Source organism: Capricornis sumatraensis, chromosome 23, assembly GCF_032405125.1.
Source record: "Capricornis sumatraensis isolate serow.1 chromosome 23, serow.2, whole genome shotgun sequence".
Classification (NCBI taxonomy): Eukaryota; Metazoa; Chordata; class Mammalia; order Artiodactyla; family Bovidae; genus Capricornis; species Capricornis sumatraensis.
The window spans coordinates 40870191-41014369 of record NC_091091.1 but is presented as its reverse complement, the minus strand read 5'-3'; the positions used below and the strand labels follow the sequence as shown (position 1 = coordinate 41014369).

Sequence of the window (144179 nt, the reverse complement as noted above, 5' to 3'; positions counted from 1 at the left end):
GCTGACAGCTGACTCGGGTCTGGGCCCCTGAGCACAGGCTCCCCCAGACCCTGCCACTCCCCAAGCAGCCCCACAGAACCAAATAGCAGCCGCTCATCTTCGTGTGCCTTTGAAGAAAGCCAGATAATTCTGGGCTCAGCCTAGTTTAGGCAGTGGCTATTTCTTTTAAAAACAAAGAAGGAGACAGACAAAATTCCTGCCTGAATCCGTTTGCCCTGGCCCTGTGGCCAAGCCCCAGGAATTCTGCCCTGGCGGGGAAGACTCCAGCCTCAGCACTTTTCTGAGCAGATGTGGGGACTTGGGCCAGAGTCTCCGCCCATGCCTCTGGTTCCCAGAGTGGCAGCAAGGCATGTCAGAGGGAGCTGGCCTTCCAGAGCCTTCCAGATCTGTGGCATGAAGCTAGGGGATCTTGAGACTTTTTCTATTTTTGTTACAAATTGTAAACAAAACTTGTTTCGTAGAGTTTTAATAAAGACTCCAGAGTTAAGGAACTTAGCCCAGTACCAGGCAGAGAGCAAGCACCTCCAAAATGGTCATTACGAAAATAATACATTTCTAGTGATGAACGTAGCTGTCTCATTATAAACAAATTTAGAAAATACTGAGATGCACGAGGAACAAAATGAAATTTATTTACAATCCAAACTCACATACATGGGACCGTATAAATATATATTCTTCCAGAGTTTTTTCATAAACTCAATATATCTGTATTATAAACTGGATTACAATATAATAAACTATATTATAAAGCTGGGTTTAGAAAAGGCAGAGCAACCAGAGGTCAAATTGCCATCATTCACTGGATCTTAGTGAAAGCAGGGGAATTCCAGAAAAACATCGACTTCTGCTTCATTGACTACGAGAAAGCCTTTGACTGTGTGGATCATAATAAACTGTGGAAAATTCTTAAAGAGATGGAAATACCAGACCACCTTACCTGTCTCCTGAGAAACCTGTATGCAGGTCAAGAAGCAACAGTTAGGACCTTACATGGAAAAACTGACTTGTTCAAAACTTGGAAAGGAGTGTGACAAAGTTGTATAACTCTGGTGCTGGAGAAGACTCTTGAGAGTCCCTTGGACTGCAAGGAGATCAAACTAGTCAATCCTAGAGGAAGTCAACCCTGAATATTTATTGGAAGGACTGATGCTGAAGCTGAAACTCCAATACTTTGGCCACCTGATGCGAAGGGCCAACTCATTGGAAAAGACCCTTACACAGGGAAAGATTGAGGGCAGGAGGAGAAGGGAGTGACAGAGGATGAGATGGTTGGATGGCATCACCGACACAATGGACATGACTTTGAGCAAACTCCAGGAGATAATGAAGCACAGGGAAGCCTGGTGTGCTGCAGTCCATGGGGTAGCAAAGAGTTGGACAAAACCCAGTGACTGAACACCAACAACAAATAAACTGGACATGTCTGTCTCACACAGCATAAATGGAATGTATTTATTCACACAAAAATTTTATTAATAAACATGGTTATATGTATTGTTTGACTATATTTTCACTTTACAGCATTTCATGAGCTGCTTTTCATATTAATATTAACAAATACTGATTTAATTATTATTCAGGAACACAGTATTCCATTATATCATAAACAACTCTTCGGTGAGCATCTTTGCACGTAGAGAGTCACTCACTTCTGGATAATTCTGTGCAGTTAAAGAGCTTAGAGCCACATGACCCGGCTCCTCTCTAGAATGAGTGGACCGGTTTTTATCCTGAGATCCTTTCAGGTACTAACAATACATTGACACGAGTCTCTCATCATTATTCATGGATTCTGTGTTTGCAAATTCTCAACAAGCTTTCCCCAAAGTATTCCAGAAGTCTCTATGAAAAATAGGATTCAAATGTTGGATATTAGACCTTTAATGCCCCTGGTATACATAATAACTCATTGGAAAAGGCTCTGATGCTGGGAGGGATTGGGGGCAGGAGGAGAAGGGGATGACAGAGGACGAGATGGCTGGATGGCATCACCGACTCGATGGACGTGACTTTGAGTGAACTCCGGGAGTTGGTGATGGACAGGGAGGCCTGGTGTGCTGCAATTCATGCGGTCGCAAAGAGTCGGACACGACTGAGTGACTGAACTGAACTGAACTGAACTGAACTGATACATAATAAGCATTCATTAAATATGGCGTGTGTTGAATGAGTGGGGGGAATAGCCAGAGGTGGTTATACAACTTGGACCGCAAGGCAGCATAATGAACTCTCCTGCTTCCTCCTTTGGAACCGGGGTGTGCTCCCCTACCCCACCGCGCTGGGTGGCTCTCTACGGGCCTTTCTCTGAGGCGCATGCACCCACCTTACACGTCCCCTTGCGAAGCAAGGTCCAGATCCCACCCTTGATCCTTCATCACCCCCTGAATCACCAAGCACAGTGGCAGTGCAGCATGGATGATCCTATGTCCCAAACAAAAGTGTCAGAAACAAGGATGTTATCTGATTTACAAATCTACTTCTGGGGAAGAAGAAAAACACTTGCAGAAAAATAATATTTTGTGACATGTGAAGATTATACAGCACTCAAATTTCAGTGTCCATAAATAATATCGTTGGAACCCAGCCACACCCATTTGTTCCTGACCATTGTTGGCTGATTTTGTGACCCTGTGGTCGCATGGAGTAGTTACAACAGAGACTGTACAGCCCACAAAGCCTAAAATATTTACTCTCTGGTGCTTTACAGAAAAGTTTGCCAACCGCCGGCCTGGAGGTAGGAAAGGATATTCAGTCACAATGGACTACATATCACAGGCACACTCAGAGGGCAAATGTCCTACTGTTGAAAGCCATGATTCTCAAACTCCTTGGCCTCGGAACACTCTTTAACACTGGAAATCATTGAAGGGCTTCCCTGGGGGCTCAGTGGTAAAGAATCTGCCTGCCAGGGCAAGAGACACGGGTTCAGTCCCTGGTCCAGGAAGATTCCCTATCCTGCAGAGCAACTAAACCCATGCACCACAGCTACTGAGCCCAAGCTCTAGAGCCTGGGAGATGCAACCACTGAGCCCTCGGGCTGCAGCTAGCAGCCCATGAGACGAGAGCCTGTGCTCCTCAGAGAGGAAGCCACTGTAATGAGAAGACCGGGCACCGAAGCTAGAGGGTAGCCCCTGCTCACCACAGCTACAGAAAAGCCAGCGCCACAGTGAAGACCCAGCAGAGCCAAAATAAACAAAGAGAATTATAAAGAAGCAAGAAAGAAAATCATTGAAGACCCCAGAGAGCGTTTGTTGGCTATGAGTTGCACCTATTGATATTTGCCATACTTGAAATGGAAACTGTGAGACGTTTAAAGTATTTATGTATTAGTTTGTCTAAATGAACGCCACTCATCTTCCCACCAGCAGCCTAGCTTTTCCTGCCTGGGGCCCCGTGAGGATTCCTGCTTAAATAAAACCACTAGGCCAGCCTTTAGTGAGCCAGCTCATGAGCTGGTTCTTTTGTTGTAGGTCATTGAATTAGTCAGGTTAGGCTCACTACACTACAATAACTAATTAACTCCCAGACTTTAGTGCCTAACATAACAAAGGCTTATTCCTCACCCAGTGTGGTTTGGGGAGAGGCTGAAAGGGAGTCAATGAACTTGTTCTCCATGTAGTTGCTTAAAGACAGAGGCTAATGACAGCTCCTGCATCTTGGAGTTACACTCTCAAGAACAGGTGTCCTCCATGATTACTGTGGAAGGGGAAGAGAGTGTCCCCTGGGATAGCCCACTCCTTCTGTCTTATATTTTAACCCAGAAGTAACAGCTCACTTCCTCTCACAGCCCATTGGCCAGAACTAGTCACACAGGCCCACCTATCTGCAAGGGGACTGGGAAACATGGGAAATGAACACTGTATATGGTGGGCAGGAAATGTCTCTGCCCTCCCATATAAACCCCCACATGTCTACAATCAGGTCCTACTGAAAAACATTCTTGAGCATGCATGCTTAATCCGAGCAACCCCATGGGCTGTCCAAGGCTCCTGTCCATGGAATCTTCTAAGCAAGAATATGGGAGTGGGTTAGCATTTCCTACTGCAGGGGATCATCCCGATCCAGAGGTCAAACCCACATCTCCTGTGTCTCCTGCATTGGCAGGTGGATTCTTTACCACGGAGCCACCTGGGCCGCCAGTCCTTTCCTTACTAAGAGGGGACAGGTGAGATATTCTAGGCTTCAACTGGGGGAAAGCATGGATGCATAAGAACTTTCCTGGTATCTCTGTCCTAGTGACAGAACAGGTGAGAATTTGAAGAAATATTTGATGGCTAAAGAGGACTTCCCTGGTGGTTCAGATGGTAAAGAAATTGCCTGCAATGCAGGAGACCCAGGTTCAGACCCTGGGTTGGGAAGATCCCCTGGAGAAGGGAATGGCTACCGACTTCAGTATTCTTGCCTGAAGAATTCCATGGACCATGGAGCCTGGCGGGGTTACAGTCCATGGGGTCGGAAAGAGTCAGACATGACTGAGAGACATTTTCACTTTCAAGAGTGATTACTCAAGCAGAGCCTGGGAACTAAAAGAGGACACTTGGTGACCAGAGGAGAAATAAGCCAGTTTTCCCACTGGTGTCTGCCTTACAGACCATGAAGACATCTGGGCCAGGACCTGGAGCCCCATCTATTCCTCCAACTTCTCTGATCCCCTCCAAAAAGGATGAGGGGAAATAGATGATACACAGATTTGTGGGCTTTGAAAAGAGATAAACTTAGGAGTATATATCTAGGGAAATATACATTTTTATTTATACCCCACGTCCTCCAGTCTAAACACATTAGATTTTATTTCAGTTCAGTTCAGTCACTCAGTCGTATCCAACTCTTTGCGACCCCATGGACTGCAGCACGCCAGGCTTCCCTGTCCATCACCAGCTCCCAGAGTTTACTCAAACTCATGTCCATTGAGTCAGTGATGTCATCCAACCATCTAAATCTCTGTTATCCCCTTCTCCTCTCACCTTCAACCTTTCCCAGCATCAGGGTCTTTTCAAATGAGTCACTTCTTTGACATGAACAGTATGAAAAGATTTTATTTAAGAGGTTTCAAAAAGAAAGAGTTAGCTTCTCTTTTTTTTTACAGTTAGCCAATTCCAAGGAGTGCTTAAGGACCTTGTGGAACCAGAAGCTGTCTCAGTTTTGCTCTGAAATGTAAATCAATCACTCAGGTATTTACTTTGCCCCTCTCATGTGCCTGGTGCAATGCTAAATACTTTGATGAAAAGAAAAGTACAGTGTGCTGTATGGCTGGTTTTGTGTAAAACATGCCATTTTTGTAATATTTAACCTTAAAGAATGTGTCCTTTGAAGTAGTCCCTTTAAAAGACTATTTAGCAATAGAAGAGAAGCAACGCCCGGTGAATCCGTATCTAGAAAAATGTGCTGTAGCTGCTAAAGGCAAACTCCAGAGTGCATTTTGAAACTTTGTGGCAGATTATATTTTCCAAAACCAGTATCTCTAATGATATTACTCCTTCTAGATGTTTTTGAGAAACCTGACACCCACTCATTACGACACGGGCTCTAATTCCTCTCCCCTTGAAGCTAAGTGAGCTTCTGACTCACTTGTAACCAACAGAATGGGCGGAAGTGATGCTGTCTGACTTCAGGGTGAGGTCATAAAAAGCAGTTCAGTTCTGCCTTATGAGCCGAACACTCTCCCCGGAGCCGTGACCCACCCTGTAAACACTCTGATGGCTCCGAAGCCTCGATGCTCTGAAGAAGCCCGAACTCCCCGACGTGGAGGAACCGCATGACTGTGAGGAGCGGGAGATTTCCAGCCAGCCACCAGCTGCTCTCCCCTCGCCCAGCTCCAGCCATCATCCAACTGCAAACTGCACAAGAGATCCAAAACCATCCAAACAAGTCCTCATTTCCTGTCCCACAGAAACTGTGAGATAACAAAATCCTTGCTGTATTAAGCACAGCCAGGGATGTGTTGGTAGATTTTTTAAAAGATAATTCTAGGCTCTCCAGGAAAAAAAAAAAATCCAGATTTGTGTGTACTGTCTCCATGGTATAAATTCTCCCACAATGGCCAACCTTCAGCTACCACTGTGGTGACTGTCGAGTTGCGAGGAGATGCCCACAGCAGGCTCAGCCAACCGCATGAGCTGGCTCCAGTGTATCGAGCTGTATCCAGTGCCAAAGACAGACCCTCTGCAGTCCCAAATGGAGCCCCTGGACGTGTTTTGAAGTTCCTTCCCCAGTTTATGTGATCAAGCCCAGAGCCATGTGGAACTCGAATGCATGATGCTTAACTGTGTTAAGGGGTTAAGGGGTCACATAAGGACCCCTCATTTGACAGCATCTTCTCACTGAAAAATGTAGTGGAGGAAGCTCTTCACCTTCTAAAGGGGTAGATATTTTAAGGGGTAGGCAAGTGAAGCCATAGCTCTTTGGGGTTCTGAAGACTCTGCTTCCACAACCAGGCTGGGAAAACCTGTCCCGAGGGACTGGACAAGTGCAGAACAAACTTGTACATGAGAAGCTTTGGGAGTGTGGGGCCTGCTTCCTGAGACGTGGCCACATGTCTAGGGAGACAATGTGTTTCCCTAGAGACACCACTCCCACCATCACCAAGGAAAAAATCTACCCCTGCTCATCACCATCCAAGTCTACTCGAGGGGGTTAGAACTAGAAAGTCATGCCATTTTAAGAACTTTTTTTTAAATCATAAATTAATATACTCTACTCTGGGGGGGGAAAAAAAAAAAACCACACACACACACACACACGAAAGGAGAAAATAAGTCACACCCAAACCCACTATCCCAACAGAAGACTTTGAGGTTTTGTTTTTAGTCTTTTATATAAATAGTATACACAGGTTCTATCAAAGTTGTTCTCTTAGAGTTACACCATGGTCATTTCTTAAAAAATAATGATTATAGGGACTTCCCTGGCAGTCCAGTGGCTAAGACTCCAGGCTTCCACCATAGGGAGTGCAGGTTTGATCCCTCATCAGGGAAGGAACACCCCACTTGTGGTGCAGTGTGGCCAAAATATAATAAAAATTATTATTTTTTAATGTACCATCAGATCTTATGCCTGGTGAGATGCTTTAAAAAAAGATTCACTTTGAAAAAAAATGATGATAATGGCTATATAATATTCCATCATTTGGACGCTAACAATTCTAATTAACAGTAGGGGCCACCTCCCAAAACTTTTAAGCCTCTCCAAAAATAGAAAACCTTGTGATTAAGTCTTTGTGTTTTTATCTGACTATAGAGCATTTGTAGCAACAGGAAAATATAATGAAAGAATATGACCACTTTTAAGACTCTTGATTAATGTTATTGTTTTAAGAAAGTTTCTATCAGTGTGAACACCCATGAGGAATGTGAAAGAGAGTCTGTCCTACAGTAAATTAATGCACACGATGAATTTTCATTACTGGTTTGATTTACATTTTTGATTAACGTATTTGAGTGTTTTACACATTTGTTAAACATTTATTTTCCTATACTTTACTTGTGTTCTTGGTCCATTTTCATATAGTTACCTTAGCACTTTTCTCATTGTTTTGCAATAGCCTTTCACATAAAAATAAGATTCTTTGCAATACTCATCACAAACACCTTTCCAGGGTTACAGATGTCTAGAAGGTTTAAGGTTTCTGTGGTCAAACACAATAATCTTTTCCTTTTTAACCTATGTCTTAAGCTTTTATATCTATAAAATTCTCCTCTCAAGATCTGAAATTTCCCCATGTCTTCTATTTTTATGTTATTTTTGCATATAACTGCTAAGTGCACGTGGAATTTATTTTGCTATATGGGGGGAGCTAGGGATTATGTCTAATATTTTCCACATGGTTGGTCCTAACATCATTTATTGACTAATCTCCCTTTCCTCACGGATCTTTACCACGTACTAATTTTTTATCTCTACTAGGGTCTGTCCTTGAGACATTCTGTTATACCCATCCATCTGTTGATGGTTTGATTTGACTATTGAAGTTTTACAATATCTTTGTGTTTCTTCTTTTCCCTCAATGGTATAATATTTTTAATAGACTTCATTCTCAAAATAATCTGGGCTGGATCAAGCTACCAAAATTTGTTGAGAAGGAGCAATCCAGGCTACTGCAAGTCTTGTCTGAATATAACCCTTGTTGATCTGAGTAGCCGTTGTCTTCTTGTGATAATAATCAACTTAACAGCTTTCACCCAAGAACCTACTCTTTTGAATTTTTTCCCCCTGTTCATCCCAGTGTTTTGTTTTGGAATTGAAAAGCAAACAAGGGCAGAAAGAAGACAGAGCTTGGGCCTTGCTGGGCCACCGTGATAGAAAACTAATATATGTGGTCACTTTTTTTTTTTTTTGAGTGTCATGTGCCTATTGTTGCTAGAAAGCAACAGCTTCCATTTAGCTATGTTTTCATTGAGGCTTAGCAGAGAGACACCCACAAAAGAAACTAGTAGCTGCTCATTAGAGAATACTCAGCTAGAGGGAGGGGCTCTATTTGTAATGCATGCGTGCTAAGCCATTTCAGTCATTTCCGACTCTTTGTGACCCCATGAAACTGTAGCCTGCCAGGCTCCTCTGTCCATGGGATTCTCCGTGGACATAAGAATATTGGAGTGGGTTGCCATTTCCTTCTCCGGGGGATCTTTCCTTCCCAGGGACTGAACCCATGTCTCATGCCTCCTGCATTAGTAGGCGGGTTCTTTTCCACTAGCGCCACCTGGGAAGCCCCTCTGCTTGTAACCTCACTAAATTATCCTGAGGGTGTTGCTGCTCCTGTCTGGTATGCCGTCACACCATCTATAAAATGAGTCTTCCAGACTGGACAGGCTCCAGCTCTAACACAGTGCCACTGGCTCTAACCAGCAGTGCCCAAATCTTACCATGAAATCCTCCAGCTACCTTTATTTTCTGGGAACCAGCACAGGTCTGAACTTTTCAATAGCTCAAAGTGTAGCCATCTTCCTGTTTTTCCTGAGCCTTCTTGCTTTGTGAATGATCCTTTCAAGATCCCAGGAATAAAGCTGTCCCCAAAGCGTGAAGCAGATAAAAAGCAACAGCAGTACAAAAGAAGAAGAAATTTGTGGGCTTTTTTCCCTCCCTCTCATTAGTTTAACTTCTGACCGATTTAAACATTTGTTACACTTTTCCTGGAAACTTAAAAGTTGAATTTGGAATCCAGTCATGGAGAGAAAATTCTGCTGAGTATATAATGCAAAAATATGGTTGCTAATGAGTGGCACTGATTTAACAGGAAATACGGGAGAAAAATACAAATTTTGGAAGAAAATAAGCAGTTTCACAATGTTTCCATTTGCTCCATATCCAGCTTCATTGCTTCAGGGGGTAGTTTGGAAATTTTTCTCCTGAAAGCGCAGTAAATATTCCTGTAGACTCTCTATTTTCTGACCTGGAAGAAATGGCTAGAGATGACAAATTTTCTAGAACAACTCTGGGAAATTTGTGTTGATGGTACCTCTGATTTTAAAATCTTAATTCTTTCTTTCAGTAAAAACACATCAAATCTTGCAACAAGGCAGAACAGAGCAAATTCCTGCTTCGTTAATTAAAAAAAAATCTTTTAAGCCTTGGTGGTTGCTTTGTTTGCATGTAAATCTGGGGGGTTGGGGACAGGGGGCAATGTTTTAGATGCCTTTTAAGATAGTTTAGGGAGACAGCACAAAGCAGCCACCTCCCTCCCCATTAGAAATTCTGATTTTACACCATTAATTGGCATTTTCAAAACAACCCGCACCCAATTTGAAGTCTACAAATAAAATCCAAGCCCAGATGCTGTGTTCACACTTGCATGCATTTAACACTTCATAAGCAGTTCATTAAACTGATAACACTTTAAACGGTAACACTGCCTCTTTCAGACTCCCTCAGCCTGTAATTGTCCTGAGGCTCCGAATGAACCCTTCTCAGGCTGGAAACCACAGGAATTTACATTCTTGACGTGTGTCTCTTAATTATGGACACCAGAGTCCCTGAGTCACAGAAGGCCAGGCTCGGGCCTGCACGCCCCAGTGACCATGCACACAGGGACAGGCCCCAGGGCCTGTCGCCAGGGCGGCTCAGGGACCTATCCCAACAGAGGAAAAACCAAGTCTCATAACTTTCCTGAAACTCCTCGGCTGGGTTTCAGCCAAGCCCCTTCCTTCTCCTAAACACCTTCCTTCTGACCTGAAGCCGGTTTCCCAGGTGTCAATCTTCCTGATCCAAAGGGATATAGGACGCGCCTTCACCACTTTCCTTCTAAGAGTCCTAACCCCACTGCCCAAGTTCTCTCCAGAACATCGCAGACCCTAGCGCAGGGAGGCCTCCCACACTCCCTGCAAACACGCCCAGGATGCGGGGTGACTGTGGCTAGAGAGGCGACAGAATGTCTTGGTCTGCAGTACACCTCCTAGAACAGTGGAAAGGTTAATGGTCGTCGGCTATTCGAACTGTGCCCCCCGCATGTGAGCTCTGTATGCCTCTCATTCAAACTCACACCAAGCCAGAGTGGACACTGGCCCTCTTCCATGGACGGCGACCCGAGGCCAGCCTGGCCCGAGTCAAGGGATGACCATGGTTGGTGATTCTTCCATGCGCTTGAGCGCAGGGGGCTGTGCTGGGTCTTTTCCTGCACCATCTCCTTTAATCCTACCAACCCGTGGGGACTAATATTATCCCCACTTTGAAAAACAGAAAAGGGAGGTGGAAAGTCAGGGACAGTATTTGGAACTCAAGTCCTTTGGGCACTCCTAACAAGGCAATTGTGGAGAAGGAAATGGCAATCCACTCCAGTATTCTTGCCTGGAGAATTCCATGGACAGGGGAGCTTGGCAGGCTACAGTCCATAGGGTCACAAGAGTCCCACACGACTTAGCAACTAAACCAGCACCACCACCGCCAATAAGGCAATTGACTTCCAGGCCATGGCCCCTCGGTGGACACCGGGTGTGTACAGCGAATTAGAGGTTCTCAATGTCTGGCACCGGGGGTTTCACTTCCAGGGCGGCGAGAATCCTGTCCCTCTTGCCTCTCCCCCACCCCCGGCCCCCTGCCCAGCTCGAGGCCGGGACCCCGGAGTTCCCACGCCTACCACCTGCCCTGGAGATAATTTCCAGTCCCTTGGAAATGATCGGTAACTGACGGGCAACTGATGGGTAACTGATTAACCTGAGTGGGGCTTCTAAGACGCTGGAAGCGACCCGCGAGCCCCCTTCCCAGACCTGGAGCCCCGCGGTCTGTGGGAGCCAGGAAAGGAACCCCGATTTCCCTGCGCGGAGCCCGCCGTGAGCGCGTGCGCGTGGTTGGAGGAGCGGCAGCTCCGAGGCCGGGCCCACAGCGCCATCGTGTGGTCTGAGACGGCAGCACGGCTGGGGCCGTCGGCTCCTACCTTCTCCAGGACCGGAGTGGGTTAGGCGATCCCTGCGGATGGGGAAAGACCGCCGCGTCCTAGCGGAACATCACCTGGGCTCCAGCTCTGGGCGTGGGCGCACTGCGTGGCTGCAGCATCAAAGGGAATGGCCCGGTGGAGTCCTGCTGGGTGAGGACTCTTTGGTCAGACCTGGACTCTCGGGGTGGAGAACAAGCAAGCCACCCAGCCGCTCCCCGTGGGGCACCAGGTTTGTTACAGAGAAAGGTGCACTGGTGACAAAGGCTGCTGGGAGCCTTCTGCCCCTTCGAGGATGCACCAGACTCTGGGCAGGAAGCCGGGCAAGGTTACATTAAGGCTTCTGCTAACATTCATCCATTTGTTGTATGGTTCATCCAGTAAATCCGTTCACAAAAATGTCATCAATTCCTACTATTGCCACCGGGACTCTATGTGGCTCTTGATACAGAAAAGACTAGAAGCAATAGCTTAGAGCGGAGTGGGTGCCTTCGCTGGTCACATGAAGTCCCTGGGATCCTTTTAATTGTGGAATGGTCGTGTTCTGTGTTAATATATGATGTCACAAGAACTACAGATCTTTATGTTAACTACCAGTTTTTCAAAATAGCAATGAGCACAAATGGTATTTCAAGATAACTACCAATTGCAAGGTGATATGAAAAGAGCTGAGATTTCTTGGTTAGGGAGCCACAGTCACTGCTAATACACTGTAACATAATGCACATAATTCATAATTGAAAAAAATGTTACATTTCTGTTCGAGCTTACTCAGACAAGTAATGTAAATGCTTCCCTAGGCAAGTTCAAGAACCTTCTGGATTCTATCCACAGAACACTTGGTTAAGAAGCCTGGTAGGTGAGCAGACAATAAGTAAGTAAACAGGGTGATTATCGATGGTGCTGAAGGCCCTGAAGGAAATAAACAGGGTGATTTTGACAATAAAAACAGAAAAGAGAGCCTGACTCCAGTGGGATGTCACAAAAAGACTGGAAGACATGTGATGTTACAAAGCCTCCTACAGAGGCAGGAAATGGCCACCAGGGGCCCCATGCGGCCTAAACCCTGCACAGTGAAAAATCTGACTCTCCAGTGGAAGACCTGTTTTTACTTTCTGACCACTGTGCTCCCCCAGTTCCTAAAACCCAGACTCATTTACATCCCGTGGCTCAGTGGTAAAGAATCCGCCTGCCAATGCAGGAGACTCAAGTTCAATCCCTGGGTCAGGAAGATCCTCTGGAGGAGGAAATGACAACCCACTTCAGTATTCTTGCCTGGAGAATCCCCATGGACAGGGCAGCTTGGTGGGCTACAGTCCATGGGGTCCCAAAAGAGTTGGACATGACTCAGAGACTCAACAACTAGGCCCTAAAGGCATTTGATTTTGCAGCTTTACTTGTTTGCGGCGAACCAGTCAAACAGCAGCGATCTGCCCTGCAAAATTGAACCCCTCAGAGTTTAAAGAAAAAGCTCAGGATCTCTGAATAGTCCTAATTGGGAACCAGCCTCCTTAAGGCTTGGAGAACCCCTGAATCTTCGAGGTCTCTACCATCTTTCATTCAAACTGATGCCCCAGGGTCCCCTCCCCTCAAGCTAGTGGATGTGGGACTCCTGGGTTCTCATCCACAGATTCCCAGTCCAGAAGCAGCATGCGGGCAGTGGGGGGCAGCATTTGGGGCAAGGGGAGAGTTGGTGAGCTCAGGGTGGGTATCAACCACTGCAGCAGGTTTGTGGGGTGATGTCAAGGTTGGCAGCGGTGAAGACAACTTTGTTGACAAGAAGATTAATTAGACAAACGTAGTGCCCATCAGCTATTACCGCCCCTCCTCGGGGTCAGCTCTACTCAAGCCTTTGCAAGAGACTTATTTTGTTCATCTTTTAAAATGAAAGCCTAATCTCCTCACAAGGCAGCCTGAAAACAATTCATGGTGTGCCAGAGAGCAAGTACCTACAAGCAGGGACTGGAGAGGAAGGGTTCCTGCAAACTGCCAGGCCTCGGGCTGGCCCCGCCTGGGAGCGACCCGGCCTCTTCCTTCTGCCTGTACAGACCCGGCCCCAGGAAGCATGTTGAGCCCTGAATCCCTCCTCACAAGGGAGGACTCCCCGCTGGTGAGCTCTCTTGATCTCGCTTCCTCTCTCCCTTTCATGGGAGAGAGTCCCTGGAGTAGGGCTGGCAGCCAGCCACACCAGGTCTGCAGAGCTTGGGGCCTTCCGCCACCTACACCTTCCCTCTTTTCAAACGCCCTCTTTCTCCCAACAGGAGCCTACCCCATTGTCCTATTATTGGAAGAGACAATGAATCAGTAAGTCGTCATGGCCTCATTCATCATCCGATAACTGTTCCTTGAGCCTCTTAAGTGCTAGCAACACCAGGGAGGAAGGGGCGATCGTGATATGTCTCCTTGATTTGGGGGCAGAGGCTTATATTCTGGAACGAGAGACACAGCAGTGAGTAATATAAACGCACACAGGCACCTGTGGTAAAGGTCCAGATGGAGCAAAGTGAGGGGATGTGGTGGAGAGGGCCTGGAGGTGGCAGCCATTTTGGCAAGGGTGTCCCAAGGAGCTGAAATTGCAGGTGAGATCTGAGAAGGGAGGGAAGATGTGGGGGAGAGGTGGCATTCTCTCAGCTACAGGGGACAAGAGTCTGGTGGTGCCAAGGGAAGGGACTCTCTGTAAATACCTATTGACTGAATGAATTAAAAAATGTTTCTGAGTTTAACATTTTAATGTGAATTAGAACCTTCTGGGGACTTGCAGCCCCATCAGTCCTGTCAGGTCTCCCTGAGGTTCTGGAAAGCCCTCACCGTCAGGCTGCGCAGGGCTGGGCTTAATCGCTCAGTAATGTCTGACCCTCTGTGACCCCATGGACTGTAGCCTGCCAGGCTCCTCTGTCCATGGGGATTCTCCAGGCAAGAATCCTGGAGTGGGCTGCCATGCCCTCCTCCAGGGGATCTTCCTGACCCAGGGATCGAACCAGGGTCTCCTGCGCTGCAGGCGGATTCCTTACCAGCTGAGCCACCATGGAAGCCCCCAGAGTCAGGCTATGGACACCCAAAGCTCATGGACTTCAACAAGCCAGTCCTGGCAGCTTGTCAGAGCCCAGGCGGGCCTAGGGGGAGGCCCAGGCCCCAGGCTGTGCGTGGTGGGGGCGGCTGAGCACATGGAGGCTCCAAGGCCCAGAGGTCTCCTTGGTGAGGCAGATTAGCTGGCCTTCTCTTTCCCGGGCCTCTGAAAGCCTCCTAGGGCTGGGCACGGCTGATGGCACTTGATGGCTTTGTCAACCATTTTCTTATTAGACTCCCCAAAGCTCCACGGGTCCCCCAGCAGCCTCCTGAAGCCATATCTACTTCCTTTTGGACAAAACTGAGAATCCTGCCTGCAGGAATCAGCTGAAGGTCTACATTCTGCTTTGATAGCAGATGGGAGCCTGGGACTGATGGGCGTCTGCACCCAGGGCAATCCTGGGAGCCCAGAGGTGCGTCCCGCCCTTTGAGGAGCAAAGCACAGCGGTCATTGCACAGTCCTCCGTCTTCCACGGAAGGAGGAGCCGGTTTGCGGCCTTGAGGCTGTCCTGTTGGAGACCCAAGTGGGAAGGGGCATCTGCGCTGCCTCCTGGGGCCACGCCCCTCTGTGGGCGGAGTCTCTACCTGGGGGCGGGGCCTGCGTCCTGTCCTGTCAAGGTCATCTTGAGTCCGTGGAGCCCTGAATTGGCCCCAGGTCTGTGTGCCTGACCCCCCCATCTGTTTTCCTCTGGGTGACACAGCACCTGGATGTGTGTGTGTGTGTGTGTGTGTGTCGGGGCAGGGGGACAGACAGAACTTGGACACGTGAGGCTGATGGGCACACACTCATGTGCCCTCGCACACATGCACAAGACCCCTTCAGTGGGCCCACAAAGAGCTGGGGGCGGACCTCCAAGGCATGGGCTACAGCCTGGCTCCCCGTACCACTGTGTCCTGACAGCCCACTCCTGTGCTTCGTAAATTCAAACATGGAGGAAGATGTTTATCAAGGTAGAAAAATAACACGTTATCTCACAACTTACTATCTTGATTAGGAATGGCAATCGACACATGGCAGGGGGCCTCCACATTTACTCTTCTCCTGGCCTCCAAAATGTCAGGAAGTCTTGGAGGAATTTATCAGAACCAAGGAATCCTCCTCCTGGGGACAGACAGCTGAGTCTGTGCCCCTTTTCTTGCATCTTCCCTGAATGAGTCTCTGCACCCTGATCCTCTGGGTGAGGGCCAGCCTGGGTTTAGCATGAGGTCCCAGGGCCGCCCCCAGATCTGATGAACAGGGCCTCAGGGGAGGGTCTTGGGAAGCTGTGTCTTTCGCCCCGGTTCCCCTTCCTCCATCAAGTGGCTCAGAAGTGTGAGCCCTTCGTGGGGAAGGGGACAGGAGTTCTCTGTTTAAAGCCCAGCAGGGGGCTTGCCTGCTGTCTCTGAATAGATGTTTGGGGGCCCTGGGGTCAGATCCTTGTAGGGAACCCCCTTTTCCAGCTGCACATGGAGAGGGCTCCAGACTCATGGGGCCTGACTTAAGAAACCACTCATGTCTGTCGTACACCCCATCTGGAGGCCCCCAGAGCCCCACCTGGCCTGATTCTCCTCCAGGAAGGTGTGCAAAAGTTAGAACAGGAGGCAGTGAATGGCCTGTGTATTATTCTGACCTGCCACCGACGTGTGACCATGGGCCTTTTTTTCCCCTCTCCAGGCCTCAGTTTCCCAGGGTTATATAAAGGTGATTTCAGAAAAAAAAAACCTTCCACATAAGGAATCTTTTCACCTCTCCTAGTCACAAGACAGGGCAAATGGATTAGAAAGTTTTTTGTCCTTTGGTCTAGTGGTTTTTGGAGTTGCCAGAAGAAGTGAAGCCACTCAGTCTTGTCCGACTCTTTGCAACCCTTTGGACTGTAACCTATTGGGCTCCTCTACCCATAGGATTTTCCAGGCAAGAGTACTGGAGTGGGTTGCCATTTCCTTCTCCAGGGGATCTTCCCAACCCAGGGATCAAACCTGTGTCTCCCATGTTGCGGGCAGATGCTTTATCGTCTGAGCCACCAGGGAACAGATGTTCAAACAGAAGACTCAGTGCCCACACACTGTTCAATGGGCTCATCCAGCTGCCCGACTCTTCTCGGTTTCCTGGTCTCTGCTGCCCTCTGCTGCCCAGAGCAGGCTGGGCCAGGCCGATGCAGTCAGCAGGCGTGGAGCCCAGGACCCCTTTCTAAAGGCTTCTCTTTTCACTTGCAGGAGACCTGAGGCTCAGAATGGACAGCGTCTTCTTTTAGGCCACACACCAGCTCAGCAGGGCAGAGGGTCCTCTGCCCCATGGCCCCTTCTGGAGCCTGGACCAGCCTCCAGAAGGGCAGCTTCTCCGGCCTCATTCCAGACCTGACTGAAACAGGTGGCTGCCGCTCAGCTTTCAGCATCTTCATAAACCCTCCACGTGATTCTCATGCATACTCCAGATGAGAACCTTTGCTATGGCTCTGGACCTGGAATTTCAGAGGAGAAATAGACTTTTAAAACAAAAATCATATTGTGCATCAGAGGAGCCTGGCGGGCTACAGTCCTTGGGGTAGCAAAGAGTCAGACACAACTGAGTGACTAAGCACACACACACACACACACACACACACACCTTTAAAATTAAAATGAGACATGAAAATGCAGAAGTTCAACTGCTTCGTTTTTATTTCATCCTTAAGTTCAGCGCTGTGAGAATGTGGATTCTCGTAGCACACAGGCGGGTTTCGTTCAGGCTTTTGCTGAGACTCCTTGGGGACACAGAGAAAGTTTTCTCTGATCTGGGTGATGTGTGTGTCACTCCAGTGAGTGACAGAGAGCTTCTGCTATCGAGCAGGATTTCTGAAGTCTGGAGGGAAGCATGTGATGATCGGCAGCATCAGGGGAAAGTCTTTGGACTTGCCAAGACAGTCCCGATTTGAATTCATTCGTCTATATATTCACCCCTTCCCTTACACAACAACTGTTTATCAAGTGCCAACTATGAATTCTGCAGACTGTACTGGTTTTTCAGCCTTTGGTCTCTACCCTTACTGAAACAGTCCAGTGGGAAAGACAGACGGGAGGCCAAAAATTACACAGAAAAATGAATTCCACTGAAATTAATTAGTCATAATGATAACGAGCTCCCTGAAGAGGACTTTCTGGGTGTCCTGATAGCCAGGAGGGCACAGCCTAGGGAGAGAATTATAAAACAGGGTGACGATATGTCTTATGAAGAAGGTGGTCCTGAGGGCTATGGGAGGGGAAGGGATGCCCTCTTCCCATGGGATCTGCAAGGGGAACCCAGAGAAAAGACCTCACGGAGGTTGAGGGTTGGTGGGCTGAGTCTTTTTACTATGAGAATTTAAACTTGACTTTTATTATGAGACAACATTTTATTCTTAAAAATGTTTTGAAAATAGATAATACAGTAAATGTCTTAAACCACAGACAATCCCAATATGTAGACATGACCACTGACAAGAGTTTGCTCTAGAGACTTCTGAATATTTTATGTCAATCTGTGTGATACTGGGTTACACTATGTGAAAGTGTTAGTCACTCAGCCATGTCTGATTCTTTTGTGACCCCATGGGCTGTAGCCCACAAAGCTCCTCTGTCCGTGGGATTCTCCGGGCAAAAATACTGGAGTGGATTGTCATTTCCTTCTCCGGGGGGTCTTCCTGACCCAGGGATCGAACCCTGGTTTCTTGCATTGCAGGCAGATTCTTTATTGTCTGAGCCACCACTAGCCACCATACTATGTATTGTTTGGTGATTTGCTTTTTAAATGAACAGTGTACATGGGCATTCTTTGTTCCTGCCTGCTCTTCATGTTTGTGTGAATACCTCTCTGCTGGGACCTGGCTGTTTCAAGTACATCCAATGCTGCTTTCATTTTAATACCTGTCCAGTTGTCCCCCCACCCCTAAGTGTACCCTGAACACGTCAGACCACTGGGAGGCGATTTTTCTTATGAAAAATGCGGTAGCTTTGGGGCTTTCCTAGTGACCCAGTGGTTAAGATTCTGCGCTCCCAATGCAGGGGATCAGAGTCTGTTCCCTGGTCAGAGTAACTAGATCCTGCATGCTGCAACTAAGACCAGGGACAGCCAAAAAAAAAAAAAAAAAACCTCAAAAATAAACATGTGGTAACTTTAAGATAGCAGTGGCAGTGTTCTGGGGCTTACTGTGGAAAAAATCGTTACACACTCACAGAGATAATAATCCCCCAAGGGCCAGAAGAGCATAAAATCGGACCAGAAGCTCCAAGCAAGAGGTGGAGGGGTTCCTCCCAGGCGCAGACTAGGAGGGAGGAGAAGGGAGACAGCGGTGTGGGTTTGGGGTGTTGGGGTCACACTAGGAAAGGCAGAGCCCGCTTGGGAGCAGAGAGATCGGGGCTGAGGCGCTCACTGCCCACTTGCTTTTCTGCGTCGACACTGAAGGGACCAACATTGTAACAAGGATCAAAGTCTCCTCCCCACAGGCTGCCAATCCACAGTGGAGCTGTGTGCCCTCACGGTGCCCTGGACCTGATGTGGCCCCGGGACTCAGCGCCTGAGGGTGAGAGTCTTCCACAAGGTTCTGGTGACAAGAGGCAGGAGCCGGGGTGGAGGGCGGGGAGAGCTCCCAGCACACGGGTCTGCTCGGGGCAGCGTGGGGGTGCTCATGCAGAGGGCAGGGTGAGAACTCAGGCACAAAGAGAGACTAGGAGCAGGAGAAAGCTCATAGACGGATGCATGCACGTGTGCTGTGTTCACAGCGACCAGCTGCTCAGAGCATTCTGTATCAGTGTCAGAATGATGACTGTGCTTAAACTGGGGAAAACCAGATCACATGGCAAAGCGCTCCAGCCAGCCAGCCAACGACGGAGGAAGCCCCTACCTGGGTCTTCACCCATCTCTGAAGGGTCCAGAGACTCGGCCAAGGGGAAGAGGTGGACACAACCCTGTGCTGAGAAGACAGTCCTTTGTAAGCCATCAGGGTCTTTTATGAAGGGGGTAGTCTGGCAGGCATTTCAACTCTTAGTTGCCTTCACTGTGATGGGAGGAGAACAGAGGGATAGGCAAATAAACTCTATCCTGGCTGCATACTAAAGTCACTTGCGGGCAGTGTGCAAACCTCAGATCCTCAGACCCCAACTCTTGAGACTCCAACTGAACGAGGCTGTGTGGTTATATGATTTTTTAAAAAAGAAGTTTACACACACATATCTGATAGCCAGGAGTGAGGCAGAGCAGCCTGGAACGCTACTCTCAGAGCCCAAGTGTATCAGGGAGAGGCCTCAGTAGTTGAGAGAGACCAGGGTACTCCAAACAGCTGCATATCTTTTAGCATTTTTTTTTTTTTTTGCCTTTTAACATAGTAAAGCTAAGAGATGAAGTGTGGTGCTGATTGTTTCTTATTTTTATGATTATGGAGTCACAAACTGTCGGCATAAAAGCTGATTTTGGCCCAGAGATGTATTTTGTTTGGCATGCACTGGATTTTTTAAAAAACTCAAGCCAACTTTAAAAATCTGGATATTTCATGGAGTTATTTGGACTTGCAGCTTCTTTTGAAAGATCAAAAGGTCTGACACTTGGTGCCCCAATGGCACTGTCTCTGTGCCAACAGATAGCAGGTACTGAGTAGTGGCTACTGCTTACTTCCCTGAGCCTGTTGCACTGGGACCCTCTAATACAGGCTGGGCTTCGGCACTGCGGTAAGACTGCAGTAAGACTGCCAGTCTTACTGGCACTTATCGTTGACTTTCTGATTTGATCTGGAGCATGTGGATCCCAGAAAAATATTTGGTGCATCAGAACCTAATCTGTACTAAAATCAAGCAACAAAAATCGAGTTGCTCACAGTTCTTTGTGCAACACCAGAAGTGTATACACTTCGTTTTGCCCCAGGAACCAGCCAAACAACACTAGCCAACTAGTCAAAATTACAGCAACACTGTAATTCACTGTGAAAAATTAAAACACTGTTTTCATTTTTAAAATATCATAACCACAAACATATCTAGAAAAAAAAAAAGCTGCTGACTTTGACGTTGTTGGTCATTTCCAGTTCCCTATTGTACCGTGTCTGCTCCTCTGCTCACTAATGCAAGCTAAGCGTTATCAAAGCCAACGGGAGATTCGGCAGTGACGTGCTTTCTCTGGCTGCCTTTGGGGGAGGGTGCCTTATGTGGCATTTACAGTGTGCAGTGAGGCCCGGAGACCATGCAGGTGAGGGACCAGGGCTGCTGAATCTCATCGTTTTCTTCAAGCAGCCAAAATGTTTTTTTTCTGGGTTTATACCTGGAAGGACTGATGTTGAAGCTGAAACTCCAATACTTTGGCCACCCGGTGTGAAGAGCTGACTCATTTGAAAAGACCCTGATGCTGAGAAAGATTGAAGGCAAGAGAAGGGGACGACAGAGGATGAGATGGTTTCATGGCATCACTGACTCAACGGACATGAGTTTGAGTAAACTCCGGGAGTTGGTGATGGACAGGGAGGCCTGGCGTGCTGCAGTCCATGGGGTTGCAAAGAGTCTGAGCAACTGAACTGAACTGATACCTGGTGACAGAGAGGCTGAGAACCAAAGTGAAGCTTTCAGCAGACGAAAGGGGATTGAGGGACCCTGAGAGGCTTGGGAACCTGATATAATGTGTGGGGTTCAGAGGTGGGGCACCTGATCTGGGTGGTGGGGGAATGGGAGGCGTGAGGGGGGAGAGGTTGCTCAGCCTTGAGGATGTGAGGATGCGTAGATGTTCTCCAGGCAGATGAGGCAGGAAAAGCGTCCCAGAGAGCAAGGACCAAGCTGTGACTATGTCACGTGATCAGGAATCACAAGTGTCTTGGGTTGGTCGCGTTGTAAGGTGCAGAGAACAGATGCTGAGTGAGAGGCGTGGCCTGACCCTGGATGATGGAAGGTATTTCATGTCATTTAACCTGAGCCTAGGGGGTTCAGTGACATAGTTACACTGATTTATGGGGAAGACTGGAGGAGCAAAGTGGCTTCCTAAACTTGGAAGAGAAAGCTCTGGTAGCAGAGAAGGAAGGGAGGGACATCTTCATTGTTGAAATTCAACAAAGCACAACTGGCTAAAAGCAAGCAGAATGCAGAGAGAACCTGTGATCAAGCAGGTTTGGGAACCCTGAATACTGTGCCCTTTGCTTGAAGGGACTCAAAGTCCCAAGAAGGTCTGCAGTACGGTAATCTGCTTAACTATGTTTATTTTGGCAGTTCCCAAACTTATTTGACTATGATGTTTAAAACATATTTATTAATATTTTTGCAGGACATTACAGTTCTAAGGAACACATACTGGGATAAATTGGCAAAATGGATTTTCAGTTCCAGAAGCCTGGAAAGCTAAAACCACAGAGAATCCTGGACTCTAGAATCTTCCCCGAGCCAGAATCATGGGTCTGGATGGCTTTGACTACCCAGGGCTTCCCTGAGCTGTGGGTGCTGAAACTGTTGCTGTCCATGGTTTTCCCTGATCCACCGTGGGCCTCGGAGAGAAATGCCAGCAAAGCATCACGAGGGCTTCTGGAAAGATGGAAACAGAAGGCTGGGAGTCTGGTTATGTCAACCTGGTTGACAGTGAAATTTCTAGTCCAGAAGAAAACTGAAAACCATTTCCCTGTTTCTGGAACCGTGGGCTCTTCCCTGACAAAGCAGATTCAGTAAAACAAACATAGGCAGAAAGCCTCCTCCAGCTTGGCCAGAAGACAAGGACGGGGGAATGGAGGCAGAATTCTTACCGTTCCGGGTGATGGAGGGGAGCATTGGCCCTACAGCTTGAGGCCCCTGAGGAATTCCCGGTCCTCCTTTTCGCTCAGAAGAGGTGTCTTATTTGGCCAGGATTGCCATAAAAAAAAAAAAAAAAAAGCACAAACTTAGTGGCTTGAAACAAGAGAAATCTGTTCTCCCAGGGTTCTGGAAGCCAGATGTCTCTAATCAAAGTTGGTAGGGCCATGCTTTCTCTGCAGGTTCCAGGGAAGAATCCTTGCCATCTCCCGGCTTCTGTCCTTCCAGTGAGCCTCAGCATCCACGGCTGGCAGCTACATCACTCTGATCTCCATCTGTCTTCACAAAACCTTCATCCCTGTGTGTCCTCTCCTCCTCCTATAAGGACACCATCATTGTCTGATGATGTCATCTCAAGGTCTAATCACTTCTGCAAAGACCCTATTTTCAAATAAAGTCACATTCTGAGGTTCCAAGTGGAACCTCAAAATTTAATGGGCGGGGGATACCATTCAAGCCCCTACAGGGAGCCAGCAATTACCCAGCAGTCTCCAGCAGGCCTCCCCCTTGGCAGAGGCTGACATATGTGTCTGTGGGGCCCTCTCTTTCTATCTTGATTTGGATTCGATCATGGCCTGAAGGTCTGGGTGCTCGGAGGCAGGACTGCAGCCCAGAAATTGACCAAGCCTCTCTGTTACTCTGTGAAAAGGCAGAGCCCCCACCTCTCAGACACAGCAATGCCATTCACATCCCCACCAGCTGGCTGAGGCACGAATGATTGAAATCTCATGGGGAGTCAAGTTTGGCTCAAAAACTTGAGTGGGCAGGAACTTAGGGTAGTGATGGAGCTTAGAGGTTTTCCTTTGTCTTTTTGCTTTTTTAACCTGCCATCATGTTCTTAAAGTTGTGAGCTGGCTCTGTTTCTAGAAGTGGTTGGAAACTCCATAATCACCTTGGGGATGGACTTTCTTTATTGCTGGACAAAGTGGCTCCAAGGGTCCTGGGGAGCCCTCTTGGGTATACTGTTCCTTCCCCAGGCCCTGAACTTGGAAGCTCAGGGGGAGAATTTAGGAGAGGCTTTGAAGCAGATTGGGGGAGAAGTTAGGAGAGGTTCCCCACCATTGATAGCTACAAATGCACATAGGGTCCCAAGAGATGGGGAGGCTCATGTCCAATTCTACAACCCCATGGACTGGAGCACTCCAGGCTTCCCTGTCCTTCACTATCTCCTGAAGTCTGCTCAAGTTCATGTCCTTTGAATCAGTGATACTATATAACCATCTCATCCTCTGTCTCCCCCTTCTTATCCTGCCCTGTCTTTCCCAGCATTAGGGTCTTTTCCAATGAGTCGGCACTTTGCATCAGGTGGCCAAAGTATGGGAGCTTTAGCTTCAGCATCAGTCCTTGCTATGGATATTCAGAGTTGATTTCCTTTAGGACTGACTGTGGCTCAGACAGTAAAGTGTCTGTCTACAATGTGGGAGACCCGGGTTCGATCCCTGGGTCGGGAAGATCCCCTGGAGAAGGAAATGGCAATCCACTCCAGTACTATTGCCTGGAAAATCCCATGAACAGAAGAGCTTGGTAGTCTACAGTCCATGGGGTCGCAAAGAGTTGGGCGTGACTGATCGACTTCACTAGTGGAGGGTCCTAGACTGCAAGGAGGTCAAACCAGTCAACAGCCCTAGCGGGGGAAGTATAAGTCACCATCCCCATTTGGCAGGGGACTAAACTGAGGCTCAGAGAGGCGTAGCTTGCGGCCCTTTGGCACACAGCTATGATGGAGCTGGGATTCTGACTAGCCTGTTTGATTCAGAGCTCAGGTTCTCACCTGCTACGCTGCACTGCCGCCGCCACGAGGGGCCTCTGGAGTCATCCTGCTGCCACCTAATGCCCATTCTAGTGGCAGAACTTATGATTGGCTCCCAGGGGACAGCCTAGGAGGCAGTGAGCACCCGTCCTTGGAGGCCTGTGAGCAGAGGCAGGATGGCCGCTTGGAAGAGACCACGGCAAGGCTGGCTTCCCACCCCCGGGGAGCCTGGGAAACGAAGTGGAAAGCAAGCTGCGGTGGCATGAATTATTCAGGAACTCCAAGGGCTAAGCAATCTCATTAAGTGTGTTCTGTTCTCAGGGTTTGTTCTTTGGTTTGTTTTATATTTGAAGTGCTTTTGTTTTCTCTCCTTCTCATGAAACTTCTGGACCTGGAGGAAATTGTTTGATGATCTCAATCCTCGCTTTGTGTGTATAAAAGAGTTAGTCTCTCTCTGGGAAAAAGATATTAAATCCTTTTGCTTCAACTGAGGGCAAATCAGTTCAAGGGGAGCCCTGAGGCTTGTTCTGGGAAGGCTCCATCTGTGTGGCTCAAGGGCCAGCTTCCTGCAAGTCCTTGGGTCACCCTTGGTCCCTTCGCATTGGAAGTCCCAGAAATCCTGCTAAGAGTGTGGAGTCATTGCTCTGACCCCTGAGAATGACATCCCATAGCCTGTAGGTCTCCATGTATCTCGGGTGACCGAGTCCACACCAGTCCCTAGCGCAGATTCCACGTGATGCTTAGAGACAGCAGAGGAGAAAGAGAGGACGAGCAAAGAGGGGAGACAGGCATTCCTGGTTAAGTGTGTTTAGCTATTGTTGGTTGAAACACAATTATGCAGGATTCTTTATTACAGGACTTCTCAGAGCCTTTAGGTGTCTATGTGTGTTGTGACAAGGAGACTTTAGACTATCTTGTTTTCCTGAATTATTTAATTCCTGCCTCCTTTTTAATAGACTTTATATTTGGTGCCCCCATCCCCTGCTGAGTTTTTTCCTGAAGGATGAATCATGGGACTATCTCTTGCATGTATTCCTTGGCATTGCCTTTTGGAGGAAATAACCTTAGACTGTCATCTCTGAATTAGGAGCTTTGCTATCCACAAATGTTTTTCTCCACAAATATTTATGGAGTCCCTACGGTGAGCCAGCAAGGATGCCATTTGCTCTGGGAACATCTCAGGGGAGGATTCATCTCTCCTGTGGTTTTCTGAGTTCGGTTCAGAACTCAAGGCTAAGGCTTCTCATGGGCCTCTTTGCTCAAGGAGGGGGCACGGCACCCCTTCCCTCCTTCCACAGGGGCAAAATGTGGAGCTCCGGGCTAGACCCAGCGAAGGAGGGCCCTTTAAAGGTCCCCTCCCTCCTCTTTGGCCTCCTCCTTCTGTCTTCCCTCTCTTCCCCAACTCCACTTCATTCTCAAGCGTCCAGGCCTCCAACACCTCCCCAGGGCTGGGAAGCTGTTTTCAGGGCTCAATGCCGTGGGGCGCTCCGAGCCAGACGGGGTGATGAGACTTGGCTCTGGCTGTGGAGGTGGCCCCGGCAGGCACCACCCCAGTGAAGCAGGGAGAGGGCTGCAGGGCTGCGGGGAGCGGAGACCCCGGAGGGGAGAACTGGGTCTGAAGGCGGGGGCTGTGTGGCTCTCACCGCAGACCAGTGAGCGTTATGGGGGAACGCTGACTCCCTGCCGGTCGTGCAGGGAGCAGAATGAGCATGTTGGTTCTCTCCCAGCTCCTTCCTGATGATTCGTGAGGCCACTGAGAACCTGAGGTTCCCGGGGCTACACAGACAGAGTTAGCCCTGCTCACGAAACACAGGACACCTCCCTGGGCTCCACTGACGGAGAGGAAGAGGAAGTTTTCCAGGGACACTTGGAGGCTCACTAACCAGAATGTTAGGGATGTTCTGGTCCTCACTTGGCTCTTTGTGGGGAGAACGCAGAGGAGAGGCGGTGAGTCTCTCAGAATCCTCAGGTAAGCTAAGCATGCAGCTCCCCTCTGGAGCAGAGGGGCTCCAGACTCTTGCGAACAATCGTCTCCCCTGAGATAGCGCCAGAAAGGACAGCCAGTATTCGTCAGTATTCATCCTGCCAAGCTATGTTCCAAGAGCTTTTCAACTTAACGAGGGAAGGACTATCATCGAACCCATTGTACAGATGAGGAAACTGAGGCATAGGGATGTTAGAGTCGCTGGTCAGGGATAACAGAACTAACAAAGGCAGAACCGGGAGTCAGATGTGGGGTGGGGAGTCAGGGGACAGGGCCAAGGGTCCATGGAGGGGCAGCTCGGGACAGAGTGGGCAGAGCCAGCACACCAAGGTGGCAGGTGACAGCACTCAGGGGTCACTCCGCCTGCTCTGCCTGCTCCCCCTCCCCGCTTCCCCCACTCCCCACAGTAGAGAGTGAAGTACTGGCTTTCCTGGACAGATTGCATCTTGGTTATCTACAGATTTCAGAGAAGAAAAAGCAATGAGCATCATTTTCCTCTCTCAAAAGTGCTTTTTTTCCTGGACTCATCAACCACAGTAGAGATACTGTTCAGTTAGTGACTACCCTTCAGATAACCACATTTAAATAAGATACCGTGTGCATTTGCTAGAGAAAATTAAATACGAGACAAAGATGTGTGAGGAGGCTTGTCCTGCTGCAGGTGCCAGGGAAAAATGGAAATTTTTGGAACATGATTGCCCAACACCTGTCGGGAACATTTATGGAACACTGGAGAATGTGGGGCCCACCCCAGGGCACAGTCAGATGGGAAGGCCTCTGGTGCCCTAAGGGTGAAGACCAGGCTGGTACCAGGCTGGTCTCAGAAAGCTGTCCGAGCCCTCTGGAAAGGCCCTCTGGGCAGCCAGTGTGGCCGAGCCCTCCCCAGTCCAGACCTCTGGGGACTTTAGTGTGAGCCTGTCCCCGTCTCGTGGGCCAAGGCTGTCTCAGTCCTGTACCAGCCACCACTCAAATCCAGCCTCCTCCCTGACTTTTCTCAAAAGCCTAGTCGCATCAACCACAAGGTGAATTTCCTACTTTTATTAAAGATTTGTGGAGTCGCAGGAGAGAGCGCATTGCACACGGCATTTCTGAGAAAAATCCCCATTTCACGTGTCTTCTCCCAAAGCACCTTGATGACAGCACTGCAGATGGGGCTCCGGACAAGGCTGGGTGAGCGGGGCTGCTATCTCCAGCTCGTGCTCCTGGAAGAGCAGCGAGGCCGGCCTGGCTCTGCCTCCGGAAAGCAGCCCTCTTGATCGTCCCCACCCGCCTCGCCCCCTGCCCCGAGGCAGTTCAGTTCAGTCCAGTTGCTTAGTTGTGTCTGACTCTTTGCGACCCCATGGACTCTCTGTCCATCACCAACACCTGGAGTTTAATCAGACTCATGTCCAAGTCTGTGATGCCATCCAACCATCTTATCCTCTGTCATCCCCTTCTCTCGCCTTCAATCTTTCCCAGCATCAGGGTATTTTCCAACAAGCTGGTTCTTTGCATGAGGTGGCCAAAGTACTGGAGCTTCAGCTTCAGCATCAGTCCTTCAAATAAATATTCAGGACTGATTTCCTTTAGGATGGACTGGTTGGATCTCCTTGCAGTCCAAGGGACTCTCAAGAATCTTCTCCAACACCACAGTTCAAAAGCATCAATTCTTTGGTGCTCAGATTTCTTTACAGTCCAACTCTCATATCCATACATGACAACTGCCCCGAGGCAGGGACGGTGATAAATAAGCCGTCCAGGCTGGCTTCCTGCTGCGAAGGCAGGGGCTCCCAGGACCCTCCCCTCTGGTATCCTGACCTTTCTTCCTCAGTGGCCCACTCTGCCCTCTGTGGCTGTCATTTCTCAGGCCCCTGGAAGACTGAGGCCAGGGCCTCCACATCCTTTCCTCCGGGATGACAACAATGATGAGGTTTGGCACATGTTCATACTGAGCAAAGGCTCATTCACAGGAAAGGAGACTTTGATGGGCGTGGGTTTCCCGCAAGGGCACCGCGCCTCCACCTGCTTTTGTTAGAAGCCAGACAGGGCAGGCCAGCCCCTGCCTGGAAGGGGAGTCGCAGACCTGACACCGAGATGATTCTGCAGACCTCTCAAGGCCCTTCCTGGACACGGCTCAGGTGCCACTAAGAAGCACGGGCTCCTGGACAGGGGACCCAGGACAGAGACCCAGGGGGTATCTTAGATGATGGGGGGTTGGGGGGAAGAGGACAGGAAGCAGGTCTCAGGGGCTGCCAGGCCCCCCAGAGGAGAGGTTCTCTGCTGGCTCTCACCAGGACAGCCCAACCCTCTGCTTCTCTTCCAGCTCCCCCAGCCCACTTCTTCATGTATCCTTTCACTCAGCATTTATCCATCAAGGGCTTTCTGTGTGCTCAACCCTCTGCTGGGATCTGAGGGTTCAGGAAAGCACAAGACAGACCTAGCCCTGCCCTCGAGGAGCCTACAGTCTCATGAGGAAGCCAGGGGTTCTGGAAAAAGGCAAGCAGGATCAGGGCTAATGGAGTATGGGACCCTGCTTGTAAGAGAGCAGAGTGGCCCAGCTGAGCTTGAGGTGACATCTGAGCAGAGGTCTTGGGGAGGGAAGAGTGAGCCCTGTGAGCAGCAGGGGACGAGAGATCCGGGCAAAGGGCACAGCGAGTGCAAAGGTGCTGAAGTGGAAGGGATTACATTCAAGGGTTGGGCTGTCCCGGTGAGAGCCGGCAGGGAGCTGTCCTCTGGGGGGCCTACATTCAAGGTCAGAGGTGAGTGGGCAGGGCTAGGCAACACATCTGCTGCCACTGCTTGGTCACTCAGCTATGTCCTGACTTGTCTGTGACCCTACGGGCTATGCCTCGCCGGGCTCCTCTGTCCATGGGACTCTCCAGGCAAGAATACTGGAGTGGGCTGCTGTGCCCTCTTCCAGGGCATCTTCCTGACCCAGGGATCGAGCGTGCGTCTCTTGTGTCTCCTACATTGGCAGGCGGATTCTTGGCCTCTGCACCACCTGGGAAGCCCTTAGATAAGGCAGGGCCTCCCTTGCAGTGGCAGGGGCCATGGGAGGGATGTGGCCGGGGCGGCACTGACGAGACTCTTGTGCCTCAAGCATCACTCTGGCTGCTCTCGGGGTTTCCCAGGTGGCAGCAGTGGTAAAGAACCTTCCTGCCACTGCAGGAGACACAAGAGGCCCAGGCTCAATCCCTGGGTCGGGAAGATCCCCTGGAGGAGGGCATGGCAACCCACTCCAGTATTTTTGCCTGGAGAACCCCATGGACAGAGGAGCCTGGCAGGCTACAGTCCATAGGGTCACAAAGGGTTGGACACAACTGAAGTGACTTAGCACGCACGCATACACGCTCTATGACTAGACCTCCGGACTAACATGGAAGCAGAGAGCTGGCTAAACTGCTGTTCTCTCTACCAGTTCTGAATTCCCCTCTCAGGGGCAATAGGCTGGCCCCGCCACAGTGGTCAGACAGACCCGCGGCCTCACAGGCCAGCAGGCCAGGAGCTTCTGCTCTTTCTTCACCCCTCTGTCAGAGAAGCAGATGTCAGCTGCCACCTGAACAGCTGGTGGGAGCTGCTGCCCAGCTCTCTGGTGAGCCGGCCCCCAGCTGGGCCCTCATGGGCGTCCAAGCAGCTGGTCCACACATTCCTCCCACCCAGCCCTGGGGGAGGTCCCACATTCCTGAAAAATGGAACCATTTGCTCGGTTGTAAGCCTGCTGTCCTGACCACATCTTTCCTTGTGCTTTTTTATCTGCCTGGAGGCCCTGGGCTTACCCTTGCTAATCTTTCAAGGCCATGCTGACAACCCCCCTCCCCGGGACCCCCCAGTGAGTTACCTACTCCCTGTCCTTTCTGAACCCCAGTGTAGCTGCTGTGGGCCTCCCCGGCTCTGGTGTCCACTGTTTGCTGTGTGTCCTTTCAAGGCCCCTCCCAGTGGATTCTGTTCTGTCCTTCTCTGGTTGGGGGTGTCCTTCCCTCTTGGGCCTGGGGTTGCTCTTCACCTCCCCACTCCATCCCAGCCTCCTCCAGTTTGAGGGAAGTGCCCCTGTCCCCTGACCAGGTGTGCTGAGTCGCTGGCAGAAGGTGGTGGCTCAGTCGGTACTTGGAATTTGGTGGTTCCCATAGGTAGGGATGCGGTGGGAGATGGGGAGGCATCAAAGGGCTGGGGTGCAGGAAGGGGAGGTGAGTCTCAGGCAGGAGCAGGCTTGCTGAGTGTCCAGGAGACAGTCAGAGAGGAACCGCTGGAAGTGGACAGAGCAGGTCTCTGGAGATGCCTCACGGAGAGAAGGAGGTCCGCCCTGGCTCCAGACCAAGTCCTTTCTGCTCAATACAAGTTTTCCATGATGCCAGTGGGTGACGTTAGGGATACCCAGAGTCACTTCCCTTCTTCCTTTTCTCTCTCCCTTCCTCCCTGTTCCATTCTGATCTCTGCTCCTGGTCTGCGTCACACAAGCAACGACTCTCAGTCCAACGACTCTCAGTCCTGAGTGCAAGCTGACAGTCTCATCCGTCTTCTCACGAACAGTGACGTGGGCAGACCACACATGTCCCTGAAGAACTTATAAAGACCTGAGCAGCCTCTAGACTAGTGAGCCCTCACATCTGTCACCTGTCATCTCTGCTCAACCATCTTGGGAGGCAGGCAGTATCATCCCCCTCTTACAAACGAGGCTCAGGTGACAGCTTGTCCAAGGTCAGTCAGTTAGATGGCAGGGACACGCCATCCCCAGGCCACGCTTTCCTCTTTTTTCCACACTGTGGGCACTGGTGTTCAGAAGCACGGCTAAGCAAGTTTGCAGAGGCAAAAAGCAAAACTCAGAGCTTGACTGACAGTTACTTTGCTGGCCAGAGCGTGGCTCCAGTTGGCCCTCTGCAATGTGCCATGGCATTTCCAAGAACACAAATAGATCAGATTCTCAACATCCTGAATTAACTATCATTTACACTTTTGCTAGAATACTATCCTCCAGGACAGCTGTCAAGCTGCTTCATAGGACACAGTCTATTTTCCTTGGCCTATTCTTGCCAAACATTAGCACCTTTAGCAAGGGCCTATTGGTCAATTACATTCCCAGCTGATGTGAGCTCTAGACCACGGGGCAGTGAACTTAATCTGTAGAACTATATTTTGTCCTTGGACAGCTGGTTCTTTAAGAAAATAACCTGAGTGACTTCCCTCCAAATCAGGACACCCGGCTTCGATTTCTGGGTCAGAAAGATCCTCTGGAGAAGGAAATGGCAACCCACTCCAGTATCCTTGTCTGGAGAATCCCATGACAGAGGAACCTGGAGGGCTACAGTCCATGGGGTCACAGAGAGTTGGACATGATTAACTAACACCTTCACTTTCACCCTGCCTGAAGCACTAAGGCTCTAGATGGTAGAAGGTCAAATATTGGAATAAAGTGAGCTCTTACTATAGCAGAACATATTAGAAGGTGCCTGGAGTAAAACAGATTTATTTTAAAATGCTGATAATGAAACTGCTCCTGGATTTAAAATTTTCTATCACCTGTTGATGTCAGCTATCATCACCTACCGTCTGTTTGCTCAGAACTGTCAAAAATAAGACTAGGTCAGCCAGGGTGATGCATGTTCTATGCAGTTTCCCAGACCCACTGCCATGGGAATTGGGGTCCATGAGTCAGATGAAAGTGAAAGTCACTCAGTCGTGTCTGGCTCTTTGCAACTCCAAGGACTACACAGTTAACGGAATTCTCCAGGCCAGAATACTGGAGTGGATATCCTTTCCCTTCTCCAGGGGATTTTCCCAACCCAGGGACTGAACCCAGGTCTCCCGCATTGCAGGTGGACTCTTTACCAGCTGAACCACAAGGGAAGCCCAAGAATACTGGATAGTATTCTATCCAGTATTCTGGCTAATAGGGGTAACCAGATAGGCTAATACTGGGTAGCCTATCCTTTCTCAGGGGGATCTTCCCGACCCAGGAATCAAACCAGGATCTCCTGCATTATAGGCAGATTCTTAACCAACCGAGCTATCAGGGAGGCCCTGGGATGATGCTAATAACACCCTTCTGAAAAGAGTGAAGTTATAGTGCGTCAGGGCCTCCCTGGTGTCTATAAAGAATCTGCCTGCAGTGCGGGAGACCTGGGTTCAATCCCTGGGTTGGGAAGATCCCCTGGAGAAGGGCATAGCTACCCACTCCAGTATTCTTGCCTGGAGAGTTCTGTGGACAGAGGGTACAGTCAGTGAGATCGCAAAGAGCTGGACACGACCGAGTGACTAACACTTTCACACCTAGTCAGAGGAGGACCACTGATCTGCACCCACAGGGACAACTGGGTGCCGCTGAAGTTTCATCTCAAGTTGGCATTATGGACCTAGAGTAGCAGTGGGTGAACTTTTTCCTATAAAAGGCCAGACAGTGAAATATTTTAGGCTTCTTAGGACATACAGTCTCTGTCCCAAGCACTCAAATCTGTCCAAGGAAAGCAGCCACCGGCAAGGAACAAATGGGCGTGGGTGTTCCAGTAAAACTTTTATTACGAGTCAGGCAAGGAGTGGGGTCAGCTCTGCAGGTTGCAGTTTGCAGTCCTTCACCTTGAGGGTCTTGATGAGAGGTCTCTTCCTATGCAGCCCCCCACCGTCTGCTTACACCAGCCCACCCTACTTCAGTTTCAAAAAGGCCATAAACACAAGGGAAAACTGGTCCAAGCTACATTTTTAAGGCAGTGACGGGAGAATATCCTTTTATCTCATCTTAAATTCTTAACTATTTGTTCAGTCCTTCTGAAGCTGTACATCACAGGGTTTTTAACAGCCTTCTTGCCTAATTGCACTTGGCTTTGCTAAAAATAAACCCAAATCACCTATGGAACCTAGAATATCATTCTTTCTCTTGTACTTGAACAGGTACTTTCACCTTGACTAAGTCGTAATTCTCAGTGTCCCGGAAAAAAAAAATAAGAAGGGTCAGTTGTGTTAGTTGGCCTTTTTAGGTAAAAGAGCCAAATACTGAAGCAAGATGCCTACAGAGACTCATCTGAAAGCCACAGTCACAGAAAATCTCAGTGGGAGAGAGGTGGGACTTTCACGGTGTTATTTTGTGTGGGTCTTAATGTGGCTGATGGAGCAAACACATGCAACCTTTAAGGACAGGAAAGACAGCGGGGTAATATGCTCATCCAAGTGCCCACTGGACCTGCCCATCTAATTGGATTCCAGCAGTTCTCAGGAGAACTGCATTCCTAAAGCCTAGCTCCTTAGCTTTTCTTCTTAAAAACACCAGCACATTCAAGTATTGATAGAGCTAATTTAAAGGAGAAGGCAATGGCACCCCACTCCAGTACTCTTGCCTGGAAAATCCCATGGACGGAGGAGCCTGGTAGGCTGCAGTCCATGGGGTCGCTAGGAGTTGGACATGTCTGGGTGACTTCACTTTCACTTTTCACTTTCATGCGCTGGAGAAGGAAATGGCAACCCACTCCAGTGTTCTTGCCTGGAGAATCCCGGGGAGGGAGGAGTCTGGTGGGCTGCCGTCTCTGGGGTTGCACAGAGTTGGACACGACTGAAGTGACTTAGCAGCAGCAGCAGAGCCAATTTAAAATGCCTTTACATTTTAATTGAGGGACTTCTTTCATTCACAAAATGAGAATGAGTCAGTCAAATCAATTGTAAGCAAGATCCCAAAGAAATAAAGCCCTACTGGCTCAGAGAATATTTTCACTTGTCTGTCATTTATTTTTACCCTGCAGAATTCTTTTATTCTAGTACAATTGCCAGTGTGTACTTGAATACGTTACTTCAATTGCAAAGTGCTGCTGAGGAGAATGAAATATTCTTGGTGATCACAAGCTCAGGAATCACAGACACCTAAGACTGTCCTCATGCAAGATGGAATCTCCAGGCAATCAAGAGCCAAGAGAGGCACCGTTCTATGGAGGTGAGGGCTACTCTGTAGAGAACTTCTGATCCGGTGCACATGGGAGGGACATGAGGCTGGTATTGACACTGCTCCACTATTGGTTTTGGGAGAACAAAATGTCCTGCTCCCACTTTCAAAGTGATGGAAAAACCTAAAGCAAGAGTGCGGCGAGGCCCAGGGCTGGTCACCATCTGCGAAACAATCAGCAACAGAACAGAGAAAGGTAACAGTGAGCGACTCTCTGGTGAGCTGCTCTGCCTGGTCCTGTCCGCACTCCCACAATCCAGCAAAGGATCACCGCCTATCTGTTGGCCTCCAGTCTCGAGCACACTGAGCTTTCAAGCGCCCTCTGCTGGAATTTCTACTTCTTTCTCTTTGCTTACTAAGGCCAGCATTCTTTCCTCCCTTAGCTAGTTGATGGTTGAATTAATAAAGTCCATCCTGACAATCATTTTACTACTAAACAATATAAAGATAGATGGGTTTGCCTGTGGCCTTTAAAAATTTGGTGGAACCTACCCAGGCAAAGGGCGGGCAAGAAGGTGACCAGTTACAGGACCAGTGAACGGATTCTGGGTTTCTTCTAGGACATTTAGCAAAAGCACTGGGCTGGGAACAAGCATTCCTGGGACAGGCCCTTCCTCTCCATGGACCTCAGTTCCTTGTTCGAGGGGGGTTGATATCTAAGGGCAGGGACTACGACTCTATCTAAAAACACCTCCCAGTGGGTGTTAGTACAGATGTCACCCTGGATGTCCAGGGTAAAGACAGGAAGGCCATTTCCTCTCCTCTCAGAGCCACAAGCTGAGCCCTGCCCATCCAGGAACCCTGGCGGCAGGTGTTCCACCCTGCTCTGTGCCGCGGCCCCGAGTTCCTGCAGCCCGATTCCGGATTCAACAAAGCAGCGCTGGAGGGTGGGCAGCTGGACCAACTCCTGAGGCGCCAGCACAGCACCCAGTGTGGTGCACAGCAGCTCAGAGGACACAAGGCCTGGCTGGGATTAATTCCCTTTTTATTTATCATTTCTGTAAGTTACGCACATTTAAAGTTTTAGCAATAATTTACAAGTCACATCTCATATAGTTCAGTCATTGGAAGAACACCAAGACAGAAAATTATTAGAGCGCTGAGCCTTCAAAGAGGAGGTTACTGTAACACATCACAGCAGGAGCTAAAATCTCAAATATCCAAGACTCCACAGACAAAACCTAAAGCTTCGAATTTCTCTAAGAGCCTATGCACTTGAAATTACAAAATTCAGCAACTGCCTAAACCAAGAAATGAACAGCTCTGTTTCCAAGGTAAGAAAACAAGGAATGCTGTGGTAAGTCACCTTGACTGTTTCAATGTTTCTGCTCTGTTTATACCTGGAATGACTGTATATACACACAGGCACAGCACATATTTCGGATAGCTCTCACAAACTGCTTTTACTACAGATTTAAATCTAGTCCATGAGAAAAGCAATTCAATTGCTTGGATCTTAAGTTTTAAAAAAATGAAAAGTATTTCTAGGGACTCTTAAAGCTGTCTCCAAAGTATAAAATGTTATACTTTAAATATCTGAAGTGTGCCTGTCTTCCTGTGAGATGGATGCAGGTCCTGGCTTCTTACAGCATAAACGCTCATATAGGGTTGTGCATACATGGTGAAACAGCCCACGAGGGCCCTGGAGAGGACGGCACCCTCGTGGGTCTGGGCTGTGACTGTCCACAGCCAGACCAACACCCTGGTTGCTGCTCTTGAGGCCGGGTGCCCTGGGGCGCGGAGACTGGCCCCTCTTCAGTCAGTCAGTTCTTGCTTGGGGGATTCTAGTTCGTTCAATAAATCTCTGCCAGCTGCTCCAGCCTTTGAAGCAAAAAGAACTGCTCCCTGTTTAAAACCGAGGTTCTTTAAACTTCGGGCATAATCTGCATATATAGCAGAGATGAGCTTCTGTAAACTGCAGTTAAGGAAGAGAAAGGCAGAGAGGGCTCCAGCAGGTTCCCACAGGCCAGAAACAAGGTCCAGCTCTGGAGAGTGTCCAGGGGAGGGCAGCGCAGGACAAGCACTCGGGGCTCTTCCCAGGGAGGGCAGCTGCTGGGGTTGTGGGGCGGGAGCAGGGAGGTGAGGTTTCAATCTGCAATGTCCCTGCACTGGCACCAGCTGAGCCCAAACCCCGACCTCCTACAAGACCCAACTAACATCCCCTCAGATGCTCCAAGGTCTAAATGCACTTAAGGAGTGAGAGGGAAGGATGACAGAAGAGAAATACATGTGCAAACCCTTGGGCTATTTGCAAATCTGAGAGGCTGGTGTTTAAGGGGCAGATCCAACCTCACTGAGTGGCTCAGACGGTAAAGAATCCGCCTGCCATGAGAAAGACTTGGGTTCGACCCCTGGGTTGGGAAGATCCCCTGGAGGAGGCCATAGCAACCCACTCCAGTATCTTGCCTGGAGAATTCCATGGACAGAGGAGCCTGGCGGGCTACAGTCCATGGGGTTGCAAAGAGTCAGACACGACCGAGTGACTTTCACTTTGGGGATGTTAGACAGCCCTGTTTCCCTGTGTTCTGATATCCAAAACAGAGCCACTGAATCAGAGCCAGCTTCACCAGTGCCGAGGTACATGACACTGAGTTCAATTTTCTGTTAAAAAATATATACAGAAAAATTAAAAAACATGACATGTAGATATGAGGCCACAATGTAACAATTCAAGAAAAAGTGCAATGAGAACAACAAAGCCTCTGCAAACACAAGGACCTGAGAGGAGGATTCTCAAGCTCCTTCTTTTCCAAGGAAAACATGGGACTCAAGTGACGCGTGGCGGAGCTGAAACGCTCCTGGGCACACGGGGCCACCGTGACCTGCCTCCGTGACACGTCTCTCTGAAGCGCCGCTGCGTCTTGTTCCACGTTAGCCCGTCCCTGTGGGTGACAGCCAGCCTTTCTGGTTAGTCTCTGCTGGTATGCATTTATTCCAGCAGAGCCTCCTACAGCTTTCCTATACCAGTTCCTCTACTTCCTCTGTAAGTTCGAAGAAAACATTACAAAATCTGGGCTCCCTCCACTTCACAGCCCTTCCTGGCTCTCCATTTCTCTCACAGCTGATGCCAGTGGGGCAACAACCTTCTTTCTGATTTGTCCCCCCCCATCCCCCCCACCTCCCCCCGTTTCTCCCTTTTTCCTGGCTCTGGGCAGTCAGAACACGGACCTTTCTCCACACAATAGTTTCCTCCCATGCAGCACAGCCAATGGGGATGCTTAAAACCCACTCACGGCATCTGGTTCCCCCTCAGCAAACACGTCCCAGTAAAGGATATCTGTGTCCTCGCTGACTTCGATGGCTCCGTACTTGAGACAAGCTTCCACAAACAAGGCCGCTCTGTCGAAGTACCTCATGCTGCTCAACAGAACACAAAGCACGTCAGGAGCTGTGACTTTCATCATCTGGAGGTAGGACCATCCCAGGGAGTGTTTCTATACAAGGACGTGTACACACTCTCCACAGAAGCCCGGGGGCTGTGTGAGGCACACCAGCGCTGTTCTCTGCCCCAGCTTAGAGGAAGGGGGAATTCTCATGCCCCAACCCTTTGCTCTTTTCTATTAACTCTTATAAAAATTTTGTTAAATCACTGAAATAGAGACAGGACAAAAATCCACATACCCAGGTCCAGATTTCACAAGTAACTTTCTGTCATATCTGCCTCAACCTAGTTCCCTTAGTTTTAAATAAATAAAATGTCCTGTGGTAAGTGATAAGCATTAATTACCCTTCAAGGTTCTCAGAGGGGACACCTCCAACTTGCCACACTTTCTTCCCCCTTCCTACTGCTTTTCTGCCTTTGTCTCAGTTGTTCTACTCAAAGCTAAATTGACCTCAATTCTTTTTAAATATTCTTTTTAAACAGGTAACCATTAGGTTTGACTAGCATATTGGCAGAGAAGTAGCAAAGTTCCTAGACCAAAAGAAGAATGAATAAGCATGGACTGTTCCACTCCCTTCAGGTTTTTTTCTAAAAACTAAACCTGAAGTATATGCTTCTCCCTTCACTCCCAACATCAAGGACTACCAGCCTCCTGGCAGAGCCTCCGGAGCAGTGGTAAATCCTGGGTGGTTCTGACCAGCCACTGACAGTGGGCGTACCTGTGAAGCGTCTCGGCCACGCTGGAAAAGCAGCCCAGGGAAAGGAGAACCAGGAGGGCCTTGGACTTCTGGTTCACTTGAGGGGAGCAAAGGTGGTCGACCCACCGTTTCAAAACATCAGCGCACTCTTCAGAATTTAAGCGGACCTGAGGAAGATGCCCACGTTAAAAAGGACACCCTGCACTACACAGAAGGAAAAAAGAATTCAGTTGAAATGGGATCTATTACCATGAAACAGAGCTCATCTCTGCTTTGCAACACAGCCCCTGCTGCTGCAACACCGTGACCAGAGGTGACGGGGATCCACACCTCGGGATCAATGGGCCCGGGACCACCTCTGGGCTGTATGTAGTCTGGACTCACACCCCAGCAGGGACAGGAGGCAGCTGCTTTCACTTAATTGCTAACCAATGCAACCTCCACTTTACAGTAAGAAGAAATGTAATTTATAGGCAAAGAAGAAGATGAAAGTTGCTAAGAAAATATTTGTAAAGCCGCTTTGCAGCCCCCCAAAATACCTCCAAATCATGAGTCAAAAATTCAAAATTGAACTTTCTCGCCCGAGGTTCCAGGCGCCTACTAGAATCACCTACTTTGGCAAGCCACGCTGCCCGGTTCCACTCGCCGTAGGTCTGCAGGTAGCGGCAGGCGTCCGCAGCTTTGTCTATCAGGCAGAGCAGCTGGACGCCCTCTGGAAGATAAGACAGCAGCCCCGTGAGTGACGCTGGAGCTCTCTCTCTGGCGAGTCACTGAAGGGTAAAACCACCATTTGACTTCACCTGGTCTTGGACATTTTATACCTACTAGAAACATGACTGACTTAAATTTTAAAATGAAGTATTAAAATAGGGTTTTACAATGTTATCACTCAAGTAACCTGGGTTGGCAGTACAAATACAGTCCAGAAAACAAACAAGTCAAGACTATCTCACTCACTGGTTTTAACGTTTAGGGCGCCCACGTTTGTCCAATTTATGTCTATTATTTCAGCCATTATTAATAACACCCCTTTTACTCTTTAAAAATGCACTGGTCTAGATGACTAAATTATATGGTCATCTTATAATATGAGGGCTTCCCTGGTGGCTCAGAAAGTAAAGAATCTGCCTGCAATGCAAGAGACCCAGGTTCGATCCCTGGATCAGGAAGATCCCCTGGAGAAGGGAATGGTAACCCACTCCAGTATCCTTGCCTGGACAATTCCATGGACAGAGGAGCCTGGCAAGGTATAGTCCATGGGGTCACAAAGAATCGGACACAACTGAGTGACTAACATTTTCATAATATAAACTGCAAGCAATAATTTATTTTTCTCCAGGGTATATCAAAAAGAAATATTCCTAATAACCAAATAGTTTCCTAGGAATGGGTCTGATTTTTCAGAGTACTGACAAATATACCCCCAAAGCATGCCTCACCTGCCAGTTTTCCGTTGGCGATCATATTAGTTGCCACGAGCTTGATGGTGCTCTGGGAGGGGCCTGATGAGGTGACGGTGGTGACCAAACAGGCTTTCAGTGAATCACAGTAATAATGCTGGTTGTCTGCGCTGGTTTCCAAAAGCAACTGCACAGCTCTGTCTGTCTAATAAGGGAAACAGTTCTAGTTATGAGGCCATTTTCCTCCAACATAACCTTTCAAGATTCATAATTGGAACATTGAAGTTTTCAGTTTAAAGAAGATTTTCATTGTCAAAAATTATCCATAAACACATTGATTACATGTATACAAGCTGAACAAAAGTGCAACACTGCTTCTTTAGGACAAATGTAAAACCACAGGTACACCGGTTTACACAGGTACTTATTTAAGCTCTGTACTAGTCAGAGACAAAACCAAACCAAACCAAAACAAAACTAGGCAGGCCTCATGTGACATTCAGTTCATTTCAGGTCAGTCCCTCAGTCGTGTCCGACTCTTTGTGACCCCATGAATTGTAGCACGCTAGGCCTCCCTGTCCATCATGTGACATTATGGAAGCCAAAATTACAAGTTGGTTTACCATGTATTTTTGCTTTCTCAGAACGTCTGTTGGTCTTATTTTGAGGGAAGGCATATATTTACACCTATGCTTTCAGGGAAATGCTATAGTGTGTGTGCACAGTGATTGTATGTGATATAAATGATGCTGAAAAATACTAATCAACTAGCAACTCCCTGAAACATGAGAAGAGTTATAAAAACTGACATACTTGACCCAAGAGAAGCAGCTGGTCTGTACATTTCCTTGTATGATCATAAGTTGACCGTTTTACTTCCTGGAGATTAACCCTTTCCAACTGAAATTTCTAGAGCAGGAAAAAAAAAAACAAAACAAAACAGAGAAAACTGAGCCTGGATTTTAAAACTTTTGAATTATTTAACTATTAGTAAACATTACTTTGACTTCTGAGTCAGAGAAGAAGTCCAACAATTTAATAAGAATTTGAGAAGGAAAAAATGTTGAAATGTACTACAGTCTGTGCGTAAGTCTGCCTGTTTACAGAAACTGGCACTTTAGTAGAGCTGGAAGAAAAACCCCTATGTGTGATTCAGTACTCTACTGGAGGTTAAACAAATTATGAAACTACCTTTACATATATAGAACAGCAAATTCAAACCAAGTAAATTAAGTATTTGTTATTTACAGAAAATTAATAACATGAGAAAATTAAAACGAACCAAGTTAAAATTTTTTAAGACCCCCCTCCCAAAATTAAAAGGCTGTTAATAATAAAATTTTAATGTCTACTAAAAACTCAGTAAGCGTTTATGAGCTTTTCAAGTCCTGAAACAGGCCTTTTTTATGTGACTGTGCCAAGGGACTCATTTCTGTTATGTGGACCTTTACTTAGTACAAAGTTTCCCAACTTTAAGATACTTACAAAGAAAGACATAGCTTTAAAGGTTTTTAATATATGAAACATAATACCTGAAAATAGGCGTTTTCACAGAGGACGTCGTAACATATATCTAGCGGGTTGTTCACTCTGTCCCGAGGAACAGCTTCTTTAACCACTGGTGTGCTCGCGGCCTTTTCCTGGGACAGGCTGTGCAGATAGTGGGCGGCGACGGTCCAGAAGTGCAGCTCCGATTCATCACCGTAAAGCCTGGCCAGGGTGAGACCAGTCTCCACTGACCTCACGCAGCAGCGTGGGGCCTGGACGGGGGCTCCCGCAGGGCAGCCTGAAGTGCTGGGAGCATGGTGCTGGCCCATGAGAGACCAACGTGCCGGCTGGTGGAAGAGCTGAAGCTGGAAGAGTCTCCAGCCCTGTTGCTGGGTCTCAAACAGCACAGGGCCCTGACTGCCTGGGGCCCCTTCCGACCCAATCCTCCCTTTGTTCTATGTTAAGAGCCACACTGCGGTGCTGTAGCCTGCTAGTATTTACCTGGTTTGCCATCAGCACATCTTTCAATTTGCACCAGTTAAGGAAGAAGTTCCTCTGGGATCACTGACTAGATAAGGTGTGGAAATAATATGCTCTTTATTCTCTGGGGAGTGGAGGGAAATGTCTTTCTTATAAGGGATGGCTCTACTCTAAGTAAGAATATATAGGTTATTACTTCTAAATATAATCTAAATATAACTTATGGGTATACTTAGGATATGCCCCTTGTAGCTGACATTTTAAAACGCTATCTGTAGAATGGAGTCTTTTCAATAGAGAAGGCCTAGATCTCATGCCTTTTTCCTTTTCCTGTTTGTAATACTACTTGCAAAACGACCTGTAAGCCAACTATAAAGGATGAACTGATATATTTTCTAAAATTCCGAAGAGTTTGGTTTTAACTAACAACTCTTGATGAAAGGAGTGAGTTAGCCTGAAATTCCCTGTCTCTTACACAGAACACTTCAAATAGTGTTACCTTGAAACAAGCAGGCATCTCTGCAGGAGAGTAAACTCCGGATCAAGCAAGAGCTTCTTTATGTCACTGCAGGCAGGAATCCAGACAGAGGCAAGACAAAATTTTTGAATCCAACAATAAAGGAGATAAATCAATACACTCTTAAAATGGAAATTCTACCCAAAAGATGTGATAAGAACCTACAAAAGAAGTCACTTTGCCATGGCCCTGAAACTGCAAGAGCTTACAGGGTTTAGACGGTATCTAGGCTTGGAGAAGTGGAACCCATCAACTACCACAGCTTAAGGTTCTAATTCTGATTTACCTTCTTGAAGCAGCTCAACTCCCATTCTAAAAAATATGAACAGCTACCTAACTACAGGAATAAGAAGGTCATTGTTGATGAAATGATTTTACTAAATGATCATCAGGAACACTCTATACTTCAGAGAAGATGCACTCAGAACTTATTCTTCAAAGTACTGAAAAATTAAAATATATAAGGAAGAAAGGATAGTGTTTCATAAATTGATATTTCTACAATAGCCCATTATAGACTATTTATAAATCAGGAAGAAGGGGAGATAGTCTTTAAATCTATTCTTTTCCATTTAAACATAAATGCTAACCTTGGGACAGAGAAGAGAAAAAAGTAATTATTTTGAATTCGACATCAATATAATATTCCTTTAGCATTAATTTATTAAGTATTAAAATATATGTGATGGATTTTAGATTGCCAAGATATGTTTTCCCAAGAACTCCTTGTGGAGTCAAATTTTCCTTCTTCCTTTCCAGTGTTATTCACAGTACCTATCTGTAAATGTTCTTGACTCTAGGGAGCATATTAATTTCTTAGAATTGTGCACACACAGCACCTGACACAGAGAACCTATCTTAGCAGAGAGAAGCTGACACACAAGAATTGCCCTGTGCACATCCATCCTCTAACGTGAGGCTCTGCAGGGCATTTGTGCTGGAGGCAGGCTAGCTACAAGGCGGCTTACCCCACTGCTTCTCCGGCCCTGACATGAGACCACAGCAATCTGAAACTTATTTCCACAAAACAAAGACTCTAAAGGGAAACAAACCGAGGTAAAGGGAAGGGTCTCTCCGTGGGCCACTAATAATTTCCAAAACAAAGCTTATTTTAATTTTTAAAAGTCTAAATAATTATGTTTTTCTTTTTCATAGTCTTATTCTCTAATAAAACACAGTCAGAGTGCTTACTTAGACAATGAGTTCAACTGCTCTTGAAGGAGATTCTTTATTTCTTCATTTTCTGGATAATCACTGTACCAAGAAAAGATTTTTAATGAGTTAATTTTCTCTTTATTTACCACCATTTATTTCTTCACCAAGAAAAAAGTTGTGTTAATACAGAAATAACTTCTTTGTAGTCCTTGGTTAAAGCAACAGACCACTCAGGAACCAACCAATCATCTTTAATGTCTGCTTTTATCTCATTGAGGCAAAACTGAGAAATGAGCACGGAAAGTTTCTCTGGCTTTCAAGAAACCAGAAAATTTATTAGTGAGCTGTTACTAAGGAACTTAGCAACGACTACAGGACTCTGCTAGTTCTGCTCTGCAAACTTAACGTTCATTTCTCTGAGTAGATACTTCTTGGAGAAAGAACATCTCATCACATTTATTTTTTTAATTCTCCTAACCCAGGGCTTCACTGGTGGCTCAGTGGTAAAGAATCCGCTCGCCAATGCAGGAGATGTGGGTTTGATCCCTGGATCGGGAAGATCCACTGGAGAAGGAAATGGCAACCCACTTCAGTATGCTTGCCTAGAAAATTCCAGACAGAGGTCCCTGGGGGGCTATAGTCCATGGGGTCACAAAGAGTCAGACACGACTAAGTGACTGAGCACACACACAACCCATGCCTATCTGTGCATTCCACAGAGCAAAGGTCCCATAACACTTGTGGGAGTTGAACTAACAACCACCAATAATGGTTTCTGTGACTATTTTTTGCAAGGAGGCAGGCTATAAAACGACTAAGTGACTGAGCACACACACAACCCATGCCTATCTGTGCATTCCACAGAGCAAAGGTCCCATAACACTTGTGGGAGTTGAACTAACAACCACCAATAATGGTTTCTGTGACTATTTTTTGCAAGGAGGCAGGCTATAAAACATAAAACACTTCTGAAGTAGATTCCTTTATGCTGCTTTTAAAAAGATTTAATCTTGTCCCCTGACCCTGATGCTGGGAAAGCTTGAAGGCGGGAGGAGAAGGGGATGACAGAGGATGAGATGGTTGGATGGCATCACCAATTCAATGGACATGAGTTTGATTAAGCTCCGAGAGTTGGTGATGGACAGGGAGGCCTGGTGTGCTGCAATTCATGGGGTCACAAAGAGTCAGACATGGCTGGAGTGACTGAACTGAACTGAATCTTGTCCCCAAATTCCTCTTGGCCTCAACTGGCCCTCTTCACACTCAGTATGCCATGCCCAGGTTCAGACCATAAGAGGACCACAAAGCCACCTGAGAGACCCATGTGTACTCACAGCTGTGCCCAGGTCTCCAGAGTGGGAAAGACAAGAGGCAGATCAGTGGCTCTTTCAGGGTCTCTGCCATCACTGCTTTAACTCAGTGTTAGGGTTCCAATCCCTGTAAGCCCTGGAGACCAGCCACTAATTTTTATGGAGTGTCCGTCAATCTTAAATCAATTAAGAAAGGAAAACAACAATGCAAAAAAACTTACACATGAGAAATGTCCAAAGAATACTGTCCATTCCAAGGCTGATGTAATAAGAAAGCTTTCAAGGCGAGAGCAGCCCTGGGAACAAGGAGATATGGGCACCACACAGGCTCTAGACAAAAACACAGATTTTGCTTTTAACAAGTAGAATTGTATACAACTATAAAGTTTCCGCTGTAGACAGTTCACAGAGAAGTCAGCAGAGAACGATGTATAAGTCTGGTGGTGGCAACTCAGAGAGCATATTAGTGTAATCACTGCTTAAGACACAGGGGCTAAGTGTCAGGCAGAAAGTTAGACTGAAGAGTTTCTGACCCCACAGAGATAGTACTGAAAGTTCTTGGAAACAGCATCATATGAAATGTTATTAAACAAGTCTCATAGTTCTGGATTCCTTTTAGACACTGCTAAAAAGAATATTGTTTTATGCCATTTTATGCCCCTGATCTAGGCAGCAGGTAAGAAGGATTCTCCAACTTAAAAAGAGGGATTCCAATTTTCTACATTTGTCTGACTTTCCCTTTTACTGGGAGAAGAGGCAGTGTCAGAAAAATGTAAATAAGGGGCGGGGGTGGAGGAAGAAGACCAAGCTATCCTAAGAAAACAGATTTGAATCAACATATTATGATCTTCTCTACTTTTCATAAAGGAGAAATGAAGCAAATATACTAAATATTATATCAATGCATATGACCTCAAATGATTTTATTATCCTACATCAATAAGGTCCAAAATACTTTTCTAATTCCTCAGAATAGAAATATATTACATCAAACATATTTTTCCAAGCTCAAATCAGCACATATCTGGCAGCAAACACACAGAAGTCTTTATTCTAACTCCATGTTTACACTCTCACCAGTCTGTGTTCTTTAACATTTACTGAGTGCTGTTCTGAGTTTAAAGTTCAATTTGGGGGAATATATGCACAATTTCATTGACTTTCCCCATTATTATTTTGAAACTTGCCCTTTTTGGCTGAGGTTGCACCACTAGAGAGTCGATAGGATTTTTTTTTTTTTTTTTAGGAAAATTTTAAAAGAAAAACGTAATCTAAAATCTGGTTGAGAGTCACCTGTTCATTCATGGTATTAAACAGTCATGGTACTAAACATGGTAGCCCATTAAGCTAACAATGGGTTCTCATTAATTATATAAAAAGTTTAACTTAAAAACAAGTACCTTGGCTTTGGAGACTTTTAGACTCAAATTTTAAGATCAAGGTCAAAGAACAGCTTCTCAAACATCTAGATTATATTTGCATACTTCTTTACCTAGAACTAATAACTAAATTAAAATAAAAAATCATTCTTGAAATTCCCTTAATTTCCTCAATAACTTTACATTGTCCTTCCCTAGAGGGAGGTTCTGCTACTTCTTCAGAGCTGGCAGGGATCTTGAGGACAGATGTGGCGATGCAGTGCTCAACTGCAGCTCACCAGACAGCACTCACGGTTCCAGAGTAAGAAGTGATGGTTCCCAAATACAGTGGCAGGGGTGGGGCAGTGGCACAAACGAAAGCACATTCAATCTAAGTTAAAGGCAGCCCAGTCAACACACACAGCTACTCGGTAGTGCCTCAAGCACAAATGCAACAATGAACGGTCATGTTTTTAAAACCCTACTGTCTCTGAATGTGCCAAGGACTGACTCTGTGAAGGTACAGACAATTCCCAGAGCCGACAGTTTCTATGATGAAACTCTGTAAATGACTAAACAATTCTCTTATGACATTTTTTTACAGATCAGATAGCCCAGTGTATATGACAAAGGTATGCCTGGAAAAAATTTAATGTAGGGACATCTCATTTTCAAATAGATTGATGAGTGCACTCACAAACTTCTCATTCATAGCTACTTTTTACTAAAATAGCTTTCATTCTCAGAAAAAAAAAATCTCAAAACCACCATACAAAAAAGGGCAGGGTAGTGCAATCATCTAATTCTGTTTTTGACTGGCCCTTTAACAAGTCATAAGACAGGCATCACAATTCATGATACTTTCCAAAGTTATTTTTCCATGATATATGGTTGCAAAAGACACAAGACTCACTATTAAAAAACCAGCAGCACTAAACCACTAGATTCGTGTCCTCTGATGACCTCTCCTGAAGTCTGAGGAAGTCATTTTTATTCTTGTAAACATCTCTGATCTTTTGACAGAGCACTCAGAAAGAGGTCAAGGAAAGGGCGCTGAGTAAATCAGCCTTGGGGAATGACTGACATCTAATTACAGAGTCTAGCATCTCAGTAGTATCAGCATTCAAGCTTTAAGTTAATATACATTCTTAAACGTAGATTCCTAGAAAGAATGAAATGAAACAGAAGAAGCTCTCTCCCATGAAAAGAACAGCTGATGCAAAATAAAGACACTTCCAAGCATCCTTCCCTTAGAACTCCATACCGGTCAACTCCTGCTCGTCCATCCTAAAGCACGTGGACTTCATGGACATCTCCAGGACCCTGATACACCCATCATCGGAAGCCAGGATCACTTTATCTGACGTGCACCAGTCCACGTCCAATATCCGAAAGGTTACATTTCTTCCACTTCTTAAACTGCTCACCATCTGAACCTTCAAGAGTGAATTTGGTTGTCACTTTCAGAAAGAAAAGGAAGACGTTTATCATTCCAGACTAAACGAGCAAGAAAGATAGTGCCTGTGGCGAAGGTCCAGTTCATGTTTAAAACTGAGCAGTCGTGGGCAATCTATCTTCCACATGCAGACTGCATTTTGAAGGTCCCAGAGATGGTGATAACATTAACAATCTGTTGAGCTGTCACCTTTAGAACAGAAATACTATAAAAGAAAAATTTTTAAAGGAAGAAAACTGCTCTAAGAAGCTTGACAAACTCATTTATAAATCAGAAGGAAGGAAAACAAGTACATAGTTCTTGTGACCAGCAGCTTCATTTGCAGTGAACCCACGTGGAGCTGGGCTTACCTCTTTAGAATCCCACACTTCAGCTCCATCATTGTACATTGCTATTAATTTTTGGTTTCCTTTACCAGGGGCGAAACGAATCTTCTTCACCCAACTTCGGTGTGTAGGTATCCCTCTGAGGACAAACAGAAACCAAAACACCGATATGAAGCAGAGTAATGTCTCGTCATTGAGAGAGATGGCCAATGTCTCTTTCTAATTTTGCTTTTGACAAGGTCTAGTGACATGACAGGACAAACACTCTGCTTTCTGGGACAGGGGTCACATACGACAGACATGGTCTGCTCTTTAACAGCAGATGGAATAGTACCCCAGCACTTCTGTGTGAGCCCCCTGCAGGTAAGGGTCATCTATGAATATTCCAGAGTTTAGCTCAAGGCCATTCCTCCCAAGTTCTGTAACAAGAGACCCAAGGATCCAACCTGCACATGACTATATTTAATGACACTATTGCCAAGTGGCAAGCCTCTAATGGAACTATATCAAAACTTTTTGTTTCAGCCAAATAATACACTTGAATTCTTGACACATACCTGGATACTCTGCCTTTCAAATCCCAAAAATTTAAATTTCCATCCATATCTCCAAGAACTAACGTATCACCTTTCCAAGCAATGCAAGTAATGCTACCCATACTCCCCTAGAAAAGAACAGCAACAAACACACATCAATTTTACCACTTATAAGCAGTCACAACAGAGGAATACTTTTATTTAACAACTGTGATGAAATAATAAAGATATCTGGCTGGTTTAGTCACTAAGTTGTGTCTGACTCTACGACCCCATCAACTGTAGCCCACCAGGCTCTTCTGTCCATTGGATCTCCCAAGCAAGAATATTGCAGTGGGTGTTATCTCCTTCTCCAGGGGATCTTCCCAACCCAGGGATCGAACTTGGGTCTCCTGCATTGCAGGTGGATTCTCTATAGACTGAGCCACCAGGGAAGTCCCAAAGATATCTTAATAAAACCTAATTATAGTATGAACATCATCAAACACTAACAGAGTGTAGTCACTAAGAGGGCTACCTAGCATTTCAATTTCAACTAAGAAGAAACAGAAGATTTCAATTCAATAGACATTATTATCTGAACTAGATTTATAGAGAAGGGATGTCTTTTGAGGAAGAACTATTTCAGAGCAAAGAAAATTAAAAGAAGAAAAAAGAGCAGGAAAGGACATCCTTTCAGGAGCTCCTGTCTCCGAGTTATCCCTCACTGCTAAAGGATGAACACATTTATTCTGGGGGAACTCAGAACTGTCTCAAAACTAACTGTTCAGCAATTCTTCTACTGAGGATCCATCACTATGCAGTACACCTGAAACTAACATAATACTGTATATCGACTATATTTCAGTTAAAAAAGAAAAAAGCTTCATAGCTTCGCTGATACCTTCATGAATAATGAAGAAGAGATACTATGCACTGAAGGCATCTGTAAAATCTGAACTCACAGAAGGTTCTGCAGAGAAGATACACAGGGAAACACAAATACAAGAATGGGACACGTCTGTAATAAATCACAGTGGGCTGGAAGGAGCATGCAGCGCTTAACACACGCACAGAGGTACTGTGATGGAGAGACATGGAGTTGGGGCTCTCAGAAAAGCTGTGCGGGCCTGAATCCCAGCTGCATCACTGAATCTGCTGTGTGATGTGCGGCATGCTTCCTTAATCTTTATATGTCTGGATTTATAGTCGATAAAGTAAGGCAAGCTCATAAAATTTGAGGAGTTGCTATTAGTGTTAATAAATTTTTACAGGTAAAGGCCTTATGCCAATGTTTGCCACAGAGTCAATATAATGCTAGCTATTCAATAATATTTCTCAATTACTTTTCTGCTTACATTCTTATATTCAAAGAAATTTTATTTCCTCATTTATAAAACAATATTAAAAATTCATGTTTGGTTCTCACAATATTGCTAGTAAGGAGTAGGAATACTCCAGAGTTTTGCTAAATTGGCTGTTAAAAGACTTGCACATACACCAAATACTGCATAAATCCTAGTGGTAGTCAAGAAACAAAAGATAAAATTGGATTTAAAATAATTATTTTAATGATTCAATTAGTAAAAAACTTAGAAAGCTATGTTAAATAAATAGAATTCAGTACAGTATAAAGCAATAGTCCAAGATCTTATTTTTATTCTTCTGACCATATTAACAGAATAGAATGTTTAAGAGTTTGCCTTTAAATTTAACTTTTTTAGTCCTAAGAGTTTTTTTTTTTTTTTAACATTTTTAGATCATTTTCTAACTTCTAAAAATTAGAATATTAAAAGTTCAGTCCAGAAATCTGTCACCAGCTTAGAATTACAAGTGATGTATTAGAACTTTCTACCTAAGAGTTTGTTGATGGGATACAAGCCATATGAAGATTCTAAGGTGCTTTCGGAGAAATGTGGGACAAACTCGCTTTCTAACTCCAAATAATCCCGAGAACAAATGAAAGATTTAAAACTCAGTAGAGTATTATTAGTTGGCACTGATATGTTGCTTACATGTAAAACACGATGTTCAAAGGATCGAAGTAAAGCTGGTAGCAAACAGATAATTATTCTCTCCCACAGTTTTCTGAATAAAGGCAGTCAGTCACCTATAAACTCTCCATGGGAATGTAATTTAAAATATATCAGGCTTCTTCTTTTTACCATTTTTATATGCTCTATAGTTTGGGGCCAAAATTTAAAGGTAAAGTTCCAACTCAAAATAAATGGCTTAGTGGCTTAGTACTTTATATTTGGAAGGAAGGTAAAGAAAAATATTAGATTAAAATAAACAAAACCTCTGCCTCAATTCTACACACTGGTCACTGAAAAATATTTTGACTGCTAAAAATAAAAATAATGAACCCACATCAATCGTTCATGTTTTATACAGTAGATACATAACTCTCTTTTCCTAAAATAATCTGCTCTAAAGGATGCACTAATTTCACTGGAGGCTGGATCCTTATTAGGCTGGTCATTCTTTGAAGAAACTGCTTCCAGCTGTGGAATAAAAGGATCTGGCAGGCAGAATTAAGACTTGCTATATCCTGACCAGACCTCCATAAGAAGAGGCAGAATCTTAAAAGCTGTGTTGTGCAAAAATCCTGAAAGCAGCAGGACTTTTCCTTCTCCCTTTCTTCCTTACAAGAAGGAAAATTCATGTGTCTAGTGTTCAAAAGTTTTAAGCTTTTTTTAGAGTGGAGGAATCTAGAATCTCAGAAATTATTGGATTATTTCTATTCTAATCTCAAAGGTGATATAATCAGAAAACAAAGAGAATGAGCTATTTGCAAGTGGCACTAGAGGAGCTAAGGTGGGGCCTTCTCTGAGGTCTAGAGGAGGAGCTCTGCAAGCAAACTGATTTTCCGGAGTAGAGCTCTTTACACTGCAACTCTTATGGCCACGTTCTTGAACTGCAGTTTTTCTTTCTACGCACTTAAAATTAGGTTACTGCTCCTATTATAATGCCAAATATCAATCTTTCACATTTGCATTATTTTTATCCTTTCAAACTAGTGAAAACTTTTGGCACTATTAAGAGTTTAAAATAGACATTACTAAATCTCAGATATGACTCATTCTATATAACAGTAAAACTGGAATTACAGCTTGAAAAGCACTTTCACATGCTAGTTATATATAATAAGTTATATATATATATATATATGTATATATATAAAATCTCATCCTCTACTTAACAGATAGTGATATTAGCAAAAACATTTTCTTCATCCACTCAGTAAAAAAACCCCATGAGGTATATGCTGACACAAATAATTAACTATAAATCCTTAGAGAATTCCACAAGGCCATGAGGGATATATTTGTTAGTAAAGATTAATAAATACCTTTACACCTACAACCTGATTACTGTTACCTAAAAATAATACTAGATTTTAAATAAAATCTTTCAGGGTAATACTTGAAATGGAAAGAGGAGAGACTATGAGTCCAACACATAGACCTGGGTTTAAATGCTGCTCTGGCATGTCACGAGGCTGGGCAACCTGGGGAAAGTTACTCATTCTCCCTCAATCCTATCACAGATAAAATGGAAATAGTTCCTCATGAATTATTATAATGACAAAAATGAGCAGCACATGATATGTCATCAAAATAGTTATAATGCTATTCTCCAAAAGTATGGGACAAATTTAATCAATGGTAATATCTCCTTAATAAAGTTTATTTAGATTAAACTTTTGTGAAATAGTTTTCCACCTTAACTGTGGCTTCAGTGGATATAGAACTAATGAGGTCTTGGTAAGAAATCTTCATGCAGGTTTAACCACAGTTTGGACTCACGTCTGGTGGGATCCGAGCACTGTCTTTCACTGAGTTTCCTTCAACAGTGAGATGATAGACTTGGCCGTCATTATCAGTGAACACAAAATGCTCCCGGGCAGAGATGTTCTGACTGAGTTCAGATTTACTTTCAGCCTCCTGCAACAAGCTTTGGGATAGAGGAAAAGAAGATGAAGATTTTTTTTCCCTAGAGTGACATAATGAATTAACTCACTCAAAATACAGATGGATTAACAGGAGGTCAAATCATTTAAAAAAAAAAAAAGGCTGAAACTAATCTTTGCCCGGCAATAATAGGAAAACACAAATTATTCTTTATACCACGACTGAATGTTTACCCTGTACAGAAGAATGTAGTGATCTAGACTTCACATGGGAAAGAAGCCTCTTTGCTGTTTCTGCTGCAAAACAGAGGCCTTACCTTGGCCCATCATTCTCTGAAGTTTTTTATTTGTAAATCTGGTGGGGACGGGGCAGTACAAAAGTTAGAATTCCTAATATATTTTCTGCGGTGAACATAGATGACAATAGGGTCCACCTGGGTGTTCACGCTACGTTCATTTGAACTTCAGAAGCTGAAGTCTATGTAGCCAAAGGGCACTGAGAATCGATCATGCTCACTAACAGGCGCTGACATGTAAACTGCATGCTGCTCCCAGTGCAATTACTAACTAACTCTTTAGTCATCTGAGCGTGTACGGAACCATCAAAGTCTGCTCCAAAGTGGACTAGAGATGCCTAAGGATGCCACCCATCAAATTCCCAACCAGGACTTAGCAAATTTCCCAACCAGGAAATAATAAATTCCTGGTTATCTGTAATAACCAGGTTATTACAAATGACAGTGGTGGAAGCAGGGCACCTGATCACAGACGACTCAACAACACTCAGCTCTGTATCTGAGACCACGGTCTGGCGGGCCATGGCCTCTCGGGTGGCCAGCTGTTTCTTCCGCAAGCTCTTCAAGTTGTGAGAAGGTGACCATTCCTGTGAATCAAAGGCAGACACACCCACAGGTGCTCAGTCCCTCTTTCTCCCAGAAGAGCAGGTCATACTCACCACTGCCCAGCATCACTTCTTGTTACTACACGTGAACTCACAATTTGTTCTTAGGTTTTACTTTAATTTTTAGAAAGGCTGAAGGCATGCATTTTTATTAAAGCTTATGATAGAAGGTTTCAATAATCCATCTCTATTTCCTTCCCCCTCGAATCTTCAATTAGAGCTTAAGGGAAAAGAGCTTGATGGCAGACTCCTAAAGACTTAAACTTTTGATGCTTTCCATTTTTCAAAATCAAAATAATACATTTAGTTATGGTACCTCCCACTCCTTACCTCCCCACCTCCCCCTTAGATGAGCTGATCACACACTCCTCCAGTCATCGCCCATTATCACCTATAGGCCCACCCCCAAACTCTCCTTTTATTTATTTACTTCTGTTTATTCTAAAGCATTTAATCTAATACCCTCTCATATGTAAAAATTCTTAAACATGTAGTTACTTTACATGAAGGTATTTGTGGTCTGCATGAACAGCAGTGGATGATGTATCTCATCCCATTGCTCCTTTTACTGGGCACAACGTATTCAAGTCCCACCTCTGTTGTTTCTGTATGTTACAAAGTACTTCGTGGGTACATCTGCCAATTTTTAGTCTAGTTTTTAGTTTAGTTTTCCCAGGAAAGGACACTTAGATTGTTTCTATACTCTCATCATGGGAAATTACACTGCACTGAAATTTCAATGTCCACACAGAAGTTCCTGTATGACCAGAAGCTGACCAACTGGGGCAAAGAGGATGTCTGTGTTTGATTAAGCCAGCTTGCTCTGCAGAATGGCTTCACTGGTCTACATCCCTACCAGCAGTGCCTAAGAATTCTTACAGCACATACCTCACCTACAACAGGATGCTACTGGCATTCCAATTTTTGTTTGTGTAAAAGGTTTATCATGGCCATTTTACTTTGAACATCTCAAACCCAGGATTCTGAATATTTTTCACAGGCTTGTTGGCCTTTTAGGTTTCTCTGACATCCATTAACTGGTCACATCTTTCATCTTGTCCATCTTTCCACTGGGGCTACTACTCCTTCACTGCAGGAGTTCCCATAATACTAACCCCTTCGAGAATTAGTTAGCCCTCTGTCCGTCTTAAGACACTGGAAAATTTCTCTTTTTAAAGTTGTCTTCCATATTTAACTTTGACAGTGGTATGATTCATTGAATAGAAAGCACCAATCTTGATGTAATCAAATTCATTAATTACCTTTCTGCCTTTTGGTTTGAGCTTCCGATATTCTTTTTTGCCCCCAGAACAGAAAAATATTCTTCTGTATTTGATTATATTAATTTTATAGCTGTAGTTATTTTCACATTTAGGTCACTAATCCTGTGGAGCCCACCTCTGAATATGGTATTATGCATAAATCCAGTATTTCTTTCTATTAAGTGAGAGGTTCCCCAATACTTTCTACTAAACAGGCTGTTCTTCCCCTTAGGTTTGTAAGTTACTTTGCTGTACTGTAAGTTACTTTGCTGTACATTAAATTACCAAATACTTATGGGCCTATTAATGAGCTCTTTATTATACTGATCCATTTCTCTTACTTGGGCCAGTATGACATTACTTTATTTCTATGGTTTTATATCTACTGTATGGAGTGGAAAGGGGCCTACCTCCCCCATACCACCTATATTACTCTCTTTTTTCCAAGGTTAACTTAGCTACTAGGACTTTTATTTTTCCATAAATATTTTATAATATGTTTATCATGCTCCTCAAAATATCTAAATTAAATTTTAATTGGACTTTAACATAATATTAGCTTAACCCATCCAAGAAAATAAGAATTATCTCCATTTGTTTAGATCATCTTCTCTGAATATACATTTTTTGCAATAAAACATACAGCAGTAATGATTTTAATTTGAGCTAAAGAAAAATATTCACCATGTATATACATACCCAAATAAACTGTCTACTTCTTTAAAACTGTAACTTACCAAAGCAGTTATTGCAGGGAAGTTTTTGGACATTTCTCTAAGAATGGTGCAAGTCCTAACATCCCATAACTCCAGGGGTTTATCTTTGAATACAACTGCCAAATACTGCCTAAAATAAACAAAATTACTAAATGAAGCTCTTTTTGCAGTTTTTTCACCATAAGTAGTACAAATAAAAAGTTCATAAAGCTCAGATGACACATTCTAAACGAAGAGAATTTAAACTAACTTTTAACCCTCTTGATTAGTAGTTCTAAGAAGGTAAAGCTCTAAGATGACTTGTGAGAGTCACACACACCATCAGGGCAAGGAGCCTAGCTCAGAATGAAGAATGAGAAAAGGCATGAATTCACATCCAAATTTTAAAATAACCCTCCTGAGGGTCAATTTTCTCATTGAGACATGAAAATACCACTACTTGCATCAATGGGCTGATTGGTATGCAGGTTACGGGAAAAACTAAATGAAAAAGTAAGTAAAGTTTCTATCATGCCGACTGTGAGGAACTGTGACAAGAGTGGGAAATGTGACTTGTAGCTCAGTGTATCACAGGACTTAAGATTCTCCACGTGAGAGTTATATGACCTCAGACAAACCATGTGACCTTTTGAGTTTTAGTCTACTTACTTTTAAAATGGTGTTAATAATACCTGTCTCATCAACCTCACTAAATACTACAAGGATAAAGAAAAAGGGACAGCACACATGAAAGGATTTTATAAATCACAAGGGATTATGTAAATGAAATATGTCACACTTTTATTATATCTAATATAAAAACAAGTAGAGACATGCATGTAAATAACTAATCTAAACAAAAGAGAACCTGGTAAATGCTATAAAGATTCACTATGAAAGCTGATATTAACTTTGACAATAGGGAAATGGCATTCTAGGCAGAGTTACAAGTGTGATAAATGGCAAAAGACAGAAAAGGAGATAGGGTGTGTGGGGGAAATGTGCTACTTGAAATGCAGAGTGTGTGAGATGAGAACAATCATCGTGAGAAAGAAGATTAACATGCGAATTTTGGATTCACATTACGAGCCCTAAGACATCCTAAAATGCAGTGCTATCGTGAATACAGATTCATTCTGTAGAGAACAGGGGATCCTTGAATTTTGAGGCAGTGGTGATAATGGGACCAGACGTTTAAGATGTATTAATTTGGCAGGCTTGTGTAGAGTCAAGACTGACGAGAAATAGAAAAATCTGGCATCCAAATATTGTGAGCAATTATCAGACTTTTTCATGGCAGGACTCCCTTACATTTGAAAAAATTATTGATTATCTCCCCCAAAGAACTTTTGTTTATGTGGGTTTTACTGATATTCTGCCTATGAAAAATTAAACCTGACATAATTATAAACTATATTCATTTGCTTAAAATGAGAAAAGAGAAAACAACTACCAAAATGGCAGATGAAAACATAAGCCATGTTGATAACTGCATTAAATATGAGTAACTTAAATACTGCAATTAGAAGCAGAGATTATCAGATCAAATAGTAAAATAAGTCCCATTATATGCTCTCTTTCAGAAATCAACTTTATATACAAAGACAGAGATAAGTTACAAATAGGAGGAAGGAAAAAGATATACCATGCAAATACTAATCAAAAGAAAGCTAGAGTGTCTATACTAATCAGACAAATCAGACTGAAGCTTCTGAGAAAAGACAAACAGGTTATTTCAGTAATAAAGCAGCCAGTAACAAGATATAAGCATGGCAGTCAGTGGAACAGAACACAGAAAACCACAAAGAAAAATGAAAGAAGCCCAAAGGATTTTCTTTGAAACAGTTAACAAAATTGATTGACATAATTTACTGATATACAGAGAACAAAGTAGTGATTACAATAGGGAAAGACACAGGGGAGAGGGTAAAATGGGTAAAGGAGATCAACTGTATGGTGACAGAAACTAAAATTTGGATGGTGAGCATATTGTAAAGTATAGATAATAGAAGTAGAAATATAGTGTTGTACACATGAAGCTTATATAATGTTATAAATAAATATGTCAAACTATTTCAGTGTATGAATAATTGAAAACTGAAATTAACAGAAGAAAATATATAATTTATAATAGCATCAAAGAAAAAGCAAAAAATAATTCACAAATGATGCACAGGACCTGTATACTGGAAACTACACAATATTATTGAAAGAAATTAAAGAAGAACTAAATAAGTGGAGAGATATACCATACTCATGAATCACAAAACTTGCTAAGATGTCAGTTCTTCCCCATGTTGATCCACGGATTCAATGCAATCACAATCAAAATCCCAGTAAGCTTTTATGATAAAACTGGTTAAGTTGATTCTAAAATTTATATGGAAATGCAGAGATCCTCAAAAAGCTAAAGCAATGTTAAAAACAATTTCATTGTGCTTACTAATTCTTTCTTTGTTCTTCTGATTAGTTTTCAGTCAATCTCTGTTGTTAATGATTCTGCTTTACATATATTTTTTCCTTGGAACAAAAAACTTCTAGAATTAGAGCTAAGTTATAAATAAGGAAAATGAGTTCTTTCACTCAATAAGCACATACTGAGGTACAGGCTGAACAAAGAACTTCACCAAATAACTAACATTTCTTAGTGAGTAACAGGTACTTCTATCAATATAGCTATAGTTGAACAAAATGGGGTTACTCATTTTACCAATCTGATGAAATGTTAAGATTCAGATAAGTCATCTTGTCTTATGGTGACTTATCTGAATGGAGAATTAAAAGCAACAGCAACTTAATTTTGCAATTAAAATATTTTCTGTGATACAGCTGCACATCACAATTTGCTGCCACTAAGAAATTCTATGCACATGCATGCATGTTCTCATTCCCTTAAAGATAAAAAAAAAAAGAAAATGCTTGAGATTCCTTTGTGGTAACACCAGATTTTTTTTAAGTTGACACTTACTTCAAATGAGATACTTTAATCATTTCGATGGGCGACTCATCATTACCTCGTTCACCACGGAAAGCAATGCTCCTGCCTTTAATTGTAAATATTAAACAAAATGTAAAAACAACACATGAAACGCGTAAGAAACTAAAAGCTATACCAATGTAATTTGATCAGTGGTACCTTCTCATCTCCTCCTCACTCCTCCATTTGCTTTAAGCTGTTTCTAATGATCTAAATTCAAAACTAAATCAAAAGTATTATAAGATCAACACTGTATTACTTGCATTCAAATATCTACTTTATAAAAGGATATTTTCATTTTTGATAGAATTTCTTAATGCCCTTCTGTGGTACCTTTCAAATAATTTAAGTTTAGAAATTTAGAAACATCAATTTCTAAAGTTCTAAGGCATCTATGGTAAAGCAATTATCTACTATAAAAACTACTGGCACATTCAAAGTATTATAAACATTTTCCATGTTTACAAATATTAACTAATGGGGAAAACACTCTTTGAATAGATATTTAAGATTTCTTGTCCCACGTGCAAAATACTCAACTACAATTTCTGACATGTTCCTCCAAAGGTCTCTATAAACTGAAATTGGGGAATATTAAAAATGAGTTAACAGCCAAAGAAGTTAAACAGTTTTCTACAACTAAAAAAAAAATAAACAAGTTCTGCCTTATGTTTGAAAAAATATTTTAATAGCATCTCCTAGATTTCTATTTACATTAAACAAAAGATAGAAGAGACTCAATTCAAAGACAAATGGATGCCTACATGTCTCCCTGCTCTTCAAGGCCATCACATTGAATCTCACTAATATTATTCACCAAACACACTACACCCTTTCCTGGCTCTGCTAGTCTGCTGGTCTCCTTAGAAGACAAGGCTGTAAAAATCTGTAATTTATGAACTTAAATGTCCTACCTAAAAAAAGTCCGTATCTTTTACTTAGAAATCTGTTCTTCAAAAAGAAATCTGTGAAAGACAGATTTTGAGTTATCTAAGAGTTCTGAACCTGAGCTGATGGGAAAAATGCACAGGCATGTTTTTGGTGGATGATACTATAGGACAGCATTTATCCCTGGGCTACCATGTGACTGCAGTGACCAGAGTCAGTTTACCGACAAATCAGGAATGCAGGGGTACAGGTCACCAGGCAGGTCATTTCCAATTAGACTGGAGCAACACTGGACTAACAGGAGCTAAGTCTCTGGGGCTTAGTAACATACTCTGATACGTAAGAACTATAAATTGGAAACATGTATTGACAATACAAGGAAGCAACCATAAACATGATTTATTACACACACATATAACTTTTGGTTGAAGCTACATACATTTATGTTGCTAAGCCATTAAAAAAACTCCCCATAATTTTGTTTAAAAAAAATACTTGAAATCATTCCATGTGCTGTATAAAAAATAATACAAAACCTTCACCTTACTCTGCTTTTAAGTTCTTATTTTGAAACTCACTGGGTTGCAGGTTTTTAACAATTATGAACAAGTTACTTTACTGGAATATTCCCTATTGTAATGCCTTTAAACTTCTAAATTAAGTTTTCCTACTAGTCAGCCAGAGAATATCAAAAGTTTCAAAGCTGAGCATTTTACAACAATCCTTGTAAGATTTTTTAAGGGTTTCCTGAAAAGGCCAAAATTTTTTTAAAAGATTCGAAAGAAGTGTAACTACAAAGATTTATTTTAAAACTGTACTTCTGGTTATCTGGAACAATGTACTTGGAAGTAGAACTGATATCCCATTTATGAATCTGTCCATTGGGCTAATGGTACTCCATGGACTTGTGTTAGCACAATTTGCATACAAACAATGATGAGTCTTTTCTAAGGCAATTATTATAGAGCAACCAAAAAATGAATACATAAACATAAAATATGTAAAAATGAATACATAAGAAAAAAATTCCAAGGTGAAAGAACTTGCAACACGTCTTCTAAATAGTAGCCTCTATGATCAACATGATGGTACCATTTTAAATATTTTAATAGTCTAAATACACAAACCTGTTGGAAGATCAACCAGTTGAAGTTCATTTCTCACTAATCCCATGTTGTTTGGTGTTGAGGTAGCAAATGAAAGAAAACCAGTTAAACTCGTCCATTCAATACCCCTATATAGAGAAATTAAACAAAGATTAAAATTCTTTGTTTGAAAAATTTATTTGAAAATTAAGTTTTTTCTATGTCCTAAATTTTATTATACAAGTTAATTAAAGAACAATATTAATACAACATCTGAGAATAAATTATATATTTCCAACATGTAAAAAATTATTTCTAATTAAAACTTTATCTCCAACGATAGCTCAATTATCAGAAGTCATGGCATTAAAATGACTATTAAAATCTGGCAAAGAAGAGCACCAGATCATTGCCAAGAACTCCATTGTTTAAAACAAGTGGTATAGAAATATTCTGAGCAGACTGCTTAAAGTTAAGTACATGAAGGAACTTTATCAAATTTTATCAAAATTCCTAGCTGGTTAGGAAGCCAAAATTCCTGAAGAAATACAGACTGAACTGTTAGATTGGAAGTGGATGAAAGCTCCAAACAGTTTATCAATTAAAGAATAGCACAAAATAAAAAAAATAAACATGTATTACAAGGCACTAACCTATCAACCTAATGCCCTGTGAGTCCCATTTCCTTGGGACTGGCAGGGTGAGTCCATGCTTTTTTTCACTGACATAACTGGCTTAACCATCAATGGAAAATGAGGGGACTCAGGACATGCGAATTCATCACAGTAGTCACAAAAAGAAGGGAGAAACACTATTATTACTCTGCACTACTTACAAGGTAATGGGGTTTCCCTGGTGGCTCAGTGGTAAAGAACCCGCCTGCTAATACAGGAGACGCAGGTTTGATCCCTGCCTTGGGAAGACCCCCCCGGAGAAGGAAATGACAACTCATTCTAATACTCTTACCTGGGAAATTCCATGGACAGAGGGGCCTGGTGGGCTACAGTTCATGGGGTCACAAAGAGTCTCTACTACACAAGGTAACAGAGCTGGCTGGGAGACAAGTCTAAACCTCTGTTCTATATGCAATTGCTCATCAGCACTTACAAGACAATATAATATCAATGGCTGCTTTCACAGTACAACGGCAGGGCTGAGGAACTGTGCCAGAAATTTTATGGCCTACAAAGCTTAAAATATTTGCCTTCTGTCCTTTACGGGAAATGCCTGCTGACTGATCTAATTTTTCCATGTCTACTCTAATTTGGAGGCTACTGCTCGAGTGAGCATGATTGCTCTGGCAACCTCTCACCTGCCCAAGAACAGGTGTGATGGCTCCTGCATCACATCCACGCTGCTCTCTGTGATTTTCAAAGCTACCCAGCAACACAGGTACCTCTCAGTCATCTGAACCTGTCTGCTATTTCAATAAGAGTAACTTTTTCTCACTGACCCCTGTGTATCTTATCTGTCTACTTGTCTTTTCTCAGAGGAGCAAAGATAATCCCAAGAGAACTGAAAATAACATTTGCAAGAGCTGGGAATTCCTGTTGTTATAAATTTGTACCTCTTTAAATGTAAACTTGTGTTGAAACAATCAAATTAGAGTGCTGAAAACTGAGTACTCTTCAGGATTTTCATGCCTGGAGTGGCCCCTTCTCCTCCTCTCCTTGACCACTACCTAGTTCAAGTCCCAGCTCCAGCGCTTACTGGCTCTCTGCTCCTCTACACCTCAGCTCCCTCCTCTGCTGTGCAGGGGTCCCAACACTGGGTGCATAAAGAAGGCCTAGCACAGAGTCTGCGCTGTACGGACTCATCATCACCATCAATTACTCTTTATTTCGAGATCTCTAACTCAAGCCGTGTTTTTTTTTCATTAAGCCTCTCCATGAACTACACTCAAGCCACAGCCATAGTGCCTACAATCTAAGTTGGCTAATTATTCACTGGAAGAGTCCCTTTGTCTCTTGTTTCTCTTTTTTTCCCCTAACGTGGAGTACTCATTAATTTTTCTATTTAGAGTGAGCACAATGAGAGCAGCAGCATTTTGGACTTCTGCTCTCTACATAAGTCTGGTAGGTACAATCAGATCTGTTTACCCACAGAAACCTTAAGATATACTTTTCAAGTCTTGTTGATGGAAATCTGATACTCCGGTATAGTGATGCCGCTATCTCTAGACAGGAAAAATTTCAGTCCTCTCATTTTTTCAATTATTATGTTAAGGATACATCTGTTAAGTACCCCATAAATGCTGTTGCCAGTGCTATTAAGTACCCAGGACATGTGACCAACTTGCCAGGCTAGGGAATACAGCTGCAAATGAGGCAGACTTAACTGCTGTCCTTCAAGAGCCCTGTGATCTAGCAGGAAAGAGAGATTATACAAGTGCATCTGGAGTTATCTATCACAAAAGGGAGCACTGCCAAGTTTAACAGGAGCTTGCACGAGTCACACAGAAACCTGGTCTCACGGGCCACACAGGGCTTCCTGGAGAAACATTAAAGCTGAGACTCAAAGGGCAAATAGGGTTTTGCCCGGGAGCCTGAAAAGCTGAGGAAACAGTGCAACTGATGGAGAAGCACTGCCCTAGACTGCGCTCTCTCAGGAGGGAGGTACCTGCCCTGGCAATCCAAGCACATGACAGCTACTCAGCAAATTCTGTCAGATTAAAAGAATGGTGTCCAAAAAAGCCTACCGCGCCTCCTTACGTTTCTAAGTGCCGTTCATACCCAGAGAAGGGCTTTCCCCACTGTTTACAGGCTGCCCCAGTGCTGAGGAGATAACAGAACATGGGTGGCTGCTTATTTATAATTGAGCACCACAAGTATATTGCTTGTGAACAGATTCCAGCAGCAGCTTGTATATCTGACTCCTATTGATCGACTAAAAAAAATAAAAATCGCATTGGACTTCAAAGTGTACGAGATAAGGAGGAGATTATTTCTCAAAAGAAAAGAATGAAAACTCTTGTTAAACTGCTGAGCACAACACTGCTCCCAGGATTAGAAAACCACTGTCCATCTAGGTTTAATCATACACTGAGCTCTATTAAAAATAACTTGTAAGAACTGTAGCTCATGTTCTGACTCAGATAATCTAAGTTGGTTTTGTAGCATTCCTCACTATTGAACAACTATAGCCTTAAAATCTACCAACAGATGGTCAGGCTCTGGCTCTTACAGAGTCCCAAGTTCTACCTGCACTGGGGACGCTACACTGGCTACCTCCCAACACCAGGCAGTCTGAGGGGAGCACACACTTCCTGAAAAGCTTTGAAGTTCTGTAATGATATGAAACTAAAGTCTGCAAATTTACAGATGAACAAAATGGAGATCATTTTACTTTCCACAAATAACTCAATGTACTCAAAGCAATACTGAGTCCATCAGTGTTCTGATACCCATATACATTTTAACAGTTTTTGACAATGAACATAGTATTGGGCTCTATTATTGTAATTTTAGTCTATAGGACAAAGATACCAACTAATAATATAAAAACTCTAATAATCTAAGAAAACCTATATGTACCACTCCACATTGTTTACTTCTAGGTATCTTCTACTGGATTATAAGCCTCCAAGATTTTGTCTGTTTACAGGCATAGAGAAGAGATTCAATACAGATTTCATATTTATAAAGTGTAACTGGTTAAAGCATCATGGTTTTAACAAACACACAGATATAAACTATCTATAGTTAGGTAGTCCCAGGCCATGTGTATGCGTAAGACTGAAGTACTTAAGATTAGGTGGTTTTAAAAAACACATTTAGTACAGGGTAGAAAAACCACCTTTTAAAAGTTGGCCTTTAATTTGCATATGAGTATCTAGAATGTATTGGGTTTATTGCTAGTAAGTTGAGCAATTTTTATAACACATCTGTGAAATTTTCATAATGGTTTTTAATTATAATACTATAATTGCATTAATTGAAACACAAAGACAGCAGTATTTTAGCATCCTCTTGAGCACCATCTCTGAATGTAAAATGTGAATTATCTTTAAAATAGCAATTAAGAGGAAAATTTATATTTAAAAAATGAGCATATTTACGAGATCATTCACAACACTAGCCTGACTGAGTAGCATACACTTGAGAGTTATTTGGTACTCCAAGCAACACTTTATAGTTTTTGTGTCAATAACAAATACTACCATAATGTGTAAATCATGTTCTTAGTGACATCTACAACCTGAGCAATCCAGAATAACCATCTTACTTATAGCAAACAGCTCACTGATTAACTAGCTATTATGTCTTTATTAAAGACTTCATACTGTGGTGATCATTTCACCACACATATAAGTATTATTACACTGTACATCTGAAACTAATATATCTTACTGTACCTCAATGTAAATAAATAAATAAGATTTCAGTGTTCAGAAAAAGGTGAAAATGTGCTTGATTTCCCAGAAGCATGTACCAAATTCTTGGTATTAATCTTGGCTTAGTCAACATTTTTATCTTACTACCAAACTGTTTCCAATTAATCTACGTGAATTTTTTTATCTGAAGACCCAGCACAAGGATGCTATGAGCTCAGTTCTGAAGCCTAAAAGGCCTAGACTGAATTGCATATACCTTTTTCACAGATGACTCTATAATACTGTTTTTTCTTCTGTAAATTGGGAATAATAATAGTGCCTACTGCATAGAGCTGTAGTGAGCAATCAATAAAACAATGAAAGCAAAGTATTAACATTTAACATAATCCTCAGAACAAGTATTGATTAAATGATGAGTTTTGACACATTGCTGTTTGCCATAAAAGGGAACGATGCACACAAAATCCAAGAGTGAGAGGAAATGTCAATACACGTGGGAAAGAAAGGGAGAGAGAAGGAATCAGTGGCAGCAGAGACTACTGAAAGGAGAGAAGAAGATGACCAACAGTCTGAAAGGATCCCAACAGACACCTGTGTATTTAGGGAGATACTGGGGGGCGGGGGGAATAGCATAAAGTGGCGATAAACAGTCACTTAGGCTGTACCGAAAGATCATGCATTTGAAAGATTAAATCAACATTAACTCTCAGAAAGTGAAGAGGGACTAAAAAGCCTCTTGATGAAAGTGAAAGAGGAGAGTGAAAAAATTGGCTTAAAGCTCAACATTCAGAAAACAAAGATCATGGCATCTGGTCCCATCACTTCATGGGAAATAGATGGGGAAATACAGGAAACAGTGTCAGACTTAATTTTGGGGGGCTCCAAAATCACTGCAGATGGTGACTGCAGCCATGAAATTAAAAGATGGTTACTCCTCGGAAGGAAAGTTATGACCAACCTAGATAGCATATAAAAGGAGAGATACTACTTTGCCAACAAAGGTCCATGTAGTCAAGGCTATGGTTTTTCCAGTGGTCATGTATGGATGTGAGAGTTGGACTGTGAAGAAAGCTGAGTGCCAAAGAATTGATGCTTTTGAACTGTGGTGCTGGGGAAGACTCTTGCGAGTCCCTTGGACTGCAAGGAGATCCAACCAGTTCATCCTAAAGGAGACCAGTCCTGGGTGTTCACTGGAAGGACTGACACTGAGACTGAAACTCCAATACTTAGGCCACCTCATGTGAAGAGTTGACTCACTGGAAAAGACTCTGATGCTGGGAGGGACTGGGAGCAGGAGGAGAAGGGGACGACAGAGGATGAGATGGCTGGATGGCATCACCGACTCGATGAACATGAGTTTGGGTAAACTCTGGGAGTTGGTGACGGACAGGGAGGCCTGGCGTGCTGCGATTCATGGGGTCGCAAAGCGTCAGACACGACTGAGCGACTGAACTGAACTGAACTCAGAAACTTCCATCACAATCAGAAGTTGTGATACTTCAAGCACTGACCCTTCCCATTTAGAAAATGCATTTATTCAGAATAATGTGTACACTAAGGGTTCACTAAGAATTTTAATATATACATGAGGTCTATAATTTATATAATGCACAGAAGTAAGAAAATAGCCTGATACATCTGTTCCAAAATCATCCAAAAATAACCAAAAATTAATAAATTTATATTTTACATGTGTAACTTTATAATCCATCATTACCAGGGCAAAGAAAATAATATAGTCATGTGATCAGAAAAACAATGCTATGGAGCAGGTAGGTATGCACTTTTTTATTTTTATTGGAGTGGTATACAATACTTTAAAACGTAAAGCAAGAGGCTTCCTTCTGTCCTGTTAGCTTTCCCTCAGATACTTCTGCATTCAAAGAGCTCATGAAACAGATCATATATCAAATGAAAGAATAAATGAGATTAATTAAAAATTAAAGTGACTTTACTCAAATTTTTCATCAGAAGTCCTACTATAAGATCTTTACAGAAATGGAAAAAAACTATATAAACTGGAACAAGGGAAGAGAATTATATCCAGTAAGAAAAGAGCCTAGACCTTAGGAGAAATAAATAAGATGCAGAAATAAAGTGAAGAAAAATTCTTCACTGAATTAAGGTCCTCTACAACGTAAACAATTAGTACTCATCCTTGATGAACACAGCCATTAGTTGGACAAGAATATCTATTATTCAAAGCTTTCAGTCAAATAATCACTGCAGAGTATTCCGTGTAGAAAAGTCCATAAGAACTTTTTTGATATTACATATGTTTATGAGCTCAATATCCCAATGACAGACTCACTTGACTTCACATGAATGGATGCTTAACTCCTTGTGCAGCAGCCCACTGGTGAGATGGTACACCAGGATGGAACCATTGCTTGTACCTATCAAAATGACATGATAGAGGAGATTTAATCTAGTGGAAGTTTCATATCTAACAAAAGTCTTCTCTCAAGATTTCAATCATTTTAAAACATCTATGTTTTATAAAACGAACCTAAGGTAGGTGTGAAGGAGGAGTATATTTCTCTGTCTTCCCTCTTTTCAAAAATGAGTCTAATCTCACGGACTCTGTGCTGTGTTGTAATTAGTCACTCAGTCGTGTCCACCTCTTTGCGACTCCATGGACTGGAGCTCTCTAGGCATGGACTGGAGCTCTCTAGGCTCTCCTGTCCATAGGATTTTCCAGGCAAGAAGACTGGAGTGAGTTGCCACGCCCTCCTCCAGACAAGTCTTCTCATCCTACGGATCAAACCCAGGTCTCCCACATTGCAGGCAGATTCTTTACCATCTGAGCCACCAGGGAAGCCCAAGAATACTGAAATAAGTAGCCTATCTCTTCTCCAGGGTATCTTCCGAACCCAGGAATCGAACCAGGGCCTCCTGCATTGCAGGCAGATTCTTTACCAGCTGAGCTACTAGGGAAGTTCCATGGACTCTGTAATCTTACCTAAACCCAGAAACAGCAAAATCTAATTCAATACACACAAAATTTGATGATGTACTTTCTTAAGCTTTTTGAATGTTTATTATTATAACTGGTCCTCAAAAACACAACCGTGCAGAACTCATTAACCAGATTTTTCTAGTTTTCTTTACAAAGATTTTTTGCTCTGTCTTTAACATTAAATACATCATAAAGAGATGATAAAGTACAGTGGCTAACTGTGGATTTTACAGTTAAAGAAGCCAAAGTTTAAGCCCTGGCTCTGCCCTACACTCTTGCAGTTTTCTTGCCTGCACTGCAAATCTATTCATTCATTGGAGATTAAATGAGAAACGTATGTGTAAAACACTTAGCACAACACTCAGCACCATGTTAAGGATGTGATTATTATTATTACTGTTATCACTGTATTATGATTTGTAGTGATTATTATACCTAAAGCTTTTCACAGTCTCACATAATCAGTCTAAAATTTAATTAGAAGGGACATGGCCACTTGAGAAAGTAATATTTTCTTCAGAAATTAATGTTTCAGCTCTTAATATGTTTTTATAAGTGAAGCAAGAAAAGTGAACAATGTTAGTGGTTGCACAATCACTTTCTCATTACATATGACTGAAAGAATTAATGGATTCATACAAAGCAACAGATTGTAGAAATAATAATATAATAATGTGAAAGCGAAAGAGAAAGTCACTCAGTTGTGTCTGACTCTTTGCGATCCCATGGACTATACAGTCCATGGAATTCTCCAGGCCAGAATACTGGAGTGGGTCGCCTTTCCCTTCTCCAGGGGATCTTCCCAACCCAGCATTTTTAAAAATGCTAGGCAAATTCCAATCTTGGCTAACTTGCTGAATAAAACTTCAGAAATTTCTTGCAAAACTATTCGAGAGAAATATATTTATTACCTATGCCCCAATATCTTCTAGTTCTAGTCCTGAGAAAATATCTAAATTACTCAAACTTTTCAATTAGCAAATGTTCAAAATAATTATATGATTTCTATATTCTGCACATTTTGATGTCGAAACTATGATTTACAGGCCCTAGAAGGAGAAGTAAATCCAGCTGAGCTCTGTTTGTGTTTCCTAATGACTCTGCAAGACTTCAGGCACATATATTTTTCGCTTTTACTTTGCTATTATACTAAATTCAATAAATGACTTGCTATTCACTATATACCACTATAATATAGCTTATTCTACAATAGAAATCTCAGATTCTGATCAACTCTTACTACCTATCTCAAGACATAATTTTCACCAAGAAATTAATAAAATTCTAATTGACAAATAAGGTATACTGACATTCAGAGACATACATTCTATATACATTGACAAATTCCAACCGAAATTTCAATATGAGGTTTAATATGAATCAATAGTTTCTAGAGCAAAAATTAAACATCTATCTGTATTTATATAAATCTGGATACCTATAAGCACAGATCACCAAATCTTAAATTCAAATCACTTTCAAAAGATGATAATGGAAAAAAATGGGGAAATAACAGTACCACCAAACAGTAATACTCAAATGAGCCATTAGGTCTCATAAGCCAGCCACTGAGCTAAGACACAAGGGCTGCAAGATACATGTGATCAGATTTTCATTTTAGGAAAAAAAACAAAAGAATCACAAACCACTTGTTTAGAGAACTGGGAAAAAACAGAAGTCAAACCAATAGCATCTTAAGAAAAGTAATGACAATTTCAAACAAATATTCTATTTTTCAAAATTTTAGAGAAATGAATTTTTAACCTTATATACTTAAAAGCAAATTAAAATTGGGTTTTCTCTGTAAAAGAAACCAGGTTAATCATATTACCATGAAATTACTGTGACAGTAAGCTGAAACCCAGACCAATTTTTAAAAAATCTAAAACATAAAAATTGCAATTTCAACCCAGAAGGCAAATTTTTAGTTTACAAAGACAAGAGCCACTTTGAACAAAATAAAACCAGATTTAACATACAATTCTTAGCAAATATAGATTCTTGCTGTTACTAAATATTAACTTTGACCACAGTATTAGTTAACAAAAACTCAAAACAAAATGACATGTACAGGAGAGCTTGAGATGGTCCAAGAAAAGACAAGCAGTCTGGTTTCAGCATCACACAGGAACTACCCTCCTGACCTTTCAGAAACACATTCATGGTGTCAGAATCTCTGTCATCTCTGTCATCAGTGAATGAGTTACTGTTCTGATTTAAAAAGATTAACAGGAGAGGGGGAAAAAAGCATTTCAAGATGAGTATTTACACAATTTCATGGAGCTTCTTCCTCCATTTAAAGCATTCTAAAGGAGAATACAGGCTTTTCTAATAATCAGGAAACTTTAATGTCTTAAAAATGTAAAATAGACATTAAGAGTTAAAACAAGAACTCACCAACAGCAAGCAACGGCTGATACATCTTGATGTTTTTTGTGGTCAATGGGGGGCACATCCGGATAGCGAACTGTGGGGAGGGCAGTCCTGAGAGCAGACCTGTTAGCAGGAACTTGAGCTGCACTTCCTGCAGAACGGAGCCTTTGGGATGTTCTTCCCCAGCAATTGCACTCTGCCCTGGTTTGTGATAAAACAAACAACAAAAAAATACATTAACTGCAACATATGCTGATCTTAAAATCTAAAGGATCTTCACAGTGGAAGTACTCTTCAGATGTCACGTAGCACTCTGGGGGTGTAGCTATACACTGGGTCTTATTTAGCTACGGGATTTAATTTGCATCATCTAATATCTCAAAGGTTAAATTACTCCAGAATATTGCTATCCATAATGCAGGGGCCTTGGTCTTCTAAGAAACACTGTTTTAGCCAAAGTTGCTGGCTTCAGGGCATCAAAAGCAAATCGAGAAGGACTAGGGTTAGAGAACAGTTTCTGTACATGACAGATTATAGCATATTCCTGTCTCACTGCCTTCCTTAAGGGTTATGTTTTGATTTGATGCTCTTTAAAGTGCACATAAAATTGGTAATCACAAATAGGTTCAAAGAGCTCAAACCAGTCAAACCTAAAGGAAATCAACTCTGAATATTCACTGCAAAGACTGATGCTGAAGCTGAAGCTCCAATACTTTGGCGACCCAATGCGAAGAGTTGACTCACTGGAAAAGACCCTGATGGTGGGAAAGATTGAGGGCAGGAGGAGAAGGGGATGACAGAGGATGAGAAGCCTAGGTGGAATCACCAACTCAATGGACATGAGTTTGAGTAAACTCAGGGAAAGAGTGAAGGACAGGGAAGCCTGGCTTTTTGCAGTCCATGGGGTCACAGTCAGACGTGACTTTGCAACTGAACGACAACAAAATGTGACAACAAAGAGTGCAGCAAAATTGAAACTTTAACTCACTGATAAGGGTTTAAAATATTTCTTCCTTTGTATGTGTTAAGTTGCTTCAGTCCTGTCCAGCTCTCTCTGACACTATGGACTACAGCCCACCAGGCTCCTCTGTCCATGGCATTCTCCAGGCAAGAACACTACAGTGGGTTGCCATGTCCTTCTCCAGGGGATCTTCCCACCCAGGGATCGAACCTGTGTCCCTTATGTCTCCTGCATTGGCAGACAGGCTCTTTACCACTAGCACCACCAAAAGCCTGGGATGAAGTTATCACACAAGAATATGTGTGAGTGTATGTGCATGTGTGTTTATCACAGGTGGTGCTACTGGTAAACAATCCACCTGTCCATGCAGAAGACACAAGAGATGCAGGTTCAATCCCCTGGATTGGAAAGATTCCCTGGAGTAGCAAATGGCATCTCACTCCAGTATTCTTGCCTGGAAAATTCCATGGGCAGAAGAGCCTGGCTGGCTACAGTCCACAGGGTGACAAACAGTTGGACAAGACTGAGCACAAGCACATGTTAGTGCATGTGTGTGTATGTATATATGCATATGTATATATATATACATATATATGTACACACACATATACACATATAGTGAAAAGGAAAAATGTAAATAATTATTTAGAGTGGGTGATGGGATTCTAAATAAACCTCTTAAACCCGTCAAGTTGTTTTAGTAAAATGCTATTATAAAATCAGTAAGATATACACAAAAAAAGGATCAATCTGAATAAATGATCCCTTAAGATAAGCCATACAACTGATACTCATTTTTAGTAACAAAGATGGGGTCTAAAGCAATGGCAACAAGTAGGTGCCATGTTTACCAACTTTTGGCAGCTTAGAGCTGATTCCAGGAAACTGCATATTTCTCATCCAGCATTTTCTATGTGAAGTGATTCACAAAGTAGGGCAGATTAGGCCTTAATAAGCAACAGCCTTTATTCAATGAATATAAATCAGACCTCTGTACTTAACTGAATTGCTTTCAATTATCACTAAGTACATAGTGAATTTCAAATTAAAAGTTTAATTTAAAGTTTTAATTAAAATGTTTTCAAGTACCAAAGATTTAATTATTTAATACTTTCAAATCAACAACATTGTCAAGAACTGCTATACAATCTGTACCATTCTGTCCCCCCAAAAATGTAATTTATATCACTTAGATACCTAAACAGCATAAAATTTCAAACTCCTATGGGCTTCATATTACTGATTAGTTCTGTGCATGTGTGTTCATAATTCTTTTCACTTTAATAGTTTATATTAAGTGAAGACAGGGTCAATTAACTCAGAAAATTATGTTACTGATAAAATAAATTTTGCAAAACAATTATGTGTCTGAACTTCTTCATAGTGATTTATGTTTGAAAGGTGAAAAGAAAAAATTTTAAGTATGTAAGTTAGCATCAGTGAGCACAAAGAGTCCAAAACTTGCAGGAATTATGAGAATACCAGGGTATGGAGAGGTCAAGCCTTGCTTTGGTCACAGTGAAGCAGCCAGGATTAGAGGCCATGGCCAAGAAGCAGACTCCAGACTGGGATGATTATGACCACATTTCCACTGACTGGCTGTGTACTTTGGGGCAAGTTTTTTAATCTCTCCTGGTCTTAGTTCCCACATATATAAAATGGAAATAATAATAATAGTACCTAGTCCGCAGGCTTGTCGAGGTATTAAGTAGAGAATTTGGCACAGCATTTAATATGGTACTAAGCCCCCAATAAATGTCATCTCTGATTAAGATCAATAACCTAACGCTCTTCTTTCTAGTATATCATTTATCTTCATAGCATTTAAACAAACAAAAAGAAACCTAGTAAATAATGTCCATGTTTAATTACATTATGGAATAACAAATAATGGTAAAGAAAATCCTTTATAAACCACTGGCCACAATTTTAAGTGAATTACATGTCAACTCTGTTTGTCATATTTATAATTCCTAGTTGTATAATATTTGAAATCACCAACCCTCATTCTTCCTTGACTATATTCTGGCTCTATAATAACTAGATAAGTTTGAAATAATATTTTATTTGCAAATAAATATTTGGTGAAAGTAAGAATTCCCATCATAAATATAAGAAAATGTAAGTCAAGAAGATGATTTTTTTCTAATGTAGCTCAGTTAATTATTTCTTCAATAACTATTTATTGTACATCTAGAATGGGGAACACCCTGTGCTGAGTGCTGGGGATGCAAGGCTGAGTTAAGCTCTGTCCCACCCTTGTGGTGCGTATAACCTACGGGAAGAAACAGACAAGTGAAATCACGATGACAATCAGCAGATAACTATTAGGGACCACATAAATTTTATTTTATACCCCTCTGGTTTATTCAGAAAAGAACGAAGCTACATTTTAGTTTTCTGAAGTACTACCTTTGATTTAATAGTAACAACAATTACTGACTATTAATTTTGTCCTTCAAAAAGTATACCTAACATGGAAGTCAGAAGAGGAAAAAAAAAGTGGCTTACCAATCATGTTATCTAAGGAGAGGTCTGGGAGTTTATTCTGTAGGATTCCTCCAGGAATTCCACAGAAAGACACTGGTGAATACAGAGGTGACAGGCCAGAACTGCTGCAAAGATATAATAATTAGACAGTTCTTACATGCTTACAGTCTGCATCATATGTTAGTAACTCAAACTATTAACTTTCGATCATAGTATTCTATCCATTTGTTACACTAATCATTAATCTAAACCACAAGTGAGATATCTCTAGCAGGTTTACATAATCCCCTTATAATCTAATGTCTAAATATTTTTTACAGAAAAAGGCCTTGCTATTTTTATATGATTCTGGCAATCTTAAAAAGGCAGGGGGGAAGCAAAGCAAAACAAAAAAGAGATCCTATTGGTTCATTTACCTGCTCCGTGAATTCCGATTACAAACAGCCGACTTCAGTTCCCATATCATGACCCTCCCATCGCTCACTATGAGGGCAGCTGCATTCTCATTAACCGGACAACACACCATACTGAAGGGACGGACAGTTTTTGTCACCCTGATTGCATCACACTGGCTTCGTAGGTCATAGGTAAGCTCCTGGACAGGATCTGGATCTTAACAAGAGTATTGTTTTGTTTAAATATTAGAAAGCAACCATATTCATGTCACTGCTACTTGTTTCAATGTAAATAATACCACAATCAAAAAGAACATCATCCCTTCAACTAAAGCAAAGTTTGTCAAAAATGGCTTCCCTGTGTTTACAATTACTAATTTCTTCAGGATATAAGACAATTAACTTAGTGACTGTCCACACCAAGTTTAATGTCCAAAACAGCAATTATGAAAATAGATTATTTAATATTTTTTAAATGAAGAAAATCTTTCAAAAAAAGACCAACAGATATACGATTAAATAATGAACAGCCCACCTGTAGCCTATCATAATTTCCTGTGCTCTACATCACAATGGTGTGATCACTCACCTAGAGCCAGACATCCTAGAATGCAAAGTCAAGTGGGCCTTAGAAGGATCACTATGAACAAATCTAGTGGAGGTGAGAGAATTCCAGCTGAGCTATTTCAAATTCTAAAAGATGATGCTGTGAAAGTGCTGCACTTAATATGCCAGCAAATTTGGAAAAAGCAGTGGCCACAGGACTGGAAAAGATCAGTTTTCATTCCAATCCCAAAGAAAGGCAACACCAAAGAATGTTCAAACTACCACACAATTGTACTCATCTCACACACTAGCAAAGTAATGCTCAAAATTCCCAGGCCAGGCTTCAATAGTACATGAACCGAGAACTTCCAGATATTTAAGCTGGATTTAGAAAAGGCAGAGGAACCAGAGCTCAAATTGCCGACATCCACTGAATCATAGAAAAAGCAAGAGAATTCCAGAAAAACATCTACTTCTGCTTCATTGACTATGTGAAAGCCTTTGACTGTGTGGATTACAACAAACTGTGGAAAAGTCTTAGAGATGGGAATACCAGACCACCATATGTGCCTCCTGAGAAATCTGTATGCAGGCCAAGAAGCAACAGTTAGAACCAGACATGAAACAAGAAACTGGTCCCAAATTGGGAAAGGAGTACATCAAGGTTGTATATTGTCACCCTGCTTATTTAACTTATATGTAGAGTACATCATGTGAAACGTTGGGCTGGATGAAGCATAAGCTGGAATCAAGACTGGTGGGAGAAGAATCAATGACCTCAGATATGCAAATGACACCATCCTTATGGCAGAAAGTGAAGAGGAATTAAAGAGCCTCTTGATGAAAGTGAAAGAAGAGAGTGAAAATGATGGCTTAAAACTCAACATCTAAAAAATGAAGATCATGGCACCCAGTCCCATCGCTTCATGGCAAATAGATGGGGAAACAATGGAAATAGTGTCAGACTTTATTTTCTTGGGCTCCACAATCACTGCAGATGGTGACTGCAGGCATGAAATTAAAAGAAGCTTACTCCTTGGAAGGAAAGTTATGACCAACCTAGACAGCGTATTAAAAAGCAAAGACATTACTTTACTGAAAAGGTCCATCTAGTCAAAGCTATGGTTTTTCCAGTAGTCACATTATGGATGTGAGAGTTGGACCATAAAGAAGGCTTAGCACTGAAGAATTGATGTTTTTGAACTATAGTGTTGGAGAAGACTCTTGAGAGTCCCTTGGACAGAAGGGAGATTAAACCAGTCAATGATAAGGGAAATCAGTACTGAATATTCATTGGAAGGACTGATGCTGACACCAAAGCTTCAATACTTTGGCCACCTGATACAAAGAACTGACTCACTAGAAAAGACCCTGATGCTGTGAAAGATTGAAGGTGTGAGGAGAAGGGGAGAACAGAGGATGAGATGGCTGGATGGCATCACCGACTCTATGGACATGAGTTTGAGCAAGCTCCGGGAGTTGGTGATGGACAGGGAAGCCTAGCATGCTGCAGTCCATGGGGCTGCTAAGAGTCGAACATGACTGAGCGACCAAACTGAAGAGTAAGCCTGAAAATAATTGTATTTTACAAAAGATGTGAAAGTCACTTTCACCTTTACATAGCACATCATTCCATAAAGACATCAGTTTTATTCTCCAGGATAAGATTGGAAAAGGCAGCTGAATGCCCTGAAGACTTATTAACCTCTGTCACTTTACCATGGAAGTGACACAGGTTTAAGACATTCCTTGCTAAAGCAGAAGAAAAGTCAAAGGGGTATAATAATAAAGGTATATACAAGGCTGGAGTCGTGTAAAAGAAATAGTCACGAAAGATAACATGTGCTTGGCTCATGGATACAGTCAAAAAGGGATTACAAAATACTACTATTTTTGCTGCATACAGGAGGTGCACTGTTATAATACCCAGAGATTATCTTGGGTTTGTGCTTTCTTATGTCTCATACTATAACTGGGATTATCATTAACTCCATGCTTTGGCTAGTATTTGCCACATAAAGCTTTAAAAAATAATTCTGAAAAAAAAAAAAAAGTGAACATTACTGTGAGATATAAACTTACCTGGTTCCTCATTTGAAGTGGTGAAAATACTACTGTAAGATCTTCGAACACGTAAGGTTATACAACCATTTTCATGTAGGCAAAATAAACCATCACGTTGAAAGCAGGGAATTACCTTTAAATAGACGATGTATTTATTTTTTAAAACCATAGATTTTAAAATTATATATACAGTGAGACTCATAAACTCATATTTACAGAATACGGGCAAAAAACCAAAAACACAAAAGCACACATATAATCCCCTAATCCATCAATCCTAAAAAATTTGTCTTTATTCGTGTAACTTAAATAGTTCAGTATCTATCTCCAGATCTGTCAGAAGAATTTCTAGGGTTAAATCAAACCAATCAGAAGTCCAGAAAAATAAGGAATGTAAAATAACATTGTCAATCTTTAAATAAAAAGAAAAGAAGTGAAACTAAGGACTTTTGCAAGACTATGCAAAAGTATAGATTATTTTCTCTATATAATTCATAATCAACTTTTGGTGATGTAATTTGTAAGCTGTAGATACCTGCAGAAAAGGAACTCCTGTTCGCTCTATTGCAATCACACCCACTGTCTGATTCACCTCAAGATCAAGGATTAAAATCTCACGAGGATAGAGCAGCAACATGTGATTCCTTTTGGAAGGCAGGTATGCCAACTGAAGGCAATCATTGAGAGTTATGAATTCTGCACTGGAAAAAGTAAACATTTACTTCAGGCATCAAGAAATGAGTCAGACACACATGAACATATGTACAAAACAGATATAGACCCACAGACACAAAAACAAACTTATGGTTACCAAAGGTGGGGTGGCCGTGAGGGAGGGATAAATTAAGAGTTTGGGATTAGCAGATACAAACTACTCTATATAAAATAAACAAGGTCCTACTATATGGCTCAAGGAACTAGATTCAATATCCTATAATAAACCACAATGGAAAAGAATATGAAAAAGAATAGTAATATGTATAACTCAATCACTTTGCTGAGTGTGTGTGCATGTGTGCATGCACGCGCTGCGTCACTCACTCAGTCGTGTCTGACTCTTTGCAATTCCATGAACAGAGGAGCCTGGCAGACTACAGTTCCTGGGGTTCTCCAGGCAAGAATACTAGAGTGGGTTGCCATTCCCTTCTCAGGGGATCTTCCCAACCCAGGGATAGAACCCACGTCTCTTGCAATGCAGGCAGATTCTTTACTGTCTGAGTCACTAGGGAGGCTCCATATAATATAAAATGTATAAGTGAATCCCTTTGCTGTATATCAGGAACTAACACAGCACTATAAATCAACTACACTTCAATTTTTAAAGATGAATCAGATTTTATTCATAGCAGAAAAAGCTAATAAAGGATTGAATTTTGTACTTTTCATATAATAACCATCAACGAGAATGTACAACTGTCTCCTGAAATAACCAACATGAGCTAGCATCTAAATATTAGATCTCTCCTTTGTGCCAAAATCCAAATTATGACAATAACACTAGATAGGCTGGAGAGATATGTTTCTAAATCATTGAAAGTTTAAAGTAAACTAGTAAGTCTATGATATGAGATGGTAAGCGACAATACTATACAGCACTCATAAGGTAGTACCGTCATTCTTATTTTGTAATCAGAAGTACTAGATGGACTGCTGAAAAGCAGCCTTGGGATTAAAACAAAAGCATTTAGAGTAATTAGGGCTAGAGAACTGGATCAGGAGTCAATGGACTATCTGTTTGGCCTTGAGCAAGTCACTCCCTCCACTCTGCCTTCCTTCACTCTTCAGCTGTCTTAAAGATTTTTTGGAACGAAGTTGGGTATTTTATTCACTTACCACAGAATTTTCTTCTGTGTAAATAAAAGAGATGAAACAATATGAGGATTGTAAAGACTGTTGAAGAGTCTCAAAAATCATTTCAGTAATTTGTGATTGTTGTATATACTTAATCACAACTTTGTATTTATAATAAATTTACATATTTATTTCAATAGGAATGGGCATATAATTATGTACCATCTTCTTTTTACATAACAACTTTATTAAGGTTTTGAAATTTAAAGTAAAGTTAGATCAGAGGACCATGGAGAGGGATGTGGACTGCATTAAAATTCTGGCTCTGCACTTCCCAGTTGGGCAAGCTTAAGTAACAAATTTAAAACAATGTAAGACTCAATTTCCTCACACAGATGAACATATGATTCATGAGAGAAAATACAGTATGTAGGTCATAAGTTATAAACCTATGCAGCTTAAAAATAATTATTTATGATACAGAATTACTGAAAAAGAAATAAGTTCTCAAGATACTTAAGGAGTAATCTTCAATCGTTTCAGCATAGGGTGGGGGATAAATTAGGGATAAATTTAACCAGCCTATGGTTTAATATATAAAACTGATATTTACATATCAATTCAGAATTTATAGAGCAATTTGTATTTTACCACATTTGTCAGGTAATTACCCACAAAGTCTAGATAGAATAATCTTAGTATATTAAAAATAAAAGCATTTTTAAAACGAATTCCAAAAAACTACCAAAGCAATAAAAACATAAGAACCACAGCACTGGGAAAAAAAATAGAAATCTATTTTTAATGCATAAAATTAGTCCTTCAAAATAAAATTTTATTCAGTTGAAATTTCTGAAATAAACAAAAATATAGCATTTACCAAAAGAATGCTTATTAAGTATCAGATACTATGATAAGGACTCAAGTTTCTGAATCTATTAATCTTTATAACAGCCCTATGAAACCCTTTAACACACTATCTTGGCTGTTGGAAGAGTGAAATCTGAGAAAGATTAAAATATACTCCAAGTCACAGAGCTACAGTTCCCCTAGAATCTTGGCCCTTAACCACTATGGGAAACCATCTTTACATGCAGAAGAAAAACATTTATATTTTACTGGCTAATGACATTACACAGCATTTAAGTCAGGAAAATGTATTTAAAATCATAATCCAGCTTTTGCCTCCCAATTTTTAAGTGTTCAGTGGCCCCCACCTTAGAATCGTTCTCTCTCACTTTCAGGAGTCAAAGATGTTCACTGAAAATTAGTGGGGGTTGTTTACTGCATTACTGGCAACAAAGGAACCATGCTAAGTGCTAAATCTCTTCTTAGAGGAGGAAACAAAAAATATTTTTCCTTTTTACAAATTCAAAATTAGAAACAAGAAAGGGTAACATGAAGAAGAAAATCAATCTTAACACATCTCCAAAAATGATATTTTCAATGAACAGATGAACACTGAATTACACGAATGTTGCTGCTAGTTTTATACTTGCAACTTACCTAGGTTTCTCTTGAGTGATTAAGATTTTCACTTTATTAAGAGCCTTCTTGGCCCCTGTGGCTGCAGCCAGCTTGTTGTGAGCTGGGCTGGAGTGTGGACTGGATATGTAAACTTTTTTCCCAGGGCCTGAGGGAGGCTTGGATGGAGAGAAATCTGAGATGAATACAATGCCCTCGCTGGTGAGTACTGTACTGAGAGAAGTGAAACTCTGATTAAAGTTTAATCAAGTTTAGCATAGAGTTTTATTCCAATACATTTTTGAGAGCAAGGTAATGATAATTTTAATAATAAGGAACTGGCAGTGTTATGCAGACATAACATAACGGGAATGTTCTCCAAGTTAAACGGAAACAGGTGGTCCATTACAATTCATCAGAGGCCTCCAAGCTCAGCACTCAAAATTAATGTTTTATATTAAAAAGATATCAGAAGGTTACTGGCAGAAAGAACAAATGTTTGTTCTTCCAAATAAATTCAGTGTACAGACTTTCATTAGAAACCTTTCCTCATTATATCTCATAACTTCAAAATCCAAAGACTTTCAGAATATAAAATTCACAGAAGAGGGAAAAAAACCCATATACGAGGTTCATATCACACTTGGCAAATTCAAATATTTAACTTGTTGATACTAATTTTTTATCATTATCATGAGTTGCTCTGTCTAAATTTACTTCCTTTTTCTTCTTGAGTGTCAAACTGAAGCTTGGGATGTGCGAACAGTGTTTTCACTTAATATCTAGAGTAAAAGTGCCAACAGTGGCTTACTAAGTGTACAGGAAACAGAAATATTTTATGCCTTTTTATGACTGAAAAAATAATCCCCCTCACAACTGGGGCCAACTAACATCTGCTGCTGCTGCTGCTGCTAAGTCGCTTCAGTCGTGTCCGACTCTGTGCAATCCCATAGATGGCAGCCCACCAGGCTCCCCCGTCCCTGGGATTCTCCAGGCAAAAACACTGGAGTGGGTTGCCATTTCCTTCTCCAATGCATGAAAGTGAAAAATGAAAGTGAAAGTGAAGTGCTCAGTCGTGTCTGACTCCTCGCAACCCCATGGACTGCAGCCCACCAGGCTCCTCCATCCATGGGGTTTTCCAGGCAAAAGTACTAGAGTGGGTGCCATCGACTTCTATCTGATCATAAAAATCTTATCTACCCTGGCTCTTGGCAATGAGTGAGGCTGCTTTAAAGACAGGGGACAAACCATTTAAGAATTATGACAACCCCAGCACATTTAATGAGCAAATCAAAGATGTTAGGTCAACTGATGCTTTGAAATTTCGTGCTTTCATCAACTAAATTACAGAGATGCAGTAAATTAACCTGAAGCTTTGTCTCCATTTCAGATTACAGAAGGCATCCTTCAAGGTCGAAGTCTGTCCCCTCCTTTTGTGATGTCCTCACTCCCTGACTCTGTCAGCTAAGCCTGCTCTCCTCAAAGCACATAATGCCTTCACAGCACTGCCTTCCATAGCAACCTAGTGAGTGCACACATATGTTCACATATACACATTTACACATACAAAGCCTAAACACACCCTATTGCAGTTATTTATACAGCTGTGTTTCCCATTTTAATTTCTACTTGTCTGACCTTCTGTCCCTCCATCAACTCACATACCCCTCAATAAATATTGGAGGATACAAGTTGGAATTTTGAGTCATTCAAATCTGGGGAAAACATTCTTTACCATAATAGATTCCCTCATCTCTTTGAAGTTGTTTATCAAATATCAAAATGAAGCCTACCTTGACCACTTTATCTAATACAACAAGCCCACTCCCACTCCCTTTATCTTGTTTTATTTTTTATACCATTCATAATACATTGCAGTGTACTAATTCATTATGCTTATAGGTTACCACCTAATTCTTGCTCACTAGAATGCAAACTTTATGAAGGCAAGAATCCTTGTCTTGGTTTACTGATATATTCCAGGCTCCCAGAACACTCCTGGCATACAGTAAGTAAAAGCTCAAGAAATATTTGTTGGATAACTGAATAAAAAATATTTTCTAAATAATTTGGTCACAAAAATATCTGGCTAGAATCTAATTTTTAGATCAGCGGCTCAGTAAAACATTAAAGTATATTGGCAAAAACAGTCTCTGCAAGAAAAAACTCCCTTGGGCTTAGTCTGTTCCTGACATGCATCTGTTTATGGCACTCAAAAGGCTTGGAATGAATTAGAACAATATTTTGAAAAGGAAGAAATGAATTTGGCCACAGACTAAATGAAACCCTTGACTCAGATTCTTTTGATGTTCCTAGAAAAAAATTTAATTAAGTCTGACTTAGAATAACACAGCAACTCTCTCATTCTCTGACTAATCTAATTCTGATCACAAATTCCATACACTGAAGGTCTAGCTTGCTGATTTAAATTTCTAATCATCAGAATACTTGCAAAATATATGGGTTATGATTTAGTATCTGTCCTAGGAGCTGAAAAGATATGAACTAGATGTGCATCTCATTTTAAGATGTATGATGGGTGTGTGTGTATGTGTATCTTATGTATATAGCATTAACCATATATATTACAAATACCTCAATCCATTTTCCACAAGAAACTAGTACTCACAGGTTAAATGTGAGGGATCAAAAGGATCAAAAGAAAAAGAAAGAATGTTATCAGCATAGCTCTTCTTCCAGAGTTTGGTGCCAGTATCTGCATTCCAGAGCACAATGTAATTTGGCGGATGGATAGCAAGCAATAAATCCCGGGAAGCATCTTGATTCCATAACCACTGAACATCTGCAAAGACCAGATAAATAAAGACAAAATTCAGAAACCACCCACTTTAAAACACTTGGTTAATGTATCCTTTATATCTAGTTGTGTATTTTCATAATCCTTAAAATCTTAACTTTCCCCCTTGTCTTCAATGTTGCATCTAAGTTTATGTGTCAAGATTGACAGGGAAAACTAACTTTACATAAAAATGAGCTGCCTGAACATTAGAATCTAGAGGTCAACATTTCCAAGTAATCTGAAATATTACCTCAAAGAAAATACAAGGCAATTTACACTATTCATTAGTTAAAACTTTATGTCAAAGACTTGTCCTAGCCATGATCAATGTCAGATTCTCCTAATGTTTTTGTGGAGTTACTTAATGGGACTTTACAGAATTGCATGTTTTTTCACAACAAAAAAGAAGATAAAGATCTAGTTCAATAGGTACAGTAAGTACTCAATAAGTATTTTTTTAACAGTCATTTAAAAGATTCACCCAGTCAAGACAGCCACTCAGTCAAAGCCAGGAATACTGTATTGATTAGGTCAGTAACATAAGCAAGCAAACAAATGATCTACTGATATATGAAAATGATAACAACATTTTATCTCTATTAGCAGAAAGTAAGCATTGCGGGCTAATTCAAAGGAGCAGTTCAGGGGAGTTTCCTGATAGCTTAGATCTACAAGACCATTTATAAGAAGCTTAATTTTTCTCATCATGCTCAACTGAAATTAATGCATTTTACCAAAGCACAAATCAATTGAGATCTGAGGAAATAAGCCCAGGAGCATATTGATAGGGAAAAGAAAGCTAGATTCAGATCCACAGAACTGGCTACACACAATCAAGAGTTAACTGAGAAGTGATGAAAGTAAATGAAAGGGACAAAAACCAACCGCTCTAACAGTAAGTGTATTTACACAGACGCTCGGTGGAGCGTGGACTCTCCTCACCCTGAATAGGCTTGGCATGCTCTTGGATCTCACACTGCGCTACTCCTGCTGCTACATCCCAAACGATGATCTTTCCATTGACATCAGCAGAAGCTAAGCGCAAGGAATATGGCGAGCCAATGTTATGATGATAATTTTCCCTGGCCCATTTAACCTAGTATCAAGAAGAAACCAAATCAAGTAAATATTTACACTGGATGTAAACCATACATAATTTTCATAAAACACTGATCAGAACTCAAGCTACATTCTACACTTATATTACAAAAATAGGAAATTAGCTTCCTCAAAAGTCAGACATTTTTATTATGATTTTTTTAAAGTCGCAACTAAAATAGTTTTGAAAACATCACCACTTTCTTGCCTTTAAAATATCAGAAATGAGACACAGCCTTAATAATCTGGAGAATTCAGGTAAAAATTCCAGAATACCATCTCTTAAAATGGTATGATCACTGGTATATCATCTAATCACAGTAAAGACCATAAAATCTAATTCTGACAAAACACATAAAATCCTAAACTGTTAAGAAGAATCTTCTCTTGCACTCTATTCTTCTAATTAAAAGGAGACAACTTTGAGCTACCAAAATCTTGCAAAAGGAAAACACAAAAGCAAACAAAAAATCTGGGTATCCCTCTCATAAAATCGGAAAAAAATTGCAGCAGTTTTTTCTCTAAAAAAAATAAATTTATGCATCATACTTTTATAATAACATTAATAGTTTTTAAAATAAAAATACGAGAATCCCAGCACAAATCAGGTTAACTCCTGAGTACTGACAAAATAAGGAATGAAACAGAGTCCTTCCTCTGAGCCAAGGTCTTCCCTGGCCACAACTTCCCTTTTTTAGCTCCTACTTGATTACTTTGGATCATTTCCCACATAATACTCTGTAATTATTTTATTTACTTCGTTTTGACCTATCACCAGTCCTGCTCCATATGATAGGATCATGGGGGCCTTGCTCACATTTCTATTCCCAGACCCTAACACAGTGCCTGCAGCTGACATTCAAGTATGTGTTTAGTTAACAAACTTAACACCACAGACTCTTCAAACATATACCTATATTTGAATATACAGGCATATACCTATGTACACAGACACACACATGTATGTACACATAAAAGTAAACACACTCAGAGAAAATGCTAAGGTAGGGAAGCATGCTAATCAATTCTAATAGCATTCATGAAAAAGATGGCAAAAAAGTGTTCCAAACTTCAGTGTTAACAAGACACATCTTTTCCTCAGGCAAGAGTTTTTTTAAAATGAAAATGTGTGTCTGCACATATGCATGTATATATGTTTGAATGTGTATATATGTATATGTTTACTTTATACATGAGTGAAGGTATGTATACTCTCCCTTCTCGTTATTTACAGAATCTGTATTTGTGAATTTGCCTACTTGCTAAAACGTATTTGCAATTTTATTTGTAGAATCAGTATTTGCAGTACTTTTATAGTCATTAATGGGCACATACAGAGCAGTGAAAAATCTGAGTCACTCAACATACCAGAGCATCCCAGCTGCGGCTGAACAAGGTGCTCCTGTGTCAGTTCTCATAACGTAAACAAATGTCTTTTCTGAGGCCTACTTACTACTGTGTTTTTGCATTTCTGGGCTTCCAGTTGTGACTTCACTGTTTAAAACGGTCCCCGGCACAGTGCTCAAGTGCTGTCTAGTGCTCCTAAGCACAAGAAGCTGTGCCATGCATTACAGAAAAAACACATGAAATAAGCTTTGTCCAGGCATGAGTTATGGTGCTGTCGGCCATGAGTTCAATGATAATAAATCAACAGTATACAATAAACAAGATGTCTTTTAATAGAAACACACATAAAACAAGGTTATGTATCAATCAGTTGATGAAAATATTGCAACTAGAGGCTCACTAGGAACCAACTGCATTATTTCCCCTAGAAGCAATCAGTGTTTCAGTATTTGCTAATTCAGTGTTTCCAACAACTTTACAGAATAAAACTACCACAGATAAGAATTATTGTAGGGTGTGTGTGTGTGTACGTATGTGTAGTACTTGAATTCCATCTCTGAATATATATATTTTTAAAAATCACCTAAACACATCATAAACAAACTGCTGAAAATCAAGATAAGGAGATGAGAAAAGATACAATGCATACATATTATGCATAATTTTCCCAACAAAAATTACTCTGGGAGATAATGGAGTGAGCTTTAAAGCACTACAAGGGAAAAAAAAAGGAATGGTGAAACAGTTTCTCAGACAAATAAAATCAGAAAGGATCAACCAATACCAGATACATGCCTCAAGGACTTGAAGGAAATTCTTTAGCCAAAAGGAATATGACACCAGACTGAAACACAGATCTATACTAAGAAATGAAAACTCCAGAAATGCAAAAAAGACAGAAATGGGAGGAGAGATAATATTTCTTCCCAAAACACAAAAAAATTAAAAAACAAAACCTATACCTAACATTAGACTTGATGGTGAAAGACTGAATGCTTTTTTCCTAGGCTCAGGGTAAGACAAAGGCATTCTCCCTCAGTCCTAAGCACTGTAGTAGAGGTCCCAATCAACAAAAGGGGATAAGGAAAAGAAAGAAAAGATATCAGATTACTAGTGAAAAATCCAAGCTGTTATCTTCAGATAACATTACTGTCTATGTAAGAAAAACAAAACAATAACACTCAAGTTACTAAATCTAATGAGTTTAGCAAGATCATAGGATACATGTAGATATTAAAAAAAAAAAAATCCCCTGTATTTTTCCCTATTGCACATTAAATACAAAAATTAACTCAAAATGGATCTGAAACCCAAATATAAGAGCTAAAATCATAATATCCTTAGACAAAAACAAAGGTATAAATCTTCTTGACACTGGGAAAAGCAATGGTTCCTGGTTACAGCCTACATCAAAATTTAAAACTTTTGTGCTTCAGAGGGCACTATCACAGAATGAGAGAAAATATTTGCCAAGCATATATCTGATAAGGGACTTGTATCTAGAACCATAAAGAATTCTTTCAACTCCAAAATTTTTAAAAATACAGTTTTAAAATGGGCAAAGGAATGAGTAGACATTTTTCAAAGAATATCTACAAATGGCCACTAAGCACATGAAAAGATGCTACACACTATTAGCCATTAAGGAAACACAAACCAAAACCACAATGAGACCCACTTCATTCCCCCTGCTGCTGCTGCTGCTGCTAAGTCGCTTCAGTCGTGTCCGACTCTGTGCGACCCCAGAGACAGCAGCCCACCAGGTTCCCCCGCCCGTGGGATTCTCCAGGCAAGAACACTGGAGTGGGTTGCCATTTCCTTCTCCAATGCATGAAAGTGAAAAGTGAAAGTGAGGTCGCTCAGTCGCTCAGACTCTTTTCGACCCCATGGACTACAGCCCACCAGGCTCCTCCATCCATGGGATTTTCCAGGCAAGAGTACTGGAGTGGGGTGCCATTGCCTTCTCCTAGGAGGGCTCTAATCAAAAGGACAAGTAACAACAGATGTTGAGTTTGAGGAGAAATTAGAGCCCTCATACACTGCTATGGGCATGTAAAACATTGAAGCCTCTTTGAGAAAAAAGAGTCTGGCAGTTTCTCAAAAGTTAAATATAGTTACCATGTGAGTCAGCTATTCTACTTTGAGGCATATACTCAAGAGAAATGAAAACATAGGTTCACACAGACAAACTGTACACAAATGTTCATGGCAGCATTGTTCGTAATATCTAAAAAGTGAGATATGCCAAATATTCATCAATAAATAAATGTTGTTATCAGTGGAATATTATTCAGTGATAAAAAGGAATAGAGTACTGACACAAGCTGTGTGACATGGATGAATCTTGAAAAACATTATGCTGGGCGAAAGACGCCAGGCACACGCTGCACCATCTCACTCATCTCAAATGTCTAGAACAGACAAATCTACAGAACAGAAAGCAGATTAGTGACTGCCCAGGGATGAAGTGAAAGGGGAGGTGGCAACTGCTAAGGCATACAAGGTTTCTTTGGGGGGTTATGAAATTGATCGTGGTGATGGCTACACAACTCTGGATATAATGAAAGCCATGGAACTGTATGATGCTTTAAATGGGTGAATTTTATGGTATGAGTATCTCAGTAAAACAGTTCACAACCAATAAAAGACCCCAGATCTCCATCTCCAATAGTAATGTCTTTCCTAAAATTTCAGATCAGTATAATTCAATTGCCCCAGGTGTCTCAGACTTTGCACCTTAAACACTGACTTCACACACTTATGTCATCAAAACAATACTACCATTCAGTTACTCATACAGAAACCTCGAGTCATTCTGATTCTCCCTTAAGACTGTTCACTGTAAAGTTCACCTCTAAAGTGAAAGTTGCTCAGTCACGTCCAACTCTGCGAACCTATGACCTATTGTCTGCCAGGGTTCTCTGTCCATGGAATTCACCAGACCAGAATACTGGAATAGGTAGCTGTTCCACTTCTCCAGGGGATCTTCCCAACCCAGGGATGAACCCAGGTCTCCCATACTACAGGAGAATTCTTTACCTTCTGAGGCACCAAGGAAGCCCAAAAATACTGGAGTGGGTAGCCTATCGCTTCTCCAGTGGATCTTCCTGACCCAGGCATCAAACCGGGGGCTCCTGCATTGGAGTCATTCTGCCGATTAAGACTGTTTACTATAAATGCTATCAAGTTCCCCTCTTAGAGAGCTCCTAAATCTGACTCCTTTATGTCTCTTTATTTTAGGCCCTAAGGATTTCCTGCCCAAATTACTACAACTGTCCTACATGATCCCATTGCATTGTCTTGCCCTCTTCCAACAGATCCTCCACTACTGCCAGAGTGAGTTTTTCTAAAATGCAAATATGATCAAACCAATCTCCTACTTAAAAATCCAAAGTCCATCTTAATCTTATAAACCTTTCAGGGTAGGTGACTTTCTCTGGCTGCCTTCTTTCATCACTTCTACTGATGACATGTGTATTCCATCTTTTAGCCATCTTTTACACACACCGCTTCCTTTTGAGTCTATTCTCCTTTTCTCCGGCAGTGCACTTTCTAATTTTTCACTCAGCCAGCTACTGTCTACTAGTCCCTAAAATGAAGAGAATTCTGAGCCCTCCTCTGATCCCTACAACCAGGTGACCTGTAGTTCCTTTGTCTTCCCATAGCATATGAAAGAGGTCTCACTTACCACACTCTATTTGTGAGTTTTCTTCTCACTCTTCCTCACTAGACAATGAATTGCTTGAGGGCTCTCATCTCTATACTCTTAGCACATACTAGATGCTCAGAACTAATGAGTGAAATGAGTGGTGCAGTACAGGACAAAATTGGTGTTTTCCACTAGCATTAAAATGACCTAAGAACTAGCAGTTAATAGTTCAATACTGATGTGACATTAAGTATATATGGAGACACTGCATATGCATGTGTGCTTAGTCTTGTCCAACTCTTTGTGACCCCATAGCCTGCGGCGGGCCAGGCTCCTCTGTCCATGGATTTCTTCAGGCAAGAAGACTGCAGTGGGTTCCATTTCCTCTTCCAGGGCATCTTCCTGACCCAGGGATCAAACCGGAGACTCCTGCATTGGCAGGTGGGTTTACCACTGAGCCATTCGGAAAACCCGATATGGAAATATTAGGCTACCCCAATTAAGAGTATCGCATGTAAAACCTACTCAACATTTCTACATATGACTTTAATGAGATTCCAGCGATATTTAGAACAGACAATTTATGATAGGGTGGAAGTAGGATCTGACTTACCTTGACAACATCCGCTTTATGCTTTTCTAAAACTTGAAGCGTTTGAGCAGTATTGGAATCAATCACTACCACAAGCGAATGACATCCATAAGCAATTAAACCTTGCCAGCCCCTAACAAAAAGTGTTAACATTTAAGTTAAGAGCAAAGCAAAACAACTTCTTTCTTGCCAAAAGGCATCCTAAAGAACAGATAAATCTAACCAATTGGCACCACCATTAATAAAATTATTATGTAAGCCCAAAGGCCAGCACTTTACATTTTACCATTTAAATAGGTCTAGCTAAGCTTTAAAAAACAAAACTTGCTGAAATTCTTTTTTTTTCTTTTTTTTCGGATTAAAAAAATTAAGTTCTGACAGATATGCCTGTAGACGTGTCAAGACATATAAAGCGACTCCGGTCGTCTGTTTGTCTTCGAGAGCTTATCCCTCGTCTTACTCAACCCTGAATCCCGAGCATCCACAGAGTGCGTGGGATCACACTCCACGCTCTGTGATAAGCACTGGTCCCTCCAACCAGATAAAAAGATGAACACTCAACAGGAAGTTTCTGTACTCTTGCCAACCTTCCCAGGAGCCACAGCTACAAGTAGTCTGCTTTATATTCGCCTGGGTTATTAATTATCGGTGTCATTTTATAGTAAAAAGATAAAGGTGAAATGAAGAGCTGGCGAGAGCCCAGGGTCCTGGCACAGCGTCCAGCACATTGTTGAATGAATACAGGTTAAGAAACGGGGATGAGAGAAAAAGAAGACAGAACTGGGGAAGAACGGAACTGACATGGGGGCGAGAAGCCCGGAGACTTGGGAGGAGAGGGTAAGAGTGGGGAATGGGGACGGTGAGGAAGGTGAGGGGAAACAGCGAAGACAAACAAGAGATGAGAGAACGAAGGCGAATATATCCACCCAGGGCAAGTCCCCACATGGGGGCTTTCTACAGCTTTTATAGTAATAACAGAAAGCCACCATTTAAAAATGAAAATCTCTAAAGCGTGAAGGCAGCGTCCAGTCTTGAAGAGAAAAATTAAGCAGGGGGATGAAACCTCTTGTTCTTTCCCCCTTCCCCTCACAGACTCCTGGCCGAGCCTGGCGGCCTCGGAGCCCGGCGCCCTCACCAGTCCACCGCCGCCTTGTTGTGGGCATTGAGGGCCCCGGTGAGGGTGCGCGCCGACACCTTAAAATTCACGGTGTAGGGCAACATCGCCACGGCTAAACTGGGCCCTTAGAGCCGCCGCGCAACCAGGAAGCCGGCGGCCACTGGGCTTCCGTTCCAAACAGAGTCCGGGTAGCTCCTTGGGCGCCGCACTTTGGTTCCGCTAAATCCGAGGTTCCACCTTTCCCCATTCCGTTGCCTTCAGGTTCCGTCACTCCTGTTTTCCGCCTGCTTTAGGGTTCCGCCACCTTGGGGTTCCGAGGCTCTGTATAGGATCTGGTTGTGCCTTGAAGGAAAAGGTGTTGCCTGGGGTCACATCTGTTTTCTTAAGACTGAGACTGCGTAAGCCTATGTGTCCTGATGAAAATGGTGAAAAGCAAGAGCTAAAAGTCCCGATTAGCCTTCTGCCTTCTATCAGTTAACTTAGGAAAACTACCAATGTCTAATCAAGGCTATGGTTTTTCCAGTGGTCGTGTACGGATGAGAGAGTTGGACTGTGAAGAAAGCTGAACGCCGAAGAATTGATCCTTTTGAACTGTGGTGTTGGAGAAAGCTCTTGAGAGTCCTTTGGACTGCAAGGAGACGCAACCAGTCCATCCTAAAGGAAATCAATCCTGAATGTTCATTGGAAGGACTGATGTTGAAGCTGAAACTTCAATACTTTGGCCACCTGATGCGAAGAGCTGACTCATCTGAAAAGACCGCGATGCTGGGAAAGACTGAAGGCAGGAGGAAAGGGGACGACAGAGGATGAGATGGTTGGATGGTATCACGGACACAACGGACATGAGTTTGAGTAAGCTCTGGAAGTTGGTGATGGACAGGGAGGACTGGCGTGCTGCAGTCCATGGGGTCGCAAAGAGTCAGACACAATTGAACGCAAAGTGTCGGACACGATTGAATGACTGAACTGAACTGAACTGGACTGAACCAATATCAGGCACTGTTGTAGGTGTTGGGGATATAGTGAGGAAGAGGACACAAAGTCTCCGCCCTTATGGAGTTTATAGAATAAATGAGATTGTGGATTTAAGAATAAGTTTCCATGATCTGGAAAAAAAGAGTGAGTGAATGTATAGGATTCACTGGATGAATGGAGAGAGTGAATGAGATGAATAGCCAGAATTTGAAAAATTTTCAATGGCAACCATGCAATGTATGTGATCCGTTAATGGTTCATGCAATGAACTGCTATTACTAATACCAGATATCATTTGTTGGAAATTACCACATGCTACGGAGAAGGCAATGGTACCCCACTCCAGTACTCTTGCCTAGAAAATCCCATGGATGGGGGAGCCTGGTGGGCTGCCATCTATGGGGTCGCACAGAGTCGGACACGACTGAGCACTTTCACTTTCACTTTTCACTTTCATAGGGTTTCCCTGGTGGCTCAGAGGTTAAAGCGTCTGCCTGCAATGCAGGAGACCTGGGTTTGATCCCTGGGTCAGGAAGATCCCCTGGAGAAGGAAATGGCAACCCACTCCAGTATTCTTGCCTGGAGAATCGCATGGACGGAGGAGCCTGGTGGGCTACAGTCCACGGGGTCGCAAAGAGTCGGACACGACTGAGCGACTTCATTTTCTTTTTTTTTTATTTTTTATTTTTTTTTAATTTAATTTTTTTTTATTCTTACATGTGTTCCCAAACATGAACCCCCCTCCCACCTCCCTCCCCATAACATCTCTGTGGGTCATCCCCATACACCAGCCCCAAGCATGCTGTATCCTGCGTCAGACATAGACTGGCGATTCAATTCTTACATGATAGTATACATGATAGAATGCCATTCTCCCAAATCATCCCACCCTCTCCCTCTCCCTCTGAGTCCAAAAGTCCATTATACACACCTGTGTCTTTTTTCCTGTCTTGCATACAGGGTCGTCATTGCCATCTTTCTAAATTCCATATATATGTGTTAGTATACTGTATTGGTGTTTTTATTTCTGGCTTACTTCACTCTGTATAATCGGCTCCAGTTTCATCCATCTCATCAGAACTGATTCAAATGAATTCTTTTTAACGGCTGAGTAATACTCCATTGTGTATACGTACCACAGCTTTCTTATCCATTCATCTGAGCGACTTCATTTTCACTTTTCACTTTCACGCATTGGAGAAGGAAATGGCAACCCACTCCAGTGTTCTTGCCTGGAGAATCCCAGGGATGGGGGAACCTTTTGGGCTGCCATCTATGGGGTCGCACAGAGTCTGACACGACTGAGGCGACTTAGCAGCAGTAGCAGCAGCAGGCAGTAAACTAAGGACTTTCCTTGTTAGCTAAGCCTTTTCTTTGATCCACACACAGGATTTCCTTCTTTTGGTCCTAGGTGTCTTGAAAGGTTAGTATCAGTAATAGAAAGGCGTTTATTGTGACTTTGGGCAGATCACTTGAGTTCATTAAGCCTCCTTTTCTTCTATTATATAGAGGGAGGGGTTAATTATCCTTAGATCATTAAAAGCATTACATTAGATAATATATTAAAGAACCTAACACAGCACTTAGATTCCTAAGTGCCTTATAATTTACTGACAGAGCTGGAATATAAATATAGGTCCTTTGAGGGAGTAGGGGGTGGGGTAGCACTGGCCCTCTAAGCTGTGCTGGGCTTAGTCACTCAGTCGTGTCCAACGCTTTTCCACCCTGAGGACTGTATAGCCTGCTGGGCTCCTGGCTTCTCTGTCCATGGGGATTCTCCAGGCAAGAATACTGGAGGGGGTTGCCATGCCCCTCTCCAGGGGATCCAACCCAAGAATCGAACAGGAGTCTCCTGCATTGCAGGTGGATTCTTTACCAGCTAAGCTACCAAGGAAGCTTACCTACCCCCACCCCCAACTAAGCTCAGTCAGTTCAGTCACTCAGTCGTGTCCAACCCTTTGTGACCCCATGGACTGCAGCATGCCAGGCTTCCCTGTCCATCACCAACTCCTGAAGCTTTCTCAAACTCATGTCCATGGAGTCCATGAGGCCATCCAACCATCTCATCATCTGTTGTCCTCTTCTCCTCCTGCCTTCAATCTTTCCCAGCATCAGGGTCTTTTCCAATGAGTTTGCTGTTTCACATCAGGTGGCCAAAGTAGTGGAGTTTTAGTTTCAGCTTCAGTCCTTCCAATGAATATTCAGGACTGATTTCCTTTAGGATAGACTGGTTTGATCTCCCTGTAGTCCCAGGGACCCTCAAGAGTCTTCTCCAAGACTCTTGAGAGTCTTGGAGACCCATTCCTTGGCACCACTCATGGGGTGCCCAAGTCCCTCTGCTGCTGCTGCTGCTGCTAAGTCACTTCAGTCGTGTCCGACTCTGAGACCCCATAGACGGCAGCCCACCAGGCTCCCCTGTCCCTGGGATTCTCCAGGCAAGAACACTGGAGTGGGTTGCCATTTCCTTCTCCAATGCATGAAAGTGAAAAGTGAAAGTGAAGTTGCTCAGTTGTGTCCGACTCTTAGTGACCTCATGGACTGCAGCCCCCCAGGCTCCTCCATCCATGGGATTTTCCAGGCAAGAGTACTGGAGTGAGTTGCCATTACCTTCTCCACCAAGTCCCTCTAAGCTACCTTAAATTTGAAGAAAGATCTTCCCTCTCTAAGGTGTATCCTGCAAGAGAAGAAGTAATGAGAATTTGGTTAAAAGTGGAGTTGAATTTACTGAGTCACTCACAAGGATACTAAAACCACAGTGATTTACTTTAAGGGATCCCAACAGTGAACATATCAGATAGGGTTTGGGGAATTGCAGTTCTGGATGGACCATGATAACCTTGGCCCTGAGGGGGCTAACTCAGCTCTTTCTAAAAAGCCAGTCTGCCTGTACTCATAGCCAAAGACATAGGCTGTTTGAGCTGCCAGGCAAGCCCTAACCAGTGCTCCTCTGACCATCCTGCAGTCATATCATGCTTACAATGCAGTCTGGAGCTCAAGTCTGTGGCCTCAGGAGTTAGCTTTAAAAGACTGCGACTTGTGTATCTTTCAGGATAACGATGTCGCCTTCTTTTCCAGACTTGGGTCTCCTGAGCGTCCCTTCTCAGGCTGTGTTTTTACTCAAGCCCTTCTCCTGACACTTGGTCCCTTAGCCTGCCACTGCCTCTAGCATCAGGATGGGCCATGACGTTTACTGCATTAGTTAGATTATTTTTCTTATAACACTGCTATTTTAAATTGGTCAATCCTGTCTAATTTTAAATGAAAGCATTTGAACTGCAAACCAACCCTGTTTCATCAGTGGTAGGTACTGCCAACTCCAAGTTCTAGATGAAGAAACTCAGCCTCAGAAAGGGGAAGTGACTTACCCAAGATCACTTCTGGCCAGTGAAAGAGGTGAACTTCCACCCACTCAGGGCTCAGTCCAGGATACAGAACTGCTCTCATGTGAGGTTTAGGTATGGTTATGCATTGTCGCCGGGGATGAAATTGGGACCACGTGTGCACACTTTGTGCAGTCAATGCATTTTAAAGGAAAGGAACCCAGTAACAGTAACAGTAACACCCAGGCACCCAGTAACACCCAGTAACCAGTAACAGGCACCCAGGCACAGTCGGCAGCTGAGTGGGGGACTGGATGAACAGGAGGGAGTACTAGACTGGCAGCCTAGACTTGGCATCTATTTATCTTTCCTGGGTTTTTCCTTAAATACCTTCCACCCACCCTTTACTTCCTTGTGGATGATCATCAGTCCGATTTATTGTCTGACTACTCTTGTTACTGATCTCTTTTTGTGTCTGCACATATTATGGGTAATTATTACAGTACAATGGATCAGTCACTGCACTCTATGACTTGGGGTTTATTAGACTAAAGGAGGTTTCTGAGAAAAGCAGTCATGGTGAAATGGATTTCTCCGGAGGAAGCCGTGTGAGGAATGTGTTTTTCTTACATCCTGAGCACAAGGAGAGGCAGTCAGGTGTTGCTGGAAATGGCAAGAGCTTTGTGGTCAGACAGACAGACAGACAGGTGGGAGTCCTGCTCTGGTCCAGCCACCTCCTAGCTCTGTGACTTTGGGCAAATTTAGGGTTTTAAATATTGTATGTAAGATTCTCCAATGTGATGGTTGTCCTGGGTATTAAGGACAAGGAGCCAGGTGTGTACCCATTCAGGCCCCTTCTCTCTTTCCAGCTGGTCCACATAACTGACCTGCAGGCAAAACTAATTCCTGGGGTCACTGGGGCTCTGTCAGTGTGTGTTTATCCAGTTATTGGCTGTTTTTAATGGAAGAATAAGCTAGAGGACATCCTTATTTGATTCATTCATCAGAATTTTATTAGTCCAAATAAATAATGTCTTAATACTGAGCTCATGGAATAGCATTCCATAAATTAGATTAGCTTTACAAACTTGTGGCTGGTGCACAAGCATGCTTTCTTGAGAAGAAGTAATTCTATTGATTACATATTCTTAACAAGCTTGGATTTTGGTAGAAATAGACAGTGAGCAGCTCTAACAGGCTTAAGGGTTTCACAGAATCTTCCAGTTGTTGCAGTTAAAAACAAATGCCAATTTGACACTTCTAAGTATCATATTTGTGTCATGTTTGTGTTCCTACTCAGGGTATATGGCTGGCTTGTAATTCAAAGTCTGCCCTAGAATAAGTCTTGAGTGTAGACAGACTAAATCCAGAGTCCTAGAAGCCAGCATAAGATAAAAAAGTGAACTTGTAAGCCCCCTGGTGTATCCTGAAAGTGTTTATCTAAGAGCATCTCATTTTACTCTCTTGAAATATTAAGAACAATATCATTTTTTAAAAAGAGAAAAATGTGTCCATAATCTTTACTTGCTAATGTGAGTTTTATATTTAGTTAAGTTCAGTCATTCAGGCATGTCCAACTCTTTGCGACCCCATGGACTGCAGCACGCCAGGCCTCCCTGTCCATCACCAACTCCTGGAGTTTACTCAAACTAAAGTCCATTGAGTCAGTGATGCCATCCAACCATCTCATCCTCTGTCATCCCCTTCTCCTCCTGCCTTCAATCTTTCCCAGCATCAGGGTCTTTTCCAATGAGTCAGTTCTTTGTATCAGGTGACCAAAGTATTGAAGTTTCAGCTTCAGCATCAGTCCTTCCATGAATATTCAGGACTGATTTCCTTTATGATGGACTTGCTGGATCTCCTTGCAGTCCAAGGGACTCTCAAGAGTCTTATCCAACACCACAGTTCAAAAACATCAATTCTTCGGCACTCAGCTTTCTTTATGGTCCAACTCTCACATCCATACATGACTACTGGAAAAACCACAGCTTTGGCAAGACAGACCTTTGTTGGCAAAGTATTATCTCTGCTTTTTAATATGATGTCTAGGTTGGTCATAGCTTTTCTTCCAAGGAGCAAGAGACTTTTAATTTCATGGCTGCAGTCACCATCTGCAGTGATTTTGGAGCCCCCAGAAAATAAAGTCTGTCACCATTTCCATAGTTTTCCTATCTATTTGCCATCAAGTGATGGGACCAGATGCCATGATCTTCATTTTTTGAATGTTGTTTCAAGCCAACTTTTTCACTCTCCTCTTTCACTTTCAGCAAGATGCCCTTCAGTTCCTCTTCACTTTCTGTCATAAGGGTGGTGTCATCTGCGTATCTGAGGTTATTGATATTTCTCCCTGCAATCTTGATTCCAGCTTGTGCTTCCTCCAGCCCAGCATTTCTCATGATGTACTCTGCATATAAGTTAAATAAGCAGGGTGACAATATACAGCCTTGACATACTCCTTTCCCAAATTGGAACCAGTCTGCTGTTTCATGTCCGGTTCTAATTGTTTCTTCTTGGCCTGCATACAGATTTCTCAGGAGGGAGGTCAGGTGGTCTGGTATTCCTATCTCTTTCAGAATTTTCCACAGTTTGTTGTGATCCACACAGTCAAAGATGTTGAAATAGTCAATGAAGCAGAAGTAGATGTTTTTCTGGAATTCTCTTGCTTTTTCTGTGATCCAATGGATGTGGGCAATTTGATCTCTAGTTCCTCTGCCTTTTCTAAATCCAGCTCGAACATCTGGAAGTTCTCGGTTCACATACTGTTGAAGCCTCACTTGGAGAATTTCGAGCTTTACTTTGCTAGCATGTGAGATGAGTGCAATTGTACAGTAGTTTGAACATTATTTGGCATTGCCTTTCCTTGAGATTGGAATGAAAACTGACCTTTTCCAGTCCTGTGGCCACTGCTGAGTTTTCCAAATTTGCTGGCATATTGGGTGCAGCACTTTCACAGCATCATATTTTAGGACTTGAAATAACTCAGCTGGAATTCCATCACCTCCTCTAGCTTTGTTCATAGTGATGCTTCCTAAGGCCCATTTGACTTTGCATTCCAGGATGTCTGGCTCTAGGTTAGTGATCACACCATCGTGGTTATCTGGGTCACGAAGATCTTTTTTGTATAGTTCTTCTGTGTATTCTTGCCACTTCTTCTTAATCTCTTCAGCTTCTATTAGGTCCATACCTTTTCTGTCCTTTATTGCACCCATCTCTGCCTGAAATGTTCCCTTGGTATCTCTAATTTTCTTGAAGAGATCTCTAGTCTTTCCCATTCTATTGTTTTCCTCTGTTTCTTTGCATTGATCACTGAGGAAGGCTTTCTTATCTCTCCTTGCTATTCTTTGGAACTCTGCATTCAAATGGGCATATCTTTCCTTTTCTCCTTTGCCCTTAGCTTCTCTCCTTTTCTCATCTATTTGTAAGGACTCTTCAGACAACCATTTTTCCTTTTTGCATTTATTTTACATGTTTCTTGCAATCCCATTCAAATAAAGATATATTTCATACTTTCATAATGCACGTACGTTTGATTAATCTTTTTTTGACCCTTCTGTATTAAGTATGGGGTTCCCTAGTGGCTCAGACTGTAAAGAATGTGCCTGCAATGTGGAAGACCTGGGTTCAGAAATATCTCCTAGAGAAGGAAATGGCGACCCACTCCAGTACAGTTGCCTGGAGAATTCAATGGACAGAGGAGCCTGTTGCGCTACAACCCGTTGGGTCGCAAAGAATCAGATGTGACTGAGCGACTAACACTCTCACATCATTAGTATACTTATAATACTTATATAGTCATCATAATTATCATTCAAATTAATTCACAGTATTTCATAGAATAAACAATTATTTATTTAGCCATTTCACTAGCTGCTGATATTTATTTCCATTTTAGTAAAAACAGTACAGCTACAGTAAAGATCTTCATGCTTAGAGTTGGTTTTAATTCTGTTATTTCCCTAAAATAATCCACAGGAGTGAGTATAATTGTCTTTTATTTTAGTATTAAATTTTTTCTAAATTACAAAATAAATAAGTGCTTATTGTAGAAAATATGCGACTTCCAGAAGAGCATAAGTACAAAAAAATATTATTATATGATTACCGGTAATATTGGCTTCTTTTAAGTGACTAAATATTTCTCCCTTTAAAAAATGCATATTTTTTTTATAAAATTGAGGTCATCGTCTAAGAACTAATTTTACTCTCTTTTCCACTCAGTAATGAGATGTAATCATTTGCAAATATTTCCCTAATTTAATATGCCCTTTATGTGGTGAATTTGGGGAAATTCAGAAATTTAACATCTTCTACGGGAATCAAGTGCATCGCCCGTTGTAAGCCCTATTCATACAACAAAAGCAGGTCCTCCATTGCTTAACTACGAGACTACCATTTGACAGTGCAGTGTTCTGTGCTTGTCATGACACACCCAACTCTAGGCCTGGTGTCAATCAAGGAAGCTGAAGAAAAGGAGCCCTCTCTGAAGTCCCCAGGTGCTTCCCAGTCTGGAGCTGAGCCAGGAGCCAGGACTGGGGGTGTCGTTCCTCCTTCCTGCTTATCCTGCTCCCCTCACTGGCCTGCTCTTTTTCCCCGGGGGACACTGGTGCAGCAGGAGCTGTCTCCCAGAATCTGCACTCACTATCTACATGGTCCCCATGGGGAGCCTGGGATTCCCTGTCTTTCCTGGTCCCTTGGGTGTCACTGAGCTCAACACCTGGGAGTCTGGTCCAGATGGCAGGAGGCAGCTGTCAGACCCATGAGTCTGCCTCAAGACAGACCTAGCAGGTGGTCACCAAACAAGCTGATTATTGAGAATTCAGCTCCTGCCTTTGAAGGATGCTGTTTTGAGGGTGAAGTTAATGCCTAGGGTTCCAGCCAAATTCATTAGGAAAGTGACACCTGACTATTTTGTGGGCCATGTCTCTCATATCTGTCTCATTTGCACAAAGGGTTTCAATAAAGAGAAGGGAAAGTCAGAAATCTTCGTACAGTATGCAGTGGTCATGAAAGTTAATTCTCTGTAGGACAGAGGTTTAAGCTTCACTGCAGGTATTTTAAAGGGAAAACCACTAGGATTCTTGCATAATTGTACAAAGCGACATTTTATAAATCTTGATGAACTGAGTAACAATGCTGTTTATTGAGAAGCAGTGCACTAAAAATTGTATTTCTGACTATGTACATGTACATAGTTACAAATACAAATATTCTCTCAAAGTTACTCAGTAATGTCCAACTCTTTGTGACCCCATGGGCTGTAGGTCACCTGGCTTGTCTACCTGTAGAGTTCTCCTGGCAAGAATATTGGAGTGGGTTGTCATTCCCTTCTCTGAGGAACTTTCCTGACCCAGGATTGAGCCCTGGTCTCTGGCATTGCAGGCAGATTTTTTACAGTTTGAGCCACCAGAGGGTAAGTGTTAGTTGCTCAGTCGTGTCTGACTCTTTGAGACCCCATGGACTGTAGCCCACCGGGCTTCTCTGTCCATGGAATTCTCTAGGCAAGAATACTGGAGTGGGTGCCATTCCTTTCTCCGGGGGATCTTCCTGACCCACCCAAAGAGCGAACCCAGGTTTCCCACATTGCAGGCAGGTTCTGTACCATCTGAGCCACCAGGGAAGAGTGTAGTAAAATGGCAGTGATGTTAAAATGTTCTGCTGCTGAGTCTTGCCCGTCCTGGCTGAGCTCTCTCTGGGGGCGTGGGAAGCAGAAGACGTGAGTTACTCCTGAAGCCAAAACAGGAAGGGCCAATAGAGCAGCCATTATTGAAGACATTTGTGGTGTCTGTGATTGAGGAATCCATGAACTCTCTGCTTTATTCAGCTCATAAGAAGAGTCTTTCTATGGTAATATATTCACATCAGGGCTTTATTGGTATTGCAGGATTTGCCTTAGGGCTCATTAATCTACAACAGGAGGTAGGAAGTACCTTAACATAAACTTAAGTGATTCAAGGAAGTGATAATAACACATCAGTTTTTAAATTAAGGGGAAATTGTCCATCCCTGAACAGTACCTATTCCTCTAAAATGGAGTGTGTCAAGTGCAGTAAAAATTTCCTTTATGTTCTGAAAACTGCACAAGCCTTCCCGGTGGCCCCCATGAATCAGATCTATCCTCCTGGGAAATCATGCTCTCCCCTAACTGCTGCCCTTCCCCTCCTGCTCCTATATGAGGCCCAACCTGGGCAGCCAAAATGACTAGGGGGTTCCTTCCACAGGCCCCATCACATTGGGAGTGAGGATTCCTACATATGAACTTCCAGTGGATACAAGCATTCCATCCAAAACAGAGAAGTGGAAGTAAGAATTAAACTAGAAAGAGTATTTGTGTTGACAGTGCAGCCTGGAAAGGAAAGGGGGCTGTTCAAACTTTTAGCTAGTTAGCACTAGCTAGATATACAGCTGCCTGTCATGTAATTCCCTTGAGTCTCATCTAATAGGACTCAGACCTGATTCAGCTGTGTAAGTGTACAGCTGCCTGTCATGTAATTCGCTTGAGTCTCATCTAATAGGACTCAGACCTGATTCAGCTGTGTAAGTGTAAGTGTGTGTTAGTCGCCCAGTCGTGCCCAACTCTTTGCAACCCCATGGACTGCAGCCCACCAGACTCTTCTGTCCATGAGATTTCCCAAGCAAGAGTATGGGACTGGGTTGCGATTTCCTTCTCCAGAGGATCTTCCCGACCCAGGGATTGAACCCAGGATTCCTGCACTGCAGGCATATTCTTCACCGACTGAGCTACAGGGGAAGCCTGTGTACCCCTTCCCAAATAATCCATAAACCTCAGGAGACACTGACTTCACTACCCTTGGCTGTAAGCTTGGGCCTGATCTGTTCAAGTGAGTCCTCTTCCTCTTTATCAGTGGTTGTTTCAGGAACTGACACGAAATATGCTTCTGCCTGGACTTCCCAGGTGACTCAGTGGTAAAGAACGCACTTGTCAATGCAGGAGACACAAGATATGCAGGTTTGATCCCTGGGTCAGGAAGATCCCCTAGAGGAGGAAATGGTAAGCCACTCTAGTATTCTTGCCTGGAAAATTCCGTAGACAGAGGAGCCTGGCAGGCTACAGTCTATGTGATCAGAAAGAGTCAAATATAACTGAACAATTGAACACACACACACACACGTACAATTCTGGAAAGTAAAATATGAAAAGTGTTTTGCTGGAGATTTCTGAGAACATCTTTCCTTGGTCCTCTGAGAGACTTTGAGAAACAACTCTCCGTTTCTCCTTTTGGATATGAACAAGGGAGAATTAGTCCTAGTTACTTCCAAAGCCACCCTATGAGCAGGAGGAAAACCCAATTTAGGATGCAATTGACTCTGGACATCAGAGGAGAGTCATGGAAAGAGTTTGGAGTCCAGTTATATCCTGAACCTGATGTCAGCTACCCTAAGGCTCACCCTATCTTCAGACTTTCTCTTGTGTAAGTGGATTTTCAGTTTAATCCAGAGTTAGTTGGTTTTCTGTTACTGAAGCCTAAAACACCTAAAGGCTGACATATTTTGACACTGGAAATAATACATACTCCAAAAGTTAAATCATAGCAATAGAATATTGGTGCAAGTGGTGTCTGAAAGCATTCTTTGATAAGAGCCGATGAGCAGTCCACACTCCCCGTCAGGGATGTCCTTAAATTCAGAAGGTACACACTGCCTCCTATCAGGAAACATCAAGCTCCTATGAAAGCAATTCCTGCTCTGTGGCATCTGAGTCTGGAAGACCCTGTTTTGACCAACATTTCAACCACTCAGCTATCATCTGGACACTTAGCCTTGAGTTGTGCCATTGATTTTCTTAAGACTGCTTTCAGCTCTCCATTTCTCCACTACTAACCTAGCAGGCCCAGGAGGGCAGCAATCACTTACCCTGAGAAGCATTTTCATTTATATTCATGATTAATTTGTGGGGAGCCAGCCAAGAGTCAGCAATAGAAATGCTGTTGCCTGGGAAACAAGATTCTTCTTGGAATTTTTTGAGAAACGTGCAGTCCTTGATGCTTCATGAAACACTCAACTTCCTCTAAGAGCTGAGCCACCAAGGTAACCCTGCCGATCCATTTTAGAATGCAGAACTCCAGAGCCTGAAGTCATGGTTGACTTTTTACTCTGCCTAAATGTGGCATCACTGACTCAATGAACATGAGTTTGAGCAAACCCAGGGAGATAGTGAAGGACAGGAAAGCCTGGCATGCTGCAGTTCATGTGGTTTCAAAGAGTCACACATGACTTAGCAACTGAAAACAACAACAAAAAAATAGGTCCAAATCTCCTGGAGGAGCACTTTGTACTTCCTATTCAGAAAGTTAAATCTACTCTGTAATGTAGGGAACAAGGTATAAAGAAGGTTGAGAAGTGCTTGCAAACGAGACTCTCAACCAGGGCTGAACATTCTTGCAAACGAGATGTTCTGCCCAGTGTAGGGAACTAGGTTTAAGGAAGGTTGAGAAGTGCTTGCAAACGAGACTCTCAACCTGAGCTGAACATTCTTGCAAACGAGATGTTCAGCTAAGAATCCTGTTTGTTCCCGTGGGAAAAGAACATTTCTTGCACACAAGGATGTTTCTCTGATTCCTCAAAAGCAACAGACCCTGGGACAAAACGGATTCTAAGTTGATAAGGAAGTTCCCCAAAACAAAGTCTTAGCTGCAATAAATAAGCCAAGGTAAAGGTTATCTCGCCCTGCGCCTGCGCACTGTATAGTCTCTAAATCATAGTGCTTGGCAGCTTGCCCTGTAGGTTGTAGTGCAAGGGATATAAAATAAAGTAGCTGTAAGAAGCAAGTGTTAAAATATAAAGATTTAAACCACTCTGCAGTGTTGGTGTTTCATTCCGTCGCCAGCACTGTAATAAACCCTACATCCTATAGGCATAACTGAAGATAACACATTCAGAGCCACTCCAGACTGATCTGTATTCTACCTGCCAGGCTGGTGGCGATGAGTTCTTTGTCAGACACTCATGGTGAAGATAGCTTTTGGCCCTGGAGATGGAGTATTATACACCTCTGAGGAATTCCAAGTTTTCCCTGGAAGTAATAGCATGTTGCAACAGAAGCTGAAATTCAAGAGTAGCATGCTAGCAGATTTAATAAAATATTAAAAACCATGCCATCCCACCAAGGTGTACTAGGGTTCCAATTTCTCCACATTCTTGCCAACATTTGCTGTATTTTTTTTTTTTTAAACAATAGCCATCCTAGTAAGAGCTGTGAGATGTGAGAGTTGGACCACAAAGAAAGCTGAGTGCTAAAAAATTGATGCTTTTGAACTGTGGTGTTGGAGAAGACTCTTGAGAGCCCCTTGGACTATAAGGAGATCAAACCAGTGAATCCTAAAGCAAATCAGTCCTGGATATTCATTGGAAAGACTGATGCTGAAACTGAAACTCCAATACTTTGGCAACCCTTGCTAAGAACTGATTGATTGGAAAAGACCCTGTTGCTGGGAAAGACTGAAGGCAGGAGGAGAAGGGGATGACAGAGAATGAGATGGTTGGATGGCATTACCGACTCGATGGACATGAGTTTGAGCAAGTTCCAGGAGTTGGTAATGGACAGGGAAGCCTGGCGTGCTGCAATCCATGGGGACACAAAGAGTCAGACATGATTGAGTGACTGAACTGAACTGAACTGATCCTAGTAAGTGTGAGATGATATCTCACTGTTGTTTTGATATGCAGCTCCCTGAAGATAAATATCAGTGACCTTAAGCATCTTTTCATGTACTTGGCCATCTTAAAATTTTACATATTTATTTATAAATCAAGACCTGCATCAGGTCTTAGTTGTCGCAGGATCTTCATTATGTCATGCAGATCATTTGTTTCAGTGCCAGCCTCCCAGTGTGGTGCATGGGCTTAATTGCTCCACGGCAAGTGAGGTCTCAGTTCCAAAACCAGGGATCAAACACCCATCCCCTGCATTGCAAGGCAGAGTCAACCCCTGGACCACCAGGAATTCCCCATATACTTGGCTATTTGTTTGTCTTTTTTTTGGAGAAATGTCTATTCAGGTCTTTTGTCCATTTTTAAAATCAATTTATTAGGATTTTTTTTTCTTGAGTTATAGGAGTTCCTTATATATTTAGAGATGAAGTCCTTGTCAGATATATGGTTTGCAACTATTTTATTCCATTCCAAAGGAGACCTTTTCCACTCCATCGACTGTTGCCTTTGCTGTGTAGAATCTTTCTAGTTTGATATAGTTACACTATATTTTTGCTTTTATTATCTGTGTTTTTGATGTCGTATCCAAGCAATCAGTGTCCAGATCAATGTCAAGGTTTTCCTCTGTTTTCTTCTAAGAGTTTTATAATTTCAGGTCTTATCTTTAAGTCTTTATTCCTTTTGAATTCTATTTTTTTGATGGAATAAGATATAAGGCTCAATTTCATTGTTTTGCAAAGGGATAGTTTTCCCAAAATTGTTTATTGAAGAGACTATCCTTTCTCCATTATGTATTCTTGACACCCCTTTCGAAGATCAGTTGATAATACATTGTGAAAGTGAAATTGTTAGTCACTTCAGTTCAGTTCAGTTCAGTCACTCAGTCGTGTCTGACTCTCCGCGACCCATGAATCACAGCATGCCAGGCCTCCCTGTCCATCACCAACTCCTGGAGTTTACTCAAACCCATGTCCATCAAGTTGGTGATGCCATCCAGCTATCTCATCCTCTGTTGTCCCCTTCTCCTCCTGCCCCAAATCCCTCCAAGCATCAAGATCTTTTCCAATGAATCAACTCTTCACATGAGGTGGCCAAAGTATTAGAGTTTCAGCTTCAGCATCAGTCCTTCCAGTGAACACCCAGGACTGGTCTCCTTTAGGATGGGCTGGTTGGATCTCCTTGCAGTCCAAGGGATTAGCAAGAGTCTTCTCCAACACCACAGTTCAAAAGCATCAATTCTTCGGTGCTCAGCTTTCTTCACAGTCCAACTCTCACATCCATACGTGACTACTGGAAAAACCATAGCCTTGACTAGATAGACCTTTTTTGGCAAGTAATGTCTCTGCTTTAGAATATGCTATCTAGGTTGGTCATAACTTTCCTTCCAAGGAGTAAGCTTCTTTTAATTTCATGGCTGCAATCACCATCTGCAGTGATTTTGGAGCCCTAAAAAATAAAGTCGGACACTGTTTCCACTGTTTCCCCATCTATTTTCCATGAAGTGATAGGACCAGATTCCATGATCTTAGTTTTCTGAATGTTGAGTTTTAAGCCAACTTTTTCGCTCTCCTCTTTCACTTTCATCAAGAGGCTTTTTAGTTCCTCTTTATTTTCTGCCATAAGAGTGGTGTCATCTGCATATCTGAGGTTATTGATATTTCTCCCAGCAATCTTGATTCCAGCTTGTGCTTCTTCCAACCCAGCGTTTCTCATGATGTACTCTGCATATAAGTTAAATAAGCAGGGTGACAATATACAGTCTTGATGTACTCCTTTTCCTATTTGGAACCAACCTGTTGTTCCATGTTCAGTTCTAACTGTTGCTTCCTGACCTTCATATAGGTTTCTCAAGAGGCAGGTCAGGTGGTCTGGTATTTCCATCTCTTGAAGAATTTTCCAGTTTCTTGTGATCCACACAGTCAAAGGCTTTGGCATAGTCAATAAAGCAGAAATAGATGTTTTTCTGGAACTCTCTTGCTTTTTCCATGATCCAGAGGATGTTGGCAATTTGATCTCTGGTTCCTCTGCCTTTTCTAAAACCAGCTTGAACATCTGGAAGTTCATGGTTCACGTATTGCTGAAGCCCGGCTTGGAGAATTTTGAGCATTACTAGCGTGTGAGATGAGTGCAATTGTGTGGTAGTTTGAGCATTCTTTGGCATTGCCTTTCTTTGGGATTGGAATAAAAATGGACCTTTTCTAGTCCTGTGGCCACTGCTGAGTTTTCCAAATTTGCTGGCATATTGAGTGCAGCACTTTTACAGCATCATCTTTCAGGATTTAAAATAGCTCAACGGGAATTCCATCACCTCCACTAGCTTTGTTCGTAGTGATACTTTCTAAGGCCCACTTGACTTCACATTCCAGAATGTCTGGCTCTAGGTGAGTGATCACACCATCGTGATTATCTGGGTAGTGAAGCTGTTTTTTATACAGTTCTTCTGTGTATTCTTGCCACCTCTTCTTAATATCTTCTGCTTCTGTTAGGTCCCTACCATTTCTGTCCTTTATTGAGCCCATCTTTGCATGAAATATTCCCTTGGTATCTCTAATTTTCTTGAAGAGATCTCTAGTCTTACTCATTGTGTCATTTTCCTCTATTTCTTTGCATTGATTGCTAACTCTTCGCCACCCCAGGTACAGGCTCCTCTGTCCATGGAATTCTCCAGAGAAGAATACTGGAGCAGGTTGCCATTTCCTCCTCCAGGGCATCTTCCCGACCCAGGGATCAAACTCTCATCTCCTACATTGATAGGCGAGTTTTTTTTTTTTTTTTTTTTTACCACTTAGCCACCAGGGAAACCCATGTTGTATACTTAGACATTTGTTAAGAGTTAGATATTATTTTAAATGTCCTTCAGAATACAATAAAATGTAAACACAAAAACCTATACAAAGAAACAACCCCATGTCATCCCAAATAAACACGAGGGATGTTTAGATCAAATAAAAATGGTGCTCCAAATCAGGAATTTTGGTTGCAAGGGACAGAAATTCAACTCAAACTAACTTTGGCCAAAAGAAAATTCTTTGGCTCATAAAACCCGAAGGAAGGAAATACCCAAACTATAAGGAGGAAAGTGATGCAGGCAGGCATCTGGTGGAACTGAATTAGAAAGTCAAGAACTGGCTAGACTCAGCACCGTCCCTGCATCTTTGCTCTCTGTTTCTCTCTCTGCTGGCTTTTTTCTTTCTCTCATTGTAGCCCTTTTCCTACCAGATTGCTGGCAAGATGGCTGTCAGCAGGTTTGAGCTAAGTTTCATTGCTTCCTGAGGCTCTTTTCCAATTCCAAAACAACTAATGGAAATGAACTTTGTTTTGCTTTTTCTTTTGTTTTGATTGGAGCTGGACTTTGATTCACCTGTTTGGGTCAGGTACTAGGAAGAATCCCCACTGGCCAGGGTAAGCCAGGCTGTGTAATAATGTAAGGGACTCCATATAGTTGTGTGCATGGGGGAGATGTTTCTGGAAAAAAGGAGAAGTTTCATGCAAATGATCCCTGGAAGTTTCACGCTAGAGAGCCTCGGCTATGAAGGCGGCAAATGACAGAGCTGGGAGGCAGTGTGGGGACCAGCTCGTCCGAGTAACCAGGAACCAGATTGCCCAGGGGGGCTTATCAAGGATTACACAGAAAATAAGAAGTAAGAAAAAAAAAATTGAGTCTAATTCTCCTGGGAAGATCATACTTCTCAGCTTCTTAGAACCCTACAACAAACAGGAATGTGTAACCCGTGACAGTCTGTTACTGCTATTTAAAGAGGAATTAAGAATACTTTCCTTCCTCTGTATTAGAAACGAGGAAAGGGGTGGGGACAACCTGCGGAAGCCAGAGGCTGCGTTGCTGTGTTCAGTGCTCCAGGTTCCTCATTTCATTCAATCCTCGGAGCACATCCTGGGGAAGCATCCGCATTTTACAGACGAGAAAACTGAGGCTCAGTGGAACAAGAGAACTTGCCTAAGATCTCCTAGTAAGAAAGGGATGGAATTTGCTAGCAGGAAGCAGGTTAGAGACCCTCTCCATGGATCACCCTGGGGAGAAGGGGCGAGGATGGTGGTAGCTGGCTTAGAATCTGCTCAGCCCTGATATGGTGAAAATATACTTCTTTCATCCTTCCTCACAAAGGATTCTTCTTCTTTTTTTTAATAATAGTTTGTCTGCTGTGGCTGAGATTATCACAACCTTGTTGATTGGCTATATCCCAATACAAAATCTTTTTGGTGTTAAAAAAAATAAAAACATTAAAAAAATTTTTTTAATAACTTGTATACATTCTATAAAATTTTTTATTTAGTTAGGTAGTTATTAGGATTTTTTTATTTTGACTGTGCTGGGTCTTCATTGCTGCTTGAGCTTTTGTTTAGTTGCAGTGAGCAGGGAGTAAGTACTCTTCTTTGCAGAGCATGAGGGGGCTTCAGTGGTTGTAGCTCCCGGGTTTGAGAGCTCAGGCTCCATATTTGTGGTACATGGACTTAGCTCCTCCACAGTATGTGGGATCTTCCTGGACCAGGGATTGAACCTGTGTCTTCTGCACTGGCAGGCGGATTCTTTACCACTGAGCTCTCAAGGAAGCCCTGCAAAGGATTTTCAGTGAATTTCTGGGGGATTTTTAGAGCTTAGGGATTACTTGCCCCCTATCTTCCCTGGCCCACTGGGTCAGGTCTGGATGGAGCATAAATACCCCTGCTTCCCACTTTGTTGTCCGGGTAACTAGAAGCCACCTCCAACACCAGGCCCCAGAATCTGCCTGAGAGGGCTCTAACCCAGCCCCGCACACTGCCTGAGCTTTGAGGTCAGCTGCATCTGTATAAATCCTTGTTTGGAAATTGTCATGCATATTTTCTCCCTTAAAATGAGTAGGACTATTTCATTGATTTTTCAGAGATTTGAATTTCAACCATAAGCACATCATAATGAAAGGAGCGGATTATCCAGGCTGGACCGTATTGCAGTGTCTTCCAAATTATATTAAAATATTTATTTATACCCTGAATAGTCCACAGAGCTGCTAATTCCTTTCATAATGTCACCTCATGCCAAGGCTGACAAAGCTAATGAAATAATCTTCTCCAGTGCCCCCCTCCCACAAAGCAATCATTTCTTATCATCGAATCTCAGAAACTGTGCACACAAAACCCTTTGAAGTAGTTTTGGGAACTGTATTATAGAGATGGATTTCTGCTATGAGAGTGAAATTCAATTTAAATACTTTCAGCTGGCTGTCCAGGTATGAGAAGGCTTTCCCAGTGTTTAATGGAGCCATTTGTCTCTAGAAATAAGCACTAATGCAATGTGACATGTATAGACCCAGAGTTCTGCCTGTTTATTTTTTTTTTCCTCTGGCTTGAGCCGCCAGTGGGGGAAAGAAAGACCCTAGTATCAGTGAGAATCACAAAAGGCTGCTTTTTCCTTGGAGAAACAGTGAACCTCCAGTGGCCTCCAAGAATAGCTTAGAAAAGTGGGGCCTTATTTCCCCCATCAGGAATCAAACCCTGCATCTTGCAAGGCAGCTTCTTAACCCCTGAACCACCAGGTGGTAAAGTCCCAAGAATGCCTGGAATTTAGACCTAGGAGAAAGGCTGGCCCAGAATATAGCTCCATCCGAGTACTCTTACAGCAGTTATTGAGGCTGTGGTGGTCACCTTAGTCTCATGTAGAAATTGGCAACATGCTTTGTAGTCATTTTATGCCAAAAATCAAGAGCTGATGGGCTCTTGCTAAAAAACATTCAAAAGTTGCTGACAACAAAGGAAAGATCCACTCTGGTGAGGAAGTAAGTAGCTGGCACTCATTATAGAAATTTAAGAACAGATGATATGTGCAGATGATAATAACAGCACTGTGCTTGCTGTTGCTGCTGCTGCTGCTGCTGCTGCTGCTGCTGCTGCTGCTGCTGTTAAGTCGCTTCAGTCATGTCCGACTCTGTGCGACCCCATAGATGGCAGCCCACCAGGCTCCTCTGTCCCTGTGCTATGCTCTATCATTTAACTCGTGTGATCCTTATCACTTCCTGTGGGGACAGGTATAGGGAAACTAAGGCATAGAGACTAATTCAAGGTCACTCAGCTGCTTATTCAATCTCTTGTTTTTTGCCTAGTTGATCTCCATTGCTGCTTTTGGTAAGAATACTCCATTTACCCTTGGTGAGCCACCCACCCATCCCCTACTCTCACTGCCTGTGGTTTGCTTGAGGTTGTCAACTCCCTCTGCCGGCTCCCAGTCTCCCCCTCCCCTCCCCACCCCCCAGTGAGTAGGATGGGTGGGTATGTGACTCAGGCTTAAGGCAATCAGCAAATTCTATTTCCGGCCACAATGTCTCATTCAGGGAAAAGGGCCACGGGAACAGTCGAGCCCTGAAAACTTCTCTGCAATGTTAAGAGAACCCGTCTTTGGGCTTGAGGCAGAGCACAGAGCAGGGAGGATGTGTAAGCCTGGGGCTGCAGGAATCATACTGCACCCCTCCCCACCCCGACCCCCCACCCACTGAGAGGTGGTCTTTCTAAGTGTGGAACCACCCACCCAAAGCAGAGCAGAGCTACAGAAGGAAAGTGATGGGGCTTATGGATACTGTGGAGACTCCATGCATCCTGCCATTTCTAAAGTCTGCACTGGGCTTGTCCCACCTTCACTTTTTTTTTTTTTTAGTTCAGAGGGTTTTTTTGTTTTGTTTTGTTTTTTAATATTTGCAAGATTGTGCAACTATCATCACTATCTAACTCCAAAAGTTTCATCAGTCCCAGAAGAAACTCATTAGCGGTCACTGCCCACCCGCCCTTCCAGCAGCCTTTTGCAGTCATGAATCAGTGCTCCAGTGCTCATGCAGTTTACAGGTTAGAACCATTGCTCACTTGGGCTTCAGGGCTTCTCTCTGGCTTCCATCCCAGCCCAAGGAGAGCATTGGTCTTCATGAGGATCATTGAGGATGTCTACTGGGGATAATGCGCACCAGGGATGCCTTCTCTGTTATACATAAATACATTAGGAAGTAGAGACTCCACTGTGAAAGTGACAAGCAGAGAAGAAGGGGGATAAGGTGTTTGCGACATGTGACTCTGATGCTGGGTAGGACCACGCCACCCCTTGTTGTTTGAATAAGATAGTCACTGAATCCCCAAATTTGGAGCCTTTCCAACCATTACCTTGAGTCACTGATGGTGCAGGGTCTCCAGGCTGCCACCCTGGTGCCGGATCCTCCTTTTAGACTGTGTTTCTGACTTGGCATCACTTGTGTCAAGCTGGAACTTGGCTCTTGTTCAGCTTCTTTTTCACTTAAACTCCACTTGCACAAAATTTACTAGTAGAATCAACTTTAGGATAAGTTGAGAGAGAAAAAAAGAAAGTGATTTTGGGGCCCCACAAATAACTCCCAAATAAACATCAAGCCCTCAAGCCAATCATAAGGTCTTCCTGAGACGAACTGAATGCTGAGCTGTGAGGCAGGAACAGATGACTTCAGTGTGCCCTCATCACTTTTACTTTCATGGGTGGGCCACCTCATTCATTTATCCATCTTTATATATATTTGTATTTATATATATTTATATATGTAATTATTTTTACGACTGGGATTTTCCTGATGGTCCAGAGGTAAAGAATCTGCCTGCAGTGCAAGAGACACAGGAGATGCAAATTCACTCCCTGGGTCAGAAAGATCCCCTGGAGAAAGAAACAGCAGCTCACTCCAGTATTCTTGCCTGGAGAATTCCATGGACAGAGGGGCCTTGCAGGCTACAGTCCAAACAAAGGGTTGCAAGGAGCACGACACGACTGAGCACAGAGATTTCTGACTACATTGGTATAAGAAAAATGTAATTTTAGTTGTATTGTTTTTTTGTTTTGTTTTGTTTTGTTTTGACTTTAAGAGAAATTAAAACTTGCTGAGGAGAACTTCCCTTGTGGCTAAGACAGTAAAGAATCTGCCTGCAACGCAGGAGACCTGGGTTTGATCACTAGGTTGGAAAGATCCCCTGGAGAAGGGGATGGCAACCCACTCCAGTATTCTTGCCTGGAGAATTCCATGGACAGAGGAGCCTGGCGGGCTACAGTCCATGGGGTTGCAAAGAGTTGGACACAACTGAGTGGTTAACGCACACACAGGTCCTTAAAAGTTCCATTGGCCCTGGGCACCATTCCTATTGGCTAAGTTGGCCCTGCCGTTAAGATAATACCTTCTCCTTCCTGCTTTATATATGAGTGAGGTGGGATCTTCAATCAGTGGAGAGGGGGTCTCCTACCTGCAAGGCCTCTCTTACAGATTGGCCTTCTTGGTGCTCAGGCTGGAGCTGTGGTGAACTTTGCCCCACTGCCCCTTTTCTCTCTGCTCCTCCACTCACCTGGGAAAGGACAAGGAAGCTCAATCTAGGCACCCCAGGGTCCCCAGCAAAAGCCGCACTGAGGGTGTTAAAGGAGTAAGGACCAAGGGGTGAGGGAAGGGGTGGGAGGGGCACAGTGGGCACTGGTCAGCACTGCTTCATTTCACATCCATGAGCATCTGAGAGGCAGACAGACGACAAGTACGTGTAGGGCTTTACTATGCCTAGGTGCCATGCTGATGAGCTTATTTCATATTCATGGTCACCTGAGAAGTAGGCAGTATCTGTCTTTATTTTGCAGGTGAAGATGTCAATGTTCAGAGAGGGTTAAGTAAACATTTATAAGTGCAGCCAGGTATAAAGGCAAAGTACAGGATTGGTCATGATAAGTTGAGTTTCAGGGACTCTCCTGGGACCACAAATGGCTGATGCCCTCTTGGCATTTCCCAGTCTGGAGTAGACTTTGATACAGAAGGACTGTCACCTGGAGAATGAGACATTGTGTGTGACAAAGGGTTGACAGTTTAGTCCTGGCCTCAGGGTCTCAGTGACTGTCTTCCTGGTTGAGACTTAGGCTAGATTTTGGGAGAGGTAGGGTTGTGCCACAGGGGCCAGGCTAAATTGAGGCTTATTCACCGTGAGTCTCAAGAATCCTTTAATACAATAAACATGTACCCACTTGTTGACCAAATCAGATACCTGGAAAGCAGGTCTCCAGTAGAACTATACGACAGGTCCAACTATTTAATGTATAATTATTTTTCTTTCAATTGCCTTGTCCACAGTACGTTTCAGAATATAGCAGCCCATTCAGCCACCCTATGACTGTCCAACGTCTAATAGAGCTTCCCAGGTGCCACTAGTGGTAATGAACCTGCCTGTCAACGCAGGAGGAGATGCAAGAGACGTGGGTTTGATCCTTGGGTTGGGAAGGTCCCCTGGAGCAGGGCATGGCAACCCAGCCCAGTATTTTTGCCTGTAGAATCCCAGGGACAGAGGAGCCTGGCAGGCTACAGTCCATGGGGTTGCAAAGACTCGGACATGACTGAAGCAACTTAACAGCCACACAATGTCTAATAACAATAACAGTTAACAGCAACCATCATCATGGTTACAATATTATTGGGTTAAAATGCTTTGTATGTCATGTCTCTTTTAATCCGCCTAAGTACCTTGGGAGATAGAGTTTTTTTTTAATCTATTTACAGATGAGAAAACTGAGGCTGAGAAGGATTGAGTAATTTACACAAGGCTACATAGTAAGTAGTAGAGTCACATCTCCAATTCTGTCTGAATCTTGAGTTCAGGATTCTTCTAAACCCTAAAGGTAAGTGTTTCTCATCCTCTGTTTGTGTGCTAGGTTGTGTCCAACCCTTTGTGGCCCCATGGACTGCAGCCTGCCAGGCTCCTCTGTCCATGAGATTTCCCAGGCAAGAATACTGGAGTGAGTTGCCATTTCCTTCTGCAAGGGATCTTCCTGACCCAAGGATCAAACCTGAGTTTCTTGCATCTCCTGCAGTGGCAGGTAGATTCTTTACCGCTAGCACCACCTGGGAAGCCCCTCTGAAGTCAGTCCCTTCATCCTCTAAAGTCAGGTGCTATTTCAGCTAGTCATGACTATCTAAGGCTTGAATCTACTCAGATTTGTGCATGAAATCCTACTGTAAGAATCTTCACATCAGTGGTTTTCAAACGGGGATGACTTTACCTCCCCAATGGCTTTGACAATGTCTGGAGATATTCTTGATTGTCACAAACGGAGCAGGGGAGGAGAGTGCTACTGATATCTAACAAGAAGAGGCCAGGGATGCAGCTTAATATCTTACAGTGCACAAGACAGACCCCACAGCAAAGAATTTTTATCCAGCTCCAGTGTCAACAGTGCTGAGGCTGAGAACTCCTGCACTTCTACATAAAGTAGCACTTGACTCTAAAATACACAAATCATCCTACTTTGTCCCTCTTAATACAGTGTGTCATTTGCCAAGAGTGCAAAGTACAGTCTTCGAAGCATCCATCAGATATGACTCTTAAATGAATGGTTTTTGAAGGGTCCCACTGGGTAGGATGACCAGATACATTATCCTGCTAATCAGGACACTGACTATGAAAGACGATCCTATTTACAGTTACTCCATGATAGCAGGTGTACACCTGGACAAATGGCCCCCTTCGTATTGAGTTCACTATTAAAACATGCTTGTGGCAGAAGTCAGGGCAGCAGTAAAGATGAAATGCTGCCTCCTATGTCTTGGCAATAACTTCAGACCTTTGCCTCCCAACTTAAAGGTGCATTTTCCTCCAAGATCTCCAGAACCCTTTAGACACCCAGAAGCCATTCTGGGTCCCTCTGTCACCCATACAAGTGGCATTCAGCACCATCCATTGTTTTTTCAGACAGCACTCAAAAGCTTTTGCTCTGCAGCCAGTTTTCTTGCTAGTTTAGAAAGTTCATCACTTGAAACTTGACAATTGTGTATCTTCTACAGGTCATTTTCTCTTGGCGAGCACCCTGTGAGGGAGGTCATGTGATATGGTCACCTTTAAGAAGTGTAAAGTGAGACACAGAGAGGTTGGTGGCTCTGGGGAGCAAAGCAAGTCCCAGTCCAGTAATTCTGTCATAAGACAGGAGACAGATGGGTTTACCTGGACTCCAAGAAAAACCTAAACAGCTTTTTTCTGATAACCTTATCTAACTACTATCTTTGTTGACAGGTGTCAGTAAAGGCATGTCCTGAGCCAAGGAAGAGCAGAGATGATGGAAGGGCCCTTGACTCTTTTCCCTTCCACTCAAGAGCACATATCAGAAATGCAAGTGAAAGCAATTTCTTTGGAAGGATAACTTGACTGCATTCTGTTTGTTAGAAAAAAGATTTAGTCACAAGCTTTAATTTGTCACAGGAATTGCCTGTGACCCATCTTACAGTCGGCCATGCCTCACCGGCACACTGGGCTCCGTGCTCTGGCTTGGGGCTCTCTTCCACTGGGCTCCATCTCTGGGGAAGTGAACTTAAGAAGTAAGCAATAAAAGAAAACACTGTCATTAGTCGAGTTCTTATCTTAGAACCATTTCATCTCAATTTCTCTTTTGAATCCAAGATCAAATCCCCTGGTTAAAGCTTGTGGGTTTAGGGGGAAGATAACAGTAGATAATTCAGCAGATGATTTGAGGCATAAAGTGTCTGTGTTAAGACTCTTAATGGATAGAACACAGCTATGAAAGGTAAAGAAGCTACAATTCGAGGTGAGGTCTTATGAAAAGAAGTGGACTCCCCCACCCCAATGGGGAGGACGTGATATTGATGTAAAAAAAATTAGGTTGTGAGATTCATGTAGGGCTTTATCATACATCCTTTTCATTCTGCAATTAAAAGAGAGAAATATGTGTGCTGTGTTTCTTTCTCCTTCAGAGACACGATGGAAGCTGGGGGCAGAGATGCCCACTGACAACCAGAAGAGGAAGATGGATGATCCCAGCTCCTTGGAGAGGTCGTAATGGAGTTTTCTCCTCCACTGCATTCCATTTTTCCTTGCCACACATCCTGAGTTCTCCCTGTCCCCAGCTGAAATACAGTCCCTTCTGTTTGCAGATGGCAAGTGTGACAGTGCAGTGAGCTGTGGGCCATCATCCAGTCTGACAGGCACCCAGGTCTGTGAGGGGAAGCCAGAAACAGGGCGGGAACACAGACCATGGAGTTGAGCAGGCCTCCTGGAGTGCTAGAGAGGCCCCGGAGAGCGCTGGAGGGTGGCTTGGCAAATCAGCTTTCTTCTTCTTGTCTTCCATTTTGTGGGGATGGGGGGCGGTTCTTTTTCATCTCCCATCTGCCCTCCCCAGGCTATTCTGTCCCAGTGATTCGGAATAGATCTGTAGCACTTCAAGAATCACCTAAATTAACTTCTGTTTGGGGTTTATGGGAAGAAGTGTGTCTTTCCATAGAATCCGCAGGGTCACAGGAGGCAAGGTAGTTGGGAGAAGAATGGGCCTGGGAACTTCAGCTTGTTGGACCTCCGGGTGCAAGAGCTGAAAGCACAACTTGTTTGCATCGCTGGTGCAGTGGGTTTGAATGTTACCCTATATCCGTGCACATAAGAAATGTTACAGTGGGTTCTCCTAAATCAACTTTAATTGGCTCTGAGCTCCCACCAACCAGACTGGCAGCAAATTCAGTCTTGCTCATGGGACAGGGGCCCTCATTTCCTTCCTGTGGGTTGTATCCAGGCTCAGAAGACATGGCAGAGTTCAGAACATTCATCAGAGGTGTCTTTTGACTTTGAATTATATTCCTTATTTAAGGGGTGCACTGAGGTGCCCTTGAGGACAGAGCTTCCTTGTGGAGCTTAGTGCAGAGAACGTTGCTGGGACCAGGAGGCTCACTTCTTTTTTTCATTCCCATGGGAAGTCCTGTCTAAGCCCCACTCACAACCCAAATACCAATGTGCTACATGGGAACAGGACTCAGGCTCCAACTGCTCATTCAGTCCTCCAAAGCCCCACCTCCTCTCAGAGCCTAAGGAAGCTCTAAGTGATCTTGTTCCCTCTCTGTGTCTTCACCATTCTGACTCCTCAAATTCTACCCCATCCCTTCCTTTGTCTCCAACCATCCACCATGACTGCAACATGAGCCCAGACTTTTGCCAAAGACCAAGCTGTCATCAGGTTTGATTTCTTCTGAGGGCTGGAATAGAGAATCTGCTCCAGGCCCCTCTCCCAGCTTTCAAGGGGTAACTAGCTAGCTTTGACTGTCTTGACACCTGCTGATGCCAGCCTTCTCAGCCTTCATTTCACATGGTTCTCTGTATGCTTCCTTGTCTCCAAATTTCCCCCTCTTATAACAAAGCTAGCCATATTAGATTGGGGCACTACTCAGGGATGAACTTTTCTAATTACCATCAACTGCGTGCTGCGATTCATGGGGTCGCAAACAGTCGGACACAACGGAGCGACTGAACTGAACTGAACTGAATTACAACTGCAATGACCCTATTTCTTAAAAGATCACCTTCTGAGATACAGGGAATTAGTGTTTCAACATATGAATTTTGGGGGTACAGAACTGAACCCATAAGAGCGACTAGTTTGCCTCAGTTTTCCTGAGATTGTCCTGCTTTTGAAGTTCCAGGCTGGACTTCTCTGGTGGTACAGTGAATAAGAACCTGCCCACCAGTGCAGGGCACACGGGTCCAATCCCTGGTCTGGGAATATCACATGCCGTGGGGCAACTAAGCCTGTGCATTACAACTCATGAGCCCGGGCACCCTAGAGCCTGTGCACCACAACAAGAGAAGCCGCAGCATGAGAAACCCACACCCGGCAACTAGAGAGTAGCCCGCAGTCTCCTCAACTATAGAAAGCCTGTGCGCGGCAATGAAGACCCAGTGAGACCAAAAATAAGCAGCAAAACAAATTATAAAAAAAGAATACAGTTCCCAGTCCTGGAAACTTCCTCAGTCCCAGGCAAATCAGAAGATCTGGTCCCCTTATTTAGAGACAATGCCAAATTAGTAACAAAAAGTGTCCCACCTCCCAGAATATTGGAAATAAAAGCAAAAATAAACAAATGGGACCTAATTAAACTCAAAAGCTTCTGCACAACAAAGGAAACTATAAGCAAGGTGAAAAGACAGCCTTCAGAATGGGAGAAAATAATAGCAAATGAAGCAACTGACAAACAACTAATCTCAAAAATATACAAGAAACTCCTGCAGCTTAATTCCAGAAAAATAAATGACCCAATCAAAAAATGGGCCAAAGAACTAAACAGACATTTCTCCAAAGAAGACATACAGATGGCTAACAAACACATGAAAAGATGCTCAACATCACTCATTATCAGAGAAATGCAAATCAAAACCACAATGAGGTACCATTTCACACCAGCCAGAATGGCTGTGATCCAAAAGTCTACAAGCAATAAATGCTGGAGAGGGTGTGGAGAAAAGGGAACCCTCTTACACTGTTGGTGGGAATGCAAACTAGTACAGCCACTATGGAGAACAGTGTGGAGATTCCTTAAAAAACGGGAAATAGAACTGCCTTATGACCCAGCAATCCCACTGCTGGGCATACACACCAAGGAAACCAGAATTGAAAGAGACACGTGTACCCCAATGTTCATTGCAGCACAGTTTATAATAGCCAGGACATGGAAGCAACCTAGATGTCCATCAGCAGATGAATGGATAAGAAAGCTGTGGTACATATACACAATGGAGTATTACTCAGCCATTAAAGAGAATTCATTTGAATCAGTTCTAATGAGGTGGATTAAACTGGAGCCTGTTATACAGAGTGAAGTCAGCCAGAAAGAAAAACACCAATACAGTATACTAATGCTTATATATGGAATTTAGAAAGATGGTAACAATAACCCTGTATGCGAGACAGCAAAAGAGACACAGATAAATAGAACAGGCTTTTGAACTCTGTGGGAGAGGGAGAGGGTGGGATGATTTGGGAGAATGGCATTGAAACATGTATAATATCATATATGAAATGAATCGCCAGTCCAGGTTCGATGCATGATTCTGGATGCTTGGGGCTGGTGCACTGGGATGACCCAGAGGGATGGTATGAGCAGGGAGGAGGGAGGGGGGTTCAGGATGGGGAACACGTGTATACCTGTGGCAGATTCATGTTGATGTATGGTGAGACCAATACAATACTGTAAAGTAATTAACCTCCAATTAAAATAAATAAAATTTTTAAAAGTGTCCAACATTTGGTCATTTCCTGGAATCTATTTCTTGGGAGCCGCAAAGCAAAGACCAGCTAGTAGCAGATAAATTTGGATAGTCCTAGATTCCTTGGATGACTGTCACTTCTTTAACTGTTGACATATAGCAGATATTGACTAAATGTTTATGAAACATGAAGGAGAGGTGCAGAGAGAGCTGGGCCAATGGCCAAATGAGTGTGAACAAGGAGGGGGTGGAAGCTGAAGAATGGTGGAGAGATTACTCTTGTAGAAGAAGAGTCTGGATAGTTGAGGTGTCTGTTTGAGATGCTAGGGTTCGGAGAGGAGGGCCTGTGCGGTGTGTACACTTGAGCCCACCCCCTCACCTTCTTGAGAGTGAGCCATTGTGCCAAGGAAGCCCAGTTTCCAGTGGCTCTAATCTCCTCCATGTTTTCTAGTTGCTGCAGAGGAGTGGGAGCAACTCTTTAATTTTCCCATAAATTGAAGGTGATGAGGGTCACCTCTTAGAAGGTTCTGGTCATGCTTAGAACACATATATGGTTTGCAAGTAACCATCCAGGACTGATTACAGAGAAGAAGGAAAATTCAACTTTGAGGAGGAAATCCATTTTATTTTTAAATTTTTATTTATCTATTTAGGTTGCATTGGGTCTACATGGCATTGCCCAGGCCTTCTCTAGCTGTGGCGTGTGAGCTTCGCTTGTGGCATCGTGCAGGCTTAGTTGCCCCGTGGCAGGTGGGATCTGTGTTCTCCAACCAGGGACCATATCTGCATCCCCCACACTGACAGGCAGATTCTTAACCACTGGATCACCAGGGAAGTCCCCCAGGAAACCCACTTTAGAAGAGCAGAAACTGCATCGTGGTAAGAGGAGGGTCCCCCGCCCCCAGCCTGCTCCCACAGTGGTCAGCTGTTGCTGCTGTTTACAAGTTAGGTTTTAGGAAGCTTATGCAAATGCCTCCCAAAGGATCTGTGTGTTAATTTGGTGTGATATTGAAATAATCCCCACAAAATAAGTTTTCTGATTACTGATCCAGCTTATAGAGAAATCGAAATACTCTTTTGTAAAAACCACTATCATAGATATGCAAAGGTGTCCTGAGCACATAATTTCAGAAAAAGACATGATTTTGAAAAATCAGCAACTGCTCTTGTCAGATAATCATTCTCCTTTTATAAGACCAAAATTAAGTCACAGCTCAAGAGAGGCACGGTTGATTGGAGAAGGATATGTTCTTATTTATAGCCAATCAATAATACTATAATCAAGCAACTATTAGGTACAGAGCAAAAATTTTAAGGATTTCAAATATTTGGCCTGGAATAGAGTTTCCCTACATTATCAGATATTTATGCCACAGTCCGCATTATTAATGACTCAGTGCTAAAAGACAGTCTCCCTGGTTTAATGAAAATATCTTCAAAATTGCTCTGGGGCAACCCAGAAACCTATTTTACAGATGGAAACACTGAGGTACATTGTGCCTTATACAAGTATGACTAGAGAATCAACAGAAACAGAGTCATCTCTAAACTGAGCCTCAGAGTTCTGGGGACTCTACACCCCACTGATGTTGGGAGGGGTGTCTGGCTGGACAGTGTCTGTGGGCCTTGGTTTTAGAGGGGTTCACCCCATGCCATCTGTTCATTACTTTTTGGGGTCAGTGCAGCACGCTCCCCTTTCTGATTAGCAACCACCACCTGCTGTTGGAAGTCAACCCAGCAGCTCTGGCTGCTGTTCTGTGACAATCTGTCACCTGGCCTGACAGAAACACCTCCAGCATGGTAAGAGTTCTCCAGGTGACAGTCTCACCCTGCCTTCCCTTCCCTTGTCTCTCCTCCATGCAGGAAAGGATCACAGGGGGAACCCCGAGAAAGGTGAGGAACAGGGACGACCAAGAGCTGCCCTGTGGGAAGGCACACATGCAACTTAGAGGCATCAGATTTCTCTTGGCTTTTGCCGCATCAGATGAAGAGTGCTTGGCCATTGGGTTTTATATATTTATCTGTCATCTGTCTATCTCTTATCTATTTTTATTGAGCTGTGAAAGTTGCTCAGTTGTGTCCGACTCTTTGCAACCCCATGGAATTCTTCAGGCCAGAATACTGGAGTGGATAGCCTTTCCCTTCTCAGGGGATCTTCCTAACCGAGGGATCGAACCCAGGTCTCCCGCGTTGCAGGCGGATACAATTCAGTGGGTTTTACCATATTCACAGAGTCGTGCAATTACCACCACTAATTCCGGAATACTTTGATCACCCGAAAGAAAAACTCCATACCCAGTAGCAGTCACTCTGCACTAGCTTCCCCCAATCTTTGACAACCATTAACCCACCTTCGATGCTGGGAGGGATTGGGGGCAGGAGGAGAAGGGGACAACAGAGGATGAGATGGCTGGATGGCATCACCGATTCGATGGACGTGAGTTTGAGTGAACTCTGGGAGTTGGTGATGGACAGGGAGGCTTGGTGTGCTGCAGTTCATGGGGTCACAAAGAGTCGGACACGACTGAGCGACTGAACTGAACTGAACCTACCTTCTATCTCCATGGATTTGAGCATTTTGTTATTAAAGTCCTGCTGATAGGGTCCTTGGCATCTGCCCATTAACAGCCAAGAAAGGGAAAAATTAAGGCCCATGATAAAAGATGGAAGGCCACTTTTCATGACCTTTCTTCTTGACTTCTGAAAGTAGCAACACCCCACTCTTCTCTTCGCTAGCAATTCATGTCTTTCTTTTGTATCCTCTGCCTGCACCCCATGGCGCTGTCTGGGGTTCAGCCCTGCTCTGGGCATCCGTGTGTCACACCCTTCTTCCCTGTCATCTACTCCATCCATTTCTGTGGCTTCAAGCATCCCTCGTGGCCGTGACTGCACCGCTGGTCCCTCTGAGCCCAGTCCCTCCTTCTGAGCTTTGGTTTTACCAGATACACTGATAAGTGCTTGAATTAATTTCCTTTAGCTGTAACAAATAACCACAAACTTGGTGGTCTATAACAACAAGAATTTATTGTCTTAAAGTTCCAGAAGTGAGAAATTCAAAATCATGTCACTGGACTGAAAGGCATTGAGAGGGCTTCACTCTTTCCAGAGGCTTGAGAAGAGAATCCCCTTCCTTGCCTCCTGCAGTTTCTAGAGCTGCTTTCCTTGCATCTGTTGGCTCCTGGCCCCTTTCTCTACCTTCACAGCCTGTGGGGCAGCATCTTCCAATATCTCTCTGCTTTGTTGTCACATGACCTTCTTCTCAGACTCTGACTCCTCCTGTGTCCCCCTTAATCACATCTGCAGAGGCCCCTGTTGCCATGGAAGGTCACTTGGTCACTGTTCCCGGCATTAGGGCATGGACATCTCAGGGGCCATCATTCAATCTTCCACGGCACTCAATGTATGTTCACAAGAGAGATAAAAGGAGGAAGGAAGGCAGGAGAGGGGAAAGATGAAGACAAAGCATAGTGTTTCCTCCAAGAAGGTCTGATCCAGCGATAGCTCTGATGACTGAGGAAAGGACTCTGGAAAGGCAGGGTCTCTGGATGAGCCCCCCATTCAGGGGAGGGGCATGGTGGAAAGGTGGTAACAGGGCACCTCTGTGATGCTTTTGATGGTCTCTTCTCTCCTCTCATCAAACTGCTTGTATTTTAGGCCAGGCCTGGGGTGCAGGACATGGGGCAAGGAGAGAATTCGGGTAATAGCAGGAAGTCAGGCAGAGCTAAGGGACCTGTAGCCATTTTAGAAGTGGTGGCTGAGACCCGCTGCCTGAGCAGGGCAACTCTTTGCCTTAGTTAACCATGTTTCAAAAGGCAGATCAAGGAAGCAACTGGAAGAAAATTAAGAAAATACTACACAGTGTTTTCTTCTCTGCTTCCACTAAATCAGAATAACTAAAACATGAAGAGTGTATGGTCCAAGGTGGGACATCCTCCCAAAACTTTCAGCACTTAGCACGATATTTTTGTGCAGATTCTTGCATGATGCAGCCATCCGAACTGAGGTACACGCAGTTGAAAAAGTTGCTTAGGATACCAAAGCTTGTCATCAGATCCCAGGGTTGGGTACATGTGGGTCAATTTAACAGACTATTTTTGTTGCTGTTATTTTCCATTTTTCTTTAAATAAAATGAGGTGTTTAGAGCAAAAATAATAATATATTGTGTAGCTTATAACATTTGTGTGTGTGTGTGTGTGTGTGTGTGTATGTGTGTTAGTTGCTCAGTTGTGTCCAACTCTTTGTAATCCCATGAACTGTAGCCCACCAGGCTCCTTTGTCCATGGGATTTCCCAGGCAAGAATACTGGAGTGGGTAGCCATTCCCTTCTCCAGGGGATTTTCCTGACCCAGGGATCGAACACAGGTCTCCTGCATTGCAGGCAGATTCTTTACCATCTGAGCCACCAGGAAAGCCCAGTTTATAACATACGTTGAAGTAAAATGTATGACTACAATACACATAGGCTGGGAGATGCCGCAGGCAAGGCTCTACAGGAGATATGCAGAGCCGTAATAGTCCTTGAAAATAGGCTGGGATAAGTTTAATAATTACAGTATATACACCTATTCATCTTGGTTTTATTTTGGAGACTATGTTGTTTTCAATAAAAAATTATATTACTTAACATGAATCAGGCTTATTACTGTTGTTTTAAAATACAGAGGAACCTGGAAGGCTACTGTCTGTGGGGCTGCAAAAAGTTGGACATGACTGACTGACTAACACTTTCACTTTCACTTGGGCTTGTTTTAACATGAATCAGGGAAGATTTTTAAAACTGCTTAGTTTTCATTTCTAAGATGATAAGTATTAATAGATAACCCACAAAAACAAAAGTTCTTTGCAGTCTTCAAGCTTTTGAAGAGTGCAAAGAGGGGCTTCCCTCACGGCTCAGTGATAAAGAATCTGCCTGCCAATGAAGGAGACATAGGTTTGATCCCTGATCCAGGAAGATCCCACAGGCCACAGAGCACAGTGCACCCCAGCTGCTGAGCTTGTGCTCTAGAGGCTGTGAGTCCCAACTACAAGCTCATGCGTTGCAGCTACTGAAGCCCTCATGCCCTAGAACCCGTGCTCCCCAACAAGAGAAGCTACTGCAGTGAGAAGTCTGTGCACCCAGTGTAGAGTCACCCCAACCCTCCACAACTAGAGAAAAACCCGTGCAACAACAAGGTCCTAGCATAGCCAAAAATAAATAAATATTTTTTTAAAAAAAGAGTGCAAAGAGATGCTGACACCAGCAAGATTGAGAACCATGTGACCTTGAAAAGAACTTGGCACCCAATGTTTATTATATTTGATACTGACTCTAGGGTCTGTTCTCTAATATGTGACTGCCCTGCTTCTCAAATGCAAAAAAAAAATCGAAATTTGTAAAAAATAAAATTTCAGAATAAGAGGGAACATTATTACTTGATGAAGAGTTTACCTGAAATATGCAAAGATATACCTAAAGAGGAGAACATGATACATATTCCCTCTAAACCCAAACCTGCATCGTTTCAACTACTGTTTCTATTCTACTGTGCATTAGCTTTAAGTCAGTATAATAAAATAAGAAAAACAAAATGTGTAAGAATTACGAAGGCAGAAACTAAATTGCCATTATTTGCATTATTATTAGCTTCTCTGGAGCTGCAGAGAAGCTACAAGAACGAATAAGTCAGTTCTGTATGATTGCTAGACAGAAGAGTAACACAAAAATCAATACCATCCTCATATCCCAGAAACTATTAAGTAGAATGTAATTGTTAAAAAAAAGCCTAAACTTCATATTCGTAACAAGACTTTTCAGATAAAAGGAAAAAAGGAAACAAAAAAACCTTCCTTGAAAGTTATAGAAGATCTAAATATCCAGTTTGTAGGTGGGAAGATTTGATATTATAAAGAAGGCTTATTACTTTTATTATTTCATTGCTTATCTAATAAAAGTCTTAAGATAGTTTTTCACAGAATTTGATCAAGTGCTAAGCACAAATTTTAAGAATGTGGCCGTGTGTGTGGTAAAGAAGAGAGTCAGGGGACTATATCTTGTCTTATTTGATATTAAAGCAGGCACGGTGAATAAGAGGGAGCAGCATTGGACTGGGGGTGCATACAAAGGCCAGTGAACCTGTGAGCAGCCTGGAAACAGAACTACGTATGGGTTCAGTCTGGTACATGACACGAGTGGCTTTAAAATCGGTAGGGACAGAGCAGCCCAAACAGCTAGTGTGTTGGAGGATGGATGGGAGGAAAAGCGTCCACTGAACTGAGACAGCATCTCAAGACTGAAAAGCGAGGCAGGCAGCTCCAGAGTCAATGGATCAGTTTTTCAGAGGGCACCTTACAAGGTGGGATGGGGTAGTTGGCTGTTTGGAATCATTAACAGCTGCACTCTGAACTACTGAGGGGTCACTGAGATAATTTTACCATTATCCTCGGCTATGGTAGTAGGGGCTCGGAAACAGGAAGTGCATTCCTAAGATTTATAAATGGTAACTAATCTCATGGGTGCCTGGAATATATCAGCGAAAGTTTTCATCATTGTTTGGGGACTAACAGAGCATAAAGGCAACCTGGTCCCAGTGATTATTAAACAGTATCTATTAACTACAAAGCCTTGATGACAGAGAAGTGATTTAATTCACAGTCAAGTCCTGGGTAGGGTCAATTGAAGGACAGGAGAAACTCTAATGGCCCAAGATGATGTTGGTTATGCTGAGAGCCATACATAGTGATTCTGGAATAATGCCAAGTCTTTATTTTGGAAGAAGATAGTAACAACATTGAGCTTCCATCATAGTTAAGTTAATAAAGAATCTGTCTGCAATGCAGGAGACCTGGGTTTGATCTCTGGGTCGAGAAGATCCTCTGGAGAAAGAAACAGTAACCCACTCCAATATTCTTGCCTGGATAATCCCATGGACAGAGGAGCGTGGCAGGCTACAGCCTATGGGGTCACAAGAGTTGGACACGACTTAGCGACTAAACCACAACCAGTAATAACATTAATTCATTATTTCTTACCATGTTAAAGTTAAATTGCATCATGTAAAAGATATTCAAGTCAAAAACAAAACTATGAACTTTTGGGAGAAAGTGAAAGTTGCTCAGAGTCCATGGAATTCTCCAGGCCAGAACATTAGAGTGGGTAGCCTTTCCCTTCTCCAGGGGATCTTCCCAACCCAGGGATTGAACCCAAGTTTCCTGTTGCAGGTGGATTCTTTACCAGCTGAGCCACAAGGGAAATCCAAGAATACTGGAGTGGGTAGCCTATTCCTTCTCCAGGGGATCTTCCCGACCCAGGAAACAAACCAAGGTTTCCTACATTGCAGGCAGATTCTTTACCATTCTTCATCAGGGAAGAAAGCACAGGCAAATATCTCTATGACAGTGAAGAAGGGACTGATTTTTTTTTATGATAGAAAAAGCAAAAGTCACAAAGAGAGAGTTTGATCAAACTGTCTAATTAAAAAAATTAACTCTCATGCCAAGAGGCAGGAAAAATCATGTAAAAATAAGAATGAATTTTGCAATCTAAGTAATGACAAAATGTCAGTTTTGAATACATAAGGAATTTTTGTTTAAAAAGACAAACCCAGTAGGAATATGGGAAAAATAACACGAAAAGACAAGTTTTCCCAAAGGAGGAAAACTTCATGGTCAATAAATATACAAAAATATATTCTCACTCTCTCACATGAGTGATCAAATTTACACATGAAACAGCAAGGAGACACATATCAGTTTAGGATAATTAATACGCCTGTTCCAACCAAGTGTTGGCAAATGCATACAGAAATGGGGGCTCTGTCCCAAAGCTAGTGGGCATGCTGACTGGTGAAGTGACCACTCCAGAGAACAATATGGCACCTCTCGTACATTCTCCTCAAGAGAAACTCACATTTGCACACTGCTGATGTGTACATGGTGGTCACCACAGCTCTGTTATTTTATAGGATATAAGTGGAAGCCACCCAACAGTAGAAGAATTGATAAAGAAGGTCTGTTGGTTAAATGGAAGCTTGAGCTAGATCTGTTAAGACATGGAATCAAAGTGGGCGCATTTCTGACATGATGTTGAATGAAAAAAAAGCAAATAGCAAATGGAAGGAACAGAGTTATACTAAATATTTGTCTAAATGCTTAAAAACATGAAAAATAGATGTGTATATGCTATTGAAGGAATGGCCAAATTTGTTAATGGCAATGGTTCGCATCAGCTTTAGAACGGTGGCTGTCTTTAAGGAATCATGGCAGGCGGCTGTTGTGGAATGAGCGGTGCAGCTGAGATTTAGCTGTGTCTGCCATGTTTTGTTTCTGAGAGAGTTTGGAGGGCAAACATACATGGTAAAGTGCTTTGTTTAGCTTTGGCAGAAGACGCTGCATGGCAGCATATGGGTGGCCCAGAGGCTGGGATCCCTGTGAGTGAGTCCATGTCTGAGAGGGGACTCAGGTGGGTTGGTGGCTGGGGCAGTTGGCTATAGTCCAGCCTAGGGTTCAGCCAGTGGCTTCAACAAGTGGTGTTTTGAGATGCTTACAGCAACAGGCCTTGCTGGGCATGTAGAGGAAAGATACACGGCAGCCATCAAGTTGGAGAAAACCACAGGACCACAGCAAGCATAGTTCAGTGAAGGAGTTTTGTGTAAGAGCAGCTCTAGAGCATAGGAAAACAGGTGGTGAGTGGAGTTAGGCTGGGATGGGCAAGGGATGAACTTTTGCTTTGAGGGGAGCCTGTGCTGGCTTTTGAGTTTGTTGTAATGTGGGAAGTGAGTAAGTCTGATTTATGCTTTGAGATTACTTTGGTGTCATTTCCCCCTGAATTTCAATTTATTCAATATAAAAAAAAATCAACCTTGGACAAGCACTGTATTCAATTCTTCAAGTGCATCTCCTTACAAATTCAAAGAGGTCCTTTGCTCTTAAAACATACACACACACACACACACACACACACACATAATTTTTTTAACATAGTTTTATAGAGGGATGTAAAATTCTAGGTGATCTTGTTTCCATACAATTTAAAAAAAAACAAATCAAATTATTTATCAAAGGTATTCTTCAGGACATTGTGCTTGTCTTTTATTTTTTAAGTGTCCATCTGTGTCTACTCTAATTATTCAATACAGGCTTCAATCTAGTAAAGGCATGTTGCTGTCCCTTTGAAACATAAAAATGTCTAATGTCAGGAAACCATAAAGAAAGATTACTCTCTACCCTAAATTTTGACCTATATGATTCTTTTCTTCTGTTTGGTTTTACTTAATTGAAAGACTGTTTCATTTATTTTTCTAGTCCCTTGATGACTATATTCATTCTTTCTAGTCTCATTTCAGAACTCATTCAACCATTTCTGCTTCTCAAAGCAATGCTATTCTGTTGGTAATAGAGAAAGCTCCAGGTGCAATGCTGAACCTAATTTTAGGATATTATTAAAAGCATTTAATTCACATAACTGTGTTTGATTTGAGAAAAATGACTAAATCTTGGATTGAATTGACTGGGGCATAACTATTTGGGGGCTTGTTATTAAGAATTTAAACATTATTGGGTAATTTCTTTCAACTGTTTGAAGTGTCTATTTTCACTTATAATAATAAATCTCCTTGTAAAACCTTCCACAGATAGCATTTTATACTTATCGGGGACTGGCCTGTTTTATTTGATATAATCACTTTAATGTCTTATTTCCAATGTTCTTTCATTATTTTCATTTTCAGGCTGGGGAACAGAAGCCTGAGGCTTAAATGACCTGCCAAAGTGCATCGGTAGTGGGCAGCTCCTTCACTTGTCTTCAGGTTTAAAAGTCAAGGTTCTTTTCATTGTCGTCATGTGAATTCCAAGACTCCATCTTATCCCTAAACTTGTTTTTCCATTTATCTTCACGACATCTGAGGATTAAGCTGTCTGCCTACCAGAAATATGGTGTGATTGGTTGCTCAACAATTTCTAAAATTGAAAAAGGAGGGCAAGGAATGATTGTATTGGATATTGATAACTCTGTTCAAGTTGCGATCTTTCAATCATGATGCATTATCATTCATTTCAATGGACTCTTGATATTATGATGTGCACCAATGTTAAGTTATGGGCTTTCCAGGCAGCACAGTGGAAAAGAATGCACCTGCCAGTGCAGGAGATGCTGGAGACTGGGGTTTGATCCCTGGGTCGGGAAGATCCCCTGGAGGAGGACATAGCAACCCACTCCAGTGTTCTTGCCTGGAGAATTCCATGGACAGAGGAGTCTGCTGGGCTTGAGTCCATGGGGATTGCAAAAAGTTGGACACGACTGAGCACACACACACACACACACACACAATGTTAAGTTATAATTCTAAGTTATTTTCTCTACTGTGGAATCAATAGCCATTTCCCCTTTATTATTTGAATTCCTTGGGTATTTTTGTAGATTGGGGTTTCTATGTAGAGGTAAATCTTCCTCTGTGGGGGACCGGGGGAGGCTGTCCTGAGCACTGTAGGATGTTTAACAGCATCCCTGGTCTATACCCACTAGATACCAACAGCTCCGCCCCCCACCACAGTTGTGACAAACAAAAATGTCTCTGTGGTGTGTGTGCTCAGCTGCTGTAGTCTTGTCTGATTCTTTGTGACCCTATGGACTGTAGCCCACCAGACTCCTCTGTCCTTGGGGATTTTCCAGGTAAGAATATTGGAGTGGGTTGCCATGCCCTCCTCTGATTTTCCACACCCAGGGGTCAAAGCCACATCTCCAGCATCTCATGCATTGCAGGCATATTTGTTATTCACTGAGCCACTTGGGAAGTCCCCAAAATGTTTCTAGGCATTGCCAAATATTCTCTGGGACAAAGTCATCCTTAGTTGAGGACCACTGCTGTCAGTGATACTGGCAGTGAAATGCCTTATTCTCTTAAATTATTGAATCCTCTAACCTAAAGAAACATTATAAATTACTTATAGATGCACATTTATCTATTGATCCTTGTAAAATCAATAGAAATCAGTTGAGAGAGTATCTCAGAGGAGAGAAAACCCCAAATCTAGTTAATTCAAGCATAACCCTTGGGACCAGGTAATTAAAGATGTAATTAACTGGTTGTCTTACCAAAATCAATACAAATTGCAGTTTCATCCATCTTAGCTATAGACCATGCTTTCTTCTAATGATGTTCCTGTTAGAGATCTTAGGACTAGGAACTGAGAAAACCAGCTAGGGATGGCATCTTTGGTTGCATAATAAATGTGTTTGACTCACATCAATAGGATTGCTCTGCAACTTTGATCATTCTACTGATTCTCCTTTATAATTTGAAATGGAACAGTCGCTTACGATTAGGAAAAATGAAGGGAAGTCTCTCGGTAAAAAGGCATAAATAGGAAAGGGAGAATGAAGCAGTTCATTTCAACACAAAGTGCTTCTTATTTGTCTGTTTTGCTTAGCACATGGGCTACATTGCAGGCAAGGCAGCGAGTTCCCCATCACTGGAGGTGTGCAAACTGAGTTGTAGCTCGGGAAAAGATTAGGTCAGGCCAACCTTGATTTGAACGTTCAACACCTTGTATGTAACTTGACTGAGCCTCAGTTTCCTATCTGTAAAATGAGAATAGCAGATGCCATTTACAGAAGTTCTGACTTAGGCTAGATAGTCAATAAAGGGCAGCTTGGTTTCTAATTTCTGTGTAGGCTCATGCTTCTGTTGGAGGGTTGGGTAGCTTCCCTTCACTTCTAGGCTCTACCCGGGAAGACACCCAGGAATCATGGTTATGCAGGAATTGCTCCAAAATGGCTTTATCCATCACCATAAAGCAAACATTTTGCAATACCCATTAGATGCACATTGTTATTAACTTCCCTGAAAGCATCCTTGACTGTTTCATGGTTTGAGAAAAAGAACGAGCAAGAAGAATAACAGTTAAGCACTCCATCCACTGAATCCTGGTTTATGGCGGCAATAAAAGCAGTGTGTTATCCAACCATAGAGTGTCTATTTTTAAGTAAGCTAAGCCTAGCTTACATTATGCAGAGCTGCGTGGAAATGGGGACTTGAGTGTCTGGAAGCATCTCTGGGTGGGTTATGCCGTCTCGGCTTCCTCGCATGAGAGGGAGTTGAAGAACCACAGGCAAGGAGACAGTGTCCTTCTACTGCTGGGGAACTTTGCCTCTGCACAACCCTCCAGAGCTGAGAACCGATGCCAGACCAGGAACACAAGAAACCAACCCGAAAGTGTCGACCACAACCTGGGTCTTAACTTTGTCATTCATCAAAATGTTTGCTATTTCAAAGTATGTTGGTCCCAAAGAGAATATTTCATCAGCAAGACTCTCTACCATGCTGGAGCAGGCTTCAGGCTACTGGTTTTCAATTACTTTCAAAGATAGGTAGTCTTATCCATGTAGAGCATCTCCAAGAGGAGAGGGACCCATAAGACAAATGAAAGGAGACCCCTCTGGTTGAGGCGGGAGTTTGAACTGGTACTTTGCAGTATCTCTGCCTCCGGAACCACCCTGCACAGCTCCCCCAAGTGGCCTAAAGGCATCCCTTTGAGCCTCTTAAGTGAAAGTGTAAGTGATTGAGTGGCAACTGACTCTTTAGGACCCTGTGGACTGTAGCCCTCCAGGCTCTTCTGTCCATGGAATTCTCCAGACAAGGATGCTTGAGTGGGTAGCCATTCTCTTCTCCAGGGGAGTTTCCTGACTCAGGTATCGAACCCATGTCTCTTGCATTACAGGTGGATTCTTTACCGTCTGAGCCACCAGGGACAACCAGATGGACTCAGCCATTTCAGATCCCTTTCTTATTTAAAAGCCATTGACTGCATTCTTCTGTTCACAGTGGGCTTATAAGCCTTTACAACATCAGCAGTTGGCAAAAAAAGAGAGAAAAATCCAAGGCACTTCAGTGCCAACTTGGTCTTCAGAGCCACCTAACCCAGTCTGTTCTTATCCCAGAGAGTTTTTTGTAATGATGTTTAGTAAGAGCACTGCTTTGTTTATGTTGCTTCCGATGCTTTTCCCTGACTTACCATTATTTTCAAAACAGAAAGAAGGTGGTGGAGTAAATGGTTGCTCACTTGATGTTGCCATTATTTTAACTGTCTGGGAAAAGTCAGCAGAAGTACAGAATCTTAAATGTGAATAGTGGTTCTTCCATCTTTGGGAAATTGGGAACTGCTCTTATGGACACTCTACTGACCCTGCTTAGATTTCAAAGTGTCTAGAACAGAGTCTGGTGCATGGTAGGTGCTCAACATGCACTGGCTGAATAAAAAGGAATCCAGGGCACTAGAAGCACCCCAGCTTGATAATGCTCTCCATCACACTGCTAAAATCTAATTCTGCTGTGGGCATTGCTGGATTTTGCTGACTAATTATTTCCCCCCTCTCTTCTGGCACTCATCTCCAGAGAAAATGAGGAGACAATATGAAATAAGATACATTTGCATTTTTAATTTTCTTTTAGCAGAATAGCTTTTTAATTTTTTAAAAACACTATCATGGTGGCAATTGGCACAAGTAGATATTGGAACCAATTAGTGGGATGACATGAAGTAAGACCAAAAAAAATGTAGATTTAATTGAAGAAAGTTGCAATATAAAATCCAGCTGCCAGGCTTTAAAATTGTAATTAATTCTAGGAGGAAGAGAAAGCTCATCAAATCATTCTGGCTGCATCCTCAATAGAGTGTTTGCACAACCATTTTTCTTTAAGGTCCTTTCAGGCATCTTCTGATATGTGATAAACATTCTTCTCTGGCTGATGACTGGACAACTCAGTAACTATAGGGAAGCTCCTTCCTCTGGAGATGTTTTGGGTACTTCCTGTGTGAACAAAGCCTCATTCTAAGTTCTTCTGGCTACTTCCAGAAGACATGGAAGATGGCAGCCAACACCATCATGCTAGTAACTAGCATTCCAGGTCTGTCTGAGGTCAGAAACAAGGGTTTTGTTAGAAATGATGCCAAAAAAAAAAAAAAAACCCCAGTTAATCAGAGAGCCAATGATATCAAATTTCCAGTCAGGACTGGCATTCAGTTCAGTTCAGTTCAGTTCAGTTCAGTCGCTCAGTCGTGTCCGACTCCTTGCGACCCTATGAATCGCAGCACGCCAGGCCTCCCTGTCCATCACCATCTCCCGGAGTTCACTCAGACTCACGTCCACTGAGTCAGTGATGCCATCCAGCCATCTCATCCTCGGTCGTCCCCTTCTTCTCCTGCCCTCAATCCCTCCCAGCATCAGAATCTTTTCCAATGAATCAACACTTCGCATGAGGTGCCCAAAGTGCTGGAGCTTCAGCTTTAGCATCATTCCTTCCAAAGAAATCCCAGGGTTGATCTCCTTCAGAACGGACTGGTTGGATCTCCTTGCAGTCCAAGGAACTCTCAAGAGTCTTCTCCAACACCACAGTTCAAAAGCATCAATTCTTCAGCACTCAGCCTTCTTCACAGTCCAACTCTCACATCCATACATGACCACTGGAAAAACCATAGCCTTGACTAGACGGACCTTAGTCAGCAAAGTAATGTCTCTGCTTTTGAATATACTATCTAGGTTGGTCATAACTTTTCTTCCAAGGAGTAAGCGTCTTTTAATTTCATGGCTGCAGTCACCATCTGCAGTGATTTGGAGCCCAAAAAACCCTGGCCTATGAGAGAGTTTGGAGAAGGCAATGGCACCCCACTCCACTACTCTTGCCTGGAATATCCCATGGACAAAGGAGCCTGGTGGGCTGCAGTGCATGGGGTCGCTAAGAGTCAGACATGACTAGGTGACTTCTCTTTCACTTTTCCCTTTCATGCATTGGAGAAGGAAATGGCAACCCACTCTAGTGTTCTTGCCTGGAGAATCCCAGGGACAGGGGAGCCTGGTGGGCTGCCGTCTATGGGGTCGCACAGAGTCGGACACGACTGAAGCGACTTAGCAGCAGCAGCAGCAGCAGCATGAAAGAGTTGACACTCAAGAGACTCACTAAACAGTGAAGGAAGTCTGGAGGGAAGCAGTAAGGATTCAAGTCTGAAAATTCTCCCCACAGTCCCCAAATCTCTCCCAACCCAGCCTCCCCAGTGCTTGAAATCTTTCCACCCCAAACTGGTACCACAGTTGATTTTTCCAGGTAATTTTTGAAAAAGGTAAAGACTCTGAGAAGGCATCTCATATCCCAGCATGAACTAATTGATCAGATACATTTCCAGTCTGGCTGTAGAGATAGAGGCAAACGGGAGTTTTGAGTGGCAGGTCATTGACCAAGTCTTGGTTACCCTTCTCATTATGACCTTCCAGCACATGCTAAGTTGTACAACAAATAATATTCTAAAGATGACCCACTGTATTCCTGGGAAAGCCATTCTCTGTAGCCTTTATACTCTCAGGATGCGCAGAGAAAGCAGAAACTTAAATCATGGGCTTCTTTCTCATGATTGCTATTCACAAAAAGCTCTGCATCGTGCAAAATGTTAAGTAATGTATTCCTGACTAGGAAAGGAAAACAACCTGTATTATAAGGAAACAGAGAAGCTGGGGTATGTAGAGATGATCATTTGGGGCAATAAATGGATCCTAAGTTTGTATGCAGACTTCTCTGGTGGCCTGGTGGTAAAGAAGCCACCTACCAATCCAGGAAACCTGGATTTAATCCCTGGGTTGGGAAGAGTCTCTGGAAAAGGGAATGGCAACACACTACAGTATTCTTGCTTGGGAAATCCCATGGACAGAGCAGCCTGGTGGGCTAGAGTCCATGGGGTCGCAATAAAGCTGGACATAACTTAGTGACTAAACCACAACAAAGGTTGCATGCAATTCTTGGAAGTATTAAGGACACATCAGTCTTCTCACAGATCTTTAATACGCAGTGGTTAATGGTTTTAACTTTCATTGTTCTTGTCCCTGAACTTGTCAATGAAACAATGATCTTCCACAAAACAGGTCCATAATCTGCCCCCTGAAGAATTCTTATGCAAAATAAATCCTGATCCTCTAATTCACCTGTTGTATATGTTTTTGCTTTAACATATTGAAATGTTTTAGTCACCAAGAAAATGAATGGGATAATTTGATGTGATTTTCTTTTTAATGTCAACCTTTCTCCAGGGAGCACACACAACTAGGAAACTCTGGGGGTAAACAACATATAAGGCTGAGCTTTTTCTTATAAGTGTCTATAAAATCTACATGTCCCCTCTCTCAGTGTTGATATTGGCAATTTGTATTTTCTCTCTTTGTTTTCTCAGTCAGTGAGGGTATGGACTGTGTCAGGCTGTTTAGGCAAAATGATGTTTCCCAGTTTTTTCCTGGGTCATGGCTGTGCCCAAGAGAAATTCATATATTTGGAAGGCATAAGGAAACAGCACCCAGTTCATGGGCAGGCAGGCACTGGTCAGCTCCTGCTCCTTGTTGCTTCTTGGCCAGCCCATCTGATGAGTAAGGACAGCAGCCCACTGGTCCTTCGGTTCCTGCTGGATCTCCACTTCAGCGTCAGTGAATCCCGGTCCAAGTACTTACGCAGCTCCAAGGCAAGCGCAGCAGTGGTTGGTCACTTGAGACACTGATGCTTAGCAACGGTGACGACGAGCGCAGGTGGGGCTCCTGCGTTCCAGACGAGCCTCCCTGTTAGTCCTGAGTTCTCTCACTTCATGTCCTCTTTTCATTCCTGATGGAAGTGCCTGTAGGCTTCAGTCACTGAAACATTGCTCCTCAAGGACGGTTGAACCAGTTCTTCCAGTTGCATAAGGTCAAATTCCTACATCCCATGTTCTATATGGCTTCCCTGGTGGCTCAGACGGTAAAGCGTCTGGCTGCAATGAGGGAGACCTGGGTTCGATTCCTGGGTCGGGAAGGTCCCCTGGAGAAGGAAATGGCAATCCACTCCAGCACTCTTGCCTGGAAAATCCAATGGACGGAGGAGCCTGATAGACTAACAGTCCATGGGGTTGCAAAGAGTCGGACACAACTGAGCAACTTCACTTCACTTCACTTTACTTCACTTCACATGTTCTATGTGATTAAAGATTGGCTCAGATTCTCTGATTAACCCTCAACTGATAAGACCGGTGTTGCTAAGTGATAATGTTACCAACGTTTTCCAAAGAATCGACTATTTACCTTGTTAACTTGTGTATCATTTGTCTATTTTTTAAAAATGTCTTCAATTTCTGCTCTTATCTTTATTTCTTTCCTCCTTTCTATGTACCTGGGTTTAATTCAACCACATTTTTCTAGCCCTGGAAAGATGTTTCCAGGACATCTAGAAACTTAAGTTCAGAAATAAGAAAGATTTCAAATCAATGATCTGAGATTAAAAGTTATGCATTTAAAAACACGTTGTTGAATTGTTGAATTTTTGATATGTTGCATTTTTTTAATTAACTTTCAGTGCAAATGTTTTCTTATCGCGTATGCTTCTTCTTTGACCTATATGTCATTTAGAGATGTGTGGTTTAATCTCCAAGTATTTGGAGACTTTTTAGATATCTAGATATTTCTAGATATTTATAATTTAATTCTGTTGGGACTTTAAAATGTGGTTTTTTAATATTTCAATATTTTGAAATTTATTGAGACATACATTATAACTGAGGATATGGTCTCTCTTAGTATGTATTTCATGAGTTCTTGAAAAATGAATGTGTATTCTTCTATTGCTCAGTAAATGCCAACTAAGTCAAGTTTCTTGATAGTGTTAGTCAAATCTTCCATATCCTCACTGAATTTTCTGGACTACTTTGTCAGCTACTGCAAGAGAGATGTTAAAATCTCCAGCTACATCTATTTCTCTCTTTAACACTGTTACTTTTTGACCCTCATAATTTTTGAAGTCCGTATATATTTGTACTGATTTTGAAGACCATATACATTTTATACTGTTATATATCTTGATGAATTGACCTTTTTATTACTACAAAATGCTCTCTGTGTCTCTGCTCACAGTCTTTGCCTTGAAATTTATCTTGACTCATCTTAAGATTGCTGGGAGAAATATCAACAACCACAGGTATGTAGATGATATCACTATAATAGCAGAAAGTAAAGAGGAGCTAATTAGCCTCTTGATGAAGGTGAAAGAGGAGAGTGGAAAAGCTGGCTTAAAACTCAACATTCAAAAAATGAAGATCATGGTATCCAGTCCCATCACTTCATGGCAAATAGAAGGGAAAAAAGTGGAAACAATGACAGATTTTATTTTCTTGGGTTCCAAAATCACTGCAGATGGTGACTGCAGACATGAAATTAAAAGCCGCTTGCTATGACAAACCTAGACAGTGTATTAAAAAGCAGAGATATTACTTCACCAACAAAGATCTGTATAGTCAAAGCTATGGTTTTTCTAGTAGTCATGTATGGATGTGAGACTTGGACCATAAAAAAGGCTGAAAGCCAAAGAATTGATGCCTTTGCACTGTGATGCTGGAGAAGACTCTTGAGAGTCCCTTGAACAGCAAGGAAACCAAACCAGTCAATCCTAAAGGAAATCAGAACTGAATATTCATTGGAAGGACTGATGCTGAAGCTGAAGCCCCAATACTTTGGCCACATGATGCACACATTGGTGAACCATTTCAATGAACCAGTTCATTGGAAAAAACCCTGATGTTGGGAGAGATTGAAGGCAAGTGAAGAAGAGGGCAGCAGAGGATGAGATGGTTAGATAGAATCACCAACTCAATGGGCATGAGTTTGAGCATACTCTGGGAGACAGTGGAGTAGCCCACCAGGCTCCTCTGTCCATGGAATTCTCCAGGCAAGAATACTGGGGTGGGTAGCCATTCCCTTCTCCAGAGGATCTTCCCAACCCAGGGATCGAACCCAGGTCTCCCGCATTGCAGGCCGTCTGAGCCACCAGGGAAGCTGAAGAATACTGGAATGTTTTGTACCTATCCCTTCTCCAGGAGTTCTTCCCGACCCAGGAATCGAACCGGGAGAGCTCTCCTGCATTGCAGGCAGATTCTTTACCAGCTGAACTACCAGGTATTATGTCTGGATAATGATAAACCAAATATTAGCTTTCATGAATTTAGGCAAGAGATTGATTAAAAATATAATTTCCCCCTAATTTGGCAGTTGCTCAGTTCCCCCATATCCCTTTGACAGCTGTTTCTTAAACAGTAGAAATATGAGACTGTCAGAGACAGTTTGGGTTGCTGGTGCTACATCTTGCAATAATGGCATAATTTGAATGAAATGAGAGGATCATAACTGTTTGCTGCTCTCTCTGAACAAACACCGTCATCTTGTAACATCCCAGAGGCTCTGCTGACAGAGTTTGATGATGCTCATGGAAGTACTTGTCATGAGAATTGAGATGAAAAGACAAACAATGGAGAACAAAGCAGTTATTCCACACAACAATAAGTGCCTTGAAATTAAACAATCATTAACAGTTAAATGACCTTATGGACCCGCACTCATTCCAGCTGTCACCAATGTGTGCTGTCTAATCTTTCAAACTGCTACAATGAATTAAATTTTTTCTCTATACAGAATTAGAAAAATACAAAAATTAATAAATTAATTTTATATAAATATTCTTAGTCATTGCTATGATGATAATTATACTTTGTATTTATTCTTTTCTATTCTGCTCCAGCTTTATTATTGTGGAAAACTGTTTTCTGTTCTCCCTCACAACTAGACTCTCCCATTAAACGGGACAGGAGACATCACTGAAGGCTGGTGGGAAATGAAAGAGAAACGTAGCACAGAGAATGACCAGTCAGCCAGCCTGCTACTGCAGGGCATTTCCTGGCCCCCTGACCATGTGGACACTCCAGATGCTCCCGGGATTGACAGAGAGGAAAAGCTGGTTTTCATATCCCTTTTTCAGTAATATCTATGTCTCCTCTCCTGAGTGTTCATTTTCTGGACTAACTTCTTCATAAAGTGAATGACAGTGGGAACCTCGATCCCACCTGCAGGGCTGTGGAAGAATTCTCTGGCCTGCACAAGGGACCCTTGAAATTTTCCTATACGGGGACATTCTAAGTTGTGAAGCCTCACATAATCTCATTGATGGGATTCCTCTTAACCCAGGTGAGGCAAGACTGTGCTAAGTTCAGTACAGTTTCTTTTTAGACCCTTCATTAGTGTTTAAAAATCTTGGGCTTCATCTTCATGAAGGTACTGTCATGACCATTTTACAGATAAGAAAACTGAGAAACTAAGGACTTGAACAGGGCCACATCTCAGGAAGTGCTAGAGATTTCCACCATTCCTACAAATTTGGAATTCCTAAAGTAAAAATCATCCTGACCTACCCCTCCAACCAAACAGGAATAACCAGACTCGACCCTCACTCCATTTCAGCACACAACTCACCCTTCAGTGTCATCAAAATGAACTGACTCTTCAAATTCCAGAAGGAAGCTTCAGACAAATTTCCAACCATCCTATCAGGACAGAGAAACATACACAAATTATTTTTAATAGCATTAACCTACTTTATAATGACTCTCCAAAGCAGGGAACATATCCATGGAGACTAACTCCATTCGAATGGAGTTTTAGAAAACACTACTCTTAGATAACGTAACAGGATCCAGTTTAGACAATACAGGAGAAAAAAAAAAAGAAAGACTAAACTATGCCCTAATGAAAGAGGCTGAGGATGGAGAAATGGAGAAGACACAAAGATTGGAAATGTTTACTGTGCAAAATGCTGATTTTACATTTGGACAGGATCACTGATATAACTGTGTCTCAAAACATCTCCTCCCCCAAACAAATGAACAAACAAACAACCCAGCCATGTTGACACAGTTGTGTCACGATGTTCTGCTTTGGATCAGGGACTGATTAGAAAGCAGGAGGTGGGATGGATCGAGGGGCTGATTCGGGACAGGAAGGATGAAGAGGGTGAGCGCTGGGGGCTTGTTTGGATTCAGTGCTAATACATCCTTTTTTTCTGGGGCTTCTGACCAGACACTTGGCCGGCAGGACAAGAGGACTTCCTCTCTCTGATCCAGGTCTTTTCCAGCACCGAGTCAGGGCACACAGCAGGTGCACAATGAATGCTTGTCAAGTGATTGCATTTCAAGCTCGGTAAAAGGGTGCCTATTTCTCCTACCAATTGCAACTAATATTTCTTACCTCCTCCATCATTATAAGCTATAATCAATAAGAGTATTAACAGCAAGGGGTGAGTCCAGAGAGTAAATAAGCATGAACATAATGGGTTGAGGATACATTAGATTTAATTTTCCTTCTTTAATTTTATGTGTCTCCCATCACTTCATGGGAAATAGATGGGGAAACAGTGTCAGACTTTACTTTTTGGGGCTCCAAAATCACTGCAGATGGTGATTGCAGCCGTGAAATTAACAGATGCTTACTCCTTGGAAGGAAAGTTATGACCAACCTAGATAGCATATTCAAAAGCAGAGACATTACTTTGCCAACAAAGGTCCAGCTAGTCAAGACTATGGTTTTTCCAGTGGTCATATATTAATGTGAGAATTGGACTGTGAAGAAAGCTGAGCACCGAAGAATTGATGCTTTTGAACTGTGGTGTTGGAGAAGACTCTTGAGAGTCCCTTGGACTGCAAGGAGATCCAACCAGTCCATCCTAAAGAAGATCATTCCCCCGTGTTCATTGGAGGGACTGATGCTGAAGCTGAAACTCCAATTTGGCCACCTCATACGAAGAGTTGACTCATTGGAAAAGACCCTGATGCTGGGAGGGATTAGGGGCAAAAGGAGAAGGGGACGACAGAGGATGAGATGGCTGGATGGCATCACTGACTCAATGGACATGAGCTTGGGTGAACTCCGGGAGTTGATGGATAGGGAGGCCTGGCATGCTGCAATTCATGGGTCGCAAAGAGTTGGACACGTCTGAGCAACTGAACTGAACTGATGGACATATACGGGGTTTCCCTGGTGGCTCAGAGGTTAAAATGTCTGCCTGCAATGCGGGAGACCTGGGTTCGATCCCTGGGTTGGAAAGATCCCCTGGAGAAAGAATTTGCAACCCACTCCACTATTCTTGCCTAGAGAATCCCACGGACAGAGGAGCGTGGTACACTACAGTCCATGGGGTTGCAAAGAGTCGGACACAACTGAGTGACTTCACTTTCACATGGACATATAATTCATTCTTTAGAGGGAGAAAAGGGGGGAGAGAGAAAATACAAGTGAGAAAGAAAGTGAATTGCTAGGAGTGGCCAGCTTCGCAATTCCCCAGGGTGCTTTGAGGGGGAGTGCTGCAGAGAATCAAGAGTGAGGGTGTAAGTGGGGTGATACTCTCTACACTTAGGAAGGTCTCACACTGGCTCCCCAACTCCAAAGAGGATAAAACTGCCAGCCTTGTGGGTGGGATGCCTCCACCCACCCGGGACGGCAAGCAGGTCCAGGACACGGAGGTGGTACCCACTCAAGAACAAGCACGATCACTGGTCCACCCCATCACTTCCCCAAGGGTAAGGTCCCAATATTGCTCATCCATCTGTTTTCCAACCCTGCACCCAGTTTGGTGCAATGCAGAAGCCCGTGAGCCTTTGCTGAATGAACAGATGAACAAGCGAGTGATTAAATGAACACACTCTGTTCTTACACTTGTGGTTTGTAGAAACTGCTTTTTTGACTTTAGGAACCACTCTCTTTTGTTCTTTGAGTCATTTCCTCTGTGTTTTGTGACATTGCAACACACAACCGCCCTCACACCCCACATTCAAACCCCTCCTAAAATCCTTGTGCTGGGGACAAGTGCAAAAACATTCTTAAAAACACGGCAACCCTAGACCAACTGAATCCATCCATCATGGCATGGCTTGAAGGTCTGTGGGAGGGAATTGACGTTTATTTATGTGTCTATGATGTGAGAGGTTTATAACTTGCTTTATCCTCATTAGAAAAGACCCTGATGTTGGGAAAGATAGAAGGTGGGAGGAAAAGGGGATGACAGAGGATGAGATGGTTGGATGGCATCACCGACTCAATGGACATGAGTTTGAGTAAGCTCTGGGACTTGGTGATTGACAGGGAGGCCTGGCGTGCCACAGTCCATGGGTTTGCAAAGAGTCAGACATGACTGAGCAACGGAACTGAACTGAACTTATCCTCAGGAGTTTGTGACTAGAAGTCTATCTTTCATGATATTCTCATCCTCCGAAATTCCCTCGTTATACACAGCCATTTTGAACACCTGCCCTGACCAGCGTTATGGATTTGATATCCTTATAGCCATAGACAGCACTTCTAAAGGACAGCAGGAAGAACACAATGGGTCTTGACCACCTGGTATGCAGAGAAGGCTTCAGTGAAGTCAGTCTGAGGGTGTGCTGGGGCTGAGAAATGGTCTCTGGGGCCAGAAGCCCATCTCCACCCTCTCTTGATAATGACATTGGGTGAGTGATGATAGAGGACACCAGCTGAGTTTATCCACTAGTGAGGCAGTATAAAAGGCCAGCCAGCCAGCCTGAACCTATTACATAAGCTAACCTATGTCACCCAGCATTGATTATGTACTCAAGCTCTTCTAAATGCTTTGTTCATTACCTCATCTAATTCTGAGGATCTGATGGGCTTGTCCACATCATCATGCTCATGTTACCTGGAAGACGCTGGAGCAGGAGCACTTAGTCCATCTTTCTGTTCTATGGCTTATAGGCGTTGGGGCCAGGATGGTGCTCGAGTTAGGTCATGGCAAGGCTGCATTTCAGTTCAGTTCAGTCATGCAGTCGTGTCCGACCCTCTTGTCAAAGGCTGTATTATCTTTCCAGCTACAACCTGCTGGCATGAGACTTCACCTCTGACATCCATTGCTTCTGTTACATGGGGAAGTAATTTGACAATAATATCTATTTCATCAGGTTGTGCTGAAGATGAAAATGAATCACATCTACTGATGCTTGGCCCATAGTTTCTATTTGAAACAGGCAGCCATTTTATTAAGCTAAGAGTTAGGGATGGGAGAACCATGAATTTCAATGTTAATTTCCTTTGTATATAAATACAGGTTGGACTAACTAAAAATGCAAACCTGCTTATGTCCATTTTCCTTTAAAAATCACTTTTATAAAATTAATATCTTAGGGCTATTTCTTAAGACACAGTACCCGGGATGACTTTGGGTTTCCATAACTATTAGTCCAATGTATCAATGCATTCATCCATTGGCAGGAAAGTTTAGTACTAAACTTGGTAGTCAGGTCTCTCTGGGGGGCTCTTTTTTAAGATTTCTTTTTGTACACTGAAAAATAAATTAAATATCCTTCCTCCTTCCCCATCAGAGACTATTCTATTTGTTGATTGCCTAACATGTCCCAGGCAAGCTCCTTATCCCTAGTATGGGGTATGCTCCCCGTCACAGCCTTGTGAGGAAAGCATTATTAGCCCCATTTCGTAGAGGAGAAACCTGAGTCTCCACGTGTTTCTATGGTCTGTTCAAGGTCACGCAGCTAGTGAAGGGTGGTGTCGGGGTCCCAGCTCTCTGCCCGATGGCTTGTTTCCTCAAATGTATCCTGTGCGGTATGCCAGGCTTTCTTTATCTTTGGATTTTGAAAATGGTAAGATCTTTGATGTTTAAGCCCATTTTTGAACAGAAGATTTGAAAAATTAAAAATCACACACTTTCCTATCCTGCAATAGTAAGTAGGGCAAACATGAACCATTTCTTCATGATCCAAGTTTACCAGTATTAATCATCATCTTATCTCACAGGGGGCCATTTCTTCTATACACAATGCCCCAGGTGCTATGATTTGGAATACTTTTGCCTATATATTTTCTTTATCAATTTTTGCTGAATTATTGTGAAATGCACTACAGACAATATGATGTATTACCCTTAAACACTTCAGTATATACCTCTAAAAATAAGGACATTTTCCTATCTAACCATACCACCATAATCAAAGCTAACAAAGTGAATGTCATCTTATAGTCTGTCTACATATTCAAATTTCCCAAGTTATCCCAGCTATGTCCTTCTATAGCTGGTCAAATTCTCTTTTGAAATTCTTGCCCGTGGGAGAAAATAGCTGATCTTGTCTGAATACTGGCATTTAGAGGCATGCCCCCATGCAGGGGGAGGTCAGAAGAGGCTTGGGTGACCCCAATAAAAGCAGCTCGTTGAAACACAGCAAAAGCAGACCTCAGGGCCAGATAGGAGATGCACCTGTAATTGGGCAGTGTCATGTATACAAGTTAAATTTAGTATTCAGAACTCAGTGGGGTTTTCCCTGGGCTTGTTACCTAATGTAGCTGGTGCTGAAACATGTAGCCACTCTGGCTGCTGGAAGCATGAGGCATCTTCCCCTCTGGTGGACTCTCAAAGTCACAGTGAGGTGTCAGCTAGAAAGGGAACAGCCCCCTCCCAGCTCTGACTGCCTGCAGGGAGAAGTTCAAGGGCTGCCAAAGTTGAATCTCAGTGCTCAAGGTAGGCAGGTATAGATTCTGCAAAACCTCCTCTGTCCACCATACCACCAGAGTGACCAGCATCTGGTTTCCCTGAGGTTGAATGGACATGGGACTTTTAAAACCAAGTGGGCCCCTTTGGGACTCCTGGGCACAAAAGCCTTTCTGTGTGCCCCCATTTCTTAGTTACAGGAAATAGGCTTCATTCAGCCTCCATGACCTTCCCTGAGATCCAAAGGCAGGTTCAAACAGTTGCTAATTCTCGAAGGGAAGGGATGCTAGAAAAGGCACTGATGCTAGGAAAGACCCTGATGTTGGGAAAGATGGAAG

At 42.8% G+C, this 144179-nt stretch overlaps 1 protein-coding gene across 1 annotated transcript; it reads right to left on the bottom strand.

The window, feature by feature from the left end:
• Positions 1 to 34799: 34799 nt before the first annotated feature.
• On the bottom strand, positions 34800 to 89691 carry WDR11 (WD repeat domain 11). Its single transcript, XM_068961337.1, has 29 exons — positions 89606 to 89691; positions 88492 to 88603; positions 82727 to 82880; positions 81614 to 81787; positions 79027 to 79213; positions 76265 to 76430; positions 75748 to 75862; positions 73141 to 73336; positions 72746 to 72849; positions 69298 to 69474; positions 66253 to 66337; positions 59651 to 59757; positions 57627 to 57702; positions 54701 to 54809; positions 52559 to 52683; positions 51697 to 51844; positions 47930 to 48036; positions 47397 to 47511; positions 46855 to 47026; positions 44454 to 44562; positions 42959 to 43021; positions 41750 to 41815; positions 40815 to 40992; positions 40096 to 40191; positions 39322 to 39487; positions 38497 to 38594; positions 37904 to 38049; positions 37080 to 37159; positions 34800 to 35712 (listed from the first exon to the last, which is right to left on the bottom strand). Exons 1-29 carry the CDS (start codon positions 89689 to 89691, stop codon positions 35558 to 35560), a joined length of 3672 nt encoding a protein of 1223 aa, XP_068817438.1. The 3' UTR covers positions 34800 to 35557.
• Between the last annotated feature and the right edge of the window lie 54488 nt (positions 89692 to 144179).

What these genes read in the sequence shown, in the direction of transcription:
- WDR11 (XM_068961337.1), bottom strand. Translation starts at nt 89,691, where the DNA reads ATGTTGCCCTACACCGTGAATTTTAAGGTGTCGGCGCGCACCCTCACC. An exon ending in TTGAAAGGCAGAGTATCCAG is followed by an intron (nt 47,512 to 47,929) that starts GTATGTGTCAAG and finishes GTTTGTCCTCAG; the next exon opens with AGGGATACCTACACACCGAA. An exon ending in AGCTGCTTCTCTTGGGTCAA is followed by an intron (nt 39,488 to 40,095) that starts GTATGTCAGTTT and finishes TTCCCTTATTAG; the next exon opens with ACAGACAGAGCTGTGCAGTT.